General features: G+C 42.6%; 1 protein-coding gene across 2 annotated transcripts; it reads left to right on the forward strand.

The window, feature by feature from the left end:
* Window positions 1-2,362: 2,362 nt before the first annotated feature.
* On the forward strand, window positions 2,363-93,555 carry KLF7 (Kruppel like factor 7). Of its 2 annotated transcripts, none has more exons than XM_008687418.2 (4): window positions 2,363-2,958; window positions 46,369-47,002; window positions 80,103-80,226; window positions 87,306-93,555. In XM_008687418.2, the coding sequence occupies exons 1-4, from the start codon at window positions 2,857-2,859 to the stop codon at window positions 87,355-87,357; spliced, it is 912 nt and encodes a 303-aa protein (XP_008685640.1). In that variant the 5' UTR covers window positions 2,363-2,856; the 3' UTR covers window positions 87,358-93,555. The 2 variants fall into 2 exon arrangements, with proteins under 2 accessions (XP_008685640.1, XP_008685641.1); XM_008687419.2 differs by having other exon boundaries at window positions 2,365-2,958; window positions 46,369-46,999.
* The last annotated feature ends 50,624 nt before the right edge of the window (window positions 93,556-144,179 follow it).

A 144,179-nucleotide genomic window follows, 5' to 3' on the forward strand; every position in this document is an offset into this window, starting at 1 on the left:
CAAATTATATGCTTTGGCTTTGCCTTGCCTTCTGCCTCTTGAGTTCCCTATGTCTAAATTCCTTTCCTTCCCCTATTCACTCAAGAACTTGTTTTCTACCCCAGGGCTTTTCAATGGCCTCTTCCCCATCTGCCCACACAATAGGAACATTACATTTGTAATACTTATTACAAATTGGCAAGGGGCTTCTACCTCTCCTTTTTCTCTAAGACTCTGGTATGCCCCCCCCTCCTCTGATTAGTTCAGTTATATTATTTAGTTTACTTAGCTAAAACCAGGAGATAATGATAGCTAACATTTAGTATCTACCTAATAGCCCCATATACAATGCTAGGTGAGTTACAAATGTTTGATTCTTCATAACAACCAGGCATGGCAGATACCACTCTATATTTCTGAGATGGATAGAGGGTCTGAGCCAGTAAGCTCAAAGTCACATGGCTAGTAAGCAGCAGCACCAGTGACCATACGGACCAAGTTAATGCATTAATTGGGATGTGATGGCTCTAAGTGGTTTTCTACTTCTGGGAAAGGCCCATCTGGCCTTTCAAAGAGAGGCCTTCTCATACCGGAGATAACACGTATGTGTGCTAGGATGATATCACCTTATTCACGTATGATGTTTAACCTTTCTTTACCACTTATCCCCTAGCACCACAAATGCTTATACATAATACTAAATGCACTAACATCTTTGCACATCCCATGCACATAAACACCAGCAAATATGCCAATTATATTCCTACAATGGATGCTGTAGATCTGACCAACAGAATTCCAGACATCACAAAGTAAATAAACTAGATTTTCCTCAAACACAATAATTCCTGTTTAATTTCCCCTGGCAAGTACTGAATTTAGAATTGTGCTCGTTCTATAAAGCAGAATTTTGCGAATATTATGATAAGGAGTCTCACATTCTCAGAAGGTGGGAAAGCTGAGAAGGGCGATTAAAGTGGATGTGTTTCTTTCATTACGGGTAGAATTAAGTTTCTCATCTAAGTACCGAATTCTGCAGTCACTCCAAAAATGTAAGCTCAGCTACAGCGCATTTTTGGGAAACTCGAATGACACTAACCACATAAGGTCAACCAAACAACTGGTCGACCCTAAAAAAAAAAAAAAAGTGCGTTATGCAAGGTTTTCAACTAAGAGATAAGAGTATCTCGATCTATGTATTTCTCTACGCCAGCTCCAGAGTCCGATCCGGTTCCGCCTCTCACCACCGCAGCTTGGCAGACACTTCTTCTGAAGCCAGATGGGTAGCCTCAAGTTTGAGCCCCCCGTCACTAGCTGCCGGCTCCTGCCTGCGCCCCGCGTCTACCCGGGCGCCTTCCATGCTCTCTGACTCTCACTCCAGAGAAATGTCCCTTTTCGATCAACTCTAACTGGTAGACTGCCTCCCGGCGCGGTCCCCCGCGCGGTGTCCCCCGCGCAGGGCCGGCAGGCGGGCGGGCGGCGGCGCGCACCGGGGCGCTGGCGGGGCGGGGCGGGGACTGCGCGCCGTGCGCGCGGGGCGGGCGCAGGTCGCTCTCTCGGCGCCGCTCCCCTTTGTTCGGTTCCATTGTGTGCCACTTCCTCCTCGGGCGCTCCTTCCAGCGCCCTGGCAGCCTGTGGGCAATTTGTGAAGGGGCTTTTGGTGCCTTTTTCTTTTTTTCTCGGTTTACTTTTTAGTAAGTGAGGCCCTCCTTTGCACGCCTCTCCGCCCCCCGGCCCCGGAGGCAGGCAGAGTGGGAAGTGTCAGTGCCTCCTCCCCCACCCCCGACGGCGGCTCCGCCGGGCTCCCGCCCCGCTCCTCCTCCAGGAGGCATCCTAACCCCGCATTCTGGACTTTCACCTCCTGACCGGTCGCGTCACCGCCAGGACGGCAACACGCGACCCCGCCCCTTCGAGGGGCGCGGGCTCCGGGGCTCCACCAAGCACCGAAGCGAGGGTCGGAGGCCGGCGCGCGGCCCAAGCCCGGCCGCCTCGGCGTCCCGGGAGCCGGCGTGAGTGTCGCCGCGGCCCTCCCCGTCCCTCGCGCTCGCGCTCCCCGGCCGCCGCGCGGCCGCCTCAGCCCCCTTATATAGCCCTCTAAAAATAGCTCGCCTCGCACCGCCTTGTAAGGCAGCAGGGAGATCCGCAGTCTGCCAATCCGCGCTCACCGCCAGAGCCAAGCCCCGCCCCGGACCCCGCTCTGCGCTCCCCATTGGTCCTCAGTGACTTCATGAGCCCCCTGTTTACCTTACATGGTCACACGCGGCCTAATGTACGCCCTCCTCCGAGATCCCACGGCTGCGCGGAGAGCCGGGCGGAGGGGGGGAGTTTGGGGAGGGGGAAGAGCAGGAGGAGGAGAAAAGGAGGGGGGGAGAGACTACAAACTAGCAAGGATGGGGTGGGGGGTGGGGAGGGAAGGGAAGGGGGGGAGAGAAGCGATCGCGAGAAAAAAAAAATGCAACCTCCCAAAATAAAGAGCAAAGATTGCATTAGGAGCGAACAGCGCTGCAGAAATAGATGGCAGCTTCGTGTCAGTGAGTTTGCATCCCCCTTCCTGATCCACGAGCTGGAGTGATTAGAGCCCTGGAAGGGAATTGTTACTCCCGTGGAGAAGTCCCCTTTTCCTGGCAGCCGTCTGCACTTGTACATGCTGGATGCCTCTCTCCATCCACCCCACTCACTCTCTCCTCTCTCACCTCCTCTCTTCCTCTCTCCTGCATTGATTTTTTTTTTCCTTTTTAGTTGACTGAAACAAAACAAAACAAAAGGGCCACTGGATGTCTGCCTTCTTGGGGGGTGAGCCAGACAGACTGACAAACAAACAGACCCAACTGTGTTCGGGGGAGGGTTTCTCCTCCCGTTTTGCCCGGCAGCAGCAGCATGGACGTGTTGGCTAGTTATAGTATATTCCAGGAGCTACAACTTGTCCACGACACCGGCTACTTCTCAGCTTTGCCATCCCTGGAGGAGACCTGGCAGCAGGTGAATGATTTAAATTACTTGTGTAAATCGTGTGGTGGCGGCGGAGACGCAGGGGCTGCGTTGGTGTGGGCTTGGGGTTGAATTTTTTGTTTGTTTGTTTTATTTTTCCCCCCTTTTTGATTGTTTGTTGTTTAAAATGTTTTCGGAAACAGTCATCTGCGCTTACCTCTCCACCCACCCTCTAACCCCTTAGTGTGCTGAGCTGAGCAGCCGGTCTGAGCTGCCTGCGTTTCAGTCACCAACACACATCCTTGCGCACACGTTGTCGGGCTCACTGTCCCCAGCACAGACCTGCGTAACTTCTGGGGTTCGGAGGAACCGGGTGGGAAGGTGGTTTGGGGCTTTATGAGCCATCGATGACAGGATACTGCGTCCCTACATGCTGAAGCTCTACCTACTTGGTACCTTAAATCAGGTTCTGTTCTTTCAACTGGTACTGACGACCGACCGACCGTCAGATAGGGGTCAGGAGGTGGGAGCATAGCGGAGTGTTTTCCCAGTAATTAGCGAGTGTCAATGAAATATAGAAACTTGATTTTTAGATGAGTAGGTGGGCAGGAGGGAGAAGAGCCCAGTGACAAAAGATACTCAACGATATCTAGATATCTAGGAGGAGGACGGGAAGATGTATCTATCTACCGCTGACCATGCAGTGTAGATTTCCCCAGGGCAATGCCTCTATATGCGTCCTTGTTTCTCTTTTTTGTTTGGGGGTCCCTCCCTGGTTAGAAGGCACAGCTACTGACAAAGGGTGGTGTGTGTTTCCATGCCCCTGACTTCGTCTTAGAGGACTAGTTAAGAAACTCCTATGATGCTGAAGGGCACTGATGCCAAGTTGGCTAGGCGTCCCACTGAGGGCAAAGCGGGTCTGGTGACAAGTTCACTGGCCTTTGTGAAGTGGAATAAAGAAAGTGCTGGTCAGTGGAAAGTGCTAGATCTGCTGCGGAAACAGTCGTTTTCTCAGCAAGGATTAGGAACTGCTGAAGGGACACACTCTGCAGGAAAGATGGTGGGTGGGGGGCAGGGGGGTATGGGTATTCTTTAAAAATACTCCAGTGTGCACCATGGAACGTCCAAGAAGACAATCTGCATTTGCACATGGGAAGTGTGAACTCGCACAGTCCGTCTTGAAGAAACCAGCCTGCCCTTGGGGAGGACTGCGAGAAGCTTGGTGTGTGGCTTGCTCATGTAACTTCGCTCAGTGACAGCAGCTTGTTAAGGCTAATGAACAGCTGAATCTCTTCTGCCAGGATCCAAAGCAGGGTTTGCCAGCTTGAGGCTAGGTTGTAACAGTTGCTGCTTTAGTGAGTGAGGTTTGGCTTTGGGTATAGGGAGCAGAGTGGCAAAGCTGATCCTCCGACTGTACCTTTGTTACTCGTTGCCTCTTCTCCCCTGATTAGAGGCGGTGAGGTTTCCTCCAGGTGCTGGCCTCTGCTGTCTGTGTGGCCACCATCCGTTGCTGCCCAAGGATGCTGGCAGAGACCTTCGACTTTGTCTCTGAGTGTACACATAGTTCACGCATTCTTAGCGTGAGGCATTTCTTCAGTGCATCCTTTCCCCCATCCCTAATGAGACTGTCTCATGAAGGGTCTCACCAGATCTTTTCCTCCTTTCATTTCACATGCTAATGAAGCCAAAATGTTGCCAGAATTTCTGTTTTCTGAAATAGCTTTCATTTCACGTTGTCAGCCCACTGGTGTCAAACTGGTTGCGTATTAACGACTGTCTAGACAGGTTAGGGTAGGGAATCTGTTGATTTAGTCAGCCTGCCCAAGGCAGCCCTTGTTTGTGACTAACTGTTAAGCAGTGTTGGAGGGAAGAAAGTTGGCTTTATTTGTTACAGCGTTCCCTCCTGATGAATCACACAACTTTGTTTTGGTTCAAGTTTTCACAGTAGTAAAGCCTGCTTTGGGGGAAGGCCTCGCCAGAGGAAACCTGCTTTTCTAGATCTGGTTAGACCATCCAGGAGAGAGTCTGGATCTGTAAAGAAACATCACTGGTTTGATAATTAGGGGATGTATTAGATCTATTGTTTCCTCCGAAGCCTTCTGTGCCTTTCCTTCCCCCTCCTCTCCCTACCCCTCTCTACTTGCCTCCCTCAAGGAACCTCTAGCTTAGTTTCTATCTGCAGGCCAAGGAATCTCACCCCCCCAAACACACACCTCTCTCCTTACTTCTTGCCTTAACCCTCTCCAACTGGCAATGCTCTTACCTTAAAACCCTTTGCCAAGCTATCTGAGAGGCAGCTCAGAGGCCACACTGAAAGGTAGCTTGTGGGGAAGCACTCCTAAATAAGATATCACTCCAAGGAGATTTCTGCTCCGGGCTCTGTAGTCACAACTGCTCTCTTGAAAGGTGACTGTGACTCGAAGTTCATGCTGATGACAAAACCTCCAACCTCCATCTCTTCCTTCCTCCCTCTCCTGCCCCCCCCCCCTGCTTCTGAGTGTAAGGAGGGAGGGTGGTTATATGCAACTGTCGGGGCCAAATCAACCATCAGATGGTGAAATTTTGAGACTCCTTTGCTCAAAATGGCTTAAGAAGATTGCTACAGAGAACCCCCAGGCAGGAGGAAGTTTCCTGATGCTCTGGGGTAATCAGATTTTAGAGGTCAGATGAGGAGCAATTATTAGATATTCTCTGAAAGTGAACAGTGTACCTGGCCTTGAGGAGATGAGCGAAATACAGAGATTCCAATAATCTGATTTGGTTTGTAGAGAAAGAGTGGCTTGGATGATAAACCCAAGAACATCTGTGCATTTGAAAATTAAGGATGGACTCTTTGGGGATTTTATTTGAAACTGTGGCCTGGGATAATTGTCCTGCTTAACAGTCAGTGAGCTTGGGATGGTCCTCCTGTCGCGGGGATCGTCATTTTGACATTGGGCTTTCAGGCAGTGATGTCTTTAGCAACCTACAGCTCCAACTCTGAAAATCATTGCTGGTGTAATTTTAAAATCCAGATGGACATCCTACATTAACAGCTCTCCATTCCTGGGCTCTGACTGCATACTTAAGCACTTGGCCCAAGTAACATCATCTCTGCCTGTCATATAACTGTAAATTACACTGTGCTTATGTGGTCTCTTATTTTATGGAATTCAGCTGACGCACAACTCTAAAGGCTACCAGCCTTCAGTTCTTCGGAAACTTGCAGGAAATTTTCCAAGAGCTGTCTGAGCAAAAGTAGGAAAAAGTCAAAGGTAGGACAGAAGCCGGAGTAGCTTATAGGGTACCACTTGATGATGGATAAAGGGAAACACATTCATGAGTTTTGTTGCCAGTAGAAATAGTGATTTTTCTGGACCCACTGCTGACTTGGAAAATAAAAAGGATTTGATAGGATACTGTTGGGTATTTTTCTCCAAGAAGCTACAAAGGCTTTTAGAATTTGGATAGATTTTGTATACTTAGTCTGCTCTTTTCACGAGTGCAGGTCAAGTAATGAAGTTCTGAGTCTTATTTGCACTTAGCTTTGCTTCATGCCATTGAGGAGCATGGTATGTTTACTTGAAAACTCTTATGGAATTATGCTTGTTGTTAATGCTGATTCATAATTGGCAGATGGGGTCAGTTTCAGGCCTCCTTTTTGCTCAGAGAAAATTTTCCACTGCTACTGGAAACAAATAAATAAATCATAGAACATTCCTCCCTCCTCCCCCATTCCCCCATTGTTTTAAACTAATGGCATACTTGGCTACTGTACGAACTAAAGTGTCCCCATAACACTGCAATTTCATCTTGGTTTCAGGCACCCTGGAACGCTTTTTACAAGGGCCTTTGATATGAGGCATCTCTAGGGGACAACCTACAAAAATGGTTGCCTTCCAAGAACAGCCTCATGATACAAGGGATGGGATTTGTTCTGTGAGCTGCATTGCTTTTTCCTCTTTATGGTGATCTTGCCTTCGCACTGCCTTCCACAGGCCTGAGCAGCCAGGTGCTGTCTCAGCCAGAAAGACAAAGCAAACTGTAGGGTCCCTGCATCTGCAGGTTTGCCTCTGTCCCCAATTTGCAGAAAACCTTGTCATGAATTAGAATTTCTTGGCAACAGCACCACCCAGGGAAATTTGTAGACACAAAGGAGCCTTGCTAACCACACTGAAAGGATAAAATAGCTGGCTTTTTTTTTTTTTTTTTGGTATGTTATTTGTGTGCTCTTCGGTTACCATAAATCTTTTTTTTTTATTTGAAACAGTGACTTGGTAGATGAAAAAAAAAGAAAACTGTCCCGTTATTCAGATTTTCTATATATGGATGCAATCACTAAATAAATGTAGCTTTACAAATGAGAGCACATGTGAGTGCAATCAATCACGCACTTAGCCTTTCTTTAATAGACTCGTTTCCATGTTCTTTTTAATAGATACATCTTTGCGTAGATTTAGGGGCTCACAAACATTATCATTCGGTCTACCTGTTTGCAGTTCTGTATTTTAAAGTGAGTGAATGTTACACTGCAGATATTTTTACTACATCTGTCTTTCGTGGGGGGATAAAGGAAGTGGTGACTTCTTTGTTCTCCCTGAAACTCCCACCCCCCACTCCCTACCCCGAGGAGAATGTGATGTTGGGGTCCAATCCATTTAAAGGGCAGAGCAGAAGATGCACTGTGACAGCCTCACCCTGAAATGATTTATGTTATGGGTATGTCAGAGACCTTCAGTGTTCAGATGTGGACTCTTCCTCTCTTCCAGCCCATTCTAAATATAAATGCCAGTGGGGGCTATTTGCCTCCTCGCTTAAATGGGAAGAGTTTAGAGAGGGTCCTAATGGGGCTTTTAGTAGCCTCTCTTATAAATCTTCAGATTCTTCTCCCTTCAGAGGATTTGTGATTTTAACTTTTTGAGTACAAGAAGGCATTGCAGTCTTCTTGAATCACTCTGTGCCCATTGCGCAAAGAAGAATACAGTTTATTCTGGCCAGCCCCCACTGGCTCATGTTGATGGAATAGCTGACGCCCCCTATCTCTGCAGTTTGTAGTAGTGTGCAAGGGTTTTGTTGTTGTTGTTGTTTTCCTCACCTATGCTGGACCCTGTGACTGGCCAGTGCAGAGAACGCCTCTGTGATTCCGGTTCACTCGGTGAGCGTGTATGTTGGAATTGGGATTTGCTGAAAGTTTAGGACAGCTCCCCAATTTAACCTGAGTGGTGCCAGAAGGGTGAGGGGTGGAGAGTTAGTCTCTCTACAAATAAATCCCTTTGTTTTCCTGAATCATCTGAATGCTTACTTAGCATAATACAAGTAGAAATGTTTTAACCCAAACTGCTGAATCTTCATAAGTACAGTGATTAGGAAGCTCTACAGCTACTAATGTTTTAAAGTCGGTGGAACAGTTTACAGTGTCTCATCATTAATGTTACATGTAACCTGGGCAAGCTCAGAGACACTCCTCCACCCCGTTCCGTTGCGTGCTTACCCTAGAACATCCACCTGAGAAACCATCCTTTTTCAATTTAGTTTAAGAGTTCCCCAAATAAATGAAGTATTGCCATTGCCAGCACATGCTTTTACCTAAAATGGTCATGATCTTGTTTGCCTTTATCTGTGGCTGCTGATTTGGAGAATTATTTCTACTGCCTTGAGTCCTTTTTGTTTCCCTCACTTGGCATTTTGGGGTGACAGAGAACTTGCTAGGTGTCCTGCTAAGTGTATTGTGTCCATTTCTCCCTCCATTAGAGCAGCTTCTAGTAGCCCTACCCACCACACGTGTGGTCGATTGATATTACAGCCAAGGGTCAACAGCAGCCTTGGAATATGGGCCGAGTGTCAGCCTGCTTGAGGTATGAGTGACTTCTAATTTCATAGTGATAGCATTCCTGATTGAGCTGGTGGGTGCAGTCAGTCACACCTTGTGAGATTTCCTTTGTTTGTGTTGAAATATGGAAAATATTTCAGAGTAAATCCGTCATTCCTTAATTGTGGTTATGTGCCAGAATACTCTTTGGGTGACGCAGGTATAGATTCTGCCCTGTAAGCTTGACTCCAGTAGGGGAGAGTAAGCATATTCAAAATTAAGTGATACAGAATCAGAACGTAATTGCCAAAAAAAGAAATTTTAAGACCTGTGAGTTTTCGAACACTGACCTGTGCCTATCTGTATTTACCTACTTTGTCACAACCTTGTTTATAAAACCTGCTTGAGATTTCCCAAGTTCTGTTGCTCTTTTAGCTAATGGCATGTTGGGGCTGGTGGCCGTTTTAGGGCGGATGAATATACAGTGTGAATACTCATGTCCGTAATGGCCAGGAAACAGCATCCATGTCATTCGGAAATGATTAGAGGTAATTAAAATAATGAATGTAGAGCCACATGCGATATCTATTTCTGAATATGGGTTTATTGACATTTCCTGAGGGTCATATTGAAAGTCAGGGCCCCAGGCCTTGTACTAAACCTGGGAACATAGAATCTTGGAATTTCAAATCCTGAAAATGATCTTGGTTTCTTCAGTTCTAAAATGCTGGTGTTGGACCAAGTGCTTGTTAAAGCAGATGAGACCTTGAACCCTCCAAGGTCATATAGCTGTTGTTAACACTGATCGTGCTTCCAGGACTCAGGACCCTTTCTGGACGCCCACATCAGTTTGTTTGCCTTTGGTTACACTGTCTGAGTATACTTTGAGTCACTTCTCATTCTTGCCTCCTCTCTCTTTCCCTCCCTCCCCTTAAAGGGAACAAGAAAATCCCCTTTTTGACTTAGAACACTACTAGTACATGGGATCTTGTAATTGTCTGGGACTTAAACCAAGCTATTGAATATCTTGGTGAAGGATTATGAGTATGATTTAATCCCTTTTCCACTTTTATAATAATGTGTAGTAACCTGGAAAATGTACCCTGTCCTGAAAAAAAACCAAACAAAAGCTCCCAATTACAACTCCAGTTTTATTTTGAAAAGGTCTGTCACTTCAATGATAACAAGCGGAGTGGGCATAAGAAGGGTGCATGATGTATATGGTAGGGGGTTGGGATGGACAATAGAACTGGGGTTTTATGTAGAAAGCATCCAGTGTGAAATGGCTTTTTCTCTGACACCTTGCCAACAAAGGGACCGCACAAAACTGTGACAGCAATCATGTGCTGATTAGGGAAAAATTGTTTTGAAGTTTTTAAAAATGTCTAGAGCAGGCTGGTTGGGCAGCGAGGTTATAATGGTTTACAAATTTAAACCAAAAAAATACTACGTACTGAGATAAGCAGTTGGGAAGAAATCCAACTTTTATGAGCTTTTCAAAATGTCCTTTTAGGCCTGGTGGATGAAGTGGGCTTAAGTCTGCAGTGTGCCTCCTTCGGAAGGGAAACGTAGGGTGCTCTTCACCCCTTTGCTTGGTGATTTTTTGCCTTTCTCTACCCAATCCTGGGGAGTTACAATGGTGAAGATTCTCTGTGGGGACTCATCTCACTGATTGGTGTCACCTCTGCAGTTCCCTCTCCAGATGGAGACTTCCGTATTTCCTCAGAGCTATACCCTGCATCTCCAACTGCAGGTATTTTCCTGACTTTCAGGCCCCCAAAGTGGGGATGGATTGAAAACGTGGGACTGACAATAAAAGCTTTTGGGGGTGTCCCATGATCACCTCAGCTGACTGTGTCCCAAAGCTTGAACTCAACACCGTCTTTCCTCTTTTCCTGGCTGCCCGGTTTCTTTTATTGAGATAACCTTTCTTGTGATCTGTGTTTGAAGCTCTAGTCATCTTTGGCTCCTCTCTTCCCTTGCATCCAGTCGGGTGCAGATCGCACCGATTTGGCCCCTGCACTACTTCACCATGGCCTGCCCTTTCGTGCTCCCTCTGCCATCCCCCAGGGCAGCCCCTGGCACTGCCCCTGGACTGACTTTCTACCTCTCTCACCATGTTTTCAAGCTCTTGATGTCTTCCTGTTGCACCTAGAATGAGGCCAAACTTCTAAGAGTCAGGATGTTCTAGGATGTTCCACTCAACGTGGGTAATCGTCACGTTTCCACCTTTTATGTGTAGTAAGTGCCCTCCAAACTGCATCATTGTGCTTTTCCTGCTTCAGTCTTTATTTCTGTTATTTCCTTCAGCCTTTTCCTTCTTCCTCCCTCTTCCCCTCTGATTCTGTTAGTCCAAATTTTCCCCATCCTTTAACTTTCAGAGGGTTGCCACATCTTCCAGAAAACTCCTTTCCCTTCCCTTGGCTGATAGTAATTGCTACTACTTCTACACTCTTGTGTAGAACTTTTAGTTTTGTTTTGTAGTATAGCTTCTTTTTCTTTCCTTTCCTTCCTTCCTCCCTCCCTCCCTCCCTCCCCCCTTCATTTCTTTCTTTTCTTTTCTTTCCTTCTCTTCCTCTTCCTCTTATCTTTTTTTCCTGTTCACTTGTTTTTCCAGTAAGGTTGTTTGAGATAGAGCAGAGTTGATGCCTTGGTTATAATTTTGATAATCAACCTTTAATATGTAACCCTTCAGGTTCATAGAGAGCCTTGCACACAGTAGGCATTCAATAGATATGTAGGGATTATGATATGATGGTGAGTTAAGATTCGACGATGTCTGCAGCAGTGGTTTTCAAGCATGGCTGCAGCAATGGTTTTCAAGCATGGCTGCACCCCAGACCAATCAAATCGGTATCCCTTTGGGTGGAATCCAGGCATCAGTGTTTTTTTAAAGCTTCCAGGTGATTCCAACATGCAGCCAAAGACTTTGAGCCATTAAGCTACAGAGAGTTAATATCAGATATATCAGAGGTGCAGGTGCCTGCTGCTTATATGGAAATATCTGCTTTCCAGTGCAACTTGGAGTCTAAGTGTAACAGAGGTTTAGAATAAGGCAGGACAGTGCTGGTGGATGCACTTCGTCCAGCTCATTGGTTAATAGCGACGGCCCAAGCGTTGTTTCATCCTTCTTGTTTTGCTTTCCCTCGCCTTAAAGTGTCAAATGCAGTCCCATTTGGCTCACATTCCTGTGACCCACTAGAGGTTTGCTTAACCTGGTCCAATTCCGTTTCTGGTACCTTTGTGGTGTTGGGCATTCAGCTGCAGCCATGCCGCGCTTCAAATAATTCATTCTCGGCAGGCCCTCGACCATGATTTTCCACTTACCTCAGCCTGCTCTGTGGTTTTAAAGGGAGGGATGCATGCATGAACGTCTGTTGGGTGGTGCCAGATAGGCGTTAGGTAGCAGCTCTCCATATTTCTTACTGACCTCACTGTTTGGAAGTAGACTCTGTTTATAAAGGATTTCAAAGGACCCATGTTTCTAGTAAGAGGAGCAAAAATAAACTGTGGAAGAATTGCCACTGAGGACATTCAGGCAAGGAGGCTGCCTCCTTGTCTGTAGAAGGCTTAGCTCTTGTGGTAATGACCGTGGCATGTGGTGATCTTCACAAAGAAGCCTTAGAAATGCCTCTCTTTCACACTGTGATGTTTGCAAAAATGTATGTACTATAGCTACGTCCTTTTATCTATAAACTGTCTTTGATGGGGGTATGGTTGGCAAGAAAGAACATCAGGAGAGGAGCTCAGAGCTTAGGGTTGAAGGATGCCTTTTGGAAAGCTCAACCCAGCTGTGAAAACGGCAATTAGCTGTGGAGCAGTGGCTGTGCAAGGGAGTGCCTGCCTGCTCCTGACCCTGCTCGCAGGCTCACCTTCCGGAGCTCAGTTAGCAGGAATTCAATGGGGTGGTCACAGTGCTGCCTCTTATTTTTGGAGAGGCGGCAAATTTGTCAGCGTACAAAGGAGTGGAAATAGATTCCCCCTACCCCATACCTTTTGAGCTTTTGGTGTTTGTTCAGATGACCACTGCAGACCCTGTTCATAGAGCCCAGTTCCCGCCTCCGGTGGGAGAAGGGGTCTGTTGTGAGAGGCTGTGTGTGAGCCACCCGACATGCGGTGAACGGCAGACTGAGTCGCTGGCTTCACTTCTGTGTTCTAAGATTGTTCAACCCTTACCTGTGCATTTGCCTCTTTACATCAAGGTTCTTGTTTTTTGGGTTTTTTTTTTTTTTTTTTTTTTTTTTTTTGGGTTTTTTTTTTTTTTTTTTTTTTTTTTAGTATGGACCAAGAGATCATTTCCTCCATGATGGGGATTTTCCTGTTTGCTTGGGACAGTCTAACGAGCATCTGTATTAAGCGTTGGTTCAGAAGGGCTCCGGGTGTTTTGCTCATGGTCTCTTGTCATTAGCACATTCTTTCTGTAACTAAGGAGCAGGCAGATATTACAGAATTTCCCACTCGGAGGTGAGAAAATTGAAGCCGAGGAAGATTAAGCAAGTTGTCTTCTCGTAGCTGCAAAGCCAAGGAGTTGCAAAAGCAGTATCCACGGAGCACTTCCTCTTCCCTCTTTCTGCTTGGCGACTCTTCCGTCGGCAGAACAAGCATTGTAATGATATCTAATACATGTCAAAGACTCCCTGAAGGGGATCTCATTTGAACTCCTCCTATGCAGCATTTTATTTAATCCTCCCAACCCTGTGAGATACAGATTCTGCACATCTCCATTTTACAGATGGAGACGTTGAGGTTGGAGGTATTAAATGGCTTGCAAGCCTAAAGTCACGCAAATTGGAAGTGGTTGAGGCAGGATCCAAACCCAGGCAGTCTGTTCAGCACTAATTTTTCACATTTATACTGACGCTTGGTGAGATAGGAGACACCAGGGCAGAAGCTAAAGGTTATGGTCTGGCAACTGATGGCCCTGTATGGATTTAAACAATTCTCTGCTCTGTCTTCTTCCTGGGTCTTGGTTTTCTCATCTGTAAGAGGACTGGACTATGCTCTGTCTCCTTTGGGTCACAGTGTTTGGTGGTAGGCAAATTACATGGAGGTTTTGGAATAAGGCAGAGCTGAAACCTTGAGACGATATCTCTGAACCTCATTCTATCATCTGTGGAATGGAGTTAATAAGGGCAGGCATGTTGGCTCTCTGGCCCAATGTTGGCATTTAGCATCCACTTTAAAAATGCTCATTTCTTCTCCATTTTCAACTATCTTTCCTCTCCTCAGTAACAGTGCAAAGTGGCACAATGCTCTTTTTCTAAATGGTATCACTGATCTAAGACACCAGTGATCCTGGAGTGTCTAAGAGAAGGTGAATGACGGAAACAGGGCAGGAGAGAGGTCTGGGCATTGGGCATGGTATTCCTTTATCCATCCCACAGGGGAAGCTCTTATGAAGTCACTTGTACTTAGAACTGGGGAGAGACTAGCAATATCCATTGTCCCCTGAAACTGGGCCTATGTGACATGCTGGAATTTGGTTGGCCCGCTCATGTACATTTCCAACCCATTCCCCTTTCTTTCTCTCCAGTCTTACTTATGACTTACTTCTCTTAAGTTTTTCCAGCGTGTGGTTATTTTTTTTAAGAGCCAGAATTAGGCATATATAACATAATACAGTGCTGGTTACTACACCTGCCATTTCTGCCTTACCTGATGACTGAGCTTATAGCAGCTTATGAGAGTGAATCAGGTTTTATGAGATCTATAAATATCTCAGATAGGATTTTTATTTCATTTTCCTCCTTCAAATAAGACATAATGGAAGCACTCACATACACAAGGAATATTCTTTCTGTGATAAAGTAGGGCGTTTTTGAATTGGCCTCTGAAAAGCAATAATTTGATGTGGTTGTTCGTGTTGGGAGTTTTATGGGGGAGGGGGAAGAATCATGCATATGCTGCTATAAAACTCAAAGATTATTTCCTCATATTGAAGGTTTAGCCCAGCACCTATGGAGAGATTTATTTCAGAGATGCCAGCCCGGTGCACGGACTGCATTCCAGTGTGTGTATTTGTGTTTTCTTTGATACATAGAAACCAGGGGAGGAGGGTCCCATTGGCTGGCAGGAGGGGGGCTCCTGGAAAGAACATTTCCAGTTCTTTGTCTAACCTGCTTCCAGCTATCCCAAGGGAGAATGTCCTTATCCTTCTCCCCACTTCCTAGATTTCCTGGGAAGTCTTCACACCACTTAACATATCAATGAGATCTTTTTCCTGGAATTTTATTTTTTAAAAAGGTCCTAAACTTACCCATTTCTTTTTTTTAACTCTACATCAACCAATACCAGGAATGGAAAGAATTTTTCTTATCTTGCTCTTGAGAAGTATCTAGAAGGAAACTTGAACATGTAACTTTAAAAAAATGTATTTTAAAAAACAAGCTGTAAGGGTTCTAAGTACCCCGATTTTTCTGCCTAGAAAATGGAAGACAGGAGCTCCACTTGCCATATCTAATCCAAGGCCATTGTGACGAATTTAACTACAGATTTAACTATCTGACTCTCTGATTACTTAGGTGGTGTTTTGTTTTGTTTTGTTTTGTACAACTTCTCTCTACACACATCTTCTCCAGTTCTCAGAAGCTTTGTGTTTAACTAGATGATAATTTGTTCTCATGTGAACTTAGTATACCTGAACCAAAGACATGCAGAGGATTTTTGCTTTAATATCATTTAATTTTTTTCTATTTAACATCATCTCAGTGTGTAACATAACCCTCCCATTTTGGCTCTGCCACATATACCCACTATTTTGTGCTTCTCATCAAATGATGTGATCTCTTGCCTTCTGGCCCAGAGTTTACCTTAGGGTAGAACTAGGAAGAGTTAGATTATCAGGGACACAAACAGGAAGCTCCTAGGCTGAACTGGCTTGAAGAGGTGTTTTATTTGGCCAGCATACGTATTTCAGTTTTCTTTTTAATTTGAATGCTTTTAGACAGATTATGTACTCATCAATTAACCTTGTCCCCATTATTTCTGCCTAGCTTCATTTCTGATCTCGGACCTGGTGAGCATACGTTTGGATTTGTGAGCGCTAGGCTGGCGGCTCTCTGGGGCACCTTCCCCTCCAAAACGCTGTGATTTGGAAACAACCTTTATCTTTCCACCCTAGTCTCAAGCTGGATTGCTTTATACTCTCACCCAGAATTCATTTTCATCGTGTCTTAGGTTTCTCTGCCTTGTTGGATGTCTTTGTTTGGGATTCTGTTTTATAGAGCAGCTTCCAAATTGCATCTGAATTTCTCCTAGTCATCCAGGTTCTGTTGCAGATCTTTGAAATCTGGGATGGAAAAGACCATCTGGTTTACCCCTCTCCCCGCCTGGGCTGAGCAGTTCTCCAGAGCATGTTCATGCCTTATTGGTATTTGCAACATTTTCCAATTTGGAAACTGAGTTTCCCGAGCTTGTAGGCTCTTCTTGGTCTAAGTGAGAGCAAAATGGGACAATACCAAACAAAAAGTATTTTTTGGTCAGATAGCCCTCATTACCAAAGGGCTGCTATTGTCAGGGTTTCTTCTGTCACTCCCGGAGACCTAACTGGTCAGTGGTGGGAAAAACTCCTTTTTGAGGAAGAAAAACACGTAGGAAGTTTCTTAGTCTGCCATAGAGGCATGTTGTACAGAATCCCATTAATTGCTTTAACGGCGTATTTTTTGTTGAGGTGAATTTTATATGACTTGTTTCACAGAGGAAGTGATGCTTTTGTGTGAAGAACTCCAGGGCATTATAATAAAGTACTTTCCTGAGAATCAAGTAATTTGCTTTCTTCCTATCCTTGGCACGCAAATACTGCCAGCAAGGCACTTGGCCTTCATTTTCTAATGCTTTCAGGATGCCGTTTTACATTAGAGGTATTTAAAAAAATTTATTATTTTATATTGGCTCCCTTATATTACTAAGGATATCACTTAGGTTGACCAGATGGTGAATTTCAGGGTCGTTCCTTTCCTGTTTAAAAAAGCCATTTCTTTGAAATACTTGATGCTGAGGGTTCCTCCTTCTTTTCTCTAATCCCCAATTCCTTTTCCTTTTTTTTTTTTCTTTTCAAAAACTTGAGTGCTAAGTAAAGGTCCAGGGTCATTGTCTTGTTAACATACATATTAATTACTTTTTAAGCTAATAACTATTTTACTGTGTGAATTAGCTTACTGTTAAAATATTTCTGAAAAAAATATTTCAAGGAAGGAAGGAAAAGAAAAGAAGAGAAAAGAAAAACAGACATGCGGACTTAAAATGTCCTTGCACAGTTTTCCTATGAAAGAGAAGCAGAATGCAAAAAACCCTTTGTCTTCCTACCCAAGATGCATCTGCCTAATTTTTCCTTCTGCTTTTGCTTCCATCATCTCTTCTTTATGCTCCCTCTTCATAGAACCAGAATTTTACAAATATTAGAATTTGAAGACCATGGGACACCTCATTACAATCCCTTTTCCCCCTCCTCAATTTGCAGGTAAACTGCCTGAGCCTCAGAGATCATTATTTCAGTCCAAGCCAGTATTGGACCTTCAAGAATTGTGAGCCCCTTTTCAATAGTTTAAATACATTCCCATTGTGTTTTTTTTTTAATGAAAAAAATTTTTTCATTATGTTACGTTAGTCACCATACAGTACATCCTTAGTTTTTGATGTAGTGTTCCATGATTCATTGTTTGCATATAACACCAGTGCTCCATGCGATACGTGCCCTCCTTAATACCCATCACCGGGCTAGCCCATCCCCTCACCCCTCTCCCCTCTGAAACCCTCAGTTTGTTTCCAGGAGTCCATAGTCTCCCATGGTTTGTCTCCCCCTCTGATTCTCATGTTAACACAATGCATGGTGCAGCATGGTTCAAGGCAATGCCTCTCAAAGGGTGGACTGCACTTCTTAAGCTTCAAGAGCGCAGTGTCCAGTAAAACAAATTACCATGGGAGGCAGTATTTTTCCCTTTCCAGGTTTTTTTTTCCCCCTATCCTTGTGACTAACTCAAGGAGAAAGACTCAGCTTTGTGATAGTATGTCTTTAACACCAAAGGCTTGATAATCTTTCCTTCTTTTCTTCCTCCTTCTTCATCTTCTCTTTTTGCTTTTTTGCTTTCTCACTTTCTCTCTCTTCCTCCTCCTCCTCCTTCTTCTTCCTCTTCTTCTCCTTCTTCATCTTCCTCTTCTTCTCATAAAGAGAGAACAGATCTCAGACCCAGAGCTTCTGGCGGGCAAACATCAGCTAAAAGTTAATAATATCATTTTGGTTTGTTGTTTTTAATTTTATGGTTATCTTTTATGGGTAGACATTTACAGGAAAAGTATTTTAAGATATATGCAACCTTAATACATAATGCCTTAGTGAGGCAATTAAAAAAGAAAATGATAGGGAAATGATTGTACAGACGGAATGTTGATTTGGTAAAAATGCATAGAGGTGGAATGAAAATTAAGTTTGAGAAATACTGGTGTGGTAGAGAATTCAAGGGATTTGGAGTCAGAAAACCTGAAATTTTGTCCTGACTTTGTAAGTATAAACCAGGGCAAATTGCTAAACTGCATTTTCCCATCTGCAATGTGGGGATTGTAATAATAGGACTGTTATAATCAAATGATATATGGATGTGAAAGTGACTTGTAAACTGTCACATGCTATATGATGTTATTGTTTTCTACTCTGTGGTAGGGAAGGCTTTTGTTTCAAGCCTTAAACTAGCACTTCTTGCTGGCTTTCTTCCTCCTTATGATTTCTGTTCAGTTTTCTGAGCAGAAATATAGTAGCTTTTTATTTGTTCCAATAGGGCTGTTACTTGTGACATACTCACAGCACTTGGAAAACATTTTCCTACTGGTTGTCTAAAAAGTGGGGACATTTCTTGTGTGTGTGCATGTGTGTGTGTTAGCTTTTGCATTAATTTTGAAAAAGTAAATTTTGTTTATGGTCTATGGCATATCAAACCTTCTGGATAAAGATAGCATATTTGGCTTAATTTTTTTAGATACATTTAAAAAATTTAAAGTATTTTACCATGCATGAAACAGTTGTGTGTGTGTGTGTGTGTGTGTGTGTGTGTGTGTGAGTGTGTGTTAGTACCCAAGGATGAAGGAAGTTTGGGGTTTGTGTAGAAGTGAGAATTCTGGGGACAGTTTGCTTCTGAAAGTGGAAGTCTATGTGGCTAAAATGACTCATTAACAATGTACTGTCACATGTTGTTAGATGATAAGAAGATGGGGACTTACCTGGGTAGGAAGTCCTAGACTTACCATGACCTCTTAGCTTGACTTCCAGGGAAACCCAGCTTATGTCACATAGGGATTGGAGTGACAGCACCACGTGTGCTGTCTGGAATATGAACTCTTATCCCAGCCTAAGGCAACCCTAGTAGGAGGTAACTGTAGATAAGAAGGGAGGTTGGTCTCTCTGATGAGGAACACACTGACTCCACTAAGGATGCTGAGATCTCCATGCTACTTAAGATAGGCGCCGTATTGATGAGGACTTAGGAGGCCAGCGTGTCAGGTCCAAAGTTCTGTTTGCATACTGCCTCACCTGGAGCACTGGTGGAAATGTGGGCACATCTGGATCTCTGTCTATAAGGAGCCACCAGAGTTTTGTTCATCTCTTTGGGGGTGGAGTGGCTCTGTCTTTCTATATCCATTAGTAGAAGTTTGCACCTGGGATGACCCTGGGGAATAGCCTGTGTGGTGGCTTGGCCCGGGCCTCTCTTGCTCTGTCTTCTGAGTCAGATCGCAGACACAGCTCTCCCCTCACAGTAGGTAGAGTGGGATGAGGTCCCTGAAGCTCACAGCTTCTAGTTTGCTCTAGCTCCAGACTTTCAAGGAAAAGTGGAGATGAAGAGGGACAGGAATGTCAGCCTCTCAACCCACTTCTGTAGGGATTTGTGAGGACATCGCTTTGGCTCAACCTCCCACGTGAGAAATTTGATTCTGGGGTCAGGAATGTGACAAGACACTTGAGTATGCAGCTGGGTTTTTGCCATCAGTGTGATTTGCAGGGAAGTGTGGCCATAAAATGCTTGAGATCACGAATTGGACGGACTCCCCATCTGGAGAGCCATACCTTTCTCTGCAAAATTAAATATTTATGTACTTTTAAGGTTTAGTTTTGATTTTTTTTAGAAGAGAGTAGAAACACATTCAACTATTAAAAAAAAAGACAACATAAAATGCTTCAGATCTAGTGGTAACATTTTCAAGTTCACAACAAATAGCTTTATTGGAAAACACTGTTTTGTTTTTTAAAGAAAATCAAACCAGTCCTAAAACATTTCAAGAGCTGGCTGATCTACAGCCCCGGCCAGAGGACACTGTGCAGGCAGCAGGGGCCAGGGGCTGATGTTGGCCTTCAGCACATTATGTTATCAGAGAGCTTGGTCATTGTCGTTTCCTCCTCCTCCTCCTGCTTGAGCATTCCTCTGCTGTGGCTTTCTCTATCAGGCACTGACTTATTTTCCCTTTTAAAAACACTTTTTATTTTGAAATAATTACAGACTCAACAGCGAGTTGCAAAAATAATTCAGAGTCCCATTCACCTTCTACCCAGCTTCCCCCAATGGCGACATGTTATTATATAGTTATCCAGTGATGGCTTGGTTCCTTCTGAGGCATTTGCTCTGAGGAAATGGGGTGGGTGTGGGAGGAGAAAACACCTAGAAAAGGGGTGGTGGTGGAGGGAACTATGGGTGGGGGTAGAGTGGCAAGCTAGAAGGACTCCAGACCTCCCCCCCCCCAGCCTCTTTGCAACTGGGGTCTCTTGTCTGTTAAAATGAAAAGCCAATTATCTTCTGTGTAAAAGAGAAGAAAGAGAATAAAAATGTCTATTATACATGCTGATATACTTAGCATTTCAAATAAAAGGATATATATAAGTACTTGTTGACAGTTTGGGGGAGAGGAGGAGAGGGTGCTCGGGGGTGAGGAAAGGGAAATTTTTACTTTTTATACTCTTTCTGTTCCATTTAAATATTTTTGCTTTCACATATGTTCATTACTTTCATTTTTTTTAAGAGCAATCCAGGTAATGGAATAATGGGCCACTTATGTGTTCTTCATTATATATATATATTTTTAAGTTTTATATGTTAGTTTAAAAGTTACCAAGCTTCTTGGGAGGATCAATAATTTGGACTGTTAACAATTGTTTATAATTATAGCACAAATGCTGTTCTGTTAATGCAGCCAGTAAATGAAGCCCACTTCTCCCCTCCCTAACCTGTTTGAGAAAATAGATATAAGAACCAGAGAGACAGAGGTTAAATATCAGGTTTATGGGGTGCTGGGGTGGCTCAGTCGTTAAGCATCTGCCTTTGGCTCAGGTCATGATCCCAGGGCCCTGGGATGGAGCCCCGCGTTGGGCTCCCTGCTCAGCAGGAAGCCTGCTTCTCCCTCTCCCACTCCCCCTGCTTGTGTTCCTTTCTCACTGTCTCTCTCTCTGTCAAATACATAAATAAAATCTTTAGAATAAAATAAATAAATAAATAAATAAATAAATAATAGATTTATCATTGATAAAACTGGATTTAGACCCAGTTGGGAAGGGCCATTTCATTCTGGCTTCCCAATATTTACCCTATCCCCACCTCCTGCTAGCTTAGGGGTGGACCCATCCAGGAAAGTATATGATCCACAAACAGCAATTCACTAGGATTCCCCAGGCCTACCTGTCTCCAGGGTGCTTCCCACATGGCAGGGGATAGAGTCAAGCCCTCCAGGGAGGGGTCAGGGTGAAGAGAGGTGAGTGAGCACTGCACTGTTTTTCCTTTCTCTTCTCTTTTCCTTTTCCCCTCCCTTCCCTTCCTCTTCTTTTCTTTTGTTTTCTTTCTTTCTTTCTTTCTTTCTTTCTTTCTTTCTTTCTTTCTTTCTTTCAGATTTTATTTATTTATTTGTTGGCAAGAGAGAAAGAGAGAGAGCACAAGCTGGGGGGAGAAGCAGGCTCCTCGCTGATCAAGGAGCCTGACTCAGGACTGGATCCCAGAACCCTGTGATCATGACCCAAGCCGAAGGCAGACACTCAACTGACTGAGCCACCCAGGTCTTCCCTTCCCTTCTCTTCTCTTCTCTTCTCTTCTCTTCTCTTCTCTTCTCTTCTCCTTTTCTCACTTCTCTTTTCTTCTCTTCTCTTCTCTACTTTTTTCTTTCTTTGTTTTTCCTTCCATTATCACCAATTACTTTCTTTCCTGAGCAGGAGTGAATAAAGAAAGTAAAAGGAAATTTGTAAGCTTTGCTTCCAGGATATTCTGGGAGATATTTATTTCTGGGGACGGAAGGCCCTCAGGAAAACAAGGAACAAGGGAAAGTCTTCCCCCTACCCAGAATGAAGTCTGACGAAGAGGGAGCAGCATACCTTCAGAGGAGGGGAGGAAGGAGCCCCACGAAGCAAGGGGGAGGTCTCAGGGTGCAGGAAAGAAAACATCAGGGATGTTTTTACATTGGTCTTTCTGACTCAGGGGAAGGGATCAAGGGTCCCCTTATCCTTGGCCCTGATAGGTAAGAGAGAGACTGGGAGTAGTCAGGGAAGGGGAGTGACCCAAGGTGTGTTTGGTTCTAGGGGGTTTTGAATTCCACCAACCTCACCTGTGAGTAAAAATGGGAAGAATTTGAGAACTATAGACCAGCAACCTTAATGGAAGAGTGGTATAGGTGGAGAAAAGAGAACAGAAGAATCCCGTGTCTCTAAAACCCTCTGGCTATGGGGACTACTTTGTCCTTTATGTGTCCACCTGTCCACCTACCTCTTCTTGGCTACTTCACATCAGAACAGAACTCACTCCTAGTCCCTGAAGTCAACTGGCCTTGCTGATCAGAGTATGTCATCCATCAACAAGGGATGGAGACTTTAGGATAATCCTACTAGTACGTAATAAACCATTGAAATTATTGAGAAGGAAGTAGAGAGTGCTTAATTTTGTAGCTGTGCGTCATTTCTGTGATTTATTTTTGGGGGGGGTTCTCTTTCTTTAGGAGTTTCTCAGTGGTGTCTTGTTTATGAATAGTTGCTAGTTGCTCATCTTATGAGAGGGAGTGAAGTCAAGAATGACCCTTGTTGCCATCTTGATGACATCACTCTTCCGGTTCTCTTTAGTTCATACATTTAATTCCTCCCTCTCTTTCTCCTTCCCTTCCTTTTTTCTGAGGGCTTTCTATACGCTAAGCACTGAGCTAGGTGCTGAGGATACAGTAGTGACCCAGGTAGACATTGTCCCTGCTTTTGTGGAGTTTAGAGTCTAGCAGCGGACCCAGAAGATAAATACACCCAGAAGTATGCATCGTGACGGAAATATAAGGAAAAGAACAGGATGCCAAGAGAGAATATTTCTTTAGTGACTTCCCCAGTCACATCTGAAAGAGTCAAGGAATTTTCCTGTTCATCTCACAGCTCTTTTATATACTTCCCCCAAATGTTCTCAAAACATTTTCCTAGAAGTTTACAGTTACCACTCAAAAGGAATCTAAAATGGAACAGACATTTGGGGTTGACAAAACTTAGAACCTTTAGATACTTTTATTTCATTTACTACTAGTCTCTTGGGTTTATAACTTCCTTGCTATGTTTTTTGTGGCTGGAGTTTTAGTCTTGCTAAGTAAAGAAATAATCACATTCTGTATTCTATAGATATTGTTGGCGTTGAGCAAATGTATTACTGGTTAAAGGTTCATTTGTAACCTTAACTTCTTTTCCAATGTATTGATGTTATTCCTCACACAGAAAAGAAAATAAGGGAAGTAAAGGAAAGGAAGAGTTAAGAGTCTTTTCATGTCACAGAGCAAATTGTGGCAGGCAAGAGATTTTGACTATGTGTGTCGGTGGAGGCCTTTATGATTTTACTGCACATCCTTTGTAATGCAGTCTGTATACATAAACCCAGGAGGTGGCTTATGGTCATAAGTTGGTGCCAGTTTTCAAAAATAGAGGTATGATGAGCATTTCTTTCCTTAAGTTCTGTCCCAGGAGTGATTGGCAAGTTGCCATTGTCCCATGTTGAGTGATGTGAATAGTATCAATAAATGTATTAAGCTGTATTTGTCTGGTTTTGGCTTGGTATGTGGTTAAAGGGAAAAAACCTTTCTGACAAGTGTGATACTTCTTTAACAGCAAATGGTTGGAATTGATGTAGGTATGATTTGCAACAGGGGCTGCTTAACCTACTATCTAGAATTGGAGAAGCTGGTGGCAATAAGGACTTTACAAAGATAAGACATTTGCTCAATCTGCATGATTGGAGGAAAGACTTTGGGATGAAGATATATCTGAAAATGTAGTTTACCTTTAATGTCTGCCAGTTTGCAGCCTTGTAATGCCAGTTACTGTCACTGTTGAGGGACGGTGGCAGGATAAAGGAGAGACCAAGGCATATATCCTAGGAAGGGAAAGATGAGATGAACCCCTCCTTGGTCATTGGGTGTGCACAAGATTTGTTGGTGACACTGAATTGGTGCTAGAGGCAGTGGAATTGGGTCATTTGACCTGTGAGTGGGCAGTGGTGACCCAGCTGGGTGGGAGTCCTTGGCAAATCAGAGGGGACACAAGGAAAGAGTCGGTGGTTTCATTTCCATTCAGGTATAACAATACCTCCGTATTTTCTTTTGGTGGAAACACCTAGCACGTTTATTTTGGTACTTTTGGTAGTGTCCCAGGAAAACTGAGTGAAAAATTAGCAACAATGGGATGCTTTGAAATTCGAGACTGCAGATGAAAGACTATCACATCTGAATGTTTTGTCTTAGGTTAGCCCCCTGACATGACCTTTTGGAAGTCTGTCCGTACAGAAACTCTTTGCCATGCAGACCCTGCTCCGTCCCACTGTACTTTCTTTCACTCTAACTCCTCAACCAAGGGCAACATTTCTATGGGAGGCTGTCAGCACCAGGTTCGTCTGTTGAGCTTACGTGGCAACTGCCTCCCCAGAGTTAAGACTTTAATGAAGCATCCTTTCCCTTGGAGCCAGCCTGTTTCTCCCTGTCTTCTCTCTCCACCCAGGCAGAGAGCGAAGACTTCTCTTATGATATTGCAAAGTTAATAATGCTGCTCTATTGATTTTGCGAGCCTCTCAGTCACTGGGGAATGTGTGGGGGATGGGCCCAGCACTCACAGCGTGCTTCCTCCAACTCTTTTTCCAGCCCTGGAGCTTTTGTTTTGAATCTGGAAGCTTCCAACCAGGGCTGGATTTCCAAAGGTCAAATGTGCCTGCACATTTTGTCCTTAATGAGTTAGCTCTGCCCTGGAGCCCTCACCGAACTTGCCAGAGTTCGACCTGAGCAGTAGGAGCAGTAGCTTCAGAACCAGACCCAGTTGCTGACACTCCACCCTTGAGAAGTGCCTCAAGGAGCCACGGAGGGTTATTGGCCAGGAGAATGTGGTCATAAATGCATGTCTACAGGAATGGGTGAGGTTTCCTCTTTGCTTAGAAAGCCAGAAAAACATCAACAGAGAGAGACTACAAAGGAGAAAAACATATCCAGGCGCTGAACCTTTGGTCCCCTCACCACCAAAACATTTGATGGTTTTTAATGACGGAATTTTGCCCTTTAAAAAAAAAAAAAAGAGGGGGAGATATGGTTTAAAATCATTTCTTTTCCTCCTTTGTTCTTTCTTCTCTTCTGCATTTTCTTGTCCTCTTCTCCTGTGGCTTTAAATCTGGTGCGCACAGATCAACTGGTCTCTAAGGAGCTGATGTTTCTTTTATTTGATGATGAGAACTTCTTAACTCATTGTTGATCTTTTTGCCTTGGCTACCAGGATACTCAGGACTGAATTTAATTCTGTGCTTGATTCAGTAGCTTTTTTTACGTTTATTTATTTATTTATTTATTTATGGCTAAGATTTTTTTGGAGGGGTAAAATTAATTTCTGCCTTCTTTTGTTCTCATTTTAAGGAGTATTATATGTGTGCTTTAAATTAGGAGTATAAATTTGAAAAGGAAAATGCCTCAGATGGTTGTTTAAAACATTTAGGTTCAGGAATATTACTTGGCAGCATTAATGTGACCCCCAGGCCTCGCTGCTGTCTTTTGAGCTCTTACTCTTTCCCTGAACTACCACTGAGCATCTAGAGAAACACCCAGTGCTGGTCATAAGTACAAAGGCTGAAGCCAGAGCCAACGAGGGCTGGGGCGGGGGGGGGGTGGTGGGAAGAAGGCTCCTAGGCCAGAGCATTATCAGCCAGAAATATTTGGCATTTTCTAGGCCCTGGAGATGCATTTCTTGCTGCCCTATCACATGTACCCCATGCATCAGAACCCCTAGAACTGCTTATCCTTTTCCAAACACACAGGGGTGCTTTCATGTGTCTGCACTATTGCTCATGTCATATTCGCTTTCTAGAATGCCATGGCTCCCTTTCTCCACTTGACAAAAGCTCACTTATTTTTCAAGGCCTGGCTCACATGTAATTTCTTCGCATGGCCTTCACTGACCTCTCCAGGAGAGTGAACTGTTCCTTCCTTATGTTGCCATAACACTTTGTTCACTCTATTTACTAGTCACACGTATACCTTGTTATCTTTAATCATATGCATTTCTACCCCTCTTTCCCNNCTATGCTGTGGGCACCTTGTAGGCAGATACTGAACCCTAGGGTTCCCTGAAGTCTCTAGCAAAGCATCTGGTATAAAGTAGAAGCTCAGTAAATAATTGTTAAGTTATTTAAAAGTTATACAGGATATAGTACCTCTCCCCCATGAAAGGCCAGCAAAGTTCAAGTGGGTGTAACCTGCTTATCCTAGAAGAGTTCTTTCTTCCTGGTCATTATCCTATTGGACAATCTACCAGTCTGATCCAGTCACTCCAGAGAAGAGCATGTAGTGAGAGATAATAGTGACTTAACTAAGGTTTTTTAAAAATCATTTAAGAAGTATTTATCGAGCAGCTGATTATGCCAAACACTGTGCTTTAGCCCAAGGAAAGTTTAAAACTTGGTGCCAGACCTCCAGGCTCTTGTAGATTTGTCATAGTTCTTATGTCTCCTGCGTGACATTTCATGGTGCCGCCTCTGCAGATTTCCATTCTTGTGACAAGATTCTTGTTAAGAGCAGAGATTTAGGCTGAGTGGTGTGGGCAAGAGTAGCTGAGCAGAAGACTACTGAAAGCTGGGTTTCTCCTTAAATAAGGGATTTCATGGAAAACTGTGGGAAGGTGTTCACCACGGTCCCCACCAGTCCCTACAGTCATATTCCTTGACTATTTTACTGATGCATGCGATCCTCTGGGTCCCTGTAGGTATTTGAGTTTGTGAATCCTGACCTAGATTTATCAGGAAAGGCATTGTTAACTTCTGGAGTAAAGAATCTGTAGAAACAACACTTGTCTACCTCAGTACCTGAAGGACAACCATGTAGACTTGTATCATGCGACCTTATCTAGGAGACTGGGCAGAAACTGCAGTCCAGAGTCTGAAATTGAGATACTTGGAGACATGGCACTCCTATGGACAGAGGGATCAGAGTAGTATATCCCATCTTCCTCATGACTTGCTTCCCTTAGGCAAGCAAGATTTGATCACGAGAAGCCAAAATCCAAAGAGGAGCTGGCTTGAGGAAGGCCAAAGCTAATTACAGAGGAAGAGCTGGTAAAAGTCCTCCTGACTTTGGTCTATATTCTGTCCTTGACACTGCTTTGCCTTTGACCTTATATATCTATAAAAAGTCCCAAAGTTGAAGGATTTTGATATCTAAGATTGATTAGGTATGGAATCCCAATATAACACTAATTAACCTGATTTTTTAACACAGACGGTCTTCTATCACCACACATTTCTGATTCACAATAATGTTGTTCTTCACCCACTGACCATCTTCCTTTCTAGTTTGTTACTACCAGATGATTATAAATGAAACTACTTTAAAATTAATGGTTAGGTTTCATGTAGGGAACAGGGCCAGGTGTCAGTTTTGCCCTTGAACTGATCTGCTGTCCAAAGTTTGATGGATTCCCTTGGTTAGAGGTGTGTAACCTGATAAGACCTATTGGCATCCAGGACTTTTACATAGGAATGAGATGCTTGCTGTTCATCTGTTTTCCATTGCTGCTATTTTCCCCCCTCTTCTTGCTGCTTCTATGCCTTCCATGGCCTTTTTAAAGCTTCATTTTCTATTTGACTCTTGAACAAAAGAGAAGAGTGATTGATAATACTGGTGTTGAAAATGGACCAAGAACCACTATTCCAAAGGACACGGGGTGGGATGAATGTTGAATCTGGTTTACTTAAATTTGTATTTTTGTATTTATTGCAATTAGAAAAAATTTTTAGATGTTAGATAGCAGATTCAAATTCCCCTTTAAAAAATGTATTACTTCTAGTTTTCATTTGACATTACCCAGTAAACAAAATGAGATCCTCAGTAAACAGTTATGATAAGTTTTCTCAATTAGGATCTCAAAAAAAAATGATCCGTTTCATTTCTTTCTTTCTCAGCAGTGACACTTGATATGGATGGTTGGAATGATTGAAATCCTATTACTTTAACAATCCAAGCAAGATATGGAGCAGTCAGAGAAACCTCAAGAATCTCTTAATAAAGGGTGATGTCAAAACCAAGGCACTTCTTCCAGCCTTACTGGGAGAAATTACATAGAGATATGTAGTTGAAAAGCTTGTGATAAAGTGTTGTGTTTCCAGTTTGGGAAGATGCTGAACCTTTGTCAGGAATCCTGTTCCTTCAAGGTTACTGACGGATGATAGTTCGTCGAATTTCTAGAATGTTTTGAGGTCCTGGTAGAAGGTTTAGAGGTGGACCAGAAAAAGCCAAAAAGTAGTCAAGAAACTTCTGGTTCTGTTTCTGGCCTTATTGATAGTATGGCTACAGAACTGGAAAACCCAGTTTTCTTTACTAGGTTGGGCTCCTTATAAATAGGATGGGGATTTTAATCCTTGCTCCCTAGTTGTCTCACAGGGGGACTCTGAGGTTACATGACCAATGTTGATAAGCATTTTCAGAAGCTGTTCACATAGGAATTCTCTGTAAAAAGTATGTATCATTTCATGTGGATTGGATTGAAAAGTCCCTGTTTCATCTGGCTGCTGTAGTTATGACTCTGTTCCTGATTCTGTCAGCCTGTTTTCTAGAGAAAATGGAAGGTTTCTATAGATCTCTCATTCAGTGGATCGTGGGTTGAGAGCTCAGACTGTGCTTTTAAGAACAGCACACACAGATAAAGCACCCCTACCTTATCGAAAGTGATCCTTTCATTCGCATAGTTGTTTGCACATCCTGATAATGTGGATGTCATTTTCATTTTCTTTTTCCAAAAAGCACGTTCAAGAACTCGAGTTATGGACGATCCAGACAAATATGACCAAATTTCAGGGCAATCACAGATAGAGACGCAATATCAAAATATCTTCTTAATTAAGGCTGTGGCTCTGCTGGGGCCTGCATTCCAGGATTCTCAGTAGAGAAAACATGTTTTCTTTATAGGGGAGTTTTATTAGCAGCAATGTTCCGGTATGTGGTTCAGGTTAATTAATGATGTAGTCAAACTGGTGTCTTGCCATGAGTTTTATTCCAGCAAGTAGGGTACTAGGAAATTGTATTGGCATAGCCTGTCATGCCAAAAAGGCATCCTTAATTTGGACCATCTCAGTGTTTAGAATACGTCTCGGTGAGTTCTGTCAACAAGGTAGTTTAAGAATTCTTAATGTGGGTACTGCCTCGACTGAGAATTCATTTACCATAATCTATTAAGTAGCAAGTCCATTGGTTTCAATGAATATATGCTGTCCTAAAATATTTTGTTTCCTGAGATGATTGAGACCTCAAAGACACAGACCACCCACGAGCTCTGGGTAGAGTTGACCCTCATTGTGTAAGGAGATTTGTACCAAGAACCACCTTTTCCCCATGAGAGTTTTTATTAATTTTGAGTCACAGTGGTGTTTTAAAACTTAATTTATGTTGTGCATATGTAGGAACCTTCCTTAGAGGTTGAAACAACAAAGCAACTGGATTGGAAATTAGATTTTCCCCCTTATGCTGCTAATGTAGTTCTTGGTCCTTTGGGATTTCCCCTTTGCATGGGCTGATGATTTCTTTGAAACTGTATGGAAATTGGTTCAGACAGGAACAAAGGGGAGAGGGGATGGCAGTGATGATTCAAATTAGTGTCTCTTCTTCAGTGAGGCTCTGGTGTGCCTGAAAGTGCATGTCATCCGATATCAGCTGAGCCACCTGAGGTTAAGTGAGGGGCCCCCGCTACTAGAATCCAAACTTCAGGGCCCCAGCACTTGATTCTTCCCTGTCAGGTTGGGTTAAATTGTTAATTTGAAATCTGCAACATTGTAGTGTGGTTCTGAAATGGGCCAAGCACAATTTTACTTTTCTTTCCATGATGGAAAACCTTTTCTTCGTTTCCCCCTCATCTTTGTCCAGCCAGCATGTGAAAGATTCCTATTGCCTAACATAATGAACAAGAAAGGGAACAGTGGCTCTGGGAACAACGATAGGTTTAGAGAAAGGCATTCGGAGATACATGAAAAAGAATCTACATTTCATTGTCAGTGACACACGCGTGCACGCACACACACAAACCCTGTACAGCTATATTCAACATTTTCACCCTTAGCTCTTGCCTAGTTCAAACGCCATACCCTCTTAATTGGATTTTGGCTCACTTCCAGGTTCAGTGTTTGAGGGCTCTGTATCTGTGAAATAATGATCCTGAAATAAATAGCACCTCTCAGTAGAGATATCTTTTTATGTAAAGTTCTTAAAGGGAATGGAGAGGAATGAAATCCTTCTGTGTTTAGGAATTTATGGGACGTCACAAGAATGGCCCCAAACAGGAACTTCGGGGGCTTTACCTTTGTAAGTGGCGTGCGGCATTATTTAGGGTGACAGAAAACACAATTTCTTGATGACTGCTAGATTTGAATGAACTTCATCATTTAAGGACTGATGATAGTAAGGATGCAAACACTGGGGACCAAACGGATGTGACCCTCATGTGCTTTGGAGACCAGGGGCTAGAGTTGCTTTTCTCAGGGAGGTCCTTTTAGCTGATAGAAATGGGAATACATGACATAAAGTGGCTTGAGCCTCTACCTTTAATCTAGTCCCTCAAGGCACCAGTTAATAAGCACCTGGTGCCGAGGCCAGGCGGGGGGTAGGTTTTGTTCATCCAAGCGAGAGCGACACTCGGAGCACACGATGCAACAGGGACAGCTGGGAAGAAATGTCCTTTTGGCATCTGTTTGAAATGGGCAGATTTAAGGACCCAAGACTGATCTCTTTGTGTTGAAAAGAGCCTCCATTTTACTCCCATTTGATGAGTGCACATCAGCGAGTACCTTCTCAGTGCTAACAGTTGAACTGAGGAGGAAAAATGATGATGAAGGCTTAGACCTAATAAAGTAGACATTTCAGGACAGATTTAGGATAGACCAACTAGTCTTCCTTGGAATTCCAAGATTGATTAATGGCTTTGTTGGTTCATTTGTTCATTCATTCAGCTGGTATGTTTTGGGTGTCTTTTCCAGGTACTGTACTAGATTCATCGATACATGCAACTAATTCTACTCTCTTGGAACTTCTATCCCAGTAGAGAAAGGTAGACAGTAGAAATGCAAACAAATAATGTAGATCTTTCCAGGACTTGGTAAATACTAAAAAACGAATAAAGCAAGGTAGTATGATGGAGAACGAATGGGGTGTTTGGGCTACTTTACCCAGGCAGATCAAAGAACACTGAATAGGTGACAATTAAGCCCAAACATACTAGATTTAAAAGGAAGCAGGTATGCAGTGACCTGGGGAGTCTGCATTTGGGGTGTGAGAATAGTGGCACAGCCGCTCTCAGAAAGGTATGAGCCTGGTGTGTTTGTGTGAATGGGTGGGGGTGGGGGGGTCAGAAATGAGGAGAACAAGGCCAGATCTTGTAGGAGCTGATGTGCCACAGCAAGGAGGTAGGCGTGATGGCAGGCCACAGAAGGATCGTCAGCAAGTAGTTTGAGCTGGAAGGGATCTGTGAGTATGGGTTCACTCATTTTGCGGAGAAGGAAGTGAACTCCCTGTACGGGTTCAGTAGTTTAGTTAGTGGGGAGGGTGGCGACAGTGTGGGGGAAAGTGGGGATCGAACCTGATTCCTAGGTCAGGTTCTTTTCCTCAAAAAAGAATGAGAGTTGAAAATCGTATCTTATCTACTTGTCTATTGCTTCTGTTCCTGGTTTCTGAAGGTCAGAGGAGAAAAAAGGAAGTAACAGAAGAGAGGGAGACACTCTCTTTGGTGAGGAAATGGTTTTTACTTCCTACCTAGGTACATATTCCCAGGGTCGCCCTGTAGCCTTTTCTAAACCTAAATGTGCCTCTCAGCTGAGAATACTGGATGTATCCCAGACAGTAAACACTGAAAGATTTCTTTTCTCAAATGAAAACCACCGAGCAGACAATTAAATATTACCTACAGCTGGATCTTAAAATACTGATGTATCCTACAAGAACTGCTTCTAGTAAATGCTTACACATCGTTCCCGATGTTCTTTGTTCTAAGAAGGGAGAATGTTTGGCTTTCGTCATACTCTTGTACTCCTGCCTGCCCAGGATTGGGATCACTGTTGACTTTTGACTGGCTTGTTTGGGAGTTACTTCATTCGTTCATTCATTCATTCATTCATTCATTCATTCATTCATTCGAGAAGTGCTTGAGACAGGCCATGATTCAGGGACTATTCCAGGTTATCTGAGGAGCCTCCATTCTAGTGAAGTTTACATTTAGATGCTGGTGAGGCTGATATCCATGGAGAACCAGGGAGTTAGTTCCACAGCGTCCTGGAGAAGGATCACCATCTTCTAGAGTCTCCAACCTCCTTCTTCTCACCACCTGACTGGGCAACAGAGCCATGTGTCCATTCCTCTGAGCCTGTTCTGAGTGAGCCATTCTCACGTTTGGTCTCTACCCTTCCACTGTGATTTCACAGCAGCATAGAACTCTAGACTAGTAGGTTCCTTAGAAGTCTAGCCCATTTGCCTGGGAGAAGAGGAAACTGAACCCTCAGTGAGACATGTCACCCAGCCAGAGTCCCCTGTTATATGCAACAGGTTTATTTTACTTTGATGATTATTTGGTATTTTTTATTTACCATTTCTATGTCATTGTTACATTTGATTATATTTACTGTCTTCTTGGAAGTGCGGTGAAATAACACTAGCTAGGTAACAGCCACAACAGACATAGTGTGGGTTTCAGGTGCTGTTGTAAGCACTCGACAGTTGTCAAGTGATTGGACTCTCACACACTCCTGTGTGGCAGGTGAGGAAACCGAGGCACAGAGGGGTTACGTAACTTGCCCAACAGCGATGCAAGCTAGTAAGTAGTGTCACCTAATTTTGGACCCAGGCAGTCTGGCTCCAGGGCCAATACTCTTAGCCCCCTGTCTTCCACCCCTCCGTGTGCACAGGGCGCTCTATTTCCTTACCCGGGGTGAGCTGCTCAGTGGCACATACACAGTCACCTTAAGTATTTTGGAAAGTTGATTATGAGTACCTCAAATTAAGTAAATGTACAACCATCCACGGCAGGAAAAGCGGTTTAGGGCTTGGTTTCGTTATATTTTTGGCTGCCATTTTACCCTGTCTGAGGAGTAGAGCAAATACCCCGCCTAGTGCTCCCCTGTTGTCCTCACCATTCCACAGTGGAAGTTCCTGAAAACTCTCTTAGATTTGAAGATATCCTTTATGATCACCAGCCATTGCCACTGAATTGTATCTGCCATGAGGGCCTCATAGGATTTGAACCTGTTGTTTTTGGGAAATTCACACTTGGAGTGTGTGTGTGTGTGTGTGTGTGTGTGTGTGTGTGTGTGAGAGAGAGAGAGAGAGAGAGAAGGAGTGTGTATGAGAGAGTGTGTGTGAGAGAGTAGATGCGCACACATGTGTCTGTACATTGTACACATGTACAACTGTGCTTTGGGGTAAAAGAAGCAGTTTTTTTATGGGGGGTTTGGGGAAAGGTATATTTAATTAATCCAACTGAGAAGGATATAGCAATGTTCCAGAAGGGAGTCAATGAAATGAGTTTTGCTTTTAAAAAAAAACCTCCCAGTAGCCTGAGTCAGCCTGTTCAAGTGATTTGGGAGAGGCAGGGGAGATGATGCAATGGGTTCGGCATGTTCCCATCTTGGCCACTCAGTGCAAAGGGGCCCGGGGAGTTTGGGGAGGGTGTGTGCATGTGTGTGCGAAGTTAACAGGAGCGGGCGGGGGTTGAGTAAGAGTGGGTTGTAAAACAGGATTAATAACCCCTTGTCAGACCTTTCCTTGTTACTGTGTTTTTCAGTAATTTTGGTTTGAATGAAGGCTCTCTAGCCAATTAATGTTTATTTGTTTCCTTTGGCAAGACCCGTTGGGGGAAGGGATGAGATTGGTGAGTTTAAAATTTTTGTTTTGTTTCTGCGTTTTGGAAGAAGAGGCAAGTAATGTGAGTTTGGGTTTTCAATGAAGGCTCCCCTGCCCCCCCACCCCACCCCGTTAAGAGGCAGGAGGCAAGACATGACCAGCTGGTGCCTTGAACTGACACAGGTGCAGAGGCTGTGGGGGGTGGGGAGCCAAGAATAATTACAGGTTTCTGAAGCATCAGGCCCTGCCTGACACAAGCGCTCATCGAGAAAACTGCTCTTTATGGAAAATTAATGGTGAAGCTGAAAAACTGTCAGGGCCATTGTTGTTCTTAGGAAGCCATCACTTCTCGGAGGGGAGGCCTTCTCCCAAGGCCTTGGGCTTTGGGAGTTGCGGGGATAGCGGGCCTCCCTTCCCGAGCGAGCACTCGTAGGCACTCTCATGTATGAGGATGGGTTTTTCCTTCAGGAGCGTCTCTCCTGTATTTGTTCCTTTCTCAAACCTCATTAGCAGCCCAAATCTAGGGCTTTGCTGCAGGGTAGGATGATTTTTTTTCATTGACTGTTAAGGCATGAATTTCATTTCGTCCACGAAAGTGTAATGACCAAAGCACGGGCATCTCATGAAACTTATTTTCAAGCTATAAAGTAACAAACGGGGTTTCCTCCAGTGTGTGTCAAACCAAGCAGAGGCTTGGTTTGATAGCAGACCCAGGCATCTCCCGTGATCCCACTGTACAGGAGCAGTGCTGTCTCTTGACCACTCACAAGTTTGAATTTAGTTCTAGTCCAGCGGCCAATAGTGAGTGACTCTTCTTAAGGGCTGATGGAGGGTAGTGAAGCAATTGTGGGTAGAGGCCAGCGTGACAGACTTGGAATTGGTGTGCTGTAACAGGTAACATCTGGGGAAGCAACCCTGAACCCAGGTGAGAAGCCGTGTCAGGGCACAGGCCATCCTGTCCCTGATGGACACTTAATTTTGAGGATCACAGATACTCTGAAGGAGGAAATGCTTTTCCAAGTTGTTGGAGCTGTGGGGGACCCCAGTGCCTTCCTTCAAGGAGCGGAAGACCTGGGACCTAGCTCTGCGAAGCTTCCGTGACTGTGGAACCCACCTTAACATTTAATTGGATTGGCGTTGTTTTGGGGATTTCTTTTATGCGCTGCAAGTAAGGAACCCTTGGAAGATGAAAGGGGTATTTGAGGCCGCTTATTTCAAAGACAGCACCCACTCCCAGGCCTTTCATCTTCTGTCCTTCCTGCCCCCCCCCCCCGCCTCCCCAAGGAAAAATATACAAACAAATATTTTCTTTCAATGTTAAAAATAGTTCAGAGAGGAGAGATGCTGAAGAGGTTTTGGTAGAAATTTCCCAACTTTCATGTTTGTTTAGAATTCAGTTAATTTTCACAGCATTGTCTCTCAGAATTTACAAAGTATGAGAGGGAAATATTTAATTTGATTTCATCTCCTGCAACCAGTTGATGTGAGAAACAGAGGGAAGGAATGCGCTCTGACATCGGGGCAGTCCCGTGGCTATTGTGTGGCGTGCGGCCGTTCTGCAGTGATGTGTAATGCTGTTGCACTTCTGGGGTGTGCTAACGATGTGGGTTTGCGGTGGGTTTTTTTTTTTTTTTTTTTAGCCCAATAGCTAAAATATGCAGGAAGAGATTCTCACTTATCCTGTGTAATTACTTACCTGTATTTTCTAGACAAAATCATTCTCTCCTAATCTTCCACCCTAATATTTCTGGGCAATGAAAGTCAAGAAAACGTGAATATTTGTTTAAAAGGAATCACTTTTTGAGTCTTACACAGTTGATTCTTGTCACTGGCTCTACACAGTCTCTGTCCTGAGTTAGACTTAGTTTTATATTCTCTTCCTCAAACCCACTTTGAAATGTTGAATCCCAGGAAGACGGGCAATAACGTTCAACTACTTGGTGTCTGAGGTTCTCCCATGGGCTTAACTGAACTTATTAATCATAACCTTGGTGCTTCTTTTTTTTTAATTTTTATTTATTTATTTGACAGAGACAGCGAGAGAGGGAACACACAAGTAGGGTGAGTGGGAGAGGGAGAAGCAGGCTTCCCACTGAGCAGGGAGCCGGATGTGGGGCTCGATCCCAGGACTCTGGGATCATGACCTGAGCTGAAGGCAGATGCTTCATGACTGAGCCACCCAGGTGCCCCTACCTTGGTGCTTCTTACCTGTCCTCTCACTCCTGAGAAAAATGGCACCACAGCTCTCTGACCATGATGTCTGCTTCCTTTCCCATCTTTCAACTCTGACCTCATCTTAAAAGACTAGAAGCGTGTCCGAGCCATTGCATCATATCATCTTTAAAGGGGAAAAAAAACCCCAGATTCCCATAAACACCAATCTTTGCAATCCTATAGAATTGGTTTCAGGAGTCAGAGGAATAAAGATTTTGCTAAAAAGTGTGCAGTATACATATATCTAATAAGGAGTTAGGAGGAAAATAGAGTATTTTAGAAGATCATTTTTAAAAGGAAGCTCAGATTTCCCTATCAGTAGCTTGTTTTGTGTCACTTTGTATTTCCATTCTAGGATGTGTGTGGAGATTTCAAAGTACAAAAAAGTAATTAAGCTTTGGGCCAATCCCAGGAGAAAAGTAAGGGATTCATCTCCCTGTTTCTGTTCCTCATGCTCTGTGGGGACGGTGGCACCATGGTTAATAGCACGTGACAAAACCACACATAATAAATGTCAGGAAGGGGCTCCCATGGGCAGCCAAGTGCAGTCACCTGTGTGTGCCGTTACCTGGGTGAGCATTCTTTCTGGGAACTAGAGTTCACCCCTTCCTTGCTAGAAGCCTCCTCATCATCACCATCATTGCTGTCACCTTTGTCATCATCATCATCATTATTAGGTCCAGGTGTGATCAGAAGAACATGACTTTGCAAGTTTCTATAATGTGGAAAACTGTATTTTCTCTTATTTTTGCATTTATGTTCTTTCCCCAATTCGCTTTAGATCTTTGCCATTTTAACTCTTGGATCTTTTAGGTGAATGAAATAGGTAGAATGATTGGGATTCAAGGGTAGCTGGCTAAAGGGACCACAGATGACTGATAATTGATTATAAACATAGGTAGTAGTAGGTGGCATTTTATTTCATTGACTATATTATTCCAGAAAAAAAATCATTCACAAATGCAATTTCTTTTTTCTTTATTGTTTTTGATTCACCAACCTGAGTACTTACGGATCCAAAGATGCCAAGTAATTAATCATAATTATGCAGTAATGAGTGATGGCAAAAATATTGGACCAATGGCTTTGTCTTATGTTCAAATTAAAAGACACAGAAATGAAAACAAGAACTTTTTATGTTCTAGACACTTGGTTTATAAAGGGATGGTATTGAGGAGACTGGACTAGAATGTGCCCAAATGAACATGGATGTAGTTATGGGTGGGGTTATGAATGGGGGTTGTGAAGCAATTATAGCTCATTCTTTTGGAAGGTTCTAACTCTTGCAACTTTGCACCACTTTAAACAGTGAACTATCTTTGCCATCTGAGATAATAGAGGTAGAAGTTTTGTTCTAAAAGATTATTTTTAGGGGCGCCTGGGTGGCTCAGTCATTAAGTGTCTGCCTTCAGCTCAGGGCCTGATACCAGGGTCCTGGGATCGAGCCCCACATCAGGCTCCTCCGCTATGAGCCTGCTTCTTCCTCTCCCACTCCCCCTGCTTGTGTTCCCTCTCTCGCTGGCTGTCTCTCTCTCTGTCAAATAAATAAAATAAAATCTTTTAAAAAAATAAATAAATAAAAATAAAAGATTTTTTTTATTGTTTGAGTACCCACATGGCATAAGGAGTATGATCATTGCTTTTAAGAAGATTATAATTTTTAAAAATTAATTTCTTAAATTTTTTTCTTCTTATTGAGAAATAATTGGCATATATCACTGTGTAAGTTTAAGGTATGCAGCATGATGGTTTGACTTACAAATATTGTGAAATGATTAGCACAATAGGTTGACCCAACATCCATCTTCTCATATAGATAAAATAAAAAGAAAGAAAAAAAAAGAAAAAAATTGTCCTTATGATGAGAATCTTTAGAATGTACTCTCTTAACAACTGTTCTATTATCACACAGCAGTGTTAGCTATAGTCATCATGTTGTACATTACATCCCTAGTTCTTATGTATCTTGTAACTGGAAGTTTGTACCTTTTGACCACCCTTTCCAATATCCTCTCCCCCACCCCTCCCCCACCTCTGGTAACAGATTTTATCACTTTTTCTATGAGTTTTGTTTTTGTTTGTTTTTATATTCCACATATAAGTGAGATCATACAGCTTATTTCTTCCTCTGTCCGACTTATTTCACTAAGCATAATTCTTTCAAGGTCCACCCATGTTGTCACAAATGGTAGGATTTCCTTGTTTTTTAAGGGCTAAATAATATTCCATTGTATATATATTCTACAACTTCTTTATCCATTCATCCAGTAATGGACACTTAGGTTGTTTCCATATCTCAGCTATTGTAAATAACGCTGCTATGAACATGGGGGTGCAGATATCTTTTTGACTTAGTGTTTTTGTTTCCTTTGGATACATTCCCAGAAATGGAATTGCTGGATCATATGGTAGTCCTATTTTTAATTTTTTGAGGCTCCTCCATACTGTTTTTTATAGTGTCTGCACCAATTTACAATCCACCAGCAGTGCACAAGGGTTCCCTTTTCTCTGCATTCATGCCAGCATTTGTTATCTCTTGTCTTTTTGATGATGGCCATTCTAGAAGGAAACTTAGGAATAAAACTCCTTGACATGGGTCTTGGCAATGATTTTTTTGGATATGACACCTAAGCAGAAGCAACAAAATAAAAAATAAACAAGTGGGACTACATCAACCAAAAAACTTCTGCACAGGAAAAGAAATCATCAACAAAGTGAAAAGAAAACTTGCAGAGTGGGGAAAGAATATTTGCAAACCATGCTTCTTATAAGGAGTTAGTACCCCAAATACATAAAGAACTTCTACAACTCAATTGCAAGGAAACAAATGACCCAGTTAAAAAATGGGCAAAGGACCTGAATAGGTGAACAGGTCCATGAAAAGATGCTCAACATCACTAGTCATTAGGAAAATGCAACTAAAACCACAAGGAGATTATAATCTTAATAAACCAGGCATACTACCAATCTATGGACTCATAGATTCATTTTGGAGATAACTGTTTAATTGTCCAGGATTGAGGAGGTGTGTCTTTCAACAATTGGCAGTCAGCATATTTTCTTAACTCCATTTTTTTTTCTAGACCAAGCTTCCTGAAGCAGATAGACTTTATGTTGAACTCTGAATAAAACAATGATTAGTGGGAGGGGAGATGAAAGATTGTGTGAAGTGTATGAACACAAGGGAAAGTAAAGAGTGGACAAATGGGTAAAGGAAACCTTCAGAGGAGGGTTGGAGGGGAAACAGCAAAAGTAACTGGAGATGTTTGCAGTCCTGAACGGCAAATTTCATCTAATTTATGAAGAGAGAAGGACAGGTTTAATGAAAACCATTTGGTAACCTTGGCATCATCATGCCCATATATGGCCAAATTTCTTACATATTTCTTGATCCCATGAAAGTAACTATCTCTTGCCAACATTGGGGAGATTTTGGTGATCTTAATTTGTGCTACAAGACTTGGGTTATCCTGTTCTCTGTCAATTTCTGCCCCTGGAACCTGTCATAGAAGTAGTAGGCATGGCAGTAATAGGTTTGAATTTTTTTCTTTTTTAACTAGGTCTTGGATTATCACTTTTATTTTTTTGTTTTTTTAAAGATTGTATTTATTTATTTGTCAGAGAGAGAGAGAGCACAAGCAGGGAGAGTGGCAGGCAGAGGGAGAAGCAGGCTCCCTGTTAAGCAAGGAGCCCGATGCGGGACTCTATCCCAGGACCCTGGGATCATGACCTGAGCCAGAGGCAGACGCTTAACCAACTGAGTCAGCCAGACATCCCGGACTATCACTTTTAATAAGCATGTTCAACAAGTAATATGAACAAAATAGAGTAGTAAAAAAGATTGTAGGATGATCATTTCAAAACCAATTTCAGGTGATACTTCTTAGGAAACTAGGAGAAGCCACACATTTCAAAGTTGCGATGTTGGAGAATCTTCACAAAGCTCATTTGTACCTCATAAATAGTAAGAAAATCGCTCTGCACTTGGGCACATTCCCTTCCCATTGCTGACTGTAATGGATTTTTGAGGGGGTGGAGGTTGATCCAATGGCTCAATTCTTAAGTTGTATTGTTAGGTCAGGTTGAGGGAAGCCTCATATCTCCAAGGTGAAATATTGGCAAGGCATAATTTATGTAATTAAATTGACATCTGCGGACTTTGAGTTGAAGTTTGCTGGCTAGAGTGTCATTGACAGAGAATAAATCTCTGGTTCTGGTAGCTAAACAAATATTTGAACTTTATATGCAAATCTACAATCTGGAGACACTTCTAATTTGCTAAAGGTTGTTTCTTCCTCTCTCTCTCTTGAAATTATTTGGACTTACAGAAAAGTTGCAAAAATTGTAGAGTTCCTGTATACTCTTTGCCCAGTTTCCTCTAATGTTACATGACCATAGTACAATGATCAGAATCAGGAAATTACTATTGATACAATGCCATTAGCTAATCTGTACACTTTATTTGAATTAAATTGTTTTTCCCATGGAGTGTCTTTTTTCTTTTCAAAATCCATTGCATTTAGTTATCGTATCTCCTTAGTCTCCTCCGATCTGGGACAGCTTCTTGGTCTCCTTTGTACTTTATGATCTTGATTTTTTTAAAAAGATTTATTTATTTTTAGAGAGAGAGAGAGAGGGCACAAGTGGGAGGAGAGGGAGAAGGAGAGAGACTCTCAAGAAGACTCCACACAGAGCACGGAGCCCAACGGAGGGCTTGATCTCATGACCCTGAGATCACGACCTGAGCTGAAACCAAGAGTCGGATGCTTAACTGACTGCACCACCCAGGTGCCATGATCTCGATATTTTTCAAGAATACTAGCCAGTTATTTTGTAGAATGGCCCTCCATTTGGATTGTTCTGATGTTTTCTCATGATTATATTGAGGTTATGTATTTTGGGCAGGATTGGTGTAGAATAGTTTTGTGCCCTTTTCAGCCTGTCATACCAGGGTATATGATATCAGTATGTCTTATTACAGGTGCTGCTAACTTGGATCATATATTTAAAGTGGTGCATGCTAGGCTTCTCCACTGTAAAATTATTGTTTTGTCTTTATAGTTAACTAATATCTCGTTGGGGGGGATACTTTGAGACTAGGTAAATATCTTGTTTTTCATTATACTTTCATGTACTAATTTTAGCATCCATTGGTGATTCTTGCCTGTAGTCATTATTACTTTTTTGTTTGCCTAATGGTGATTTTCTATTTCCATCATCCCATGTATATTTATGAATTATAATTTTACTGTAAGGAGAAGCTAACCCTCTCCATTTGTTTATTGATTCAACTATTTATTTATATCACTATGGATATATAGATATTAATTTTATTCCATGAATTAAAATCCATTATCACTATTCATTTCTGTGGCTCAAATTGTCCAGATTTGGTCATTAAGAGCTCCTTCAAATTGGCTCCTGATTTTTTTTTTAAAGATTTTATTTATTTATTTGACACAGAGAGACAGCCAGTGAGAGAGGGAACACAAGCAGGGGGAGTGGGAGGGGAAGAAGCAGGCTCCTAGTGGAGGAGCCTGATGTGGGACTCGATCCCAGAATGCTGGGATCACACCCTGAGCCGAAGGCAGACGCTTAACGACTGAGCCACCCAGGCACCCCTGGCTCCTGATTTTTGACATAGCTCTATCACTTTATGAACACTTCCTTACCTTCTAGTACCACAAGATATTCTAGACTTATCTTTTATTTTCTTTGCCCCAGACTTTGAATCAACTATTTCTCCAAGGTGCCCTGGTTTCCCTTTATTAGATGATGATATTTAGAAACCAAGATCTGTATTCTGGGTGTGCTTACTGCTACTGGGGTGTCTTTCTTGTAGACTCTTCCTAAAGACAGAGCTAGGAAATATATGTATGTATACTCATAGACACATATACATAATTATTTCTATATATACCTCTCTGTGTGTATGTATTAATATCTATAAGTAACTACCTCAAATACTAATTAAATATCATAGGCATTTCTTAAGGGAGTTCTTATAATCATTAAAGAAAACATTGGAGTTAAACTTTCTCTTTGGCTTAGAAATAACCTAACATTAAAATTCTCTTCATTCTTGACATTTTAATTTCCAGCACTCCTGATGAGTTTCTGATTCACAAAATCTTCTCCTCTATCTAAGTAGAATATTACAAGAAGTGGATTTCTCAAGACAAAAACCATTCCAAAATGAGTACTTAGGGCTATCCAGCACATCCTGATGGGTACCCATGCCTCTCTAATTCTCAGATGAAATAAGAATGCCCCGTATTAGGGTTGCAAGTGATAGCTGCTCTTAAGTGGGCTAGCATTTCCCACACTTTAGTAGATGTGTCTCTATCTTTAGATCATTGGTGTGACCTGTGTGCTCCTGGGATTTAAACTAGGGCATGCTGGGTAGGTTATTTTTTAACCTTCCCAGAAAAGTATGTAAATGTGTTTAGAATCTCTCTGTTTCCTAGAACTCTGAATATGAAGAGGTCTGAGCTTCCTAACGATCACAACAATTTCTCAGTGGCTTTCAAAATCTTTGAGCTAGAAACTATGTAAGAAGGCATGACATACAAAAACTCTATCAAAAGACAGCAGGGACTAGGTTGTGCAATAGTCTTTGCGTGTGAGGCAGGGAACTGCCTCAAGGACAACTTATAACCCATGATTCAGCTGATTTTTACCTGAAACATATCTATGTCTCAAAGACCTGGTTCTGCCCTTTGGGCAAAGCTAAAGAAACATTACAGTTGTGTCCAGAAGACATGTATTGGTGATCATTTCTAAGATTGCTAGCCTCAGCATCGTCCAGGCTAGGGGGTCAGAAGATGACTTTCATGGAATGGAGGAGTTAGAATAATCAAAGTAATAGTATAAAGTTAATTTTTGTCTTTGTTTGATAGACAATATGTACCTGTTGGGTGCCAGGCACTGTGCTTGGTAGATGAGGGTTTTAAAAGGCAAGGGGAGCTTTAGGAGTAAGATCTTATAATTCAGAAGTGAATTGACTAGAGCTAAGCCTGAGGGTTTCAATATTGGAGAGAAGTAAATGACAATTTCTAGCAATGGGATGGAAAAAGGAAAGGGAAAATTTTTGAGACATGGGATTCAGAAAGCAGCAACTGAGGATAATGTAAATTTCTAGACCTGAGAAGGTGGTAGTGTTGGTTTCAAATATAAAGTGGTGGGAAGCTACCCAGCCAGAGCAATTATTTAATCAATACATAAAATAGAATCAAAACTGACTTTTCCAATAAGCTTTCCTTGATGAATACCTTCATATTATAGAGTGTAGACGTCATTGTCCACTCATCCCCTCAGAACTCATCAACACACTGTATAGTATGTTATTTGGTATCACTTTGCTTTGTAAATTCATGTCATTTTTAGCTTGTAATTATTCATTCTGCACCTACATCACATGGATCTATTCATATCTTCTCTTTCCAACACACAGAAAGCCTTACACCTTGCTGTGAACACAGTAGTTGAACAAAAATGTGTGACATGAGTGTTGAATGAAGATTACAATCATTCATTTATTTATGCTATTAAAAGTTAAAAGCGAAACCCAAAGTTGATTCATAGTTAAAGATCTGCTTTTCTTATTCATTAATGCAGAGCTTTGCCATAAGGCTGATTGAAAACCAATCTTCTGGTAACTAGACTTACTGTGATGATCCTTTTGCAGTGTATACAAATATGGAATCATTATGTTGTATACCTGAAAATATAATGAAAATCAATAAAAAATAATAATAACAAAAAATAAACAGAAGACATAAGACAAATAAATATATAACCAGTGGGAGAATATAAACAATAAAGATTTTGAAGGTCAAAGTATATAAGGTGGTATTGGATACTCTGGCAAATAGGAAAGAAAACTTCGCAGGTAGAATTTGAGTTATTCAGAGAGTAGGAGTGCAGTGAGACAAGAGGGGTAGGAGGAGTTGGGCCCTTTGTCATAAGGATACGGATGGGGTTTGGCCGCCACGAAGGGCAGGCTGGCAGAGAATACCAAAGGCAGTGACCATCAGTGCCCGTCAATGGATTCTGATCTAGAGGTTAAGTGCTAACCCTAGGTAGGCAGCTAGAACCTTGTCAAAATAGTGAGCATGGAATGGTTATCACATGCAGTCTAAGAAAAACAGGTGAAATGCTGACATATGAACATGTAGCACAATCTACACAAAATCTAGAAAAACAGCTCTGAAACTCCGTGGTTCTATGATTCTATATCTGGGAAAATGTAAACCCCATTGATAGTGCATCTCTATTAGAAATTTATGGGAGAATAAATGGGATAAGAAAGAGAAAACAAAAGCAGTCTTTTGAAATGTCACCAAACTAAAATCTTTAACAGATACAACACAACTAGGTATATCATTAAAATATATTCTTAACAGAATAAAAGCCTAGGATCCAAACATGGGTTGAAATCAAAGATGCTCTACTAGCGAGGCGGTAAGTTAGGAGCTAGTCTCATTTTAATTTTGCCATCAGTGTTTCTTTGTTGAAGCCCAGAAGCCAGAGCAAATTGAGCTGATGGTGCAAGTTAGCACCATGGTTTTACACAAGATTCTGGGAAAGTAGGATTCTTAAGTGAAGAGAGCTTTTCGACTATAAACTTAACTATCCACTTTTGCCATAAGAGTGCTTCCACCATGTGACAAAGAACACCATGGATGAAGATGTGTTGCAACTCTGAACTTTTCCCTTCTTTTTCTCTATTTCTTTACCAGGTGAAAGCTTTATGTTGAAATATATTGGGTCCTATCTTTAGCAAATCAAATAGCTGTGTTTGAACTTACTTTTATCACATAGAGATGCTAAACCATTGTAATCAGACTTAATCTCCTTGCCACAAAATAGGTAGCAATTGTATTTTGAATAACTTGCTGTAAACCATGGGAGTTTTGTCTTGTATATCAAAGGTTTTGTGAGAGGCATTCTTTATTTTTTTATATAATAATTTTTTATTCTGTTAGTCACCATACCGTATATCCTTAGTTTTTGATGTAGTGTTCCATGATTCATTATTTGCATATAACACCCAGTGCACCGTGCAATATGTGCCCTTCTTAATACCCATCACCAGCCTATCCCAGTCCCCCACTCCCCACCCCTCTGAAGCCCTCAGTTTGTTTCCCAGAGTCCATAGTCTCTCATGGTTCATTCCCCCTTCTGTTTACTCCCCCTTCATTCTTCCCTTCCTTCTCCTACCTATCTCCCTGCTATTTCTTATGTTCCATAAATGAGTGAAACCATATGATAATTGTCTTTCTCTGCTTGACTTATTTCACTTAGCATTATCTCCTCCAGTCCCGTCCATGTTGCTGTAAATGTTGGGTAAACGTTCTTTCTAATGGCTGAGTAAGATTCCATTGTATATATGGACCACATCTTCTTAATCCAGTCATCTGTTGAAGGGCATCTCAGCTCCTTCCACAATTTAGCTATTGTGGACAATGCTGCGATGAACATTGGGGTGCATATAGCCCTTCTCTTCACTATGTCTGTATCTTTGGGGTAAATACCCAGTAGTGTAATTGCTGGATCATAGGGTAGCTCTATTTTTCTTTAGAACAGTATCCATTCCTGCTGGTTAGGGAATCCAAGACAGAGCTTGCTGTTGGCTGATTGTGGCTGAGGTCACCTTGTTGCTGGGGCGGGCATGGTTTGTTCTTCAGAGCAGGTCGGAAAATTGACTGATTTTTGTGACTAGCACAGGTCTATTTGAAAAATGAAGTTGGACTATGGGAAGTCTTGTTCTGGTATGAAAACTTTGTCTGTTTCTACTTGCTTCTTGCTTATGTGGGAACTCCCAGTGATGCTTGAAGCATCTCACCTGCTGACTTGGGTTGTGGGACAGAAGACCATTTTCACATTGAATGTTCTCTGGGATCTTGATGGTGTGAGATAGCCTTCTGGGCCTCTAGTTCCCCTTCATTAAACTTGCATGATATGACCCTTATGAACCCTTCAGAAGTATTCAGGGACTAAATAACAAGGTCAGACCTTTCACTGAGAGAATTACAGACTCCAGCCACAAAACCATTCCGTGTGTCTTCCTGCCTGTCAACATGTGGCCTCATGGTGTTCTTTGCCTCTGATGGCTGTTTCTCTCCCTCCCTCCTTGCCCTCTGCAGACATGCCTTGAATTGGAACGCTACCTACAGACAGAGCCTAGGAGGATCTCGGAGACCTTCGGTGAGGACTTGGACTGTTTCCTCCATGCTTCTCCTCCCCCGTGCATTGAGGAAAGCTTCCGGCGCTTGGACCCGCTGCTGCTCCCTGTGGAAGCCACCATCTGCGAGAAGAGCTCGGCAGTGGACATTCTACTCTCTCGGGACAAGTTGCTATCTGAGACCTGCCTCAGCCTCCAGCCGACCAGCTCCTCTCTAGACAGCTACACAGCCGTCAACCAGGCCCAGCTCAACGCAGTGACCTCATTAACGCCCCCATCGTCCCCTGAGCTCAGCCGCCATCTGGTCAAAACCTCACAGACTCTCTCAGCCGTGGATGGCACGGTGACGTTGAAACTGGTGGCCAAGAAGGCTGCGCTCGGCTCAGTCAAGGTGGGAGGGGTGGCAACGGCAGCGGCGGCCGTGGCGGCAGCTGGGACAGTTAAGAGCGGACAGAGCGACAGCGAGCAAGGAGGGGTGGGGGCCGAGGCATGCCCCGAAAACAAGAAGAGGGTTCACCGCTGTCAGTTTAACGGGTGCCGAAAAGTTTATACAAAAAGTTCCCACCTAAAGGCCCACCAGAGGACTCACACAGGTAGTGGTACAAGTTGGCCGCACGTGGTTTCTTCTTCTTCTCCTTCCTCCTTTAGCCTCGCGGTGGGAAGGGCTCCCGTGTCCCGAGGAGTGGCATCGTGCTGACTCGGAGGTGGCAGCCAGGCGGGAGGGCTGGGGAGGGGCAGCAGAGGGACGCACGTGTGACCTTGAGCGCTCTGGGGGCCCCGGGCACAGGCGGTGGGCTTGCCGCTCGCTGGCTGTGCCATCCTTTCAGAGGCAAGGCCAACCACGGGGTAGAATGACACAGCTCCAAGGGTGCCTGATGGGGCTCCGGCGCTGTGACTCACAGCCGTACACCGTACACGCGCTTGTCACCTCCCTGACACTTTCCATTGTTTTATGAGTGTCGCTCTGCAGTTTTGAGCAACATTGGAATCTGAGGAGGCCCGTTTGAAAGAACTCACAGTTAAGGTAGTCCGGGTGTCCCTGTTCACTCTTTTCCCAGCATCCCTGATTTTTCATCAAAGTCACCAACAGCAGGAGGGTTTCAGAGTTCATTAGATGTGATCATTCTATAATTAATTGGCATCTCCTCTTTTGCATTGTTCTCTGGCGCGTGCTTTATGGAGAGATGGCAGAATTGCTTTTTAATGAGCTTGTTACTGAGAAGTTGCTAAAGTGATTACATTGCTGTGTGTGTGGTAAGGGAGAGTGGGGACCGACGGGGACTGTATATTTTACTCAGGACTTCTGCAGGGATTCCCAGGAATCATACTGATCTTTGGAGCAATGGGATAATTTGGAAGAGTGGAGTTTATAGAGAAAAGAGTGAGATTGGCATTTTCCTTGAAACTGGTCTTTGTTCTGTGCTTTGAAGTACAAGCTTAGGGCTGGTGTTTCTTCTTGGTGTTAGCATCCTAGGAGCAATTACCGTCACGGGTGGTTTTTAAATGAGTCCCGACTGTGTTGCCTGTATGGTTTTGCATACTGCTTGCACAGTACAGCTGAATTAGGGAGAAGCTCCGAAAGAATAAGCAGCAGAGTAAGAGTGCAGTCCAAAAGAAATGGGTGATTGGATTTGAGCCAGGAGAAGTGGCTGCTGAGAGTTGTTTTTGGTCTCATGGCTTGTCCTCCTGGTGCTCTGTGATGAGTTTCGGTCTGTGCCAGCCAAGGAAGTGTGCAGTGCAAAGCTCATTGGCTGGAAAATCGGAAAAACCTGGGTTCTAGTTCTAACTCTGCCACTAACTAGCTCTGTGACCTTGAGAGTGTCCCTTTACTTCTCTGGGCCTCATCTTCCATATCTGTCAAGCCAACTGGCTTTACAGTGCCTTTCAGCTCTAATGCTGTGGGGTGTGGGAGCATGAAATATCTTTGTGCGGTACAGAAGCACTTTCCTAAAGTGAAATGCGTAAAATGTGTCTCAAAGAAATCGCCATTTTGAACCTCAAAGTCAGTCCCATGCACAGGAGGATGAGAACACACTGCTTTCTTGCTACACAGGACTGAAGCAGGTACTCCCATTCTGCACTTAACTTCCTAGTAGCTCTTGCTACATGACTTTTGAACCCGGTGGCTCAAGGGCAGAGCCGTGGTTCGGGTTTCCCAAGAGTCTGAGCGCTCTACTCCACAGACACCAAACCTAACGCTTCCTGCCCACGTCAGCTTTTTTTCCTTTCGGATACTGTCCCGAAGGTCATTTTTTATTTATATTTCTTTCTTTCTCAAGTCAATGAGTAAAGTCATGACAAGACATTGCAGTGCTCCCAGGCTTTGATGGTGACTCACTTCCCGTTCTCCCCAGGAAACCAGAGAAAGCGGAATGAAGCAAGAATGTTGAGCTTTGTTGGGGGTGTGGAAGTCATGATTATGGACACATTTCTGAATTATTGACATGGAGACAGGCTACATCCTGTCTAGTAAGAAGGCTGGACAGCTCTGGGGAGGCGAGCTTCCTTTTTTCAAGGGGAAGTCCAGAGCATTTTTCTTCTTTTTCCTACTCCCTTCTCCCAACAGATGTGTCAGAAGCAGACCTCTTTAGGAGTGATGCCTTATTCAGTGCTTTGATTTGGGGGCATTGTCTACTCAGAGTGACTGTCAAGGTGGAGCTCATTATGTTTCCTAGGACCTGCAACCACTTGCCTTGTGGTGGACTGATGCGGAAAGACTCCTCCCCACGGGGAATTTACTCAAGGAGGCACCCTGCATTATCGAAAGGCCATGTTGCAGAGTGATTAAGAGTGAGGGCTTTGTAGTAGGTGGACTTGGGACTGAGATCTGGCTCTACTACTTCTTAGATTTGTCACCTGGTTAAGTGATTTATGTTCCCTGAGTCTCAGCTTAGTGATTTGTAAAATATAGGGATAATTTTATCTATATCCTAGATTGTTTTGAAGACTAAATGAATCAATATATGTAAAATACTTGGCAGATCATAAAAGCTCATCAAAGATAGTAGTGGAGTTGGTTGTAGTTATTACCAGAGCTGTTGATATTGATTAGTGACGATTGTGTGAAAAAAACAGCTCTATGTAAACTAGAAATAAGGCAGTTTGCCAAAGCTAAATACCATCAAAAAGTGAGAAGTTTTTCCTCACCCTGTGTGGGGGTTACGATGCTCAGGGACAGCAGGTGTAGAGAGTGCATCTGGACGTGCAGGCATTGGCTCATTGAAAGTGGCAGCACTGGAGTGCTTGGCTTTCCCAAGACAATACAGAAAGGAATCACCTTGCATCCTCCTGAAGCATTTTGCCTGTAAAACCTTGCTCAGAGACAAATGTGGAAGGAAAAGTAGAAACAGGAGGGGAGCTAGAGATGAGGATGGAGGATGGGGAGAGGGAATATGAATTAATTTGGATTAAATGGATGAGAATCAGAAGTATTTATTTGGAATTGGTGTGAATGGGGCACATGGGGAACTGAAAACAAAGGTGATAATTTATGTGGTGTGGATGAACTAAGAATAATGAAAAAAGCATGAAGGATGGAATCAAATTAAGTGCAAACATATAAAGGCAATGGACTAGTAAAAGCTTGAGGGCAAAGGTATATGGCGATGGGAATTCTGGTTGGGGGAGTGGCCGATATAAGTGAGTGGAGGGGCAGAGCTGCCCACCAAATGTTGAAATGGAGTTTAAAAAAAATGGGCTGTGGTTGGATCCTGGCAAGCTATTTTAATACCGGGCTCACTTTAATTCAGTGGAAATATTTCTTTATCTTTCAGTTGGGGGAGTGTTTAGGGACAAAAAAAAAAAAAAAGAGAGAGAGAGAGAAGAAGATAAGAAAACCATCGGGTAAAAAGAGGGAAAATATTGGCATTCTTTTCTCTAGAGTCATATATATGCTATATCTCTTCTATATGGTAATATGTTGAAGAGGAGACACGGTTGCAAAAATGAAATAAAATAAAATGTGTGGGTCTCCCTCTATGCATAAGAAAGACAATACATTCTTGGTAACATGGATTTGCTTGCACTGAAGAATTTTTAAAATGTTATTCATTTAATCTTTATATAGATAGAATTTACTGAGCTGGAAAAGATACGCCTCCCCCCCCCCGTCTGTGGCTGTTAGGCAATGAGGTGATTTTTTTTTTCTTAAGGTAGCAGATGTTCCAGTCGGTAGCTAGGGCACAAATACTGTTTGCCCAAGGAGGTGAAGTTGGGGATGGGGGAACCGAGGGAGGGGGAAGACAAGGCAGGGACTGGGACAAAGGGAATATTGTGAAGTCTCAGGATCTTAGTGAAAGGAAGCATATAAAAATGGACATATGGTTTATTCATTGCGAAGAGCACTTAGTGCTGGCATGTGCGTAAAAATGTCCTGTAGCGGCCAAACCATTACAGACCTTTCTCTCCCGCTCTGTTTTCTGGTCTTTGTGTAACATATTTTTTCTTGCTCAATAATTCAATCATTATGATCACAGGTTTATTCATCTTCTTGGAGTCAGCGAAATAATCCTTATATTTTGATACAAAGGAAATCTTCACTTTCAATTTAAAAAAAAAATCACTTTACTATGCTTGTGTTCAGCAAAAGTCAATGTATTGAAACGTTACTAGTTTCTACACAAAAAGAGAAAGAAGTGTTTTCCACATTTCTTCTTGATCACTTCTAAGAAAGAAAAAAAGGCTGTGATTGAAATGGCACTTTGTGTTAATTGGTCCGACTTTTCTAATATGGAAATTCATATAAAAGGATGTCCACATTTATACTTTTCAGCATGAGTCGTGGTGATAAAGTCAGGACAAAGGCCAGCAATGAAATCTGTGGTTGTTGATCCCAGAGGAGGGAGAAAAGAGGCCATGTTCTCATGTGACTTACTCGGAGGAGTCTTTCTATGGACGGGGGTTACTTTAGCGTGATCCATGGGTGTGGATAAGGACATTCTGGATTTGCACCAATGAATGTAAAGGGGTGCTTTTTAGCTGGAAAGATAACACAAGTGTGCAATTACTTAACAGTTCACGTCTGCTGTCAGGCAGGTCTTGAGGTGGCACCATTTTTAAGTTTAACTCTGATTTAGGGAAATAGTTTGTTTTCAAATGAAAAGGTAGCTAAAAATACTATAAATAAAAAGATGAGTGTCATGTTTAAAAGGCAAACAGAAGTGTTTATTTTATACATATAATGAAAGTCCTTTAAAGTTTGGAATATAATTTAGTTATTCAACAAAGATAAAGCAGTTGCTACGTGCTAGGCATTGTTCTAAGTCTTTTACAAATATTAACCTTTTTAATCTAATGACGTAGGTACTATTCTTATTTTATAGTTATGAAGGAATGAGGCCCAGAGAGGTCAAGTAACTTGCCCACTGTCACACAGCTCCTAGGTGGCTTGGCCAGGATTCAAACCAAATAGTATTGCTCAAGTCCGAGCTCTTAACTTCTATGCTAATGAGCAAGGGGAAAAGAAATCAAGTAGATATTTTCTTAATAACTCATTATTAAGAGGAAATGAGAAACATAGTTTAAATACAAATTGACAATGAAAACTACTTGGAGTGTCTTCTAAATAGAATAAAGTTGGGAGGGTCCTTAAACATACTGCTTCATCAAGTGACTAAGAACCAGAACAAGGAAATTACAAAGGGATGGTCTTCCGTTTCTAGGCCCATTATTGTTACGATTATAGTTATTGTTATTATGGTCATTACTATTAAACCATTTTTTAACCTTAGGATTAAAGAGAGACTTTCTTGTAACAATCCCAGTTCACTCATTAAAATGACAAATGCTAATACTCCATCCCTATGAAATTAGGGCAAGCATTATCACATAGGGGGGAAACTGAGAACCAGCAGTGTAAAAATGCCTTAGCCCGGGTTCGATGACCTGCCGTTGGCAGAATGAACATTTGACCCAGGCCTCCTGTCCCTTGGGCTTGCATCCTATTCGATAGATCATCATCTTATTCACTTTGTTTATTCTATCAGTCATTCCCCAAATGGGTAATAAGTACGCATAGATGTCAGGCGCTGTGCCACTGAGTAAGCAGTCCCTGGGAAAGGGACAGACCTTCCAAGAAAGAGTGCAAAGGGAGACAGAGCGCTGAATGAGAGTAGGGGCGCCCATCCGAGGTCAGAAGCAGCGAGGACAATTCAGAAAAAGTTGCTTTTCTCTTTTCGGACAGGGTGTTTATTCATGCTATTCATCGTCTCAAATGATGCCAATGTGATAATACACTAATTTATATAAATAGAAGCCCTAATTCAAGGTCAGGCATATCAGCAGGATAAAATTAAATACCTCAGTCTGGAACTGTAGGGGGCCCATCGACCACTTTCAACCTCTTCAGCCCCATAGATACGAATTCTTTGAATTTATACAATAGCAACTGAAATAGGGCAATTTTAAGGCATTAAAGGGCCTTTAATATGCTGAGACACATGGCTGCTAATGAAGTTTATCCATGTGTTGAGGCAGAAACTCATTAAAGCCCTATTATGGGATGGAAACTAGAATAAGGGTTAACTGTTCAGTTCACAAGGTGGAGAGAGTTTAATAGAAGGGTGTGATAGTTTGGATTTAGCATATTCAAGAGCTTAAGAGAAAGAGTTTGAAAAGAACGGGTGTGCAGGAGATGACGGAAAACAATTGACGGGAGAATTTTATGATTCAAGAAATTCTTAGAGCTTCACCACATGATAATTTAGCAATATGCTAGCTCTTAACATTTATGAAGATAAATTTCGGTAAACATACATTGGATGGAATGGTGTAAACTCAGCAAATACACAGCAAGCACATTTATTTTATTATTATAATATGGTAATAAATGTAGGCTTCATGGGATGCCTATTCCAGATGTCCTTTTAATGGATAATTGGTAGTCATGAAGTAAATAAACATGTTGGAATGAGAATGGCAGGAAAGGAAAAAAGCATGAAATTAATAAGTATTTCATCATAAACAATATTTCTTGAACACCCATTACACTACTCACTGTTCCTTCCCCCATCTCCGAGGACCTTGCTTTTTGATGCAAAAACCTGAAAATGGTTTTATAAAGTCACTATATTTGGAACCTGATCTCAAAAGAGAAGAGAGCATGGACCGAGGGTGGGAAGTAGGAATGAGGGAAGAGAAAAGAGGAACCTCATTTCAGAAAAGGCAGTGGAAGTAATAGAATGTTATAAATTCTAAGATTTAAAGGTTAGGCCAGCTCTGTTTGATGGAGAAGAGAAAAAGAAGGTCATGAGTAGTCTGTGCAAATGAACGAGTGACAATGGGAAGGCCAAGTGTGAACTCAAAAGACAACAACAACAACACCACTGTTCTCTTTAATAAACAGATAATGTACAGAAGCGGTTTCTCTTATAATAAGAATGTTAATGACCGTGATGATCACGGTTATCCTGTACATAATATATTGAGAGGTTTGAGGACGTTTAGTGGAGCTTAGTAAAGAGTACAGGCTAAGTGATATTGTAAGAATATGCTGGGGATAGACAATATGTATGTCTTATGTCTCTTGAAGTTAAAACCATAAGAGTGAAATTCCATTTGAATCAGACTACAAAGGATTTTAAGAAGGTTGTGTGTAATAAACAAAACAAAATAAAACAAAACTTTTTTTTTTAAACTTTGGAATAATCCTTTTAAAAAGGTTAGTTAAAATATAAGGAGAGATGAAAATATATTTGTAAAATGATTGTCTTTCTTTGAAAAACAGCTAGTTTGAGTTTAGTAGAAATTATAGTTGAAACCTTGAAAATGGATCAAGAGAACACAAACATTTCATATTAGGAGGTTAGTTCCAATAAGCAAATGGAACTCTTTGGGAATCCAGCCTAATGTGAGCATATGTGTAGTAGGACTGCAAGCTCTGCCAGGTGACTCAGGTATTCAATGGTGAGAGCCTGGCTCTTTCCAACCAGGCAATTTCTGTTTGTCCCCACCCTCATGGAGGTGAACTTGATGGCCCCGGGGCAAACCTGTTTCCCCAAATCTCAGTTCCTTCTCCATGCCCCACCTAAGAACCTTATACCTGATGCTTGCCTGCACTGAGTCACTTCCTGCCTTTGAAACCTTCCTTTATTACCTTTCTTTATGTCAGAATGAAATTCTTTATTGTTATTATTTTTTAAATCTTTGATTATGGGAGCCTGTTAGTGGAATTTCAGGACTCTTCAAACAAATAGGGAGGCAAGATGGGGTGTGTTGGAAGCTGGGGCAGCATTTCCCACCTTGACTCCCTCCCCTTCCCTCTTCTGCTACTGCATTTTCTATATTTTCTAAGAGTAACTTCTTTTCAACCATTTTTAAAAGTCCTATATTGACATGACAGCTATTAAGCTAAATGTTAGTAGAGGAAGACCGTTCAAAGTAATCAAAAGTTAGTGACTTTTTATTGTGCTGGTTATTTGGCCAACCAATGACAGAGGTATTCCCCATTCCTACCATGTCTCCATGTTTGGTTGCCAGTGTTAGAATCTGACTGGCTTATATAATGGAGGTCAACCCACTTAAATTATTTAAGAGTGTCTGCAGTGAGAATAAGCTTTTCATGGTTTGTCCCATATTTCTGTTCACCTTTCCTTCTCCTTCACCATCTGTGCTTATTGAGGTAGGAGAGTCGGGGACTGACCCAGGACTGGACCCCAGAAGCTTTTAGGGATGGAAGACCAGGGCACCCCATTACTAGTTTCTTACAGCGTCTAGGTCCAGCTTTGTCCTGAACTAGGCCTAGTTGGCAGACTCCCCCCAGCCCCTGTTTTTTTTTTTTTTTTTTTTGACTCTGCATCTTTTCCTTTCTTCCCTTCAAAAGTTACCTGCATTCAGGTTAGACCCCTTTTATTTTGTTTGCAAAATAAAATGCATTTATAATTTAAAACTCATTTTATATTATAAACCATTCACCTGGTGTCATAAAACATAGAGTTAGGCTTCTTTTGTTATTTCTGCCTTCAGAATGCATCCTCTTTTCCTTATTATAATTGACATTTAACTTATGGAATTTAGTAAAGTAAAACTGTTACACATATTGTTTTCAGGCAAACAAGGTACAGTTTTTAAAAATCCAAACTTTGTTGGGATAGGATAGTTTCAACTGTTTCACTAGGTTAGCTAAAGTTGGGAGAAGCCATCAATGCTTTTGTTCTAAGGAAGGAAGCCAGAAACCCTTCAGCTGAGAAAGTGTGTTATGATATAGAATGTCTTCCTCTGGAGCCCTTGCTATTTTCATATCCGGGAATAATTTGTAAGAAGGACTATAAATTGTTCCACAGTTGAAGGCACTGTTAAGTGAGAGAGGTTCTAGGAGGCTAATGGACGCCCTAAAAAAGTAGAGTTACATAATCTATGCCCCGATGACTAGAACCCATGAAAAAGCTTGGCTGGTGCGTGTGCCAGTCTCCAAGAGCAGCAGGATGCAGTAGGAATATCTGAGAATAGCTGTGCATAGTCGTTTTTAAGTTTTCTGTCTTCACTTTGTGTGTTCCTGTGGTTTAATGTCACCTCGCTGGAATTCATTACTGGGGTTATGAATTTACCGTGTTTTAATCCCCTTACTGTGGGCCACACACACTCTTTACCTGTACTCAAGTTCTCTTGTAGAAAGGAAATAATGATTGTTCATACTGAATTCTCAATTGGTCATGAACTTGTTGAAACTAGTATTGGTATTTTAAAAAGAACAACAAAAGATACATCTCCCTTCTCTGATGTAGGTAATAAGACATTTTATGTTCCTAGCGTTCAGGGGAGAGTGTCAGAAAATCAATATGAATAAATTCAAGTGCACAGAGGATTCAGCCTCTTCGGAAATGTAGCATATGGCAAAATGACAGTATGCATTATTAATTTTTTTTTTTTTTTTGCTTCACCCACATGTAAATATTAGCATATAGAAAACGTACCATAAGCTACTTACAAATTTAGGCAGAAGGCGATTTGCTGGCTTTTTTGGTTTTTTTCATTCTTTGTTGTTGTTGTTGTTTGGTGTCTCAAGGCTTACAGCTAATCTAAATTTGAAACTAAATACTGTCATTATGGAAGATTTTTTTCTGAGTTCTTCCAATTTCTCTGGGGACAAAATAATGGCCGCTCGAAGCAGTGGAGAAACAGTAATTAGGGCAAATAGTAATACTGTGCATGATTGAGGAAAATGTGAGGAGGGGAGGGAGAAAACGCAACAGACAGACTTGTACAGCCTGTTACTAGGAAACCACATCAGCATTAAATACAGTGTGCTAATTGGCTATCCTGTTTCTGCCTGGGTACCAGCCTGGGCCTGCTACACAGCTGTTTCTGCTCTTTCTGGTTGCTAGGTAACTGCATCATTTTTTTTCCCCCCTCTTTGTATTCTGGAGGCTAATTGGCTACTTCTGCTCTTGGTGTTGCTGCTGGGTACCAGTCTGGGCCTGCTGCTCTGCTGTTTTCCAAAGGGATTTAAAGGGGGGAGGGGAGAAAAAAGGAAAAGGAAGATATGCTGGCAATTAATGGAGCATAAGTGCAAATTCTACACAATGTCTGGCACCTGCGTCCCCTCATCCTGCTTTCTCAACTAAATCCTTTAGCTATGAAAACACATTCGAATCTTGGAGTCTTTCTTTTCTCTGCATACCTTTTGAATATAACTTAAAAGAAATAAGACATTTGAAGACTACTTAAATGATGGAGTTAGTCTTCTTAAGAAAGAACTGGCAAATTGTTACACATTTATATTTGATACAGGCACTAATAGTATTTGCACAAACATTAAAATTACTAACTTAATAACAAAGCAGCATCTTTAACATCTTAAAGGCAGTGCCACTTTCTCTCTTAAATGGACCAGATTCTTTTGTAGCCATTCTTCTTGATATCATACAGAGTATAAAGTAAGAAATAAAATGGACAAAAAGCAATTATCGGCTTTTCCCAACTGTTTTATTCATTAAGAAGTAGTAAAAGGAGGCTTCTAGAGCCATGGCTTTTCATTATGGATTTCATTCCTCTGATATGCACAGTAAATGTCTCAAATGCTTTTTTGGGGGGTACATGGCTTTACCCAGAAGTAATGCATGTTTTGCACACCTTATTTTCTTTCCTTATAGCCAGGGAACAAATGTGGTGCAAAATAAACCTAAAATCGGTTTTGTGATTTTTTTTTAAAAAGTGTAATTTATTATTTTGGTGTATTGCATTTCCTATTTAAGTAGAGGTTTCCATTTCTCGCTGGAAGTGTGGGGAGGAGGATTCTTCAGAAGTGAAGTGATACTTCACGGAGGTTTTACTTTCAATGGTTGAGAAGGGGTATGCAAATGGAGGCCCCTTGAAGAGGCAACTTCATTGCCCAGCAGAGGAACTATTTTATTGAGGAAACTCTGAGCACGTTGTGTGACAGTGCTGGGGAATAGTCAGCAAAGACAACTCTTACTTGACGCTAACGGCTGGTACTGGTTCTCCATACTAATGAGCTGTACCACCCCCTATGGAAAGTGAAGCCGGAAGAGTTCTCTTGAGAGCAGCAAGGCCGGCCACTACCAGACCGGATCTGTGGAATCATTTCTGCTTAAAGTATCCTTAAAATAGGTGGGAGGCCTCAAACTAGGCTAGGATGATGGAAAGAATATTGTAGTGTCCCAGAGACCTTAAACCAGCTAACCAGTAGCTGCTTTCCAACAGTAAAAGAAAACCTTATCATCAGAGGATAACTACAGAGCAGGCAAAATATTATTTCTGCTACCAGTTATTAATTGCTCAGAAGTACTTCCCTATTAAAGGACTTAGCCATGATTATGGGAGCCATCAGATGTCAGAACATTCCTTCAGCGCTCGACAGGTTTTATATTCTGACTGTGGTAGGGAGTGGTTTTGATTGTTTGAGCGTTTGGTCTTTGTTGATGGTGGATTGTCAGAATAACAGCTTTCCATGTGTGTGTATTCTCTTATGCATTGTCCCTAGTCGACCGAAGCAGGATCTGGAGTGAAAAGTCCAAAGATGTCCTGGTGCTTGTCTTTTCCGCCACTCTTCACCCATCCATTGGGTGTGGTTACGTCCGGCTCTCGTAAGACCTGAGAAACAGGGTTTTCGAAGGCTGCAGTGGTCATGGGTGGCTCTAGCCACAAATGACCACCAGAACCCGCTGCCGAACCTCCTCCCTTCCTGCTCTCCTGGGTGGGCTATCTCTACTCTTTGGACGAAAGTAGTCGTGGGGATGGAGGCATGCTTTGGGGGTTGTGGAAAGGAGCATTCTGCCTAGCTGTTTCAACCTTTCTACTCTCCTCAGTCACGTGCTTTGCTAATTCTCATCTCCACGTAATACTACTGCCTCTTATAGGAGGTGAATCAGTTGACAAACCTAGAAGAGAGGAATCTGATGGCTGCTGTCTGCCCAGCAGGGCTGTTGCTAACCCACATCATGCCTTTGTGCAGATCAGAAGCAGGTGCCCCTTCTGTGGGGCAGACGCGACCCTGGGCAGGAGGAGTGGAGCTGGAGTCGGTCCTCAGCCCTTCAGCTGGACAATCTCACGTGGCTGCCTGCTCGCCATGGGAGCTGAGCCACTCCAGCGGGCCTTCCCTGACCCTTCAAGAACTTGTGAGGCTAATGAGGTTCCAGCAGGAACATGAAAGTCGCATGACTGTTTAAGGGGGGGTCCTGGGGCCTCCTCTCAATGGCTAAAGAGGCCATTATATATGTGAGAGCAAACCTTTTAGCCCAGCCGTTCTCCCCAATGTGAGATCATTAGTTGCCTAATGCAGTGATTCTCAACTTGGGCTGATTTTGCCCCTCAGGGGACGTTTGGCAATGTCTGGAGACAGTTCTGGTTGTCCATCTTGGAGGGAGGTGTTGATCCTGGCATCTGGTAAATGGAGGTCACAGATGCTGCCGCATATCCTCTAGTGCATAGGACAGTCCCCCCCCCCGCCCCCCAAGAATCATCGCACCCTGAATGTCAGTGGTGCCAAGGTTGGGAAACCCTGGCTTCACACTAACTTAGTTGTCCTTTGCTTCCTGTCTTTGTGTTACTCCACACCACGTGCAAAATATTTCCTCAGCCTTTTAAGACCGCTCACCAGGTCTTGGTTCCCTTTTATGATCTTTTAAACATTGACTAAGTGTAAATGTTGTGTAATTTATTGTTTTTGTCAGATGTGCTGGTCTCCCCGCTTATGACATGAGGAAAATCTCTCCACCTCTGCTAGATGCTTAGCTTTCTAGATTTCACATTTGTGACTGGAACTCTTTGCAAGCGACATCCCCACCCCCCGCCCCTTCTGAAGGCTCCTGACCTGTAATAATTTGAGATTTTGCTGAGACAGGGATTTGAATCACATGAGCTGCCAGGCTGGTGTGTGAGAGGGAGGCTTTTCGCCAAGCGGGCTTAGCCGACCGGGCACTAACGATCATATTCGACCTGTCCTCTGACGTACCGCAGCCTCACTGAATTACAACAGTTGTTTCCTTGTTATCAAAAAGAAGGTTGACTGTTAGCGCAGAAGTAAGTGTTTTCAGTCAGCAAAGAGAACTTTTATTGGGAAAACTGCATTGCATTCGGATGCCCTCCTGCAGTGCCTTTCCTGTGGTTCATGATTCCAGTTCACACCAACAGCGTGTGGAAAGTACTGTGAAGCCTTCTGAGTTCTCAAGGAGAAAGGTGCTATCGAAGGTAAAGAGAATCAAATGGCATTATCTAACGGACACATACCTGATGCTTACATTTTGTCAGGAGATGTGAATTGTGTATTGGCCCTTTCAGCTACGTTCACATGCATAGAAAATAACATTGTCAGACGTTGTCATCCCCAGATACAAGGGACAATATGCTATTCTAATTGTGTGGCATTGTCCTTGCTGTTTGGAGACAATACTGCTGACATTATTCCTCTCATACATGTGAATGTGGCTGTAGGGAGTACGTGACATCTGTGTCTTTCACACAGATTAGCTTATCCCTTGCCTCTTGGAGGGATTGCGCTTAGCGAGCTGGCCTCCTGGGGTCCTGGTAAGTGCCGTGTTTTGGATCACAGTTGTTATCGGACCTTAGTTTTAGGCCCAGTAGGGAATTAGGAATATTTAGCTTGATGACCTGAAGAGGCGGTGGTTATTGAAACCACTCCCAGAGCAGATGGCTAAAGAAAGGGTAGGCTGAGGCATTCCTCCTCAGACTGGCTTTGGGAGCGAGAAGGCAATTGGGTACCCCGCCTGGGAATGGCTGCCCCCATAGTATTGCTTTGTCCAAGTAAATAGGCAATAATATCACTTGCACAAACCTTTATAGTTTACTAAGTTCTTTCACAGCCCTCATGTCATTTCACCTTCACTCACCTGTGGGGTAAATATTCTCATTGCTCCCATTTTATAGATGAGGAAGTGGAGGCTCAGAGGATGATCTTTCACGGGTTTCTCTGCTGAGCTGTAAAGCCTACCTTACGCTATTTTTCCTTTCGAACCCTCTTTCTTTCTTTCTTTCTTTCTTTCTTTCTTTCTTTCTCTTTCTTTCTTTCTTTCTTTCTTTCTTTCTTTCTTTCTTTCTTTCTTTTTTGAGGATGCCTAAATTAAAACAGGATATAAATGAATTTGGGTATATCGTTATAATTCAGCAAAACAAATGGCCTAATATTTGCCATTCTACTTATTTCATACATATGCTAAGTAACACGTGAGTTACTATCTTACTTGTCCAATATGACAGCAAATTCAGAAGAGCTAAGAAAACAGAATGGTACAATGTCGAGGAGTATCGTATATTCCTATATCCTGTTTTGATTGAACTTAAAAATCCTTGATCTGAGGGGTTTTTTTTCCATTTTAAGAAAGAAAGCTGGTTTCAAAGATGCAAACATATGCAAGGTATTGATTCTCGAAGTGATATCTCAGCCCAGTGCATTTGCATATTGTAGACAATTTGTGGAGAGAAATCGTAAAACAGAAATTTCTCCCTGACCCCTTAAAAGAATGCACCTTAGCAGTCCTCGTTTATTACTAAACTGGAAAATCCAAGTGGAGGTGCCTTCGGGAAGTCGGCAGAAGCTATGAATGGATGGATCTTGGTGTACAAGTTGCCCATTGCTGTCTTAGGTATATCAGAGCTTTGCTAGGGGAGTGTGAACAATATGAGCTTTTATTTTTATCTGTATGATAAACGTGGAGTTAAAGATAATCATATTTTATCCCTTTTTTGCCCCACTTTTTGGAGGATATTTATGGATGTATTAAATGTGTTATGGAGAAGAATACTCGCTCCATACAGGAATCATAAATCCCCTGATGGGCAAAGACCCCAAACTCAGGTTTAGATTCTGCTGCTGTGTGCAGCAGTGTGTCCTCCGTATTCACAAAGGCACGCGGTGAGGGGGAAGAGCTGGTTTCTGACATTCTGCCACAAGGATCTACAGGAACCTCCAAGCCACGGGCTCTTGCATTGTCTTCCAGGGATCTGCAGAAAGAAAAGGTTTTGACACCGAAAGACACATCCCTGGAAGGTGGAAGGAACGGCACATATGACCCCTGTGGGCTCTACTTTTTGAGGATTGTTGCCTATAGATATGTATTTTTTTTCTTTGTCTGATCCGGTGTTCCTGTATGTATTTTCAAATTTACTTTCCTCTTTTATTTATTCTATCTGCCAAAGAAATAACCGTCATAAATCGTTAGAGTTGGCAGGGCCCCCATCCCCCTTTGATATTTGCCTTTTGCTCGTGAAGTTTGCTGCTGGGCATGTAGAAGGCTTCCTGAACCCACCTGTGTGCCTTCCTCTCACCGCACTCAGGTCTCCAAGTTGTTCTGTGGTCTTCTTTGGTGTCCATCTTCTCCACAAAGAATGTTAATAAGCAAAGGCAGGGACTGGAAAGAATCCTTTCCACTAAGGAAACCTTTCATACCTCCTTCCCACTACTGTCATTGCTCGAGCTGGAGAGACCATAGGCACAAAGCTTATGGGATCAATTACCACCAGCTCACTGTTAACCATTTTTTTTTTTTTACTCTGTTGTGGGAAGAATAAAGCAATAATTAAAATTAACTGAACAGCTTTTGCTCTATTGAGGCGTTAAATCTTTGTGTAAACACAATCACATTGTGCAAACATAGGTCTTTTCAGCTGGCTGATTTAGACAGTGAGGCCACTGAAGTTTTGAGGTCTCTGGGTCAAGGGCCCGTTTTGACACGGTTTGAAAGGTCACCTGCTCATTTGTGTGTCTGCTGCGTCGCACAGAGTGCCCTGAGCGGGTATGATCCCTTGCCCGCCGCCGCCGCACAAAGACGATCCGGCTGGCATTTGGCAGATAGCGGGCTGAGCCGAGGGGGCAGGAAGCCCGCACACAAAGCAAGACTGTGGCGCGCAGGGCGGGAGGGGAGTGCTTGCGAGCCCCTGGGGCCCAGGCAGTGAGACAGCTCAAATGTGGAGAAAACAGGAGTTATAAAATATAAATGTGCTTAGTATTACACTGGGCTCATGCTATATAATTTTACACACACTCATATTTGTGATTTACGGCCGCAGCTCCATACGGAGAAGCGTGCTAATTTACCCAAATTGATAGGGAGGCCTCTGAAGATGATCAAATTAGAAGCAGCAGTAACTGAGAAAAAAGGGCCTCCTAAAACAACAACAACAACAACAACAAAAAGTAGCTGTCGTGTCAGAGGCATCCTTTGTTCATTTAGTTTGATAAGCAGAGCTTCACTTTAATTATTCAGGGTAACGCTTGCCTTGGAAGGAGCGTGCCTCCCACGTCCCGCCCGTGGCGTGCCCTTCGCTTCCCCGTGCGGTGAACCCCGAACCAGCCTGCCCGGCTCTTCCGGAGCTTGGTCCTGCTTTCGCCTCTGAGAGGGGAGCGGTCTCAAGGTTGGGAGGTCCCGACGCACCTGCCGCCCCTTTCTGGGGGCGGGTGTCCAGGGCGCTGCCGCCAAGGAGGAGGAAGGCCACGTGGTCCCAGCCCTGGTTTGGGGTGCTCCCTCTACTTCTCAGGCGAGAGCGCTGGTGCTGTACCTGTGTCCTTGTCCTGAATCCTCCCCAGGTAGGTGGGGCTTTTCCCAAGGAGGGAGGAGCAGATGGAAACCTGGAAGAGCCCAGGGGTACCTAGCTGATAAGGCACTGACCTGACTTCTGAGTCTGGTCTGCCTCCGAAGCCCGTTCCCCTGCTGTCTCCTGGAATTTCCTAGGAAAGAAGCCAGGAAGAGGCCTGGGAGCAAAGACCCCACCCTGCTTCCACTGCAGCCCATCCCAGTTGTTGTGCTCTCAGCTCATTTCCTGGTCCCAGCAGCAATTACCCTCAGCATTTCCGACAGCTTTCCAAGTGTTTTTGTCTTGGCAGAATCTTGAGTTACTTGTTCTGGGAGCTCTTCAGAAGGAAAGCACTTTGGAACAGCATGTGTGGGTTCCAGAGGCCCCCGGAGCATCCATGGTTCATGCCCCTTGCAGGAGAACTTCATGCAGACAGCCTGCTGCCATCCCAGGATAACTTGATGGGCCATTTTTACGAGATGCGTATCCACACTTACCAGGATGTGGAAGCTGAATGGCCACCCAGTCTTCATAGCAGAACCCCGGGAGACATTCTGGATCCGTACCCTTACCTTTCCCCTTATTCAATCAATATCCGTATCTTGTTGGCACCACTTTCTAAGTATGGTTTCTCTTTGTCTACTTCTTCCCTTCTCTGCTGCTAGAGACAATGCCATCCGTGTTTCAGCCACTATCTTCCGTCTCCCAGTCTGTGTAGAGCCCCCTCGAGGGTGTTCCCACATCAGCTCGTTTCCCTCTGCAGCACATTCTCCATTTTGTAGCCAGAGTGATATTTTGAGAATTCACGTCTGATTGTGTTATGCCTTGGCTTAAAGGTTCACAATGGCCGCCATTGTTCTTAAGATAAAGTTCAAATTCTTAAATGTGGCCTATACGATCACTGTCCAATAGAAATATATAATGCGAGCCACGTGTATACATATCAATTTTCTGGCAGCTTTATTTTCATTAGTTTATTCATTAATTATTACTTTATTTATTAATTAGTTGTACTAATTAATTACTTTAATGCTTGACTTTAACTCAGTATATCCAAACTTATCATTTCAACATGTAATCAATATAAACAATTGTTAATGAGCAATTTTACGTCTTTTTTTTCATACTAAGTCTTTGAAATTCGGTGTGTATTTTGCCTTTAAAGCACATGTCAATTCAGACTGCTCACATTTCAAATGCTCAGGAGCTATCTTCAGCTGGTGGCCGCCAGACTGGACCACACACATCTTTTTTTTTTTTTTTTTTTGAGAGAAAGAGAGAAAGTGTGCAAGAGCTGGGTAGGGAGGTGCAGAGAGAGAGAGAGAATCCCAAGTAGGCTCCACACCCAGCACAGAGCCTGACGCGGGGCTCAATCCCACGACCCTGAGCTGAAATTAAGAGTTGGACGCTTAACCAACTGAGCCTCCCAGGCACTCCTGGACCGAGCACATCTTTAAGCCCTGCTTGATTCTCCAGCCCTATTGTGACTTCTGTCCCCATGGGACACACACTGTAGATCCTCCGTGCCAGGCATCTGGGCTAGGTGTGGGAGAGGATGTGGCAGAGGGGTAGAGAAGCTCACCCCTGCTAAAGAGTTGGAGGAAGTAGCCCAACAGTGGGCCGTCTTCATTTTACTTCTACTCTGCAGGGCTCTCAGGCACTCGGAGGTATGAATTAAGAATGAAGCCCTTGTTAAGCTCTTGGCTGTGGGGGGTTTTCACTTTTGGTTTATCTAGGCCTATGTCAGGCTAAACGGATGTTCTTTGAGAAAGCAAAGGGATTTAAATGGAGAAAACACTGGTAAAGTTGATATGTGGTATTCTCTTATAAGGGGAATCAACTGCCTATCCTGCACAGAGGTCCCGCGAGCAGCACTGTTCTGTGAGCTGAGGATGGGCTGGGGGAGTGGGTGTGAATTGTAGTTCACACCCCTGGCTTCTCATCGCAATAGATTACTTACTCACTTTCAAAAAGTCGGAACAGCCATTATAGGGGTGCATCTAAATACGTCTGACATTCTTTCCAGCTGAAAACTTTGCGTTGTCAGAAAATATTTCCAAAGGGAATGTAAACATTTATTCTATTTTAATTGCTGGCATTTCAGTAAGAGTCAAAGTGAGGTAGTGGTAAAGCTGGCTGAGTTTAAATCTTGACTGTACCCCTTACGAGCTGGAGAACTTGGTGAGTGGCTTTATTTCTCTGACCCTCCGTGTTCTCATCTGTAAAATGGGGAAGATACTAGTATGTGTCTCACAGGGCCGTTGAGAGGATTAAAGGAAAGAATGTACATGAAGCCTTTAGTTTCCTGCACGGCATATAAGGAGAGCTCCCTAAATATTGCCCCAGGATTTGTGAAACACTACCGTTAATTGAGGACGGCTGGATGGCACCCACAGTCTTTGGCTCAGGACGGTCATTCAAGGTGCTTTCTCTGAAAAGATATGTTTATTGTCCAGTTTGTATATAATGTTTTGTGTCTTTCTCTCACACTTCGTTTTCTACTCTGTGTCTATCTCTGCGAGGAAGGAAAATACAGACCTCTCATCACTTTGATTCTGCCATCTATATCTCTGGTAGGAAAAGCCAAACACATTTCAGTGCAGGGTATATGAGGCACGGTGAGATATACACCATATTTTATTGGTACACAGACTTTGGGCTTCCTTTCTATATGTAGTATTGGGTTTGCTGTTTGGTCTAAACTCTTTGGCTTTCTAATCAATGACATGTTGCCAGTTGAGGCACTGGGGGTTTGGGGTATTGAGTTAAATGAAAGGCGGTCTGCTCCTAAAACTGTAACACTGCTCTCTAACCATTTTAGCTAAAACCAGTGCCTGCAGGCCCTTTATTCCCTAGGAAAGTATGTGCAGGCACTAGGTGTTGATATGAGCCACCTCGCATGAAGGAGGATCTTTGTTGGGAATATTTTAATAACCACCTTGCCTGTAAGTGCTTTACACTATACAAAGCACTTGCAAGGTCATCATCTCTCTTCAGACTTCACAATAGTCCTGAAAGGCCAACATCTAAAAGGGGTTAGCCCCACTTTGCAGAGGAGGAAAGTGAGACTCAGCATGTAACTGTCCTCAGATGACATAGTAAGTAGGGAGAGCTGGGTTCTAGTCCTGTTCTGGGACTAGAACCCAGCTCTCCCTATTGTGAGTCGTGTGTGTGTGTGTGTGTGTGTGTATGTTCTATTAATCTATACTTGCACACACGAGACACCGTTCACTGGAGCTCCGGTAACCTTTCTGAGTAAAAGAAGTGTGACTGAGATGTGAAATAATGTTTATACTGTAAGTTTGGGCCATTTAGGCATGTATCATTTTCATTCATCAGTTTTTGTTGCCCTTTGAATTAATAAGAACATAGATGAAACTATTTGTAACAGAGACGCAAGCTAGCAGAAGGTCTAAAAAGATATAAGATTTTTTTTTTCTATTTCACATAAGAATCCAAAATCTCAGACAGCTGTGCCCTGAGAAGTTATCAGAAGCTCAGACTCCTTCTGTCCTGTTTGTCCCCTGTCCTTAGGGTTTCTGTCCTTCAGGAATTGCCTGTGTCTGCCCAGTTCAAGATGGCTGCCACCAGGCCTGCTTTCCAGGAACCTACTTTTCATGCAGCTATTTTGAAAGTGGGAAGGGGAGAGGATGTCCCAACCTTTTAAAGTACAGCTTGAAATTGCACTTGTCACTTCCACTCACATCTCATCAGCCAGAACTTAGTCATATGTCAACACACTTCTTCAAAGGAGCTGGGAAATAGTCTTAAATTTGGGTGGCAATGAGCCCAACTAAAATTTGGGGGTTCTCTTACAGAAAATGGGAGAATGAATATAGGAAGTCAACTGGCAGTTGCACTATGCTCTTAGTCTTAAGAATAGTTTCTTTTTAGCCTATAATGCAGACATTTGAACATGAAACACTTGAGTTCTGAAATTCTAAATGTATAACATGGCAAGGGAAAAATTTTAGTATATTCTAGTTTGTGTCACATTGCAAAATCAAAATAACTGCACGAAAACTAGGTTCCTATGGAATGCCAGAAGTTCTGAATGGAAACTTAATTTACATTTTGCATTTTATGAGAATAGTGCATTACTGGAATAATATGAAGTGAATGGGAGATTAATAACTTGAGAGCACAAGCTTATAGGATCAAAATAACCACATCTTAATATTTCTTGCACGTTTTCCGCCCTCAAAGTATAAAGTCACATTGCCTTGACACTTTTGTCCCAGGATGAAAATTAAGTAGAAGAATATAGAGAAAGTATTTTGTAGCTGTGGTTTAGCACAGACAAAATTAAGGCTGTTTAAAGTTAGAGGTATACAGGCTGACAGATTGTGTGGGGGTGTTTCTATATATGTGGGTGTCAATATGTGCTGAATTGTTTGCAGATGGGGGGGATGTTTGTGTGTGTGTGTGTGTGTGTGTGTGTGTGTGTGTGAATGTAGATTCCATGGGTGGCTTCAATCATTGTGTTTTCTTCCTAATTATTCATATTCTGGAACAGCAGAAAGAGGATGTAGGAGGATCTAGATTACAGTGTTTAAAGAAGGTTTGAAGAAGGACTTGTAACATATGTGCGTGTTCATTCAGTCAAGTTCATCAGGGATCTTTGACGTGTCTTCAGCACCCTAAGTCTTGGAAATACTAAAATGAATAAACTTGGTCTCTACCCCTGAAGGAACCATTGGGTTTTGTGAGGCGACAGCATGTAAACAATGACTCAAGCAATATGATAAGACTCTTCTAAAAGAAGTTATAGGAACGGAAAGGAAGGAGCACCCAACTCTACCAGAGTTGGTCTAGAATCACTTCCCGGAGGATATGCTTTTTAAAGTAGTAGTGCCACTCACTGGGCCAGGCTCTGAGGATACGAGTATGCAGACGCGTGCGTTCTGACCTCAAGGCAATCAGTCTTCTGGGGGGAATAGCTTCTCATCAAGGTCCCGCAGTTTCTGGCTCCTACCACCTCTCCAGCCATGCTTGAAATTCGTCCTTATATACTCATCCTTTACCTCAACTCTAACAAACCACTGTTTCTTCTCTGGGTCTTTGCACATGCTGTGGCCTCATGCTGTTTGTATGCTTCCCCACCTGGGAACTCCTCTAACGCAGAGACCCTTTACTTTTAGCTTTAATCTCCAGCACTGTCATTGCTCGGTACGTATTAGACTAATAATTAATGTAGATTGACTCCAACTTGTCCCATTAAAGAGGCTGTATTTTCACCATGAGTGAATGAGACCAGAAGTCCAGACATTTGACTTTGCCTGCTCACCCGTGGACAGAGATGAGGTATTTCAGAGATAATGCGTGTTAGGGTTTTTGAATCTGGAAGGCAAGGTGGTAACAAAGCTTTCTGTACTGTTAATTTTTGATTGATCACCAGTGTGTTAATTAGCAAGCATGACATGGAGTACATATGTTGTGCCTGAGCCTGTGCTAGACATTGTGGGTGATGACAAAGAAGCAACTGAGAATCATCTAGCCCTGTACCCGGACACACATTGGGTTCTTAATCACATTTATTGAATTGGCAGTGTTAGGCATCCGGGTGTTAAAAGCGCTTTCTATGTCATGTGGGTGGGGCAAGCGGGGCAAGGGATCAAGACATAAGAAATTAAATATCTCACAGAACATAGTGAATAAGTAGCCAAAGACTGCAAACTCTGACAAGACTAGATTTCTAAGCAAGAGAAACACTTCAGGCTGGGGTGACATGTGGAAGACGGATAGATTCTAATAGAGGACATTCTGGTAAGTGGGGAGGGCGGGGAGGGATGCTGAGGATGCTGGAGAGTGAGGGGTTTAGGTAAGGGACAGTGGGTAGATTCGGGTCGAAAAATAAGTGAGATGGGTTTGTGGACATCTGTTTTTAAGTACATAGGCAGTGGTACGTGAAAAGCATCTGTCTTAGTTTATTATTTGTCAAAATAAGACACTTAAATTTCCCTTCTTAGTTACCCTTTTCTTACACTTCATAGTCGGGTAAGGTACATATTTGGGTTGCTTTAGCTAATGAGGAAATTCAGTCTCTGAGAAACAGTGTTTGATCATCTTGGAAGAGAGTTATGCAGACAAATTGGTGTTTTAAAGCTTGGCTGATTTAATATTTGCCTCTAAAAATCTCTAGAGAATTAGATCCATACCTATTCAACTTGAATAGTAACTGGTCCACAGGAGGGCCCATCTCTTTATCATCTCTATGTAAATTATCCAGTTTGGGCTTCTTGGGATTGATAAAGCTACCTTTTTTTTTTTTTCGCTTTTTAATTTTAGGGTAAATTGCCTATAAAATAATCATATGCTTGGGTCACTCTGTGTCCACCATCTGCATTTATATAGTCAGGGAATAACAATTAATATTAGCTTTAGCTTAATCAGAACAAATTCAGGATGATGAAGCCAATCATTTGCTAGCTTCCAAATCGTATCTGCAATGGTTTTTGGATTATCCACCCCCATGGGTTTTCTATACCACTGATGCACCTCTTTACATATTTATCAAACATGTAACAGAAGGTTAACCTTCATCCTAATAGTAAATGATTCGGGCTTATAATTTCTCATTTTTAGTTAGGGAAAAAGTTCAGTATACCCAAGACAATAGATTAGGCATCATCAGCTACTGTGATATGTGCCAATTGATGATACCCATGGGTCCTGGGTCTGGTGAGGTTTGTTTCAGCCTCTCCTCCTCACCCACCTATTCTGGACCTCCATGCACCTCCTGTTTCCATGACTCTTGGGTCATGCCCTTCCATGCCCTCAGGCCCCCTCCAGTCCTCTCCAGAAGGTAGCAGGTAAGCCTGCCTTCCTTCAAAGCTGTGTGCTCCACATTTGTTCTTTTCCTTACTACTACCCTCCACACGGAAGAATCCATTTCTAGCGAGACACACTTGCAGTCGTACACCTGAGTTGCTAGCCTCTGCGATGAATTGGATCTTTGCGGGAAGGGTTCTTGTTCTGGGCTGGTTTACTGCTGAAGGGTGCCTGTCTGCATTAGAGATGTCACTTTCCGAGTGGCTTGTTGATAACTTCTGGTATTAACTAAGCTTGGAATGTGTGTGGAGCTAAAATAACATTTCTTTCTCTTCAGTCTTAAAATTAAATTTTTAAAAGTGATTCAAAAATTAATAGTTTGGTCACTGTGGTAGTCACAGGCTGTGTCTGCATACATCCTCTGCAATATGGCGGTCTTTATATTTGAATGCAAAAAAACAAAGACTGCCATGAATTTAAAATTCATATTTTGAAATAATCAAGTTACTATCCAAATACATCAAATTGAATTGTGGGAAATTGGCTTACAGAATCACCTCTACTACTAAGTGGAAGAAGTGTTCTATAAATTTGTTTTCAACAAATTCCCATGGTGTTGTCGTCATTGTCATCTTGACAGGAAAAAAGATGAATGTTTTGACAATTTTTTTCTTCAAATTCAGTTTATGTCTAGCTTTTAACTTTATCGTAACTTTGGTAATCACCAAAATATACTTAAATTTCCAAATTAACATTAAACTTTCTTTGGATTTATCTCTGAAAAAGCTGATAAAAATAATTTAAAAAAAAATAATCTTGAGGGGTGCCTGGGTGGCTCAGTTGGTTGAGTGTCCAACTCTTGGTTTCGGTCAGTGTCGTGGGATTAAGCCCCGCGTTAGGCTCTTTACTGGGTGAGGAGCCTGCTTGAGACTCTCTCTCTCCCTCTCCCTCTGCCCCTCCTCTGGTATGCACAAGCTCACACTCGTGGGCTCTCTAAAGAAATTAATTAATTAAATCTTTTTCAAAAATTCAAAAAAAATTAATCTTGAATAGCAACAACAAAGACAAAAACGATAAAACCAAAATAAGAAAAAAATGCAAAAAAAAAAAAATGAGAAAGAAAAGAAAAAGAAAAAGAAATTAACCTCAGTTCCAGAAAAGTATGTAGTTTCCCTACCTGGTCATGCTTACCTATTTCACAACTTGAGAACATATAACTTTAGGTAGGAGTGTTGAAGTCTACATTTTTAAGTGAGTTTACAGTCTTTTGAGAATTACAATAATACCTATCTTAAGACTTGTGGTATTTTGTTTTTTTGGGGGGAGGGTATGAATTATACATCTTTCAGCCCACTAAAAATATTAGAACACTGTATACATTTTTAATTAAATAAAGATTCAGTTTGACTTTGAGAATGTTATGAGACCCCTTGGCCTAGGAGACACATGCTCTGGTTTCTAAAACATGCGTTGGGATCACACGCAGGCTGCGTGCTGAAAAAACTCCAGTTGCCAACAGCTATACTGAATTCCAGCATTTGGGGTAGTTGCCAGTTTTCATGACCAAGCCAGTCTTCCTCCAGCATTTCAAACAAATTCAGCAAGTATCCAACACCTCACTTCCAAAGAAACTTTTTGGTAGAAGTTAGCAGTCATTAAAAAATGGAAGCTGGCGCCCAAAGATTTGTTTAGTCTTGTGTATTTCCTGGCTGTGCTTCACAAGGTAAGGTAGATCTGAGAAGTGATGCTTGGGCTCTTTAAGTCCCGTGGAAGCCCTTGCGCCCTTGCCCTGCACACAGAGCTGTCGCGGTCTCTGTGCCGTTGCCCTTAGCCTTTTCCGGCCTCCGCATGCCTCACACCCTCTTCTGATATCACCAGCATCATGATAACACCTTTCTTGCATTTCGGACTTTGTAGTTGACCAATCACTTTCATATACTAGATTCCACTGAATCATCACAACTAGAAAGGAAGTAGGACAGATTTTTTCTATTCCTTCCCCACACAGTTAAGAACAATAAGTCCTAAGAAGAAGTTTACTGACTCTGCAAGGCCACATTCCTCTTGGGCAGCAAAGGCAGAAAGAGAAGAATCTGGCTTTCCATGGCTAATCCTTTTTTTGATAACGAGTCCATTTTTCTCCAACAGAGCAATGATTCAGGTTTCATCAAGGCATCAAGGGATGGCTACCCTAATGTTCCTACAGAGTCTTAGGGATTTCCTCCTCTACATGTCATGTACATGCATTTATCAAACACGCAGGTGGGCCTTGTGTAGTTGGTATGCACGCACGGGGCTTCCCCTCCTGGGAACTCCTCTACTACAGAGACCCTTTGCTTTTAGCTTTAATCTCCAGCAGTGTCATCGCTTGGTAGAGATTTGAACCAACAATTAATGTAGATTGAATCCAACTTGCCACACGGAAGAGGCTGTATTTTCATCATCAGTGGATGAGTCCAGAAGTCTAGGTATTTGACTTTGCCTGCTCAGCCATGGACCCAGATGAGGTGTTTTGGAGATGATGCATCTTAGGGTTCATGGATCTGGAAGGCAAGGTGGTAACACGCTTTTGGGGCTGGGCATGGGAGAAAGTTTATGCTCGGTGATGGTGGGGTTTCCATATAGAAAATATATTTTAAAACAATGCTGTCTAAAATAGAAAGCAAGTTGTATATGTAATTTAAAATTTTCTGGTAGCCACATTTTTTAAGAAGTGAAAAGGAATAGATGAAATTAATTTTAATAATCATATTTTACCTAGAGCAATATATCCAAGCTATGATCATTTCAACATAAAGTCAAAATGAAAAAAATTAATTAGATCTATCTCACATTCTTTTTTTAAACTTAGTCTTTGAAATCCAGTGTGTATTATGTACTTAAAACATATTTAAATCCATATGCTAAATTTTCAGTGGTTAAAGTTAAATGTAGTCGTACCAAAACAAGAGTATAAAATATTCTTTAAAATGTTTTCGTTTTAATTTTAATTAAAATTAAATTATAAGTTCAGTTCTTTAGTCACTTTAGCCACATTTCAAGTGCTCATAACCACACATGGCGGGTGGCTACTGTCCTAGACACCACGGATGTCAGGAGTTGTGGGATTATGTCCAAATTCTTTCCCACCCCTCTCCATATTCAGAAGTAAGAGCTATCCCTTATTGAGGGTATGGTTTAAATTTTAGGTTACACATTTTAAACAGAAATGTTAAGGTGGTGATCCAGGCTGTAGGGATTTAATTGGACCGAGGCCAGTTATTGTTTTATTAGTTGTTTTATGAATGAAAGAAAAGAGAGGAAGGATGTACTCGGTGCAATGACTACTGCTTTATGCAAATTCAACCACTCAGGTGTCCCAGCACCTTGGAGGCTTTTGGGTGAGCAAGTAATGGATGAATGGAAAAATCAACATGGAACATAAATAAATGAGTACACATTTTGTTTTATGTAGTTGTTGTAAATGCTCTTGAAATTCTGGAAAAGAAAGCCTTTGTCTCGTTTTCCAATAATCACCTAATCTAAAACACCTTGAAAAAAGAAAGTCTTGAAGATTCAGCTGGAATCCAAGAGGAACTCCGAGCCAGTTTTCCAAAGCAGAGTTAATAATTTGGGGTGTTTTTTACTTGCAACTCTACCCCGAGAAGGGATTGCCAAGCTGTGGAGTGATGTTTACTGCTTACTCTTTTTCCAGCGTTAAGAAAGCTTAGTGACATTTTCTCTCTCTCGGTGTCTTTATTCCCCAGGTGGCTTAAATTCTCTAGTGTTGCTGAGTGTGATGTGAAAGCAATTTCTGGGTCTTTGCTGATTTCCTCTAGATGTACTCAGTGGCAGTACAAACCCATTACGAAGTATTCTTCTTCCTTTCCATTTTACTTTATCATTTCATGATCTGCAAAATTTCAGGTTCCTAACCCCAGTCCTAAGGAGACCAAGACATTGACATGCCCAGATAACAGAAATCTAGTAACATTTTTTAAAAAGTAAAAAGCAATAGATAAAATTAGTTTTAGCAGAAATCTGGGCATGTCAAGGTCTTAGTCTCTCTAGGAATTGGATTAGGAACTTGAAAATTTACAGATCAGGAAATGAATGCACAAGCTTTGCATTAACGATGTTTATTTTCAAGGGACTTTTAAACCTGGAATGCACAATACTGACACGTTCATATTTTATTCCAGAATCTGTATCTTAAAGGCAGTTTATGGTGCAGTACATTTGACGTATCACTCATGCTCTCCCAAACACATATTCGGCGAGAACCTTTACAAATGAGTCCCATAAAATGACGCACTTGGTTTCCCAGAGGGGCTGTTGCTCAGGAGACTGCGGTCCCAGATGTGAGCTGAATATTACAGGAAGATTTTCAGGATATGCCTTTCTGTAGGCTCAGGCAGTTCGAGAAGAAGTGGAAGTGACCTTTGATGAAGGAATATTTAATCCATCGTAGTTCCGTACTTTATTCCCTGGAGTAGAGGATTGGCCAGCAAATAACCATTTTCTACTCCTAAGCCAGTTCAATACATAGAAAGCCAAGGGCTGAAATCACACAGGCTGCCCTGCCCTCTGTGTCACTTGGTTCTTTGTTGCAAACCAGGATGCTTTATTCGTGCACTGTATTCTACGGGACTGAGCCAGGCCCTGCTTTAGTGCCGTCGGTATCACAGCGAACAAAACAGATGTCTGCACAAAACTTATGTTCTGGTAGGGGAAGCAGACAATAATACAAACAATATGCAGTCTAATTTCAAAATGATTAAGTGGTGTGGAGAAGGTGACAGAATCTGCTGTTTGCAGAGGATGGGGGAGGGGAGGGCTCTCTGAGGAGGGGACGTTCTTGAGCAGGGAACTGAGGGAGGTGAGGGAGCAAGGGTTCCACGCAGAGGGGTTAGTAAGTGCAAAGGCCCTGAGACGGGCATAGGAGATGAGATTAGGAAGGGGACAGATCATATAGACTGTCTACCACGGGGCTGCACGGGCTTTTGACTTGGATTCTGAGAATGACAGGAAGCCACTGCAACATTCACACTGTAATTTCTTCCTAACCTTGTTGGGGTCATGAACTTCTTTGGCAGTCTGGTGAGGTGTGTAGAACGCTTTGTAGAATGTTTGTGAATGCACAAGATAAGATCCAGGGGATGTCAGAGAAACCAATTATATGGAAATATAGAGGCTAAAGTCCCCTATGAAGGACCCACCTGCGCTGGTTATATTTTCAAAGGATTCCCCAGACTGCAATGGGGAGACTCGACTGCAGGGACCAAGTCTGGAAGCGCTGAGACGAACAGGCTTGGAGCCAAGCTGTTTCCATTTATCCTATGGGGCCGTGGTCTCTAAAGTAGGGTGTACACCGCAGTCTTTTGGAGTGCGGGAAGAAAAATGTAAAGCTTCTCTTTGTACTTGATTCACTCTCATTCTTCTTCATTTCTGTATTGAAAGCATCTTTTATGATATCCTAACGTATTAGGACATCAGTACATTTACACAATTCATGACCAACTCTACTCGTATTGGAGGTGCATGTTCAAAGGTCTCTATGTGCATTTGACCGATCAAATTTGATAATCGTGATGTAGAGAGAGTTACTCTGTCAGAAACTAAAAAAATGCCATTCTGGTTTAGCCCACATTCCATTTCAGAGGCCATTCTGTGGGAGAGCATGAATTCTTGCCATGATTCAACCTTGCTAAATGTCAAGTCCTGTTTCTCAAGCATCCTTAGCTCCCCTTAAGAGCCCTCGTATGGCTATAAATGTATTTACACCTGATTAGACCTACTATCACCTCTGAGGGAAACACGTCTCCTGGGGTTAATTTCCAGATAGGAAAAGTAGATCTTGATGTTCCCCCTGCAATTCAGGGGGGTTCTGACAGTGTCTCTGCTTTTGGCCCTGTGAACCGTGCAGGCACTAGCCGGCCCCCTCGTCCATCCGGTTTATGCTGTGCCCGCCTTCATCCACACACTCCTTCCAGACTTGAGTCCTGATGTTTTAAGCCTCTCTGCCATCTGCCTGTCTCCTACAGACCTCTCCTGAACGTTTCTGATCATTATTGAGTTGTAGTGAGCTGAAAGGCAGGTCTTATCCCGGGTGCCATACAGTGTAGCCTTGTGCAAGGGTATGCCATTTTCTGTTTTCTACCCAGGAACAACGAGTGCCTGGAATGGAGCAAGGAGAGAAGGAGGGTGAAAGAGAGGGCAGGATGAAGGAGATAAGCTGATTTTGCATGAAGTCTGCTCCACTTACAACTACTGACTGCCCTTTTCTCTTTTTCCCCCTCCCTCCTTGCTTTCTTCTTCCTTCCCTTCCTCCCTCTGTCCCCTTTCTCTTCCTTTCTTCCTTTCTTTTAGGAAGAAAGCCATTCTTCTATAAAGAAAGAAACCCAAGCTTTTTATGAAATACACAGAAATCTTTAGGTAGGCTGTTCAGATGAAAACTAATGCATGGTGGATATAGGTGGTTCTGCCCCGACATCAAGCAGTGGGTGCTGGTGTCTAGGGAGGCGTGATCTTGGCCGTGCAAAGTCCTGACAGACGATTTGCACTGCTGCCTTTCAAGTACACAAGCAGTTATGGAACCTGGAAATGAGGCCAACATAACCCCACCATTTCTGAGCCCTAAATAGGAAGTCTGATTCCCAATTCTTTATATATATATTATTTTTGTTCCTCTGATTTCTGCTCTCTGCCTGTATCAGGCACTGCTCTTTCATTTGGTCGAGTTCTTTCTTGGTTATTTTAAAGTTCATATTAGTGAGTATTTGCAGAAATGGCAACTTGCAGGTAAATGAATCAGACACTGGAAAAATAGCTTGATGAAGCATCATAATCTATCTTGGCTAAACTTTTAGGACACAAAGGAGCTTCTTCTGGCTGCTAGCAGGAAACAGTGTTAGGTGATACAACTCAAAGCCAAGTCAAACTATCTGTAGTTTCCGTCTATACACTGGCAGGAGGGATCCTGAAATGGCCACTGGCTAGCATGATTGGTTTGTGCCAGAATTAATTGAGGCTACATTATTTTCTGGGAAGTAACTAAATCTTTAATATTAATTGTCAAAACAAAACTATTTTAAAAAATTCACTAAGGGGAAAAACCAAACAGTTTGAAATGACGGTTTTTCAAAAATACCTGAAGACATCCACTTGAATCTTCATTTTCTCTCTGTCCTTGCTCTGTCCTTCAAAATGTGGTTGCCTATTATGGACAGGTTAGTTCGACTGTGGGATTGGTTTTGAGGACTAGATGTCCCTGCTTGTTGCTGTAGAAGGTCGTGGGATTTCCAGATGCTTGTTGCATTGGGGTGTATTGGGTCCCCCAGGTTCCAGGAACCTCCAGTGTTACTTGCCTTTGAAGGCTGTGGGGGGTGGAGGGCATTGTGAATTTCTAGTCTTTGACATGCCTCATTCTCCTCTTTTGTTTGTTTGTGCCAGATTTCCTTGAAGGAATGGAGCCTGGCAGGCAATCAATCACATTAAGTGAATGATGCCAACACGCCTCTCGGGGAGGGCACACCTCTCTCCAACTGGGGTCTCTTCTTTCCCCTCAGCATCCTATTCCTTCAGTGTAGATTGGAAGAGCACTCAGTTCTTCTGGCACATTCTCCATCAGTATACTGGGAAAATAACTAAAACTTGAAAACACTATTTTTCCAATATTGCGGTTGCCCAGAGTGACTCCAGACTCAGCTGTCTGAAGCCTGAGTTCCAAAAGTTCTGGGTGACAACCTTTAGACAGCTTCTGAGAACACAGGTGTACATGGAAGGAAGAGTAGTTGAAATTGATAGGCTATTTACCTTGTGTGCGGCTCAGGATATGTGTCCGATATGTGACAACATATTTAAACCTCACAGCACACATGGGAAGCTCAGCCCCATTTGACAGAGAAGGACACTGAGGCATATTCTGTAACAGACTCTGTAATGAATTCCGATCCCAGGTGTGTTAACTCTAAAGTTGATTTGACAGCACCCCCCCCCCTTCTGCTACTTTCTCTTCAGCAGGTGCAATTTTCTAAAATTTTGGCTTTTAAGGATCCAGAAGGTGAACTTTTAACACTGCTCAGTGATTCTTTTTTTTTTTTTTTTCTGGTTTCCAAAACTGAATGGGTTTCCTCCTGTGCTTCTAGCCCTCCTTCATGTCCTCTTGGTTCCCTTTAAAAGAAATGCCTGTGTTTCTCATTCCTCTTCTCTATGGGCCTTATAGAGCAGTGGCTCACTAGGGCATCGATTTAATGAAATAAAATTTTCAATCATGTTTGGTTCAATTCTAGGTGATACAAATAAAGAATTGTGAGCACTTTGTAGTCAGGTTTAAAGGGAAAGAAAAAGGTGGAAAGAAGAAAGTGGGTCAAGTATAGTACCTGGGCAATGTCTCCTTAAGCGCTGCCTCATGAAGGGTCTGGCTATTAAAAATAGAGCAATCATGGGGCAGCCATAGTACTACTTCGGCACCTGTGTATCCTGAAATTTGGGGTTTGGCAATTTATAACCTTTACCAGTGATGTGAATCTTAAGTGAGCCAGTGTTCCAATTAGTATACAATACCTGTGTGTATTCAGTTATGCTCTTCAAACTCTTTGAGTCACGTACTCCTATTATCTCTAGAAGAACAGAGGCACAGACAGGTGTGTAACTTGCCCAGGGTTAGACAGGGGCAGCACCGAAAGCTGGGCCCTCCAGGTCATCTTCAGGGTTCATGACCACTGCACTAACCTGCCTCTCAGTTACGAGGGCTTAGTAACTTTCCTGATTTCATAGGGTTTTTAAGATTATTTTTCTTCTTAATCAGAACCAGCCCACCATACAGTTGGAAGGGTAAATAGTTGCCATGTTTGGTGACAGACGTTGATGGGTTAAAGAAAACGGTCTAAGGAAAAATCATGTACTTTCTCTTACATATCCCTCCATCTGTATTTACTGTGCAAAAAGGTCACTTGAGCACAAGAGCTCGAATTTCGTACTTATAAGCAGCTTCACTGTGGCTAAAACCTTGCTCTACAAATTGGCTTTAAAAATATTTTGTAATATTCTGTATCTTTCTCCGTATCTGGAGCCATTAAGTTATGGGCTTCTTTTTTTTTTTTATTTTATTTTTTATTTTTTTTTAAAGATTTTATTTATTTATTCGACAGAGAGAGAGACAGCCAGCGAGAGAGGGAACACAAGCAGGGGGAGTGGGAGAGGAAGAAGCAGGCTCATAGCAGAAGAGCCTGATTTGGGGCTCGATCCCATAACGCCGGGATCACGCCCTGAGTCGAAGGCAGACGCTTAACTGCTGTGCCACCCAGACGCCCCAAGTTACGGGCTTCTTAAGTAGGACTTTGTGACTGCATTTTACATAAACACAAGGAATTGTCAGGTGAATTTTGTTTTACTCTCGAATCATAGCCCTTTCTCCTGACTATTCATCCACGTGCATTTACTGGAAGGAACAGTGGTTCTGGGAGACCTGAGCTGTTTGCCTTGTCAGTCAGCTGCCTGGCTCCAGTTTGTGGTAGGAGGGAGAAGGCTAAAAAGGCTGAAATGGTAAATTACTGTAGGTTCTGGAGAAAAATAGAATTAGAAGCATTTGTGGTTCAGATGAAAATAGCACATTTCCTTTCTGCCTGGACAGTGGGGGTCAAAGTGCTCCAGGGAATAGAAAATAAATAAAAATTGATCCCTCACCAGTTGAAGGAAACGCTCTGACTCTGGGAACCAAAATGACAGCTCCAGATGAGAGGATCCTGTGAAACCACTTTTGAAGGTTAAAACAACAACAACAACAGCAACGAAATACCAGGAGCCTAAAGAAAATGTGACCAACTGTCTTAGGAAATGTAGTCTTTCAAGAATGATTTATAGAGCCCTTTCCCAAGATGATGGGTAGGTAGCAGAACATGATCAGATGTGTGGCCATTTTGTTCCTTTTGTTGACCATGGTCGTTCCATCTCTTCTTGCAGGTGAGAAGCCTTATAAGTGCTCATGGGAAGGGTGTGAATGGCGTTTTGCACGAAGCGATGAGCTCACGAGGCACTACAGGAAACACACAGGTGCAAAGCCCTTTAAATGCAACCACTGCGACAGGTAAAGAAACACAGAGGCTGCTGAGATGGGGAGGGGAAAAGGGAAGGTGGGTTGGGGTGGGGGCTGGGCTCTCCGTGTGCTTCTGGGGTTATCCCAAGCCTCTGCCTCACACACTCAGGCCTACGAATGCCTTTTACTTCTCCACTGAGAAAACCAATGAGCTAAGGGTGCCTTCTTGCGTATAATCCAGAGATGATATAAATTCTTGGTTCAGTCACACAAGTATTTACTGAACACCAGCTTTGGGCCAGGAATCATGTGAGCCTCTGAGTGGCAGTAAGACACTGTTCCTACCCTCGAGGAGATGACTTGACAGATGATTTTACTATAATATCAAAAGTAATAAGATAGAGAATGGTCACCTGTAGCTGTTTCTTCTGATCTTTTTATTAACATCAATACCATTTTTCCTGATTCTTAATAACATGAAAGAGTAGAAAGACCGCTTAACGGAAAGAAGGTTACTCATAAGGCTTTCCTCCGAAGCGTTATTAGAAACGAATTTACTGGAGAGAGTCCCCATTCTGTGGGGGCCCGAACCACTCTTTCTCCTTTGAAAATAGGTACAAAGGTCTAGAAGATGGCGAGGCTTTGAGAAGTTATCCTATAATTCAATTTCCAACCTTCAGCATTTGATAGTGGAAGAAAGAGCACGGAGCAACAGATACTACCCAAGTAATAGTATCTGACAGCCCTGGCATTATCAACCAATAAACCCCAAAATGGAGACTCTGCAGGCCAAGGTGAAGGCTGGATTAGGTTTAGACATAATCGAATAACGGGCTTGCATCTGAGCATGTTATCCTTCTAATCCTATTTCTGTGTTTAAAAGGAAGCTTAAGAAAATTAACCATCTTTTTAATGCAATACTAAAGGTCTCAGTTATGATGAGAAAAATGCTTCTAATACGATAAAAGCCCTGAAAGCCTCAGGGTTCCCCAGCTCGCAGGATAGCAGGAGGGGTGTGCAGGATGTCCGTAGAGGCCTGGCTCTCCGTGGGAGGAAATGTGATCACTTTCCCATCCTGCCTGCCCATCCCTGTGCCGGCCCCTCCCCGCACCAGGCCTTCCTCCATCGTAGTGTGTGTGTGTGTGTGTGTGTGTGTGTGTGTGTGTGTGTTTGGAGAGCAGAGCGGTAGTGGCCAAATCTCATGGGTGGCCAGTTGGCTGGTGCTCCCTTAAGATGCTTATAAAGGAGAATTCATGTTTTTCCTCCTTTTTTTCCTTCTTCCTGAAAAGGCTATTTTCCTCTTATCTTCATTCTCTAAGAACTAAATAAAGCCCCCATGCCTCCTGGAGTCCAGAGATAACCCCCCCCCCCCCCGCCCCAGAGCTGAGGAAGTCCACGTTAGGAAGCTATGTCTCTCCTTCCCTTGGAGCTCTCTCCTCTGCTACCCAAGAACACAATCGGTTTTTTAATTTCTGTCCCATTCCCTGCAAGGCCCCCTGAATTGATGTGAATCAGTGGCTGTTTTGCTACAGGATTATACTTGGGTAATATTTCTCCTTATTTGACATGTTTCCTCAGCTGCCATCACAAGTTCATTTCTCTTTAGCCCTGGCCACTAACAGAGAAGCTGCATAGACTCTTTGCCCACAGTCCTTTGAGGGAGAGCCTTGTATCAACCGGGATGACGATGAATGCCCTGTGCGTTGTCAAAGTATGGGAGCGTAGGCAGACACAGAAGTCGCCCATCCCTGAAAGATGATAAGGCTTCCACGTGGAGATTGTGCGTTATGGATTACATTCATCCTTAGACGTGGACAAAGAATTCTTATTGGGAAATTGCCAGAGTTAGTATACCTCTCTGCAGATCAACTGACTTATTGAGGAATTTACAATTGTCCAGCAGTTGATATACTAGGTTTAGATCTGACCATTTGTATGATTTATGTGGAGAAATATTTCAAGCCAACTGGCTATTTCAGGGAAGGAGGTGTCAGGGATGGGTAATTTGGTTAGCCTTTTGCTTTCTTTTTCTTCGCCAAAATCAACAGTTCCTGGAGCTAGAAATTTGCTGAGCAGATGGTACAAATTCTGTGACATGGTATTTGGGGGAGATTGTGATTTGGGGGAGATCTGGGTCAAAGTCCTGTGGCATTGGCCCCGCGTCAGCGCATTTTCAACAATGTCAGAAGTAAGGGGCTGGATTCTCATTAGTGTCTCACGACCGGCAGCACATTACATTTCAATTGCCGCGACTGTGCTAAGAATAGAGCAGGTCCGGGAGGTGGCGTGGGGAATTGGAGTGGCCCCAAAGCAGATGAAAGGAAAGCCTGATGTGACTGGGAGCTGGCATTCCTTAGAGGACTTTTACCTTCCAAAAAGAGGGCATCTGTCGTCCATAGCAGGACTCTGAATCCTGTAGGTAACATAGTGTGTAGAAGCCCGAGAAACCTCGCTCTTGCTTCTTACAGTTTGAGAAATCAGACCACTCTAGAGGCTAAGCTGGGATGGGGGCTTCCTGTCTAAAGCATGTCCCAAGTCTAATTTCTACTTTTATTTTGCCTGTCGGGTAGATTGAAAAAAAATGAATGAGTTTTTCTTTATCTGCTTTACTTACATTTAAACTTACTAGATGCCACAAAAATGTCTGCATCTCTGGCTTTGTCTGGAAAAATCAGAAGATCTGGTAACACTGGGCTCACATTCCCATGTGGCCATAATTTTCTGAAGCTAAATAGTAATCACTCCCCATTTGTGATGTCCATGTGATCACTAATTTCTCACTGTTCCCACCACTTCCTGCAGTCTTCCCAACAGGAAGCCAGACCATCCATTGCCCTGTATCATCGCGCTGGCCCAGTTGTGTCCTCTTGCAGAAGAGCAGTAGTTCTTCATATCCATGCCTTATCAAAAGTAGAATCTGATAGTCCTGGACCCATTGCACTCATTTACTTGATCTGCCAGGCCCCTGAAGACATTGGGTTTTGTGACCTCAGGCTTCAGGTTTGGGTTGGGGGAGAGAGCAGTGAGGCTCTGCCACTTCCTCGCCGTCAGACTGAACCGTATAGCCCACGGCCTGACCTGCTGCTGGAAGGGTGAGCCTTGTTTCTCAGCCCATACAGCATGGGGCCGTTGGTGGCGGTAACCAGGGCTCTGTTTCTACTAGCGGCGATACATGGGCCATTGTTCTGCCAACTCAGCACACTTATCGTTCAGGGAGACTGCTATCAGGGCAGTTGGGAGGACAGATTTTGATTTTTTGGTCAACCCACTTATAGGTGGTAACAAATACCAACTCGTATCTAGCCCCTTCAGTGCCCTGGAGGGTTGTTATTGGCTTAATGCCCGCATGACTTAACTGTGTCTTTTTCATAAGCCAAGGGAAATAACAGTAGTGGTTTGACTTAGTTCTTTGTAATGAACAAATTTCAATCATTAAGGACCTTCTTATTTAAGGTCATCTGACTACTGTACAGTCATAGATACTCTCTGGGGGTGTATTACCCTTAGAATTATTTGTTTCCACATGTCTAGATGGTGAGTTTATCTATTACCTTTTAGTATTCCTATGTGGAGCTCAGTAAGTGTAAATTAATAAGTATAAATTAATCATGACTAAGTATCTTGCTGGTCTATTGAATATAAATAAACCCCCAATGGTGAGGGACCTAGTCTAAATTCTGAGCACCATATACTTCCAAGAATTTGAAGAAATAACAATGCTGGTTCAATTCAGGAGGAGTGCAATTAGATTTCATACCATGTTAAAGACTTGGTTTTTTGTTTTTGTTTACTTTCTCCCTGCAAGATCTCGAAGCATAAAGACAGATGCTTGTACATATATTGCTAGGTACCCAGCACACAGTAGACAATTGGGAAAGGCAGTATAAAAGTCTGGAATGCATACATCACTGAATGGTGTCTGCAGATGAAATTCTATATCAAGAATGCTATTTTCCCTTAGGTGTCCAGGATATGGAAAGGAAAGGAAAAGAGAGGAGAGGAGAGGAGAGGAGAGGAGAGGAGAGGAGAGGAGAGGAGAGGAAAGAGGTTTTGTCTCCTTCCCTGCTACCATCTCCAGTCCCTCTGTTCTTCCTCAGACAGACAGGATTCCTGGTGCCTGCTTTGTTGCTTTCTCACAGGTGCTCACTGCGGAGGCCTGACCAGACTGACTTCTGGATTCATTTTCTAGTTGCTGCCATTACCAATTGCCATAAATTTAGTATCATCTTTATTTAACTTTGCAAATGTTTTATCTTATAGGTACCTTCTTATAGGTAATCTTCTGTAGTTTAGAAGGTTACACTGGGCTACAATTAAGGTATCGGCAGGGCTGTGTTTTTTTTCTAGAAGCTCTAGGGTAAACCCATTTCCTCGTCTTTTCTAGCTTCCAGAGGTGGCCCACATTTCTTGCCTACTCATCCCATCCTTCCATCATCCAAACTGTTGAGTCCTTCCCATGCTGCTGTCTGTGTTCTCTTTCAAATCCCTCTTCCATTTTTGAAGATATTCTAAATGACATTGGCCCTACTCAGATAATCCAGAGTAATCTCCTGATTAGCAAATTCTTTTCATCCACAGCCCTAATTCTCCTTTGCCATGTAACCTAACATATTTACAGTTTCCGAGGTTTAGGTGTAGACACTTGGCTGGGGGGAATCCCATTATTCTACCTGCTACAAACTCCTAAAATTGACGGCTCAGCTCTCCCTTCTTCTCAGTCTAAAGAGCAGGCGTGGCTACAACATGGGCTCTGGGGTCACAGTACTTGGGTTCAAATTTTGGCTTTGCCTCTTTTTAATGACTATCTCAGCTGGTAGAGGGGATAAGAATGGCATCTTCTTTATAGAGTTCTTGTTAAGGATGTTAACTTTAAAAAGGAAATGCCTACAAAAAGAACGTCCCAACTTAGATCTTCTTTCTCTAGGCTGTTGGGATGAAGGAAGGAAGGAGGGAGGGCAGAAAGGAGGCATCGAGGGAGGGAGGGAAGAAAGAGAACAGGCACTGGGCAATACTGAGTGTGCCTTCAGGACAGGACAAAGTCATGGGAGTTAACTGCAGAATTCCCTGTAGGCTGTATTGCTATTTTGTATACCGGTGACATCAAGCACTTATTTTAAAGAATATTTATCACTGTTTTATGGTAAATTAAATCCCCTTTAGATGGCACTCTAAGGGATTATCCAAATATCTTCCGCATATTAAATTAGGTCCTGAAATATGTGGGTGTAATTAGAATTATTATTATTCAATATGTTATAGGATTATATTAATTTCTACTGTACTTTCCCATTCTTATGTGTTTCTCATTTTGCCTTGGTTCTGTTTTGCTTCATTTCCTTGGGATTCTATCCTGCATGTGTGCCTATTTAAAAAATCAACACAAACAGAGTGGGTGGAGAATGTTGGGGTCAGGAGATAGGGTGGATTTTTTGTTTGTTTGTTTTAAGCATGAACAAACACGGGGAAATCCTGCATGGAACAGGAAATCTTGCTAACCTGAACAGGGCAGCTTGCTAACATCCTAATAAGAATGTTGGACTGTGAGCATGTCTTGGGCCTCGGGGGAGCCTGGGACTATCCTCACAGGTAAGAGATGGCCAGTTTCAAGAGAAGAATGCAGAGAGAGAGCACACACTCAGAGCAAGGAATGATTGCTGTCTCGTGTGCCGACTTTACTGGGACTCTAGCCAGAGCCTTAGATTGTAGGCTGTGGGGATGTGGAAATGCCCACTCTATTAGTTATACGATACAGAAACCTGACTCAGGCTGGTGTTAGCTTCGAAGGGTATTTATTAGCTCAGCTGACTAAGGAGACCAAAATTAGATGGTCTTTAGGTTTGGCTGGATCCAGGGTGTCAGATGTTGCCATCAGGCCTCTTTCTCTCTCTTTCCATCCTCCTGCCCATTTTTCTCTGTTGACTGTTCTCAAGCAGACTCTTTCCCACATGACCATATGGACACCAGCAGCTCCGGCTTCAGTCTTAATAGCACAGTAGCCCCAGTGGGAAAAGAGCTTCTCTCTTTGAATAGTTTCAGCAAGTGTTCCAGGACTGGCTCTCCTGAATCTTGATGGGTCACGTGACTGTCGCCTAGCAGACCACCATGGCCATAGCTTTAGCCTTAGGAGGAGGGTCAGCCCCATACAACTGGGAGCACAGAAGTATGGCTACCCAAGAGCAGATCAGGTTGCTGGTGCCAAAGGAAAGGGGGAGGAGTGAAGATGACCACTGCCTCCACTCTGAGGCTGAGGAAGGCACTCAGTGGTGGCCCTCTGGCACCAAGAAAACTGGGTGTTCGAAAGGGTGGGCATTCGAAAGAGGGGACTTGCAGATCTGCCTGGGTTTTAATCCCAAACCTGCCACTAAGTAGTTACATGACCCTCGCCTCTGTTTCCTTACCACGCACACACACACTCACAAAAGAAGTGTGAGCACTTAGCATAGAAGGTTGCCAAGAATGGTACTGGGTCATGTTGGAGAAATGCCTAGCACGTGCCTGCATGTTATCTCATTCTCAGTAAAAGTGAGCTCACGTCTCCATTCGTTTTCTTGACTTGGTATAATAGAGATCTGTACGTTTCACAGGCAGCATTTCTGGGTCTTCCTTGTGAAGCCCAAGACTCAACTCTGGGCGTTGAAATGTTAGCGTTCCACCGTTGGATGATACGAGCTGATCATTTTCTGCGGTACTTCTGGTATACGGGCATGTCCTGTGTTTCTGAAGCACCTTCCTATTAGTTTCTTCTCTGATAATGACAACTATGATAATAGTTAACATTCACTGACATCTTATTATGTGCCAGGCAATATTCTAAGCACTTTATGTAGATTGTCTCATTTAAACTCAAAACCAGTCTATGAGGTGAGTGCTGTGATTATTCCCATTTTACTGAGGAGAAATGAAGGCACAGAGAGGTTGACACGCTCAGAGTCATACAAGGATTGGAAGAGCTGGGGTTCGAACCCATGCAGTCTGACCCTGAGCTCACCTTGCCCACATAGTGCCTTGTTTCTCAGTACCTACGTACTGCCTCTCTTTGAGGTAGCGTTAATCATTTTCTAAGGGGTGCTGGAAGTTGAGTTTGTTGCCTGGACCCCTCTTATATCCTTGTTGTTGTTTATATTTCCTAGGTGTTTTTCCAGGTCTGACCATCTTGCCCTCCATATGAAGAGACATATCTAAAACCCCTAAAGGCCAGAGTTGCCATGGCGTCCGCCGTTGTCTGAAGGAAATGCCGTGAGGCAGGGGGCTGGACTTCAGGAGGGGATCCATTGCCTCGCAGAAGAAAGTTCTCACTCATAAACCTCTGTGTACACACACACACAGACACACACACAGACACACACGCACTCACATAGACCCACACACACGCACTGTCATGCACTCAGCTATATTTAAAATATATACGTCTATTCTTTATGCCTTGCCCTTGCCAGATGGTAGAAGACGAAGAAGAAGGAGACCAGGTGAACTCAGCAAGGCAGACTGGCTGCTTACTTCAGCACTATTGGAATTATTTCGCGCTGTTGCCAATGGAAATCAAAGAAAATGGATGTGACGTCTCTGCAGGTGGACGGCAGTAAGAGGGGCTTATTTAACTTGCTTCTCAGTGCAACTTGATAGGAGAATACAACGTCGTAAAGTTGCATATGTGTAGCACTAATGTTTCTTTTTAAATAGTTGGGGGAAAATGACCTAGAAAACCAAATTGCAGTTTGGTAGCCAAAATTAACTCTCGGTTTATTTGTCCTTTGTGTGTGAAAAGTCCTACTATCCCGTGCGTCCGACTTCCTCACAGAACTGTTGATCGGTTTGGGTTCTTCTTAGTACTATTGAGATCTTTCGAGTCGATAACAACGGCCTTAGCGGCGGCAGACTCTGGAATAACACCTTACACCTTTCTGGCCTGCATTTCTCTAGACTTCACTCTCAAGGGAGGAGTTTTCTTTTCTTACTTTTTGACTCTTGCACACCATATGCACTAGGGATTCTGGAAACTTCTAGCATGACTGCAAAGTGGCCAAGAGAATAAAGTCCTTGATGATAAATCACAGTATATCCCTTGAGCCTCACCTTATTGCCAGTGCTAGATTTTTTCTTTTTAATCTCTCTGTTTTTGCTAACGAAAACTTGAAAAGCTTATTTGGAAGCTTAAATGTTTTATCTTTTCTCCATGGACTAAACCTCTCCAGGACTCTCGCGGCACCTGGATGTCCAGCTCTCGAAGCAGCCAATCAGATGGGACATCACAGTTCTCTCATCCCCCTTGAGGCATCATGACCTCAGCGCATAGCGATCAACCCCGTGCTGTGTGTCCTTGCTACCCTATAACCAGTTTCAGCATAGATGTCGCTAGTCTCAAAGGGCAGCTGCATATTTAACCTAACTCTGGGTTATGACCTGACAAAAAGCCAAAAATATCACTCTTTCCAGGAGTGGGGAAAACTGAGGATGCCTCCCGAGTCTAGTGGCTTCAGAAAACATCATCCTATCTTCCTCTCTCATACCCACTGAGTTCACACTCCCCCACTTGTTAAAACACACAATTCAAAATGTCATTGTGGGAATGAAGGGTGGACATTTAAGGAAAGGGTTGAGAAGTTTCTCTCACGGTCTGTCTAAAAGGAGAGACTCGTTTCTAATTCTTTTTGGCTAGACCCACCATGACTTGTGACCTAGAGCACCCAGGATCAACAGAGGCCTCACGTTTACTCGGCAAGCTGACTCCAAGGGGGTTCACATTCCTCACTTTTCATCCCACACACATCCACTATCGGTCTCTTATCTACCCGCATTCTTAGCTAGCTGGCACTGGCCTCAACTCCAAAGACTGCCTTTAGGACCATTAAATGGCCTATGCAAGCAAGCGGGGTGGTTATTAGGACAGATTGTATATTTTGTATATTCTGGGACCATCCCTTCAAGACACGTCTAAAAAACAAAAATGGCATTTGGTCCGCACATGGTTGCTGCTCCTTCATACCAGCTGGCTCCCCTTCTGCCCTCCTTTGACTGTTTGACTCATTGACTGTTAAAATGCCGCCCCATACCTTTTTGGGATGCAAAACTGAAGTCTTTAAAAGGAAATGATAATATAAGAAACACAAATACATGTCTGACAGCAACCTTCAAGATCCTTGGCATTTGGTTTCTCAGCTTTCTGCAACCTTTGATTTCCCTGAAGTGTTGAAAAGTGCCCGTCAAAGGGCAAAGGAGCCTCCCAGTCACAAGTACGGTGGCTACCGATGGGACACCTGGGCACTCTGAGGTCTGGCCCTTAAAGTTTTCTTTCTCTTTTCCCCTTTTGCAATGTAGACCAAAAACCAAAACAACAGCAACAACAACAACAACAACAACAAGAACAAAAACCAACAACAGCAACAACAACAACAAACAAAAACAAAAAGAAAAACCACCCTAAAACACACACACATAAAAATCTGCCCATTTGCCGGAGGCAATTCTGTATATGTTAGTTGGAGGGTATTTAAAAAAAAAAAAAATCAATTTTATTCCAAAGATTTAAAACTAGACATGACTTAGAAACATTTTCTGGAGCACTGCTTGCTGACAATCTCGTAGTTCTCTACTGCATTTGAGTGCATTTTGTGGCCAGTCCATCAGGGCGTATCATGGGATTATATTTGAATGTGTGGTGCATCCTTTCTGGATGAAGGATGTGTGAGGGACCTTAAACCTCAGCTGTATTAAACTGTAGCGCCTCCAGTCAGTGCACTAGATGAAACTTTAGACACCCCAGATTTTGTTGGTTCGTTGATTTCCCTTTCTCTAGCAGCCTCCAGCATGAATGCACGCACATACCAGTGATGGCATTAGCCGTGGCTGCCACGATTTACAAATGTTCTCTCCCCAGCTGGAGCTGCTCTTGCCTCTCGAAATGCTATTATTAAGGGTTTATAATACTGAATTTAATTTTTGAACTGACCAATGCAAGGCTCTATTAAAAAGAAAGTTTAAAAAAAAAAGAATGCAAAAGAGTAATCATTGCTTGTTTGCTCCCTGTTGTCATCTGTGGTCTTGAAAAGTTCTCATTTGAATGTGGCGAACAAAGGCCCTTTGGTCCTCATCGGTGTCTGAAATGTTCAGTGATTCCTCTCTCTTTTGTATCAGTGAGGTCCTTTGTACTGTGCTCCCGACCTTTCTCAGAACAGGGTGCGCTGAACCGTGATGGTGGGGCTTGCTTGCTTCAGAGTCATTTGCGAACTGTGAGAATTGGCCTGAAATTTGGTGGGTGCTAAGTGTATGGCTTTGAAACTGTTCTTCTCTAGCCCGATTGACACCTGGGAATGATAACCTATCCGTAAAATTGAGGGTACCACCAATCATTTTGGAAGTGGATTTGTGATAAAATGCCCATCATCTCTGAAATGACAGAGATGGTTGGGTAAGAGCCTGCGAGAGTGAACAGGCTCTCCAAGAGATCACCGTCCGAAGATACTTGGCTCCCAGGAGGACAGGTTATTTAAAACAGTGCTTTACTGGACATTTAAAACACATTAAACCGTTGCTTTCTCATTTAAACTGTTACCTCCTGACATTCCCGGGGACCCCAAATTTGGAAGGAAAAACCTGGCATGGTGTTTCTTGTGGTTGTCCTCTCAAGCACATTTGATCCAGGGTTCAGAGTTTGATGTATAGAGAAAGCGTGTTTCTAAGCCATTGACGATTTTTTTTATTTCAAGTTGTGCTTCTTTCTCCTACCACATGGCTGTAAGTCAAAGATGTGGAAACATGAAATTACAATGCTTCTCCTAGCTACTGGCCTCCTGCCCCACTAATGGTTAATTGGCCCAGCTTAAAGCCTGGTGGTGATGAGTACTGTGTCCAGAAAAAGAAATGCTCAGATTCCATGACAAAGCTGCATTTTATAAAAATATCGGAAACCCCAAAATGAACTTCATGCTGACCATTTCCTTCTCCTCTCTATGTGCTTTCCCTTGCAAAGCCCTTCAAACCCCCCATCTCCTCCCCTCCTGCACCTCTTGTGCCCTTTTTACATCCTAGATTGCCTGATTATAACAGGGTAAAAAGACAGCCAACCTCATGCACGATTAGCAGAACTGATTCCTATTTTTAAAAAATCTTCTTTGAATCTAGAAGCCAGAGAAGATTTTTTAAGGACTTTAGTTGGGGATAAGCTTCCAGATTAGCCATGTCTATTTGCATCAAAGGGGAGCTAAATGGGACTTTCAGGGCAGCTCACCTAGTGCGTTCAGAACATTCCGCCCACAGCCCCCGTGCCCGAATCTGATGGCAAAGTCAAAAGAGATGAACACCACCGGCAAGAACGGCAGCATCTAGCGATCAGTTGCATTGGTTCAGAATGATTTCCTCGATGGAAGTCGCTTTGTAAAATATAAAATCCAGTGCAAAGCGCTTTTGTCTTCACTTTTGCATGAGTTGGTTTTAGGAGAAGGAAGAAGGTAGGGNAAGTCGGAGAGATGCAACGCATTTAACTGCGAAAACCAGGTTCATTGTTTCTTTCTTTTTAAAAGATCTTAATAGGGCCGGCATTTCTGGCCAATAATTTTGCGCCTGGATCTTTGCCAAAGTGAAAATTCGCTAAATAGAACCTGTTTGAAATGTACTTGTGGAAGCTTTCCCTGGCATCTTCCGGAAGTGGCCACCTGCCAAGTGGGGGGTGGGGGCAGGAGGAGAGAGTTCGAATTCTGAGTCTGGGGTGCATTTCGGTAAACATGGTGATATCTCAGTTGGGAAACGAGAGGGGCTGGCCTGAGCGTACACCAGCGCCTCTTTGATGGCCTCCTTTCCTCAGCGAGGATCTTTGGGAATACTTGAGCTCGAACCACAAAGGTGTGTCCAAGGAAACAAAAACTGCTTGTCAATGTGAGATCCCGTGACTAATGGCCTGAGGCTTCAGGGTTTTCTCTTGCTTTTAACACTCTTCAATGCCCCTCTGCTGGTTCCTCGCAGATCCCGGAAAAGGGGGAGAAATAAAGCTGCAATTCACTTCCTTCTGCGCGCCCTTCCGGTAGAGTACTGTATTCTTCAGGTGTTTTGCATTTGCGTTTGTAAGTCCTCGGGAAACAGGTATCAAAAATGGCAGAGCGAAATCCTAGGCCGTCACTTTACTAATATCCCAAACCAGATACTCTTTTCAAACAGGGCTCCCTCTCAGCGGTCACGAGGGAAGGGTGATACGTTCTTTGTTGGGGACTGTTTATACAATTTTTTTCAACTGTAAGCTTTGGAATCGTAAATTGCTTTGACTCCAGCTTCTGTCTACTGCCATAAAATGGACCCCACGTCAGAATAATGAGGGTGGTATGTGTGCGCGCGCCTAGATACGTGGGCACATGGACCTATTGTACCTTCGCAGAAGGAAAACAGGCTACTGACGTTTAAGAGGAGTAGCCACCAGTGCCTAATATCTTTTGGGGGGGATGGATGCTTATAATGCCAGTATATCGAAACCACACTGGGAGTTCCACATGGAGGGAGGGGCGGAGGGTGGGGAGAGGGGACATTTTAATCCTAGGCCTTTGGACTGGAGGCAGAATGATTTCTGCAACTCTAGGTCCTGAAAGGCTTTGGGGCTCATTGGCTGGTTCTCAACCTTTTTATTTTATTTTTCTTTTCCAGCATGCATTTCCTATCTAAACCCAGACTTGGTTTAATTTCCTTATCTTTCACTTCTGCTTCATTCCAGGGAGGAAAAATACACCTATTATGGCCAAGATCTCCTTGCTAACACAGAGGCAAAAATAAATGTTTAATGTTTTTGTAGCCTCCCCTTCCTTTCCGTAAATCCCTCCCCCCACCAAAACCCTTTCTCTCTCATCACCCTGTCCCCATTCCCGCCACACAACTCCCCAGCCACCACCACTTTGCTTTCCAGTCTCCGTTATCCTCTTAACAGTTGCTTGAAGAAATTTATTTTTGCACTATACATTTTCTTTTTGCCAGATGTGTCTAACAAGTGTGTTCGGAGAGACCTCCTCCCAGCCCCCACCCCTCCCCCGCCTCCCCCGGTCACATTCTCTCAGGCCTTCTCTGGTATTTATAATATATCACAGAAGTACCCAGTCTTATAGCCCTCGGTTATGCCTTTTTTTGACATTTTATTTTTTTTAAGCTTTTTATATATATATATAAATATATTACTTTGTCAAGTTTTTTTGCTGTACAAAAGTCTTAAGATTTAAAACTATTATTTGTATTATATGATGGTGGTATGTTAATGTTACAAAATTATTAATGAAGAAAAAATTTATTTTTGTTACTGGTCTGTTTCATAATTCTTTTTTAAATTGGTATATTGTAAGATATCTATGCAAAAAATGTTATGTGACGCATTTTTATTTAAGAATGTAATATGTGTAATAAACAGTAGAATGTGTTTGGCCTTGGAATGCCTTACTGTATTTCTCCTTAGCTTATTTCGTCGGGAAGAAGAAAATCCTCAAAGAGACACAAATGGGTCCTTATATACCTCACGAGAGTTTTCTTTCTCAGAGACAGAAAGGGAAGGCGGGATGATATTAGGTCATTTTTCTTTGTTCGGGAGGTCGTTGGTCATGTGTGTGTATGTGTGTGTTCGTGTATGTGTGTTTTATGGTTTCACTGAGGTGGCTCAGTGCCCAAATGAGAAGGAACTCTGAAGACAGTTTATTTCTTTGAGGGGAGGGGAGCAAATGGTTGGAGGTTATGAAAAGCAATATTTTAGAACGAGGTGGATTATGGGATGTTATTTGTTTCGGGGGTTAGGAGAGCCTTATTGAAAGCAGTTTGTTTGGTGAGAGACGGGGCAAGTTTGTTCTGGGACAGTGTTCAATAGGAGCATGTTTGGAAAGGATAACTGGAAGCGGTTTGTGGAGGAGGGAGGGAGGGCCAAGGCTGGAGGGAATAGGGAGGGGAGGGGGGAGTCCGAGTACAGGAGATGGTTGGGAACAAAGTGAGGAAGAGCCTGCTGACCAGAGGTGGAGAACTTCCGGTGGCCCCATGGAGGGCAGGAAGGTAGATGCCAAGAGAAGCAGCTTCGAACACCGAGAAGAGGTAGGTGAAAGCCCTAAGGGGAAACTCTCAGGACCAAAAAAGAACACTTACTAGAATCTTCTCTTCCATGCACGACCTCCAGACAAGAACATCCGAGTGAGGAGGAAGGTAGAGAACCTAACTGGTGTCACTATCCCAGCATCCCCTGCAGGGCGATTCCCCAAGAGAAGTGGTGTCATTAACTGGAAACAGCAGTAAACACCTCTCTCACTTCCCGGGGACACGGCGCTCCTCAAGCTTTCTTTTCACGCTTTGGATTTGGAAACGGATACAATGGTGAGTAACTTCAGTCCCTCATCAAATGAATCTGACAAGACACTCTTCCATAAATTTTCACACACAAAAACTGTGGCTGCAGTGACCGCACTTAGTACATTGGCGCAGACACGTCCCAGTCTCTGAACAGGAAAGCAGGTGTAAGGACGGTTGCGGTGGGTTTGGAAGGGGAGCTGAGAGATTGCGTCCTCACCCTAATAAAACCTGAGCTACAAGGAGCAGTGGGCGCTGCAGGAGCCAGGAAAATGGTTTTGAAAATTGTAAATGTCAGCTGCCACATCTCCCGAGCAGACAAGTGAGCTGGGCAACAGGGCAACCCAAGGCCGACTGAGGAGAAACAACGGAATCCAGGGAAAAAGCGCTGGCCCAGAGTCCGCAGACCAGTCTCCTGGTGCCCGGTCATTCAGATGCTCCGTAACTAGATGAGTAACTTAATTCTCATAGCCAAAGTCATTAGCCTAGAAATTTCTTTACAGAAGGAAGGATAAGAGAGCTTTGCAGTATTAGAACAAGGGTTATGGGGCGCCTGGGTGGCTCAGTCGGTTTGAGTGACTGGCTCTTGATTTGGGCTCAGGTCATGATCGCAGGGTCCTGGGATCGGGCCCCATGACGGGCTCCCTGCTCAGCGGGGTGTCTGCTTGAGGAGTCTCCCTCTCCCTCGCCCCCTCCCCCCTCGTGCTCTCTCTCTAAAATAAATAAATAAATCTCTTTTAAAAAGCACAAGGGTTATTATTCTGTAATAATAAGTTGACTTATAAAAGGATCGCAAATTGGACGTTTTAGGTGGAGGACAACCAGCACTGTGCTGGAATGAGGAGAGGGTAGTAAGTCCAATCATTTCACATAAGGAAGCGAGACGGTTTACATAAGGGGTTATTCTAGACAACTGAGGCTTCCACATTTAGAGACTTAACTTTTGCTTAAAATATGTCTAAAAATACACTACCCACTTTACAACCTCTTTGAGCATCCATTTCTGCAATACAATATAAGTTCAGGGATGACTCCAGACTTTGGGATTACTGTCCTGACACTAAATGACTCCACACTTTGCACTTGGTGACACTGCCTTCTCTGCTGTGTCCTCCCTATTAGAAGTAACAGATCAGAGAAGCAAGCCTGGTAACTTAGTAAGGGCAAAAATCACTATAATCCTAATTCAACAGGCTGTCATCTGAAAGGGTAAGCTGGCTCTCCCGGGGCTGCAAAGTGCATAAACCTCATCACAATTGTAATCCGAGGTTGCATATCCAGTTGGGGGTACTCTGTGCTAATGGAGAGGAACCTCATAAAAGGCAGAGCTCAGTGCAATTGATAAATAATTTAGCATATCTAGCTCATCTTCCACGCTGACTATATGTTTAGAAGAGGAGATAGTTAAGACTTCAAACTGAAGCAAGATTTCGAGGTGGCTGCTAGGTGATGGTTTTCTGGGGTATCTGTGATGAGCCAAGTCATGATTCCTTCTCCAACATTAAACATTTTATCTGAGCTATTAAAAATGATCAATATTGACCATCTTGAACTTAACCTATTACTTTTTTTTTTTTTTTTAATGTAAGCTCCACGCCCAGCATGGAGCCCGACATAGGGCTTGAACTCACAACCCTGAGATCAAGACCTGAGCTGAAATCAAGAGTCCGATGCTTAACTGACTGTGCCGCCCAGGCACCCCTTAACCTTTTACTTTTTAAACAATTCTGTCTGATCACAAAATAGTTATACATACCACCGTACTATTTTAAAATAATGAAACGACAATGCCAGTTACAAAACGGTGGTAGAACAAGGTTTAGGTTTGTATAGAATTTTCACTTCACATGCACTGCATTGAGCTGCCCAACAAGACTGTATCGTCATGGACTAGGTATCACTCACCACTGTGACCCTTCGCCCTCACAAATAGAGAGCTCCGGGCTCGAAGAGGACACCTGACTTTGTGAAGGCCCAGGGGGCAGAGTAAATGACAGAGCTGGCTCCTAGGTCCCCTGACTCTCAATCCAGGGGACTTTCCTCTCCACCTCACTGCTTTTGGATAATCCAGGGGCTAACGTGATGCTTATGTGTGTCTAGCCATGACATCACCATTGACCACCCTGACTTTATCTGCCAATTTCTTCCCGATTAGTTACAGAAGGTAAACTTTAATATGGATAAATCATGACACATGAGAATTGAAGGGAAGTTAGAGATCTCTTTCAAGGCTACCGTTGTACTTGAGTAAAATATGGCGCAGAGAGGTTGCACCTTGCCCAAGGCTGTCTAGAGCCTCCTTTGCAGAACAAGAGTCAACCCAGGGTTGTTGATAAGCAATCATGCTCTATTAATATTGGCAGCGTTTCTCAAAATTTCGCAAATGTTAGTCACTTGAATATGACATTTCAGGATTCTTGGGACATCCTTGCACTATTACTTCCTTAATATATATATTTTTAAATCAACCCACTATTTGAAACCTTAAATACCTGTTTTAGCTTCTCCTAAGCAAAAATATACCTGAAACCACTGATTCAACTCTTTTTCCTTTCAGTACAAATGAAAATAAATGTATAACTCAAAATAAAATGTTCCTCATTGTGTCACATTAAAAGACAAACTACTGGTGGTAGTAGAGAGACACTGTTCTGTGCCACAGCCTAAAATCTATTCTGTTCCATTTCTCTTTAGCTAATTATTTAGTCCATATGATGCTCCTTGGAGGACATTTCAAATTGAATCTAAAACTAAGTGCATGTGAAAATTTAATAAAGACTGATTTGATGACTGGGAAGTTACTTAAGGACCCAGAGGTCTCTTAGGAGGAAGCAGATAATGTGACCGCGAGTGAAGTGAGCATGCATTCTCTGCCATGTTTTCCCATCCTTGGAACCCCCATCTTCCCTCAGGGAAAAGCACTCTCAGTGGATGGGCTCATGGCCAGGTCATGCCATTATCCTGGGAATGGAGCCCTGGACGTTAGGAATTGACTGCATCAAGGAAATCGCCTTTTCCTTGTGCCTCTCCCCCCAATCAATAGTCCATGCCTAGAAACAAATGTATATGCTATAAAATACGACTTCAAAAATGTGCTCACCTTCATGGTATGTTTCCTGGAATCCCCAGGCCACCATCTGTGTGTATACACACACACACACACACACACACACACACACACACACACTGCAGCGCCCAAAATATGTTTCCAACTATTTTCCAGGCACTCGATAGTCTACTCCTAAATATTTGTTTTTTGCCTAGTGGCTTTCCTGTTTTTAAACTACAAGTAGCCAGAAAAAGGTAACTCTTTATGCCTTATCCATCATGTGGACCTTAATGCACATGAGTTTATTCTGTCCTTTCACTAGAAAGGCTTCAAGTGCAAGACGGATGAGAGATAGGGGGCTTATGGACAGGAGAAAAACACAGGAGCAGGTGGCTAACTCGGGGACTCGGGAGGTGGAGCGGGGTAAGCAGCTGGGCAGGCAGCTTTTCGCCCATTTCTACAGAACACCACAGGAGAGAGTCAAATGACCTCATGAAGGGACGGAAGCAATATTTTGTTGTGGGCAAAGTCTGCTGCCTGATCAAAATAAGAGTTTACAGGAAGCTGGTCTGCAGAGCTTATCACAGGAAACAGCTACCAGCAAATGGGTGGCCTCTGGTTCGATAATAATGACAAAGACAGAACCCCGGTTGCTGGGCTGGGTTTTGTTCCTTGAAGCGCCAACTTCCTGGGTGCTGGTCTTGTGAGTAGAAAGTCAAGTTCCCTTCATAAAAATGGAAAGGCGCTTGAGTCTCTGGGGGAATGTTTAAAGGATCATCCCTGATGGACTGTAAACAGTATCAAAGACAAGCAAGCCGATGTCTTCTCTGCAGCTCCACAGCACACTGTCTTCTTGGGGTTAAGTTTGCAGACGGTTCTGAGAATCACATGACCTGGGATTATGGGATTGCCAGTCAAAGATCCAGGCTATAAGAAATAAACACCCTGATCTTATTTACATGCTCCGGAGAACTCCCAGAAACAAAGACACAGATTTGCCACTTGAAACCTTACCGGAGTCACTCAGTGTCAAACCTGTTACAAAATCATTTTCCATCCCTGCTTAGAAATAGCTAATCACACCCTAATGTATGTCATATATGATGACAATATTAATGACTGGTTATAATTTAAATCTTGTCTTTGGCTCTGGGAACTTTTAACACCTTTCTGTTCCCAATCTTGTTTTTTTTTGTTTTTTCATTTTTTGTTCCCATTTATTCTCTTTTCCTCTTTTCTTTCTCCCTCCCCTCTCCCTCCTGGTGTCTTCAGAAAATCCTATATTGGGCCTCCCTCTCTGGCGTTGTCCCAGTGACCTGGCCTCATCTTCCCAGGTGCGCCTTCTTCCTCCTCCCTGCTTCCTCTGTATCTTTATAGCATCACTGTGTCCCAGTTGGACGGTGTACATTTTTCCGCATAACTGAAAATGATGCTACTGAGAGAATGGCTTGGGTCGCCCTCCTGGTTTCTCTAGGTATGGGTAGAAAACTGCAGGATGACATGGAGAATTCCAACACATCTTCATCTGCTACACACTGTGATCTCCAGGCAGCGGGTCAGTCACTCAGGATATGTGTGCTGTGCAAACGCATACCCGTTTGCATGTTTCTTAACAAAGACACGTGAGCAATCATAAAATAATACTAAAATGAATCTTAGAGAGTCAGGATTGTAAAGTACCAAATTTTCTCTCTTAGCTCACAGTCCTGTCCATTACAACCTGGGGGAGGGGTTTGATTTATGCGACATCATTGTCCCCCAAATAGAAATCGACTTCTGTTTAAATGCATACGGAAGCCAACTGTGTGCGGTGTTTTTCAGAGTGTGAACCAATGACCACCCACAACAGAATCATCAAAGGTTCTTTCCAAAACTGCAATTTTCGGAGTCTCATCCCCATTGGATTCTTCGGGGTGTAGGACCTAAGCATCCACGTTTTAACATGTTTTCTGAGGGTCCTTTTCAGACCACCTCTGAGTCAGAGAAGCACTCACATGTAAGGCAAAGCCATTGTATAATCTCATGTAAGTGTTTTCTAGTTTTTATTTGGTAAAAATATGGGTTTTCATACGCACTTGTGATTTGCCCGGCGTATGGTATTCTGCTCATCAGACCGCGTTTGTTTAGGATCTGACACGATGAGGATTGCCCTCCCACCAGTTCCCACTGGGGGGCTTCCAACAATAGAGCTCGCTGGTCAAGGAAAGTCCCAGGGACCCTTTCCTGAATGTGTGCTGAAACAGACCTTCTCTGGGTCTTTTCTTAGAAAAGACCTCTGGTGGTAGCTCTTTGGGGATAGTAAGGTTCCTCTTTGTGAGTTTTGATTCGATCTTCTTATCTGGCCTTGGCAGCTCGTGCCCTGTGCTGAAATGATCTCTGGGAGAGTCCTGACCTGAGCATAGGAACGTCAGACTATTACCGGGCCTGAATGACTCACCCCCTCTGGGGCATAAGACCAAAGTCCGAGCCCTGTCCTTGGCTTCTGAGACACCAAAGACACCCTCTCTGTGTCAAGTCCTATCTGTCTTTTAAAACGTTGTCTCCTTCATCACTGCCCCGTGATGCCACTGAAGTTCCTCTTTAAAGCAGAAGTCACTTGGGACTAAGGGCTTGAGGACCCCAGAGGAGTCTCCTGTCTCAAAGCCCTTGAGCTAAGCCCAGTTTTACATCCAGGTTTTATCAACTGAACTAGAGGAAGAAATCCGTGTCACAGTTGGAGAATATGGGTTTTTCTATATTCTGAGAAAGTTATTCTAAAAATAGGCCTGTGGAAGACCTCACAGGGAAAACTAGGAAGAAAGGGGAATTTTCAAAATGATTACAAAAGCTCTCCTTGAAAATATGGATACAGCTTCCTGCTTATCTCCTTCCTCTGACCCGTAGCACCCCAGAGATGAGGTGGTTGGCTTGGGGAACAGGAAGGGAATCGCCATAAATCTGAGCTCACTTGGAAAGGGAAGGATGGAGCAGATACTCAGCGATCAATAGAGTGTCGTCTTGTTTGGTGGTAAATGTTTACGGCGCCATTGCTGGAACGTAGTCCTGCCGCACCAGAACATGGGCCATTAGAGGTGAACTGAGTTCACCTAATGCCCCCCTGTGTAATCGGTATGCATCATTCTTCAATGTACAGGATCCAAAGTCCCTGGCTTCCAACTAGAGAAAAGGTTTTACAATTCTCTGCATCCCCTTTACCTTTTATTACTTCATGATTCCCAAGAAAGAGAGGAAAATGACCCATTTCTCTTTCTCTTAGCTCCTCTTGTTCACAGGACGGGACGTACAAACAGCACTTAATGTTTCCTTCCACTCCTGAAAGTGCTGTTGGGGGAGCAAGCAAGGAACCGAAAACCACAAGAGAACAGGGACTAGATTGTTCCCTCTCTGAGTAAGCTCGAGGAGTGATACATTGCTCAGCCGCCAAAGCATGTGTTTCCTTGTCATGGAAAGGAGAGGGTATAAAAAATGCTTTGACTGAAAAGCGAGTTCACTAATTGGTTGTTAATGACTATGCAGCCCTAAATGTCTGGAATTTGGTTTAGATTCAATGTAATTTGACATTTGCCAACCATTATTAAATCCCTTTGATGCTCTCCCTGCGCGGCGGCGATGAGCAGCTGATTGGCTCTTGGGGATGGAAAATGAGGCTGGCTGGGCACGGAGTCAATGGGGGATCTGGAAGGCAGCCATCGTCACCCAACTCCCCTCGGCTCCACCAGGCATTAGTCTTCCCCGGTCCCCTTCCCCATTCCTGGAGGCTCTCTTCTCTTTGGCTTCCCCTCATTCTCAATGTGCTCTTCCCTTTCCAGTACCTGCCCCTTTGCCCTCCCGTTTCTTCTAACTCAGAAGTCAACATCTCTTTGCAAAGAACAAAAAATGTGCTACAATTGTATCGAGGTAAAAAGATTCGCAAAAAGCTGCAGGGGAACTTCATGCCAACTCATCGTGGGTCAATTGTCCTGGAGGGAATTTGAGAGTCATTGGGCCTCCCACTCCCACCCCCATATTTTATTTCTGTTCTGCTCTGCCCCTCCTTCCACGAACAAGCTTCTTTGCCTCCTTAGCCATTGCATACGGTCCGGCACGTCTTCCCGCCTAGCTGCCCCCAGTAACTCCCTTCGTGTCAGCCTCTGCACGACCTATCACCTGCTACCCACAGGAACGGACGGTCTCTGGGCCCCAATTCTAATTTCCCATGAGGAAAAGTTTAATCGGACAAGTTTGGGTCTAGGGCTCATCGCTGGCTGAGTCAGCTATTACTGGGGGAAGTGGGGCGCAGGTGCACATAGTGTCTCTCTTTCCAGAGCTGTGAGTGGCCACAGGCAGGAAGGAAAAGACAGGCACCTCTGGTGTACTTCCTCAGGGCTCTGTACAAGGGCCTACCTCTTCACTTGTCAGGTGTTTCAGAATGTCCAACACAGCCTTGCAAATAGTCCTGTTTTTTATACTCCTCATTTATAATGTACTCCCACACTTGCACTGACCCACTCGCTTTAGCAGAAGCACCAGGTCCTCCTCATTCACATTTTTGCTACATACCCTTTCAAAAGATTGAAGAACGAAAAGAAAAAAAATCAGAGCACCAGGAGAACCGAGAGAAGAGCTGTAGCAATGGGGAAAAACACAGAATTCTATTAAAGACAAGGATGAGTTTCCCTATTAATTCATGTGGGAGGCAGTGCGGGCAGAAAGAACCGTGGGTGAGGAGTCAGGAAACATTTTCCCAGCTCTAACCAGGCCTCTGGTGGGCTGTGTGACCTGAGGCAAATCATTTAGCCTTTCTGGGCCTCGTTTTCTTTTCCTAAAAAAATCAAGAGAATAGATTCGATGAATCTCTAAGTCCTCTCTTACTCTTACATTCTGTGATAATTTCAAGAAACATTTGATACAGAAATTATAGAACAGCCATGTAGAAGGGTCCGAGAGAATGACTCCAATTTCCATTCATTCTTCTCATTCCTTACACAAAGATTTATCGAGAATGCTTTCATGCTGGCTGATCTCTGTGCGAGGCTCTGGGTATGCAAATGGCAACCAACAGATAGGATCCCGGCGCTCAGAAAAGGCAGTTTAGCACGTTAAGGAAAACCTTTATCACCTACATCCCCGGATTTCAGAGGTAAACGTTCCTTTGATGTTTAATGCTCTGTTGTGGATACAACCCTGCACACGCTGGTGTTTCAAGGCTTCTGTCTCTTGCCGCCCGGGGAACGCAGCCTTCCCTCTCTTGGTGAAACACTCGGACACCCTAACATTTAGATGCTACGGAAAAACATGGACATGGCTGCATGGAGAAATTGGCCCGCTTTTCCATCTCTTTCTGTGTCAGATCTTTCTAACGGAGCTTCCTTTTTGGGTTTGGAATAAGTTCTAAAAACACCGGAAGCCTTTATAGCCAAAGATAAGTGTAAAAGCATCGTGAAACACAATCAGACATCAATTATGAATGTTCTCGCATGTTGACGGTCTGAGTCTCTGTTAGCAACTGGAACATGGCTTTAAGAATGATGTGAGTTAATACACTGACATGATGGGACTGGCCCTGTTAGCTGTCAGCAAGCACGGACGTGTTGCAGGCTGCATGTTACATATTAACGCATGGAGACTGGGCGACGGGCACACGCTGCAGGCCCAGCACACGCTCTATGCTCAGTAAGCGCTGGCCCTCATCACATTACTGATGGCAAGCTGAAACATTTCAGGGGAGAGTTTCCTGGATCTGAATCGAATCGTAGTCTTTGAGAAATTGGACACGCTGCTCACACTGACCCCAAGTCTTGGACTGGCAGCCTCTGCTTTGGGCTCAGGGAAAGAAAGACCATGAGAGGAGCTCCAGTCACAGCATGCGGCCCCCCTTTTCCTTCCTCTCCAGCAGCCACCCCAAGTGCTGAGGCCCCCCACTCCTTGCCTTGGCTCAGATTCTCCTTAACTTGGAAATCGCCTGAGAGGCTGGGTGGGGGTGGGGGAGTGGCAGGGAGTTAGGGGGTTGTTTTCCAAGTTCAGTCCTTCTCTTTCTCCAGAGACTTCAGCCCCAAAAAGCCAACCAGCATGTTCTCAGAAAACACTACCCCGCTGGAAATGTTTGCCATTTTCTTTGCTAAGTGTTATTTTTTCCATATTAGAGGTCCGATTTCCTGCAATTCTTGGAGAGTACCAGGAGGAAGAAGGTCAGGAAACTCGACACAGAGGGGAACAGTGATTAAGTGCCCGCTCATTTCCATCACGACGGCAGGAAAGGGTTTTGAGATGTTCCTGCATTGGTTATTTTTGTATAGAAAGAACAGGGCCTTTGTTAATGGCCCCAGATGATATGAGCAGAAGATTCAGCATTTTCCCTTCGGTTTTGTCACTCACCAGCAGTGGCTTTCCAAGAGCCTCGTCTCCTCCTTGGGCTAGTTTCTTTAGCCCCCTAAAGGGAGACAATATTTGCTTGATAAATGATTTGGATTTCCTTCAAAATAAGATTTCAGGCAAGTCTAACTTACCATTATTATTGTAAAAGGCTTCTGTCTTGGGAAGGAGCACTCAGTGAGAGGTGAGGAAAAGAGAGGAAAGGGAGAAGAACCAAAGAGAGTTACAGAAAAATATGCTGAGATAGTCTCCACACACCCCACCTCTCTTAAAAAGGAACTTTATGGTGGTTTCCCCCAGCCAATCACAGGTCGCAGTGCTCAGAGGAGTAAAACTGTGATAGGCTTGCAAAACTGGTTGATTTGACTTGATTGTTTACATGTTTCATGGCAGCTCTCCATAGGTACAGAATGAAGGAATGCAACCTATCCAAGTATTCGCTGGTGACATAATAGGATAATAACAAAAGTTATATCCCCTTTGGTTATTGTTTAACTAGCTTGTCCGTGGCTTTAATATACTATCTCATTTAATATTCATAATACACTTGTGCAATCAAGAAGATAGATATTATGTAAGCCTAACTCCCTACCCCTTCTTTGTCTTTTGAATGAGGAAACCAAAACCCAGGGAGGCTGGGTGACTTGCCCAGAGTCAGTCACAAATGTGCTAAGCAATAGAGCTGAGGTGATCACATCACTCTTAATTCTCTTTCCCGTCTACCATGGGCCAATCAGCACTTCCTGAAGCTAGTGTTCCCCTACTGTGATGCAATGCCCAGAGGTTCGGCTCATTTAATAGATATATATGTTTATAATTGAATTATTCTAGCATTTTGGAAGTTGGTTCAAAGCTATCAGTTTTACTATATTTTTGTGGAAGTAACTAGTCCTTATTTAAAAGTTAAAACTGCAGCTGCATTATTGGTTGGGTCATTTAGAAGGTCAGGCATTTTTATTTAGTATTGTGGAAAGTGTATGACACAGGAATTGGTGAAGGATTAATTAATTTTCTAACTTATCTGATGACTACAATAAGCTACAGACTGTGTTCTACATTGAGGGTTCAAAGATGCACAGGCAAATATATTAATTAGAATTGTATTTGTATGTTTACTTATTTATCTTTGGCAGTGACAGAAATTCAACTTGAAGTGGTCTATGCACAAATGGGATTTATTATAAGGATTGGGGTGTAATTCACAATAGGGATCTTAGAGTATATTTGTGGAAGCCCTAGATGTGGGACATGACTTCTAGAGCAACTAGAAATGGGGATTCCAGAGCTCAGGACCTTCCATCTCAGCTCTATTCCTCTCAACTCATTTATTTCATTCTTCTCTTTCTAAACACTTCCACTTCTTTTGTGCTTGTATCTGATAGCATGGCTGCCAACAACTCTGGAGTTTATTGCTTTAAAGCCAAGAGATACTGGGCTCCTTTTCTCAGTCCAATTCCCAGATTGGACCAGAAGCTTCCCTAGGCCAAATGATTCTGCCCTATGGGGTGGGATACTCTGCCTTGGTCAAGTACTCACTTCTAACCAGTCAGTGGGGCAAGGAATGATATTACACTGGACCAGCATGGTGGGTCCTACGATCGCCATGTGGGTGAAGGTGGAAATGAGCTGCTACTAGAGGAAGAATGTGAAGAAGACAGTCCTGTGAAGGATGGACAGTCCCAACCCTCATGAGACCCCCAATGGCATGATCTATAAACAGATAATGACACTATAATTACATGAGCTCAATAAAAGAAATACATCAGATCACTCTAAAAAACACAGAAGGAACAATGTTTTTGCCTAAGAGGACATCCGGAATGGGGAAAGTAAGGTTCCAGCTGAGTCTTGAAATACGACCAAAAAAAAAAAAAAAATCATCAGTGGTGAAAGGGCATTCCAGGCAGAGGGAACTACAACTACATGTCTAAAGGCTCAGCAGCATGGAACCATTACATGGAAGAGTGAAAGATGAGGCTGGAGATGGGAATAGCACCTGTGTCCCCTTGTGCCTATGACCCATCCACCTTCCCCATCCTCTAAGCAGCAGGGGACATCCTAAAATGAGAGGGGGCACATTGTATAGCACTTTTGGCTTCTTAGAGCATTTTTTTTTAAAGATATATTTACTTATTGTAGAGAGAGAGAAGGAGAGAGCACACGGCGGGGAGGGGTAGGCTGAGAGGGAGAGACAGAGTCCCAAGCAGACTCCACATTGAGCACCAAGCCCGACTTGGGGCTTGATCACATGACCCTGAGATCACGACCTGTGCTGAAGCCAAGAGTCGGCCACTTCACTGACTGCGCCATCCAGGTGCCCCTCCTTAGAGTACTTTACATAAAGGTTTTCACTGAAATCACACAATTTTGGCATGCTGTAGACAGGACATACATTTCCTTCCCCCTTTTATTGATGAAGAGAAATCACTAGAGGACTGTGACTTGGCTAAGGTTAGTTCAGGGGAAGAACTATGACTGGACTCAGGTGTTTAGGTCCCAACTCAGTGTTCCTTCTGCCCCTCCTCGGGCTTTCCTTGAATGTCAGAATAAGGGATCATATCTGTGTCACTAATAATTCAGTCACTGAATGTGACAAGCCACTTGGATCGTACCAAATAAGCTACGTGTACTTTGTTTTGGTCAGTTATTAAAATATCTTGCAAAACCTTCATTCCAGAAGATTATCTGAAAGAAAAGATTCTTCTCACCTGGAGGGGGAGGGGAGAGGGACAAAGAAATAACCTCTCGAGAACTGGCTTACTCCTATGATTCTTTTATTATACTCAGTACATACAGATGTAAGCAAATCAGAGAAATACGTAAAACAAACTGGTGATCATTTCTCACCTCATGAAAGAGCTGCCCGCTGGATTTTAAGCTACATGAAGACACACTTTTGCTCAGAATGGCCTGACGCGCCTGGCACTTACTTTGTAATGTTCCATAAATGTTCGATGAATGAATAAATGAGCTAACCAACACAAGGGACTGTAAAAAACAAGGACACAGGCTAGATCTGTGATTGAGAGCCTTAGTGGCAGAAAAAACTGGGATCAGGCTGGGACTGTACCACCTCCCGCTGTGAAATAATCAGGGAATTATTGTCTAAGCTTACACCTCCTTAGTTGTAAAATGGAAATAATAATGGAACGTACTCCCAAGGTTGTTTATTTATTGAATAAAAATTCATCGAGGACCTACTAGGAGCCAGGCACTGTTGAAGGTTCAAGAAGGTATTTCAGAAAATACAGGTGACATGGTCGCTGAGCAATCAACATGAAAAGAAATAAGTAAATGAAGTAATTTAAAAAGTGATGCAATGCTACGAAGGAAGTAAAGGGTGAATGGACTCCGTCATGGTCATGCAGGTGACTTTAGATGGAGTGGTAAGAAGAGGCTTCTCTAAGGAGGTGACATTTGAGCTAAGACCTGGGGAGAGGAGAGTGAGCATCAATGTGTAGAGCTAGGGAAGAGCGTTCTGGGCAGAGGAGGCAATGGCCAAGCCGAGGGAGAGGACAGGATTGCAGAGCTGGAGGAACAGAGAGGAGGCGCTGGGACCAGAGCTTAGGAAGCAAACGAGGTAGGAGGCAGGAAAGAGACTGGAAATTAGCCAGGTCACGACATGCTCTGCGGAGCAAGCTCAGGGACTGGGGCTTCGCTCTAAGAGCAATGGGGATTCACTGAGGAATTTAAACAGAGGGATTCTCTTACCTGATTTACATTGTTACACAAGCACTCTGCCTCCCGTAAAGGGCACCAACATTCATCTCATTGCTCCTGTGAAAAACCTGAGTCCTTGACTCCTCAGTTTCCCTCCCCCCTCTATCAATGAATCCAATGAACTTGCTCTCTAAAATATATCACAAAAAATAATAATAAAAATTAAAAATTAAATTAAATCAAATATACCGCAAGTATCTTGCTTTCTCTCCACCTCCACTAAAACCACCTTCAGCTCAGCCCCTCTCGCTTGTCTCGGCAATTGCCATGCCACTTTTGACACTGTAAGTTTGGGAACTTAGCAGATTTTCGAGGGGGAAGGTCAAGGAGGCACTTGGACATTTAAGACTGAAGGTCAGGCTGAGGTTGCATGAGGCAATGCACATAAACCCTTGGCACAGCACCCAGCTTCTAGAATGTTCTTAATACACATGATCTTTTTTTTTTTTAATAGCATCCATTCTCCTTCTGCTTTTCAACACGATGAAAAGATCAAGGGATTTGGAGCAGGAGACTTGGGTTTACATCATAGTTTCAAAGAAGTGTGGCTTTGGACAAGTCCTCATTTCTCTGAACTGCTGTTTCCCCTTCTGGGAAATGAAGATGTAAACACCTGTCTTTTCTATCATACAGGACGGTTGTGGGCTTCCAATGTGATGATGGATGTGAAAATGCTTTGTAAGCTGAAAAGCGTCTCTTCATGAGCGATCAACTATATGAAATTCTCTTTACTTCAGTTTCCCTTCGTACGTGACCCCTCGGGTTCCTACACTGTAAGGCAGCATTACAAAATAAATTTTATTATAGGGCACTGGGGTCTTCAGCTTCAAAGAAGACTGAGTCCCAGATTCTTAAATGTCTGTCTTGTATAGTCCAAACCAGGGTCAACAGACTTTGCTGCTGACATGAGAACGTGTCCGTGTGCTGTCCCCCATGGTGGCCGTGGCCACGACGGCCCGCTAACCCTTGAAATGCGTCTAGCGTGATATAGGAACGCTACATTTTATGTCTTTAATTTCAGTCCATTTAAATTTAAAAAGCCATATGTGGCTGGTGGGTATCGAACAGTCCAAATCCAGAAGCTCTTCTTCTCGCGGCCCTCACCTCTAAAGCGAGGCCTTTCTCAGCTCTACCTGTGTTTCTACATACAAGGTGCAGAAATAGAGAAGCCAGTCCGAAGAAAACAAGGGCTGAATCCTGAGGCACTGTTCTTATTCTCGAGTCAAAGATAATCCTTGATCTATTTTTTAAAGTTCATAGCTGGTTTATTTATCAACAAGGGGGAAGACTTCAAAACGATGACAATACAGTCGCAAGTAAAAGGCGATTCTGGAAGATGAACTACTCCAGAAACACATTCTCCTGGGAGTTCTATTTTGGTATCAAGTAGGCTACTTGTTCCAAAGTTAGCGTCCCCCGTTTCTCATTAAGAAAAAAATCGCAAGGGAGAAAATATTTGGAATTGAAGAAGTAAGCGGGTGGCTGCAGCGGGAATTATTTCTGTGATGCTGACAGTCGTGAGGTCATCAGGGGTTCCCATGTCGAAGCTGGTACTAGTTCTGTCTCTTCGTATAAGGGCTGTGTTTCCATTACTGGGTATTTAGAACATAAGGTGAAATATGGAGAGAAAAGGCCACGAAAGGAAGGTAACACGATTGAATTGTTTCTGGCAAAAATGAGAGCTCAGCAGAAAAGAAAACCAAGACAACAGAAAAGGACCCGAGATAGGGGATGGCAAGGAGTGAGAAAAGCTTTTGAAACAGAGAAATGAATATGGAACTGAAATCAAGAAGACAGAGAGGGAACAGATGGGGGTAGGCGGGGTGAGGATCAGAGAAGAAATTCCAGATCCATTTGTGAACGACACCAGGAGCTGTCTGTGGGGGGAGAAAAATAAGGAGCAAAAATGAGGAAGACCAGAAAAAAAAATTACTTTGGAAAGAAAGAGAGTGACAAGGTAGCGAGGACAAGGAGGGACAGCTGTCATCTCATTTAATTAAGAAATTATTAATGGAACAGACGGGACAGCCACAATGAGCCTTTACTGATGAGATGCTACTAAAATTCCAGATAATAGCAGCTGAAAGTTACCGAGAGCGAAAGTGGTGAGGATGCTAATTTCGTTGATAATAACATACTTAGCACAATGCTTAAGAATTTAAAAATCACACATCAAATACATTTAAATGATTCTGGTTATCATCTAATTACGGTTGTTTAAATAATATAATACAATTAAACGTTAAAAAAACGAAAAAGCCCTGATAATTTTAAGTGATCACTCTTGTGTTCTGAGTCCTCCTTTTGAGCAGTTTCTGTTCAATCCTGCAGTCCTGGTGGAGGTAGTATTGCTCTGATGGCCACACTTCTGCCAAATGTAGAGAGTTGTTGGGTCAGAAGAAGACTAATGGCAAACAGGTTCTAAATGCATTATTTCATTCCTCCTCTGTCCCTTATTTTCCATTATCAGGATAGGCAGCTCCTCTCCTCAAACAACCACTCTTTCTTTCTTCTTCCTCCCCTTGCGAAGCAGGTTCCCTGACAGTACCTTCCTTTCTTCATCATAAGAAAATGCGGCATCAGTGCTAGTGGGCTAAGTGGCTACATAGGAGCTCGGCCACACAAGTTCATGTCACAGGAATTTATCTGGATGGCGTCATCGAGAGCCGAGAGCCACGGACTTGTGGCCATGATCGTGTTGCAGACTGAGGCTGGAGAGAAAGGCCACGTTTGCTCACCTGGTTCCCTTATGGGAAGGAGTCCTGAGCTTCTCAATTAGAGTAATGGCCTCAAAGTGGGTAGAAAGGAAAAAACAAAGTAACCGATTCATTTGAAAATTTATTTTTTTCTAATAAGACAGAAATGTTGTAAATTATTCCAAAAAAAAAAAAACCCAGAGAAAGTTAAAACCTACCCAGATACTCTTATAGACTTATAGACACCACTTGTCTGTATCTATATCACTATCAGGAATTCGATGCAGGTTTCCAGAAATCAACATATATGTCACATCCTGGGATCTTCTCTATGAAGTGTTCTGTAGGACCCTTTTTTAACTTCATGTATGATGGCCATATTTCCATGTCGACACGCCCTGCTTCCATGAATGAAAGACACTTGTGATTGTAAGGTTATGTCCCTGTAAAATTAAAAAAAAAAATGCTGCAGATTATAATCAGCAGGCTCTGTAGACGATAAGACATATCCTAATTTCAGAGATGCTAAAATATTAAAATGGCAGCTTATAAATGATGAAATAGAGTATTAAAAAATTACCTTAACCTTTTGATGGCTCCGGAATATTGCCTTGTACAGCCATTTCATAAATGACACTACAAATCCTTCATGAGTAGACATTTGTGTTGTTACCAATATCTTCAAATTTTTATGAACTTCTTTAATGTATATCTCTACACACTTGTCGTATTACGTCCTCAAGGTGAATTCCTAGAAGGAAGAGTGGTGGATTAAGTAAGAGTGTTATTCCTGTTTACACCAGGTGATGCCGATTTACACTCTTAGCGATCGTGTCTCCGAGGGCTCACTTGATGTATCATCTACTGAAACCAGCCTGGACCTCAACTAAGAAAAATTGAAACTGTATACCTCATTTGCCATCCACTCTCACTCATCTTTCTTCTCGGTGTTCTTGATCTTTTAAAAACTTCAGGAACTCAGAATGGTGATGTCCATAGATGATTCCCCAATAAAGGACAAAGGCCAGATCTACTTAGCTGCACCGTCAACAACAGGGCTGAATTCAATGATCAGCTTGATTGCTTTTCATCTTTCTGCCAATTAGGGACAAGGCCTAAGGACCACAAATTTGGATGTGACTTCATATTACAGCACCAGGAACTAGGAATTATACTGGGGCTACTTTCCTGAGCTCTTCTGTTCATTGGATCTGAAATCAGTGAACGCACACTGTGCCCGAGGCTGTGGGGACACAAAGATAAACAGCTTATAGCTTTCTGCCCAAAGAACCTACAGTCTAATGGGGGAGATGAGATACGTTCATATAAAGTTATAGAACAACAGAAGACAAGATAATCGATTTCATGAGATGGGATATGATTTAGTGTCAAATGTGCAGACCTTAAGTCCAGAATTTGAATGAAATCTGGAGACAGAATGCTCTGGCCCTCTGCGAGGCACCAAGACCAATGCTAATGTGCCGTGACCCTCTGGAAGCATAGAGATGACACATGGTCGATCCTTTTTGAGGTAGCATCTGTGTCCTGTACCGTCCCCCAGGGGTCTAAGGCACATCGACAAATGCTCAGCCTTTTCCTGGAGCACCAGAGGCCAGCTGTCCCAGTGTCCTGTTTGTCCTGAAGGGGAGGAGCTGAAGCATTTGAGTTCAGCCCCTCCTCAGGAAGAGTGCCCCCAGGGCAAGACACAGAGTTCCAGGATCCTAAGAGCATGGGACTCAGGCCGCTATGCTAGGAAAGTGAAAATGCACCGATCACATTTCCATGCCCAGTGACATAGGGACTAAAGTCCCATTCATAAAGCAAGCTTCTTAGTTAATCAGTAATTCAAGTTTAGGGACATATGTCTCCCAAACCAAATTTCGTGAGAGTAAAAGGGGGAGCGGGGTTCTTTTCTTTCATTGTTTCTGAAGCCAGATGCGCATGGCCTTTAAGAGGCACCACATCGGTCCTGCTTCAGGGCGCTGATTTAATAAGAATTGCAAGAAACAAACGACTCACTTGCTAATATTGAAAGAGGGCAAACGCACCTGCCCCAGGCCCTCCAGGTCAGGACATATGTTTATAAACGACATGCAGGCTGTGAACCCGTGGGAGGAGCCCTGGACCGGGAGTCAAGAGAGACAACTGGTCTCCACCAGGGGATCTTCATCAGAACTGTAGGTCAGAATGCCAGAGAGTTTCAGAATAGATGCAGGTCTGGACACATCCGGACCCACCTGAAGCAGACTCTTGGGGTGGGTGGGGCATTGTTTTTCAAGAAATACCACCGGTGACTCAGATGGGCTCCTCTGGTTAAAAATCACTAAGTTAGCCAGGAATTATCAGACTCGTATTTGACTTTTGGGGGCTTCTCTGCAATGGAAAAATCAAATGAAGCTTAAAAATTATTTAAATAGCATATTTTGAACCCGTAATTTGTGTTTACATTTAACCTAATAACACTTAATGTAAGATTGCAATGCAATTTCATCTCACAAGATAATTAAAGATTTATGAAAAATAGTTATTCTTAGGGAACCATAGGCCGTCTGATCCAAAAATGGAACACAAGTTTGAGGTTGTATGATGAATAGCTTCTTTCAGTCCTGGCAGAGTAACTCTGCAACTGAAGATACCATCTCATTTGGTGAAATGATTAAAGTATAAATTTGACCCTCTTCATTAGTGGGGAGCTCAGGCCCACAGTTGTCCTGCCTCTGCTTCCTCCCTCCCCCACCAATGAAAGTCCTGCCATGAAAATCCTGGGTTTCAGCAGCAATGATCAAGGACCCCTCGACCCTCCCTCGAATGTTGGTCATAATGCTCTAGGCCGACTTCTTTACCCCCCAGGGCACAGTGGTTAATGATGATATTCAAAAGAACAGCTAACATCTGCTGAGCTCTTACTATGTTTGGGGCTCTATGCAAGGGGCAGAAAACGGATTTTCCTTTCTATCTCAGGAATCCAGGTCCCCGAGAGTTTACAATTCAAGAGAAGCAGACTGTTTTCCAAATAGGCTCCTTAATTGTATTACAATTACAAGTGTGAAATATGGTTCTTTCCTACACTTCCAGCCAGGGTATTGGCTTTCACATAATTATCATCTCTGTTTAGGATGCTCGAGGACCATTAAGGGTCCAAGTCCATGACATTGGACACAATCTTATGATTTAGTGATTAAGAAATACACAGAGCCAATGAGGCGAGACTAGATACGCAAACAGGAGTTTCCAAATGAAATGAGAATAAGAGAGTGATGGCGGAGAGCTCACAGCTATGCAGCCCCAAGCGTCAGTCTTGTCCTCCTGGGGTCAAATCTCTTTTCAACATCCTTTGAGACATCTTCAACTGAATACTTTTCTGAAACTTGACACTCCACATTCCTAAAATCAAGTTTATCCATGTTCTTCACACCAAACCCAACCATCTTTTTCTCCTAACTTACATATTTCTATTCATTTCTTGATCTAGCAAGAGCTCAAGGTAGAAACATCCCCCCCACCCCAAGATGGGCAGAGATGGAGAAAGAGTGGGCTCCACTCGGTCATTCAGGAGAGAGAACATGGCTAAAATTCAATGCTGGAAAAGGCAGAGCCAGGGATGGAGGAGTGAGCATGGCCTTGTAAACTGTGTGTGTGGGTTTGGATTTTCTCCTAAAACCAATGAGCAGCTATGAAGATTTTTCTCTAGTGTCTTCTGCTGCTCTTTGTAGATTAAGCAGGAGGAGGGCAGCATAGAGGGTAGGACGAAAGGTGAGAACTTAAGGGCAGACCCCAGTAGCACGAGCCAAAAGAGTACCAGTGCACTTCACCTTAATTTTTCAAAAGTCTTAGCTCAGTCAGTACCATTCTCTCAAAGAAAAGTCTCCAAGTGGTGAATGTTGCAAAAAGTAGGATGATTACTACGTTTTTCCACTTCTGTTTTATCTGCCCTTCCAGCTTGAGTCCTACCTCCTCTCTGAAGCTTTCCGATTTACCCCCCCCAAACTGTGAAATTTCATATTTATGTAATTCAGTTAGCACGAATACACTGTTCTATGCTTTCTCGAACCATCATATTCATCCCCAATCTTTCCCCCAATAGACCGCTAGCATTTTTGCAAACTGAACTTTGTATGTTACTCCATAAAAATGTGCTTATAGGAATGTAATTTGAACAGACGAATGCACACGAATGACAACTACCCCCACGATATTAGAATCCTAAAAGGCAGAAAGAGTTCTTCGGGGAAGGAGAAATGTTTATCTCCGTCTTTCTGAAATCACATCTCCTTAGGATGTTCCGAATTGCAAGTATGGCCCATTGGTTTACTCCAGTGCCACAAACCGATCTTCATGGGATTTCTGGCCCTTCTGGGGAGATGTGTTTAGAGGAAGCCACTGTAGAGACAGGACCTCCAGGGAGAGCCTGAAGGCAGCACACACCACACTTCCTTAGAGATCCTTCTCGCCTCAGGAGCATTCAGAGGCTGACCATCAGACTGCCTCAGGTCTGGAGCGACTCAAGATAGCGCGGGGCCCTTTGTCTGCGTCTTTTGTTGACAAGCTCACGGAGCAGGGGAATACGTTTTCATTTCAGCTGATGCTGGAGGTCCCCCCAATCCTAAAAAGGAGATATTTGTCTTACAGGTAGCCTTTCTTTTCCTATTTTTATCCTCCAAACTCTAGGTCCATCAAGGCCAGGCTTGCAATTCAAAGGAAGATGAGCACTGGAAGAGCCAGTGGGGTTTTTATGTCTTAAGTGCTCGGGCTGCGAGGGGTCAGAGCCAGTAAGGAAGTGTTTGGAGAAGGCAGAGTAATTGTCACCTGGGAAGCCAGTTGCTCACAGACTCACGAAGTAAAAATGAAAAAGCCCTTTGATACAACTCCTGTCTCCCCTCGTCAGGGCAGAACATGCCAGTGATAAGTGCCACTGAGGCGAACCTCTCAATGTTAAGATATCATTTCTTCCCCTTTTCCTTTGTCTTTCAATCCACACGCGTGCGCCTTCAGCTTTCTCCATCTGCTATTCTGCTTCTTTTTAATAATAATGAAAGTAGCAGACACTTATCTTTTGTAGGAAGTATCTCTGGTTTTGTTTTGCATTTTTCATTTTACATCATCCTTGTATTTATATAAAAATGTCCCCTTTTCATAAAAGCTGCATTTTCAATGGCTCTTAGGACGGCAGTGTGAGGTCGTCATGGTGTTGTCGGCTTTGGGTGTGAATAGATGTTGTGTGTATGCAGCCACCCAAGCACTAACACCCGTATACCGTTTACCAGTTTGGGCAAGAAGGTGAACAAGAATTACGCCCCCCCCGCCCCCACCCTCACGCAGCCAAATTAAAAATCTGGTGTCTGTTAGATAGTGAGATATAAACTAGATTTTATGGAAGGGGTATCCATGTCTCGATTTTTTGATATTCAAAAAATGTTTTGTGCATTCAAAGAAAGAGAGGAAGGAAGGAAGGGAGGGAGGAAGAAAGGAAGGTACTTGACCAATCTGCTCGTGTTCTCCATCCTTTCCCATTGCCTGCCTTTTCGGAAGGGCTGTGGAAGGCAAGTAGCTAGTGGGAGAGAACAGGAAAATGAGATTTTCACCAAACATAAACTGGGTAAGCAGCCTCAAATAATAGAAAATCGACTATTCTTATTTCCTGACACCCCCTTGGGCTGAAGGACCAGAGACGTTTTGTACACTCCACGGGAAGCTGTGGGCTTGCAGGTCCTCACCGAGGCCTATTTCCCAGAGGCCAAGGTAGCATGGTCATACGCTGCGTGACCATCTGGGACTTCAGACTTGGCAGGTTGTCGTTGCTTTTACTCAGAACCAGACCCTGAGAGGAACATGAACTTGATCCCTGCAATAAATCAAGTTCTAATACAGGGTGAGAGCCTTAAGCCCTCGCCCAGCCCCCTCCTGTGGCGTTCCTCCACATGCTTCCAGTGCTATTGAAATGATTCAGAGAGCTGGAACAGGGCTGTTATTTTTATCACTCAGTCCCAAAGGTAAAATGTTTGGCTAATTTGGCTCTTATTCCTGACCCTCACTCCCCCCCCCACCACCCCATATCTAGACATGGAAGGGGGAGGAATGCTTAGGCAAATCAGTCTGGAAACAAAGCTTAGAAAAAAAAATGGAAGGAGGGAGGGAGAAAGAAAACCAGCGAGAAGGATGTAACATGTGTCCGGACAATCCCCCTTTGTTTTCAAAGCCTCCCCTCCTCCTCTTAGGACTGTTTCTTCCCTCGCTCTTATTAATTTTTCTCTGCAGCTTATCTCTTAGCCCTTAGGTAAGGAAAGATCAGAGCCTGAGAGCTCTGGGCGGCCGAGCCTGCAGGGAGCGCACTCTGGCAGCTGAGACCAGCAGGCGTCCAGCAGGCACCCGGCTGCCCTCCCTGAGAAGAAGACAGTCTCCTCACCCCCCACAAGCACCCTGAGGGACATTAATAGCCTGCCTCAGTGTTGGGCATTTGTTCTTTTCTCTATGTCCTTGACATGTAGAAAAGATCCATTTTAATGCCTCTAAGCAGAAGGAATAACCCTGAAAGGTTAAAGTAGAGAGTGGACAGTGTTAGAGACATGCTGCTTGGAACGATTAACGACTATGCTCTGGGGTTGCCGTGCCTCCCCAGGGTGGTGCTGGCCATCGTCAAAATTAGCACAGGGCCGAAAAACCAGGGGCTTGAAATGAATGCATTTTCAGATCAATGTTTGATTCGTGTTATCTCTGTGACCTTGATCAAGTTACTTATACTCTCTTAGACTCAGTCTTCTTATCTAGAGAACGGGGGTGATGATACTACTACTGACCTCAGAATGCTTTGAGATCATTGGAAGAGCTGATGTGAATTACGCGCTTGGTATAGCACTGATTGCCTCTAAGGACCCCACACATCTGGTTGAGTCGTGAGAGATGCTACTATTATTGTTGTGATCGTATTATTAATTTTAGTTATGGACGAGATAATCTGAAACCTGAATAAAGGTCTAATCTCTAGCTGCCTGTTGATGAGGCAGTCTGGGAAACATGGTTTGTAGAGTCATCAACAGAAGAGGTATTCCAACCTTGGTGGGGAAAGAAATCTTCATGCCTATGAGGTATTGATTGAGGAACTGCTTGATAGATTGAAAAGAAGCCATGTAGATTCTGGGTTTGGGTATTTAGCTGTACTAAAGACCTAGAAGTTTGAAGCCAGGTGATCATTTTGTCACAAGCGTGCCTGACGCATAAGATGTTGGAAACACAGGAAAAGGAGGGGAATGGTAATCTCACACCTTTTGGGAAGCTGCTTTTTATTTTTTTTCTCATCGAGAGTGCCCTTAACCACAATCATTTCAACAACTTTCACCAAAAAAAACCTCCATGGTTATTTATCGATGCCGTCTGTATACGTTATTGATCAAACCACTATTGACCATGGCAAGAAAATGACTTTGCCATCGTGGAAGGCCAACGATGATTCTTTGGCACATTAAAAGGTGCAGAGGGGAAAGAAAAAACTGTTAGTGTCTTTGCTTTCTGCAGTGTTGCTTTCAGCCTGAGGGATGTCCCTTTGAAAACATATTAGTCTTACCCATGAGAGAGGGCACTAGATAAAGATTCAGTCTCATACGTGCTCTCAATGCTCATCTAACACCTTGGCTTCATCTCTCTGTCCTAGACCATAATCCTTGTTTCTTACAAAGTGCCAGGTCCTGGCTCTCTTCCCAGCACAGAATGGGCTCCCTAGCCATTTCATTACCAGAAATTACAATGATCATCAGCCTAACTGGGAATAGCATTATCTGAAACACAATTAGAAGTAAACTGAAAGTCTAGGTGGCCCAGTCATGACTAATCAGAAATATGACTGCCTGGCACACCACACGAGATCGTATCTCAGGATCATCACGGGTTGTTTTCATTTTCGGGAGCACCTCGATTACCATTCATGTGGCTGGAAGCAATGAAGCAGATAGTAATATCTTCGACTTAGGTATCAAGGAATTGAAGCACACAAAACTCCAGGGAGATCAGGCTCAAAAGCCTGGGTCATAGTCTAAGCTCCCATGGACATAGTAATGATTTGGGACAGTGTGATTCTAAGTCTGGAATTCTCACCCAGTGAGACTAGGGAAAAAAGTCACCCTGAAAAATTGAACTGCTCCAGGCTAGAAGAGCACACCCTAATTTAACAAGGTAGCAGGGCACATGCTCCAGGAGAGGCACACTACCAGAATTTCTCGGAAGACCGAAAGTGTTGGAATATGGCTCTATTTGCATCTGGAAATAAATGTAGGAAAAATCACCTCCATATGAGTTACAAGGACCGAGCTTCAAGGTCACTGACTCTACCAAGGTCAAGTCTCTCCTCTCTAAGGCAAAACAAACAAACCAAAAAGGGACTGCACACTTGTTGGCTACAATGGAAAAGGACGTTCCAAAGTAGGTTGTGTGTGTTTGGCCTTTACAAGCATGCAGTCCCATGACAGCAGAACGGTTCCTTGTTGTTCCAAGTCTGAACTTTGGGCCAAAGCTTGGTTCAGGTGAACCCAAAAGGCCGAGAACCAAGAACTCACATAGGAGAGTCAACTGCCATAGCTAAAAGAGAAGGATCAAGAGCCTTGACCATCAGTGGCCCAAACCACTGTAGATTGTCTTTTCCTAAATTGCAAAGCTCATCAGAAGAGGTGGAAATAACATTGTGTACCAGTTGCCAATAGCAGCATCCAATGGGGACATTGGTGGAGCTGCCAAGGGCAGCCATGGCGGCTGGTAAGTCAGGCCATCCCTGTGACCAGAGCAAGGGTAAAGAATAATAAAATGAAGATTTAGTTTGTATCCGCACTCCCTGTGCATTAAATAGAAGAGAAGTGTCCCCAAATGAATTGCAGTCTTTTTGAAAATGATGCTCTAGGAAAAAGAGCAAATATTGACACTTCAATAATGTTTGCCCAGCAATCAGTGAGCTGTATACAGCACTCAGGGTATCTCTGTTACTGGAATCAATTAGGAAAACGGAGAATTGATATCCTCCAATGAGAAATATATGGTAACTGCTGACATGACAGATCACGTCGACTCTGCAAATCATCTCTGATGTCACAGGCCTACCGGACACTGTCACCGATGTTGAGGGAATCTGTCTGAGAACATAGCTCTTACTCCAGTTATGCTGCCCACTGCTCTTATCAGAAACTGTCTCCCTGATGTATAATTTCCATCCCCTACAACTAGCTCTTTCAATTCACTCATTCATTCATTCATTCAACAGATTTGTTGAGAACTTACCTTGTGCTAACACTATTTTAGATTACACAGAGTCCCTGGTTCAAGGGGTTCTTTTTGGAGGGGGAGGGGAGCAGATGGAAACCATGAAAAAGTACAAAGCGAGATACCTTCATATAAAAGTGAAAATGAAGGAGTCATATGAAGATTTGAGAAAAGAGTAAAAGAGTGTTCCACGTAGGGGACAGCAAAGCAAAGGCCCTGAGGTTATTCAACTGCCTTCTCTTTACTCTCCTGGTATGTTTAGTTGTTCTTTAGTCTCTGATTGTTTGCTTCTTCCTTCTTTCTTTCCTTTGTCCCTATCTTCCTTCCTTGCTTCTTTCATTTTATTACTTATCTATTATTTATACTCCCAGAGGTCTTTTAAGGGTGTCTAATGACTATGAAGATCTCACACCATAAAGACTTCTTTTCCCAAATAGAACTGTGTTGTTTTTCAGATGCCTCCCTCTCTCTTTTCAAATAGATTTTAAGTTCCTTGATTTAAGGACACACACAACTATCTTAGATTTTTATGGATTTCCCAAAGTACCCAATTTAACAAGGGGCATATAGGAGAGGCCCAGTATAACAAATGTTGGCTCAAACTAAAATGTTTATAGCTGGAGAAGCTTGTTGAGATAAATTTGCCCACCCAATACATATTTTGACTGTATCTTCCTGATCTCCTGCCATCTTGTTTGTTATAGATATTCAGTTAATCTCCAGGGAACTAAAAATTTTCAAAGTATTCTGGGGAAGAAACCCTTAGATGTTTTTCATTTAGCCGTGTTTAGAGTATCAGTTCTCATCCTGTAAAGTAACTGATAAAGTCTTTATTGATATAAGGAATCCAGTAACAAGCAGTTTTTAGGTAACAGGTATGTATGTACAGTGTAATCAGGCTGGATGAAGTTGAAAGATAAAGTTTATTAGCTTTTTTTAATAGGAGATGCTTCCAAAGAACCGACCAATGATTTATACGGTGTTTGGGGAAAGCCCCAATCCTTAGCTTCTGGAGCCAGTGAAAATGTCGTTCTCAATGCTCCTCTTTAGAGAAAGAAAGATTTCATGCCCCTGAGTGAGATGGGGCTAGGGTGCGTGTTAACGTGCTTTCTCAGTCTGTGGATTTCAGGATCACAGCTTTGGTCACCTAACCTAAAACTAGTGCCGATGAAAAGGGTTTTTACAGCAGCAAGCCGGTTCCATAGTGATAGGATGGTTGCTAAGGATGTCATTATCACTCTGATTGCAGGAATCGGTGAGTTAATTGGCATGACCTCATTCAAGTCCTCAGGGCCTACCTGTTCACAAATTACAAAGGAGACAAAAAGTTGATCTTTTTATAGTGTCAGGAGGCAACACCTGTTAACATTTAACATTTGAAACAAGCTATAACACACATTATTTATCTACCTGTTATCTTTTTCTCACACTGTATCCTCTTTCCTTCTCTTTACTACATAGAATTAAGACATGCCCTTCTGAAATTTTTTTTCCTTGCTCTATTTTCCACATTCCCTCTAGAGGAAGGGGGATTTTTTTTTTTTTTTTTTTTTTTTTTTTTTTGGTCTGAAAATCAGCCATTAAACTGAAGAAGGCTCAAGGAAATGAACGGAAATGTCTCATAGGAAGAAAAATAGCACTATGAAGATGAAAAAAAGCCCAGGATAATGGAGATTGATCGCTCGATCTATCTATGGCCTCAAATAAAACTGATTGAATTTAACATGTTAGGTTACAGTTAAGAAGCTTAGTTGTTTCAGTCAGGGTAATATAGTTTCAGATTTTCATAGGGAGCCATTTATTTATTTTTGCATTTGTGAGTCATTTAGTCATTCCCTTGTGAGTGAGAATACATTTATTTTCCAACTCCCTGCTGTTAGGCGTTCTATTAATACCACACTAGTTGAAATAAATGGAGCAGTAGAAACTGTTTGGTGGTGAATTTGTTTTTCAGATTTTTTTTGATTCTGCTATTTTGGTAAGTTGGCTTCCCGACCTCTCCAGTGGTTTAAATAAAGTCTTCGCTTCTCCTCTTTCCCCTCTCTAGCTCCACATTGGATTGTTGCTTTTCCTTCCGTATTGACACCTTCAGGGCGACCAAAAGCCCTATAACCCATGAAATGCATATTAAAGAGCCGACGTATGGTAAAATAAGTTTCATCAAGCAATGAGATCGTCCAAATTATGGAGAAAGGGACGGTTTTCTTAGCCAGAAGTTTTCTTTCCACCCCTTTGTCCTCTCCCCAAAAAGGAAAATCCAACCTAATAAAGAGGGGAATTGGTTCTACAGGTTGTAAAGAAATGGCAAGGGTCATGTTTTCCAGGCTTCTGAAAGGGTATTTTCACGTATTTGATCGTGCGTTAGCATGATAAGGTTTGCTCACGCGCCTGCGGAGTAAAGCTGGGCAAAGATAACGTCCTTGTTATTCTGGGCAGCTAATTACTGTCAGTAATTGTTGTTTGTGATGAACAAGATGTGGGATAAAGGCAGGCTGGGGTGGGGGTGCTGGGAGGAGGGTCCGCTAGGCTTTGAACCACAGCCAGCCCTGGAGGCTGATTTGGCGGAGCCGCAGGAGGGCTCCTTTGGGGACACATTCAGAAAAGCCCCACAGGGCTGTTGGAGGAAAGCATGTGGACCTACACATTTTCCGGCACCGGCAAAGGTCAGGCAAATAATCGAATCACTCTTCCTCGGCTCTCGGCTTTCAGTTCATCGACTGCCCTGATGAAGATGGGGGAGGAGGGGAGATGAAGAGGGGATGGGAGTAGGTGGTCCATCCTCGTCCTGGCGAGGCGGAGGGGGCTGGTCAAGGACATTCCATTCCCTTCGCTACTCTCACGGAAGCCTTGGGAAAGAACAAAGAAAGACTGACAAGGATACAGGCATGCAGGGCACGCGCATTCACAAACACACACACACGCAGCACTTGGAATAGGGAGTCAATAGGAGCAAGGATAATTTATGCCTGGGCTTGAAACACTGAGAGAAAGCCAAGCGGAGGTGTAATGTGGGGAGGGGGAAGGAATGAAGACAACCCCTTGCATTTCTAAGTGTTCGCCATTCCCTAAGCTCTTCGATTATCCCTCAGCCCGAGATAGGTACTAGGGGTAGCGCCGGAGACTGACAATTGAGGAGCTGGGGGCTCAGAAAAACAAAGGGAGCCCTCTGAGGGCACCCATCGCATATTCAGGGAAGCGACAACTACGGTCCAAGGGTGTGTGCGGAGCTGGTGTTCCTGACCCCCTGCACAGGTGGCCCTGGCTGAGAGCAGCCTGTTAGAGGAAGGACCAGAGATCAGAGGCCCACAGGGCAGGCTTCCACCTGCTGGGTAAGGAGACTTGCGCCTTGGCAAGGTTCGAGACTGTCTCTGATTCTTTTCATTTGTTTTATGAAACCAATAAAGTCAAGTCAATGAAACATTTTACTGGCAGTTCTGGGTGTATCCTAATTGGTCTGTAGTTGGAATTCCCGTTATTGCCAGGGAGAAAGCACCGCTCTGGTTCCCTACAGATTACTTCGGCCTAGATTTATGAGGAGGAAACAGGCGCAGGGATAGAGACTCAACTTCCTAAAGCCATTTTCTTTTATTTGAGGCGGGAGCTTTGGCCACCAGCTTCCCGCCAGCGTTCCTAAAAATTTTCACTAAGCTCCCTCCTCCACTCCCATTTTCATCAGCACACTCCAGATCACCCAAGATGGGCTTCCAGGGCCCGCCTCATCCAGCCGTGGACCATCACCTGAGGTGCCAATCACATCCCATCTCTGTCCGTGGGCCAGGCTGGCTGCTGGCTGGGAGACCAGAAGTTCTAGTGCTTCCCCAGCCCAGCCTCCCCCAAGGTTGGTTGATGAAACTGACTGGCCACGGTGACTTTGCATTATCCTGGGGACAATGAAGGTAGTGTTTGCTGGGTGTGACTCTCATAAGCGAATGTCACTGAATACGTTTGGAAAGAGCGAGCTACTTGGACACTGTCATGCTGTAGGAATCAAAACCAGTGAGGAAAGGAAGGAAAAGTGCACAAGCCTGTTAATTCTGCAGCTTTAGTGCACGGAGTCTGGACGGGGACCTACATTCAAATCTCATCTAAAGCAGACTTTGAATCTCGGTCAAGTTATTTCACCTCTTTTGTGCCTCAGTTTCCTTATCTGTAAAACAAAACAAACACAGGATTAGTACCTAATTTACGAGTTTATTATGAGGATTCAATTATATTATTTGTGTGAAGCAATTAGCAGAGAGTCAGGAACACAATTAGTACTTGACAAACGTTAGTTTAACAAGCCTCGCTCCCTCCCTCCGAGGTCCCTGGGTCTCAGCTGGCCTCCAGCTCTCCAGTTTGTAGAACTTCACTAATACCTTACAGGTAGTCACCTTGAGGAGACGACGAGCAGGAAAGGATTTAACTTTTGACGTTTGTGTTTTGTCGTTGTGGATGTTTCTTCTAAAAACCTCCCATCGAAGTAGTCACAGAGAATGTTGCGGAACGAGGGAAAATTTTATCAAGTCTTACAAATACTGTCTTTCCTCTTCTGCTGAATCTTGTGATTTGGTACATTCACATGGAATGCCTTGTGACTGATGGGTTTGTCCTTATTAAATAGACATTGTCAAGTGCCCATATCGTCCCCGCATAGTTTAATGTTTTAGCAGCTTTGTAGTCAAAATGAACAGATTCCATTTTGGTGGGATGTGGAAACAGTCTCGCGTTTAGATAGGACTCTATTCTCTGCAGGAAGTTAGAGCAAACAGGACTCATGCAGCCTGCTTGTGGATGTGTGGGCAGCTTTTCCAGGGACGGTGCAGATGCTGAAATATAAAGCAAGTCCATTCTGGCTGGCAGGTGGCAGGTGGTAGCCCAGCCATTTGCCATCACCGGAGGGGTTAACACATTAGGGGATGGTTAGGTGACCATATGAGAGGGAGGAGCCCAGAGATAGAGAGTCCAAAGCATTTGGACATCCTGGCAGGTGGGCAACATCAGGGATGTCTTTGGGGAGATGGGGGGGTTCACAGACACAGGGTTTCTTCTCACAACAATGGGTTGAGATTGTAGAGTCTGGTCCAGGCCCTAGTTCTAGAGACTAAATACCAGGCAAGCTATGAGGACAAGGGCTTCAGGCCTGAGGTTAGGAACCAGCTTCAGGTTTGGAGAGCCGGCAGGGACTAGGTCTCAATGAAAGCAGTAACAGCAATCATAGCACACACTCACATAGTAGTGGCTACATACCCGCCCCCCATCCACATGCTTTAGCCGTGTTAACTAACCCTCACAGTATGCCTCTGGATTGGGTATTATTGTCATCATGCCCATTTTTCAAAGGAGGAAACTCAGGCGTAGAGAGTAACAAGGACACACGGCAAGTTCCAGGGTTGAGATTAAACCAGAGCTATCTGGCTCCAGCACGCAGGCTCAACCACTACATCCAATGGCCCTTCAAAGGAGATGCTCCTTCAATGTCATAGTGTTCGAGAACCTTGGCCAGGGTATCGCCTGTAGGTGAGTATTGAGAAGCACTAGTTATCGGACGGTTGGGACCCAGGGTGTAGAAGTTAGTCTTGGCCTGACTCTGTGTCCCAGTGTCCCTTGGAGAAAAACATCTCGGATCTTCTCAATAAGTGGCAGTTTATGTTCCCATCAGGAGTTTCCTCCCTTCCAGTTTAGATCTAGGGATTTGAGCTCAGTACGCAATCCTTCCTAACCCAGAGATTCCCCTAGGAAACCAGGTAATTTCTGGCACTGATCTGCAGAATTTAAGGCTTCTGTAACAGATGCAAAGATCCATCCACTCTGGGGTCAGACCATGGTGAAGTTGAAGAGAGAGAGTGAAAAGTATTTGTATTTCAATGTATAAATCCTTTTCTTTGAAGAAAAGTGCCTACTATGCACTTTACATAAATAATTGCTTTCAACATTTGCAATGAATTAATTTTCCAAGGCTGCCATAACAACAAATTGGGTATCTTAGAACAATGGAAATTTATTCTGTCTTGGCTCTGGAGGCTGGAAGTCTACAATCAAGAGGACACCAGGACTGTGCTCCCTCTGACACCTGTAGGGAAAGGATCCCTCCTCGCCTCTTTCTAGCTTCTAGTGATTTGTCAGCAAGCTTTGGTCCTCCTTGGGGTGCGGATTCATTACTCCAATCTGTCTTCACATGGCGTTTTCTCTGTGTCTCTTCATGTTGTCTTCCTTCTGTGCATGTTTTTCTGTGTCCAAATTTCCCCCTTTTTATAAGGATACCGGTCATATTAGATCAGAGCTCATCCTAATGACCTCACCTTAACTTGACTGCATCTGCAGAGGCCCTATTTCCAAATAAAGCCACATTCTGAGATGCTGGGGGTTAGGTGTGTGGTGGTGGTGAGGGTACACACAACAACCCTATTCCATTAGTATCCCCTTTTCTTTCTTGTAGATGAGAAAAATGAGATTCAAGTTCACTCAGCTACTAATTAGTGGAGAACAAGAATCACAGCCAGTCTGATTCCAAGGTCTATACTCTTCCTATCTGTATTATTTGGCCTGCTCAGGAAAGCAAGAAGTTTGGCTCCTCAAATGAACCCATGTGTTTGTTTATGACATGACTCAATCTTGCTAGTGACCTGGAAGGTCTGGTGCCTACTCAACACTGGTTCTTTAAATAAGTCTTCCGTTCTTGCTGTTGAATAAACATGAGGTACACACCATGTTACCAAGGGGATTAATAGATGAACATGTGATGGGTGTCTCTAAAGGTAGATGTTACATCCCAAGAGGTCTGCACTGCTCAGGAGAGTTTCTCACACTGTCTAAACAGCAGATGTTATATGATATGTTTTACCCTGGAAAGCCGAATTTGTTGTACAGAGTCAGAAACTTGGAGAGATAATCCCATATTGGCACCTGATGCCTCGAAATAAAGTGTGTGGCCTGGGGCACCTCACTTAACCTCTCAGCCTCACCACCTGGGGCCTGGAGGTAATGATGGCCAGCTCTTTGGAGGAATCATTTGGGCAGCTTCAGAAAGACCTAGAAGACTTTGGCAAATGGAAATGATATATCGACAGCAAAAAAACTAGCTGAAAATAATTGGTATTGATGGAATGCCATTCTTAGGGATCCCACATTTCTCATGCTTGAACCCCATTTTCAGACCTCAGGAATCAGAAGAATTAACCTGAAATATTGTTAAAATTAACTCCTCCCCAATCTTCTTTGGCATTTCTGTTTTCAGTTACAATCATACTTTGAGTTCTCACTGAAAACTGAACACTGGGTCAAAGGGGAGGTTTGAGAATATTAACTACCAACCATCTTCTGAGAGCAAATGTGTTTCTGCAGCAAATTCTTCCTTCGATTTCCTTTTTTGATAAAATGTATTCAGCATCCAGTCTCAGAGGCAGGCTCCTCTCCTCTAGTCTTCCTGACTCACTCAAATTATTTAATTATATCGTTTTCACTATCCCTTACTGTCTGGCTTTTGGATACCCATGTAATTATCAGATTAGCTCCGATGTAAACTCCTTGCTTTTGGTTTTCCTTCCAATATGCTAAATATACGTCTAGTAGCAAAGAGCTGGCACTGGTACATTAAGCAGCCCAGAATAGAGTGGAGCCAGATGTAAAAGGGTCTCATTTCACTTGTATTAATAATGCTCCAGAGCTGTAGAGAATCTTGCCTATGTTGAAAACCTGCTTGGAAGGGAATGGCATCATAGCACTATTCTGCCGCATGGGTCCCATTTATCTTTATTAAGAACCAGCCCATTCATAGGTTCCAAATCAAAAAGGCAATGCAAACCCGTTATACTAATTGTTCCCTATGAGTAGGAAGATGACTAATTAAAATTATTAGAAGTAACACCTTTGGGTGGGTTTGAACTTTCTATTCGCTCAGAGTTCATGCCCTTCTCAGTGTGTCTACTTGGTTTAAAAAAAGGTAGAGTGATTTGGAGCTGCCCAACTTGTGCAGGAATGTTTCCAGCCTGCACATTTCCTGGCAATCCGTTATTTGGTCAGAAATGTAGTTATTTGATAGAGTGTTTAGCCCTCAAATGCTGGTCACTGCATGTGAACAAAGAGAAAACAATTTAACTTACACAAATGCCATTGTTCAATCACTCATCTGCCGCAAAGTTGTTCAAAACCAATAGAGTATCTCTCTAGATCAGCACTGTCCCACTGCTGCATATAAATGAATGATTAGCCAAGAGAATCTATAAATGGCATGGCTTGCTTTAATTCTAGTTTGCTGCCTGGTGCTGGGCTTCTTCAAGCACTTGAAAATATATTTTCTAATCATAGCACTTTTTAAAGAAGTAGAGAGAATTGTTAGAGGGACTCCACTTGCTGTTCATTATCTTAGGTCTACAGAATTGGGACAATTCATGAAACAATCAACCTTGCAAGGCTCCTATTTTATTATTTTATTCCATCATGTGTTATTTTGTTACTGCCTTGACCTCAATCCCCCATCCACCCTGGCACTCCCATCAGCACCTCCTCAAGTGTTTTACATAGATTCTTCCATTCCACCTCCCATTGTTTACTTAGTTAATTAGTGTTTATTTAGAAGATTGCGTTGTGTCACTTATGTATGATTTTTAGTTATGTAGATGGTAGCATGCTATAAATCTCATTCTTTTTCTTACATTTCATATAACTTAGTGTTTCTAACATCTATTTTTCTCTATATAAATCCAGTTTATTGCTTTTTAGTCCTGCAGATTATGCCAATACATTCATATACCATTTCTGACTCTTGCATGTAGCATATTTCACTTATTCATTTCCCTAGTGGACATTTAGCGGATACCTAGATTCTCTAGTGGACAGTTAGATTGCTTCCAACTTTTTGGTACCACAAATAATGCTACAATCTTCCATCACCATGTTTCCATGTGGATCTCTGAGCAAGAAATTCTCTGAAGTATATTCCCAAGAGTAGAATTTCTAAATTGTGAGGGTATACACGTACTAAGTACTTCCAGATTGCTGTACAGAATGTTTGCACCAATTTATAATCTCACCACCAGTGAGGGTAAAATTTCCCCACATCCTTGCCAGCACTTTCTAATTTTTGCCAATCTGGTGGGTGTAAAACGGTATTTCATTTTTTAAAATTTGCATTTCTCTGATTACTAATGAGGATGTAGATCTTTCATAACTCCGTAGCTGTTTTCATTTCCCCTTCTGTTAATTGCCTGTTCATGTCCATTGCCCATTTTTTTCTTTTGAATTTCCTTTCTTTTTCTTTTTCGCTTATTTGCAAAGTTATTTATATATTCTAAACATCAATTCCACATGACTTTTGCAAATATCTTTTCCCCAATATTTTGCTGATTTGTCTATGGAAAAATGGAAATCTTGAATATAGATGTGGTCAAATCCATCAAATTATTTTCCACTAACAGATTTTCATTAGCAAACCCTATATAAAATCCTTGTTTAACTTTTCCTTTTGATATGCTATATATACATCTAGCAGCAAAGAGCTGCCTCTGGTGCATTAAACAGCTTCAAATACCGTCTTTCCTTCCTCTTCCTTCCTTCCCCCTCCTTTCTTCCTTCCTTCCTCTATTTATGTATCCCATTTCATCCTTACACCACTACCATTTCCCCCCAGCCAGGTTAATGTGTTTTACATGTATCTTTTTAAGGCAATATATTCTTAAAATATATGTATTTCTGAGTGTACATAATTTTTTAATTTTTGTAAATAATACTGTATTATACCTGTCATTCTAGTTCTAACTTTTTCCATCAAGCTACGTAATTTTTTCCAACTACTACGTAATACCCCATGTATGTACCAATTATATTTTTCCTATCCACATTCACAGTGATAAACACTCAGGGTACTTCCAAATCCCTTACATGTCCTCTTACAGACCCAAAGAATCATTTCCTTGGGATATGTGCCTAGTGGAATTGCTTGCTCATAGACAAATGCCTACTTAATAAGACTAAGGAGTGATAAATTGCCCTCTAGCCTTCCCTTACTCCAGCAGTTTATGGAAGTCCCTCTGTCCCCACATCCTCACTTGGCATTATCCAACTTACTCTTTTCTTTTTCTTTTTGCCAATTTAATTGTTTTAATTTGCATTTCACTGATTACCAATGATTTTGAGCATTTTAATGGATATTTGTTAACTTTTTGGCTTTCCTCTTCTATAAATTTCCTTGCTCATTTTATCTATTAGAGTTGTTACCTTATTGAATTTTAGGAGTTCTTTGTGTATTCAAAACAAATTATCTCTTGTTGGTTTAGATGCCACAGATATCTTCTTCTATTTTGGTAGTTACCTATGAACTTTCTGCATTGTGCTTTCAATTGAGATAAAATTCTTAATTATGGTGTAATTTGATTTAATTCTTTTTTATGTTTATTTATTTATTTATTTAGCCTTCTGATGTATGCCTCTGAAATTTTGTTTTAGAAGTCATTCCCTGCCCTAGGTCACAAAGATATCACATTTTGTTCTTTTAACGTAATTGTTTTCACTTACTTGCTTTTCTTCTTTTTAAAGTTTTCTCAAATTATAAATATAAGTATTGAACTTTATCAAACAATGTTTTACATCTGGGATGACAGGTGATTTTTATATTTGTCCATTAATGTGAATTATATTTATAGAATTTCTGATTCACTCATTCTTCTATTCCAAGGGTAAACCTGACTTAATTATGAATTATTTTTTAGTATAGTATTGTATACTATTATTATACTATTTAGTTCATTTGAAATTATTATATCCATATTCATACATGAAATTGATATATACATGTCTTTATTATACTGTTATAAAGCAGAACTTATTCAATTAAATTCTTTTTCAACTTTGATATCAAGGAAATAGTAGCTTCATGAAATGTATTGGTCAGTGTTATGAGTTGAATTTTGTCTCCATAAATTTCATATATTGAAGTTTTAACCCTCGGCACCTCAGAATGTGACCTTATTTGGAGATACGATCTTTACAGAGACAACCAAGTTTAAGTGAGGTCCTTAGAGTGGCCCCTAATCCAATATGAATGATGTCTTTAGAAAAAGGGGAGATTTGGACACAGAGACACATATACAGGGAAAATGCCATGTGAACAGGAAAACAGTCATCTACAAGCCAAGGAGAGATGCCTGGAATAGATTCTTCTCTCGTAGCCTTCAGAAGGAAATAAACCTGCCAACACCTTGTTTTTGGACTTCTAGCCTGCAGAACTGCAAGGCAATAAATTTCTGTTGTATAAGCCACCCAGTTTGTGACACTATTACGGCAGCCCTAGCAAATTAATACAACCAGCTTCCCTTTTCCCATTTTTAGGCACAAATTATATAAAATGGAGATTATTTTAAATTAAGCATTGTAATATATTCATATTATATTTTCTTTCTTGTGCAATTTTTTTCTTTTCTTTGGCATTAATCATTGTTTTCTGCTTACTTAGTTTTGTAGGCACCAAACACCAATTCACCCTTAAAATTTCTTACATATCAGATATTTTCAAATTTCAGTTTCTTGGATGCATTTCTCCAGAGCCCTCTGACCTCTTTCTCTAACACAGTTCCCTAGCTCTGCCACATGACAATCATCCTGGAATCTCTTCTCCCCGTTAACTTGAAGATGTCCTTTTCCTCTCTATGATGAAAGTCCTGTTTCCTGGATCCCATGTCTTTTCTTTCTTGGTTGAGTCTTCTCAGTGGATCACATGCTATGGTAGCCAGGACAAAGGAGGCAAAGGTTATCCTTTTTCTTCAATTTTAGGAAATTCTTCATCATTGCTTTTTAAAATATTTCTTTGCTCCATCTGGGGACTGATTTCTCTCTTTTTGCAACCCCTAATTGATAGAGCTGTTAACTTCTAGTTCTATCTTTCATATTACTGAACTCTTACTACATTCTTCCCAACTTTTATCCCTTTCTAATGATTTTTAGGATAGTTCTCATATATAATTTTTTAACTCACTAATTCTTTTTTCAGCTATGTTCATTTACTCTGCTATTTGACCTAACCATTGAGTTCTTGATATTGTGAAGCCTAGCAGTTCTCCAATGGGCTGTTTTTGCTTCTCATTCCCAGTGGTCTCCTGGGCTCCATCACTGCCCTGAGGTTATTCCACCTTGGACTGGCACTGGCCTGCCTGAGGCAGCAGTGGGGGAGCAGGGATCTCTCGGGACAACGAAAGCTGTTCCACAGTCATTCCTTTCCTTGGCTTCTGACCTATCTTCCAAGGCTGTTTTTCTTACCACTTTTGGTCTTCCCAAGGGTTATATACAGCTAGCGGTAAATTACTAAGGTTCTGTGTTCCATTAGCCTCTTAAATTGTCATGTGGCGTCTCCAAGATTGACCTGCAGTGGGGAAGTGGGGGCGGCCAATAATCTGCACTAACCCACCATCTTGCCCAGACTGTTAAACCCAGATCATCAATTCTTTTCTTTTTTTTTTTAATGCAAGGACCTTCATTAAGTAATCTCACTAAGCTCTGGGGTTTTTTTCTTCTATATGTTAATTGAGTGATAATATTTGTTCTCAGTTATGTAGGAATCTTGGGAAAATTGAAATCATAAGATTGGGAATTATAAAATACCTTTAGCACAACTAGAAATTATTCTAATTATAAAAATTCCCAAGGTTATTGTTGTAATGCTAGAACTTCAGAAAAACAGACTCTATTCTGGTTCTTAGTGTCATTTTCGTATCAGAAAAAGTGATCCTGACCTGGGGATGTTTGATGGGAGGAATACTAGTTATGGTCTAGGCTTCAGGGACAGATGCAGCTGGGTTTCATTCATGAATCTGCCACTTACTACTGCATCTTAGTCATCTTGGTATCTCCAGGGCCTACTGCAGTTCCTGGCACATGGTAAATCTTCAACAAATAAATATTAAACAAAAAAATTCTTAGCTTCGTTAAGCCTCAGTTTCCTTCTTTTAAAAATGGGGATAATAAATTCCTATCATAATGCTTGGCAAGATGCATGTGTTCAATAAATATTAGTTTCCTCCCTTACCTTTCTTTGCTTGTGGTCTCAGTCACTATATTACCCAAGTAGCTTGTTATTTGAGTGCCCAAGGAAACCTAACATGATGTTCTTATCTCAATTCTTAGAACAGAGCAGGGAGGATGATTTTCTCCAGCTGTTATTCATACAATAATTTCCTAAAAAGTCAATTACGAATGAACCCACATTGCAAAACCCATCCTAGAGTCTGAATCAGGTTAGAAGATACATTAAAGCTAATGAAATATCCAATTTTGAAACATTTTGGAATCTGCAAAGCTAAGGAATTGGCACAGTCTGATATAGAATTCAAAATTCATTTCATTCATAATCTCTCAGTGTTGCCTTTTGAAGGACACTGATGAAAATGTTAGATGGGAATCTAACCTGGTCCTTTTGCTGCTGCTGTTGTTGTTGTTAAGTGATTTATTTTGTTTACTTTTTATATTACGATTGGTGTGGATACAAGGACTACCATCCAGGGTACAGAATACAAAAAGGCAAATACTAGAAAAGGTTAAGTCTTGACTTTTCCTTCAAGAGATTTGGTGGCTAATTAAAAAATTCCATTGCAATGTGTTTTTTCTCCAGCAGATGTTTTTAGAACAATGTGAGGTAGAGATGAGATCAAAGCCAGAGCTATTGAAATCCACCCCCGTGGCCCAGTTAGGCCTTGGTCTCACTATCATTGTGTCCCATCCATTTTAGCATCTCGAGCTGGTGTAGTAGAGTATGTGGTTGCAAAGAAAAGGAATAGATTCTGGCTAACGTACATAAAATAGGAATTTATAAGTCGGGGGAGAGATTACAGTTGAAGGAGGCTCATAGAACTAAAGAGAAAACCGAGGAACTGGACCGAGGCGAAAAGAAGGAACTAGATTGCTTCAGAATTCTCCATTTCAAGATATCTCATCAGAGTCTGTTGCTATGATGGGTACATGCCACCCTCAAGATCTTTAGGAGAGAGCTCCTGATTGACCTGGCTTAGTGACATTTCTATCACTTATTGAGGGAAAGGTGAGGAGCGTTCATTTACAGTCCCACCTAGCCTATACACCCTGGGGGAGATATATTTTCCCTAAAGGGAACTGGGATTTTTGTCACCAAAAGACAAGGGGACTGGATTCTCAATAAACAAAGAAAAGAGCAATTATCCATTATATATCATTCCAAAATGCAATTTAGAAAAAGAATATTTTAAATCAAAAAGTTCTTAATGAATGTGTTCATGAATTTAAAATTCAAATGTCAACAAGTCATTACTTGAATTTAGTGTTCTCTTGTTTGAATTATTGGGAGTAATTTGAGGTACTGCCATTGTCTTTATAGATTGGATTAAGGATGGGAGTAATTTCCCTGAAGAATAATTTGGGGTGGGGATAAAGCAAAGCAGTTGTAGTGGTGAAAAAGTTGACCTTCTGGGCTTGCCCACTAACCTACTTTATAATCAACACTGAGTAATTCAATTGCCCAGCCTTGCAAATCATTGGAAAATAAATAAATAAATAGACCTGTACAAATTCTGCTTGGCCTGCAAAATGTGCTTGGCTGTCATCCATGTTACCAGTTCTCCTCTTGATCCCTACGGCTCCTCTCATGGACAAACTAAGAGCATACGAGCTTTGAGGCACTCAAGCATACTTGAACATCTCTCTTACATGGCTTCCTGGGAGCCAAAACCCCTATCAACACACACCCAAAACAAACAGAAAGGAGGAGTGTAGAGGGAGAGAGATGATTGTTTTCTCACGAGGCTTAACGTAATTCCTTTTCCACCCAGAGCATGTGGCAGGAGGTAATTTTTTGCAAATAAATTAACCCCTGTGCTCTTTAGGGTCAATAGTACTTTCCCATTTTACTGGAGGATTTGAATTATTGACTGTCTTGTGTCTTCATTCGCTAGAAGGTGAATTGAAGGAATTAATGTTTTTGAAGTAGTTTAAAGAAAAACAATTGGTATTTTGCTAATATTATCTTATTAATCCTTGACAGTTTTTGCAAAATGAGGGAGTGACTAAAAGCACTAATTCCACTTTCTAGTGAGGCACAGAGAAGGTAAGTAGGTGGCTTTGAGAACAAATGGGTTTCAGAACATTCTAGCACACATTGGCCCAGCATAAGACACAGTGAGTGTCCTCTAGTTCAACACCTACGTGCCTGTGGCAGCGAATTTCTAAGATTGTGGAGGAGAGGCTATCTTCCAAACTAATAGCCTGCCAACTTTCTAAGGCCTGCTTTAACTAGTTGTGCCTTTAAAATTGAATTTAAACATTAGAAGCACTCTGAAAAAGAGAGAATAAATGGTCAGACATCTCAATACTTATCTGAGAGCCTAGCTACCTATTTAACAGGAGAAAAGCATATTTTAGAAGGCCATGTTTGAACTCGTTATTAAAATAAACAAACAGCAACAACAAAATACCTTTACAGGTTGTTGAAAAAAGCATAGCGATGCAGCATAAAAAGTGGGAGGCTTGGAATTCCAGATAAAAATTCCAGCTCTGCCTCTTGCTAGCTGTGGGCAAATTATACATTTCCTCCTAAAGCTTCTGTTTCCTCATCTATAAAATGAGGAAAATACATAGCATGGGTCTGGCAGTGAAAGTTAAATAAGGCTAATACGTGCAAAGAACGTGTGAACTCTGTGCACACGGCATGGATTCAGTAAATGATAGCTATTAGGAGAGAGAACCCAGACCTAGTATGCAGGCTAGCATGACGTGGGATTTAGTATCTATTTGCTTTTCTCACAGAAAGTAGATCACTAAGTTATTTTTCTTTTGGTGAAGAGCAGATGGGCTCAAAATCGACCTCCGGTTCATCATACACCCTCAGACAACTCTCCAGGAAAGGGAGGTTTTTGCCCTCCTTTGCAAGGTCTCTTTCCATTTTTTCCCCAAATCCCTCCTCACCCCCACAGACACATCTCCTTTATATGTTTAATTACTTCATAGCTTTTCTCTATAGTCTGTGGTTTATGCCTTCTTTCCTCTCATGCAAGAAAGATAGCTTAGTTGACAATATTTCTCATTCACTAAAGAAAGTGCTAAGTCAAACAGCGCTAAGGTCTGAAGAGGTGACACTCCTCCTATCGGGGGAGCCGATGGCTCACAGCCGTCATGCTAACTTTAAATATAGATTATTATTATTATTGAGCTTATAGCACCTTGGCTGTTTGCCCAGCATGTCCTTGCTAACTCAGGGTCACAAAAAAGAGTAATTCTCTGCCACAGCTCAATAAGACATGGGATCTGCATGATTAAAATGGCCTTAGCATTGGGAATCCTGAAATAATGGCACTCCAAATTAAATTAAAAATGGGTTAGATTGCTTTCAGGGAAGAATTGCTATTACCCTGTACCTTTCTTCTTGCTCCCCTCCAAAGTCTTTATTGATTTCATTGTTGCTCAGATCTGATAACAGCTGTCCTATTGTTTGGGGGACTTTAGGATGCTTACAAGGACTTACCAAATTAATGAATTAATGGAGGGAGGTTGGAGAAACAAAGAAAATGAGGTGATTTAAATACACGCGCGTGCGCACACACACGCACACACACACATCCCTAACAGAGGTTGTTGCTGTGGTAGACACTTTCTTTGATAAAAGCAGAGCAGAATTCTTTGTTCAATAGTTGATTTCTGGGTAAATGTGTTTAGTCAGGACATGAGACCACTGGCCCTTGGACAACTCCGGCTCATTTGCCCCACAGCAACCACGGTGCCCACACAGACCATTCTGATAATTAAATCCCCAGAAAACCTGTTCTGAATCACCCAATAATTGACTGAATTTGTATGTGGATGCCATTGCTGATGAGAATATAGCACCATATGCAATAATGCTTTCGGTTTCACCACGGTTTTATTACCTTATTGGGCCACCAGGGACCTGGTACATCCCAGGGGGAATACTTTTCAATTTAATTAACCTGTAGACATTTAACTTAAAGAGTAACAAATAATAGACAAATACTCCCCTTTCCCCTATTTGTCTCTTATGGAGAATTACAACTACTAATAATATAATAATTGAAATCCAAAATAAAACTACACAGCCAGGGAGGTGATCAGGCAGTGAGGGCGGAGAGGAGAGCTGCAGAGGGCTAGCTGGGGTGTCCGTACCCCAGCTCTGGTGAAATAGGGCTCTCCTCTTTACTACAAACTGGGAGGCTGAGAAGAGAGAATGGGCTACTTCCATGGCTCGGATTTCAGGAGTCCCAGGAGAAGGCCCCCGCTCTGCACAGCCTCCTTCCTCACCAGCGCACTGAACATTTAACCCCAAACAAAGCCATTCTTTCTATTGTTACATAGAAGGCTTGGAATGTGAAGTCTCCTTGGCAAGGGAAGAGATGATGTAAGCTCATTAACAACTGAGAGGCCAATGACTCATGTCATATTCTCTCCTGAGGGCTGATCTTGATGATGAAAAAAGGGGAGAAAGATCTGGGCTTTGAAGGGGGATAGGGAGGGAGACAGAGTCCAAGGTTTGGCATACTTTACACTTGTAGCTAGGGCTGTTTTCTTGGGGAAACAGCATCCCTTCATCATCTGAAGGCAAAGTTACTGGTATATGGTTTTGTAGTAAGCATTTACTGTGTGCCGGGTTCTGTGAAAGGTACTTTCCCCACACAGAATCTCTCATGATTATCGCAACATTGCTGCAAAATACCCTTTTTGTGGGAGAAGAAATTGAGGCTGGTATGCATAAATTAATTTATCCGAGATCACCCAGTTACTACATGGCAGAGCAGGAATTGAAATCAAGGTCAGCCTGATTCCACACACCATGTGCTTTTTACTCCCACCGTGATAGCACATGCTAGAGCTTGATCTAAAGTTTGGGGATGAATTTTTTTAAAAATACAAACCAAGTCAAAAGTTTGCCATTAACCTTGAAATATTTTAGTGATAGTAGTCAGATGGACTAAGTCCATTTTATAGATAAGACTGGAAAAGGATGGGGCGCCTGGGTGGCTCAGTCAATTAAGCATCTGCCTTCGGCTCAGGTCATGATCCCAGGGTCCTGGGATGGATCAAGCCCCCTCCCCTCAGCAGGGAGCCTGCTTCTGCCCCTCCATCTCCGTCTGCCTAACACTCCCCCTGCTTGTGCGCTCTCTTTCTCTCTCGCTCTCTCTGTGTCAAATAAATAAATACAATCTTCAGAAAAAAAAAATGACTGAAAAAGGACTGTGGGACAAAACCAAGTTTCTACTGCAAAGCAGAAAGTAATTGGGAAGATCGGTAGGAGAAAAAAGGGATAAAGAAAGGGGGGTAATCAGAAGGGGGGATGAAGCATGAGAGACTATGGACTCTGAGAAACAAACTGAGGGCCTCAGAGGGGAGGGGGGTGGGGGACTGGGATAGGCTGGTGATGGGTAGTAAGGAGGGCACGTATTGCATGGTGCACCGGGTGTTATACGCAACTAATGAATCATCAAACTGTACATCAAAAAAATAAATAAATAAAAATAAAAAATTAAAAAAAAGTAATTGGGATTCAGTGTTCTGGTGCTATACCCAGTTGCTTGATTAACCTCTCCTTCTGGGTTTCTTTCGGGCACCCCAACTCAGTCTGTGCAGAACCGAATCCACCATCTTGTACTAGCCCATTACCCATATCTCTTTCCTGCCCCAACCTTTTCTTTCTTATATTTCCTTTTTTGATTACTGGATACCATCATTCATCTTTAGTCACTTAAGACAGGTATCTAAATGTATTTCTATATATCTCCCTCCACTGAACCTGCCAACGGCACGCCACAATCTAATCAGTCCTATTGAGTATTCCTTCCAAATATGTCTCAGGTAAGTTTCCTTTTTCCTCTTCTCCATGTCCAATGTCAACTCCTTGGTTCACACCCTAGTCATTTCTCCTCTGGCCCTCCCCTGCCCCTATCATACCCAAATTGATGACAAGAGGTTTTGCTAAAACCCAGAGCTTGGTACCTAGTAAATGCTGAATGAATAAATGAGAAAATAAACAAAAAACAAATTAAAAACAAATCCACTCTCAAGTATGAATGCTAGAACAGCAACAAATCAGCTAGAAAAAAATACAAGCTGTTTGTACTCCTTTAAATTGATGTAAGATATACACACAGTGAGATATGAATCTTAAGTACAAAGTTCAATCAGTTTTGTCAAAATATATACCTATGCAAACAACCCCTCAATCAAGATATAGAACATTTTCATCATACGGGAAATTTCCTCCATGCCCTTCCCTAATGATTAATGATATTGAGTCCTTCCCCACATGTTTATTAGCCATCCATATATCTGCTTTTGTGAAATGTCTGATTATGTTTTTCACTAGTTTTTAAATTTGGTTGTTTTTAATTGCACATTGGTAGAAGTTCTTTGTAAATATAGACAAGAACTTTTATCAGATAAAGCTAATATGAATATGTTTCCCTAGTCTTGCTGTTTCACCTACTTGTATTTTTTGAGAAGGAGAAAAATTAGAATCTTGATAGTCTATCTGATATTTTTTTTCTTTTATGATTAGTGCCTTTTGTGTCTTACCTAAGAAATCTTTGCCAACCCCAGGATTCAGTGATACTCTTCTGTTTTCTCCTAGAAACGACGTTTCCACCATTATATTTAGGTCTAGAAGCCATTTAAAATCAGTTTTGTGTCTCGTGAGAGATAGAAGTCACAGTTTGGTTTTGCTTTGTTTTTTCCAATAAGGCTATCCAGCACAATTTATTGAAAAGATTTCCTCTCCCCATTGAATTGTCTTCGTGCCTTTGTCGAAGATCAGCTGACTTACTATGGGTCTGTTTCTGGATCTGTTACAGTCTAGTGATCTATTTGTCTATCTTGACACCAGTCCCATACTATTGATTATCTTTATAGTAAGTTTTAAAAACAGGTAGTATAGTCCCAGGTTATCAAAATTATTTTGTCTATTCTAAACCTTTTGCATTTTTCATATATATATATATTTTTTAAATTACCTTGTCAATTTTCACAAAGAAAAGTCGATTAAGACTTTGATTGAGAATGTGTAGAACCTTAAATCTGTTTGGAGAGAGCTGACATCTTAACAATAGTGACTTTTCCAATCCACAAACATGGTATATTTCTCTATTTTTTTTGTTTTAGGTTTTATTTATTTTCTCATAGGTATGGGCGTTGCACATGTTTTATTAGATTTAATCTTAGCAATTTGATTTTTTGATGTTATTTTAAATACTTTAAAATTTCATTTGCCAATTGTTTGTTGGTGGTATATATAGAAGGAATTTTAAAATATTAAAATATTTTACATAAATAATCATGTGAATATGTGAATAAACTTTGTTTCACGTTTTCCTTTCCAGTCTTTATGCTCTTCATTTCCTTTTCTTGCCTTAAGACTTATAATGCAGTTTGAACGGAAGTGATGGAATTTACGTGCTCCCAACGTTGGCGTAAATCTGATTCACCATTGAACATAATGTGAGCTTTAGGCTTTTGGTAGATGCAGCTATAGACCAGGTTAAGAACAGTTCACTTATGTTTTCAGTTTATTGAAGGTTTTCGTTATGAATAAATGTTGAATTATGTCAAATATTTTCCTGCCTCTAGTAAGATGATCATATAATTACTCTTTTATTGCCTGTTAATATGGTGAATTATATTGAATGATTTTAAATATTAAACCAGCTTTGTATTCACTTGGTCATGATGTATTATTCTTTTTATATTTCACTGAATTCAATTTTCTAATATTTTATTTAAGGTCTTTGCATCCATGCTCACAAGAGATGTTGGTCTGTAATTGTCTTTACTTATAATATCTTTTTCAGGTTTTCACATCAGGGATATACTGGCATCATAAAATGAGGTGAGGAATCTTTTAGTCCTCCCCATTGTTCTCCGTTGCCTTAAAAACACATCTTTATAATTTTTTTGGTTTGCTTTTTGTTTCTCTAAGGCCATGATTCTCAAACCACCTATAGGTTAAAGCAAAACAAAAACTGATGGATGGCCCCCTTCCCAAGAATTCCTGATTCAGTGAGTCTGGGTAGAGACCGATAATTTGCATTTTTAAAAAATTCTTAGGTAATGCTGATATGATTAGTCTGCAAGCCAAACTTTGAGGACCATGTTTCTAGGTTTAAAATATGCATATTTAATTTATTATAATTTATTTACAGTTAATATTGTACTATTTCACATAAAATGTACGAGTTTCAACAATAAAATCCTATTTAATCACTATCTTTTGTGCTATTGTGGTCACACATTTTACATGTACCTAAGTAATAAAACAAAATCCAATTTTATCATTTTTTTTATAATGATTTTTTATTATATTATGTTAGTCACCATACAGTACATCCCCGGTTTTCGATGTAAGGCTCGATGATTCATTAGTTGTGTATAACACCCAGTGCACCATGCAATATGTGCCCTCCTTACTACCCATCACCGGCCTATCCCATTCCCCCACCCCCCTCCCCTCTGTAGCCCTCAGTTTATATCTCATAGTCCATAGTCTCTCATGTTTCATTCCCCCTTCTGATTACCCCCCCTTTCTTTATCCCTTTCTTCCCCTACTGATCATCCTAGTTCTTATATTCCATAGATGAGAGAAATCATATGATAATTGTCTTTCTCCGCTTGACTTATTTCACTTAGCATTATCTCCTCCAGTGCCGTCCATGTTGCAGCAAATGTTGAGAACTCATTCTTTCTGATAGCTGAGTAATATTCCATTGTATATATGGACCACAACTTCTTAATCCAGTCACCAATTTTATCATTTTTGACTTAAAGAGTGAATTGCCACATAGACTTCTGGGACACCCTCTTTTGGAGTTTCTTCTTTTCTAGTATCCTTTCCTGATAATTCTAGGTACTTCTGCAGTCTACAATTCTGATCTCTGCCTTTTCAACTCAGCTAGATGGCCATTCTATTTCAGCTCTGAATTTCTACATTGTTACAGGAAAAAGCCCCCCAGAAGAAGGCGATGGAGGGTCACCTTGTGTGTTTCACTCTCTCAAGGATTGCAATTCTTCATTGTCTGTTGTTCAAAAACGATGACATCGGGGCGCCTGGGTGGCGCAGTTGTTAAAGCGTCTGCCTTCGGCTCAGGGCGTGATCCTGTTGTTCTGGGATCGAGTCCCACATCGGGCTCCTCCGCTGGGAGCCTGCTTCTTCCTCTCCCACTCCCCCTGCTGTGTTCCCCCTCTCGCTGGCTGTCTCTCTGTCACATAAATAAATAAAATCTTTAAAAAAAAATGCCATCATATCCTTTGGTCATCTTTATACTTGTTTAGGGCGGGAAAGCAAATCTGGTACCAGTGGCTCCCTTATGTCCGGGAGCAAAACTTTGAAAGTTGTAACCTTCAGTCAAGATTCTATGACTAAGTACAAATGCATTTGATGAAAACAATGCAGTAGAAACTGAAGTCTAGGGATGCCTGGGTGGCTCAGTCAGTTAAGCATCTGCCTTCAGCTCAGGTCATGATCTCAGGGGCCTGGGATCCTGCCCCGCATTGCATAGGGCTCTCTGCTCGGGAAGGAGTCTGCTTCTCCCTCTGCCTCTGCCTGCCGCTCCCTTGCTTGTGCTCTCTTTCTCTGTGTCACATAAATAAATAAAATCTTTAAAAGAGAGAGAGAGAGAAAAGAAACCGAAGTCTGTCTGACTGCCATCACTTCACCCAACCCCGTATACACATGTACACCAATTATCTGCAAATTCTGAATTCTAATTACTGCTGGGTGTTACAATGGGCTAAGACAGTATGGTTAAGACTTTGACTCCAGTGGTGTTTTATACTTTTTTTAATGAGTTGCCATCAGTTAAGAATTTGAGAAGTTTGACATAAAAGTCCAGAGTTTCTAACTTCTTTAAAATGGAAAGATCCGGGGGCACTCAATGAACGTGGCAACAGCAGCCTGGAGCAGAGTAGTGTGGTTGCCTTCTTTAGGGTGGATGTGTGTTTTCTGGTTTGCCTCAGTCCCCAGCCAGTCCATTTTGCTTAGTTATGTGGTTGGTCTGATCCCTGTAGTGTTTGTATATGTGACCCTGGCGTGAAAGCAGATGATCTTAGACATAAGTAGCACGCCCACCATATCCAACGTGAGCCACCCCTTCAGCGCCATATTCGCCATATAGTTTTATTCTACAAATGCACCCAGTTTTCCCACACTCCTGGGAATATCCTCACTAAGGAAAAGAGATAAAAGAACAGGGAGCAAAAGACATAGAATGGGGTTAAAATTGGCTGGCGTAACCCCCGTCTGCGTGCAGCTGGAAGTTCGTCAATAAGCAGTCACGGGCCAGTCACACTGTCTGCTCCCATTCTGATTCCAAGGTTAAGATGTGTTTAGGCCTTTCAGCCAACAAACCTCTCTCTCGTTAAAAGCTTCTCAGGTATTACTTTCCTGAAAATTCAATTTGGCCCTGCTCTGAATTTTATACCCATAGTTTTGCTTGAAAACTCAAAGAAATGAAAAATCATAATTGCTTTTCTTATGCAATAGGGATATGATCTTTGTATTTTATAATCAAAACATTGCTTTTTCTTGAATTTCGTGTGTGTGTGTGTGTGTGTGTACGCGCGCCTATGTTTTGAGGGATAATAATATTAACTAAGATGCTTTGGATACTTACTATGTACTGCTAAGCATTTTATGTGAAAGATGAAATTTTATCTTCAACACAATCCTGTGAAGGAGGAATAAATGTTCTCTTTGTACAGTGAGGCACAGAGAGCATAAATACCTTGCCTGAGATAAGGGCAAGTGAGTAGTGAAGTTGGAATTTGAAATCTCTGAATTGAAAATGAAATATCTGAACCAAGTGCTAAACAGTTTGTGCCCTTTGACTCCTTGTAATGGTCGTGAGCAGGAGTGTCAGAGTCAGGCAGCAGATGCCCCACCCACCACCCCTCTAGCCAGTCCCTGGGTTGCACAATCCAGAGGGGTCTTTCACACCTAGAGTTATGCCCTATGGTGGCACTGGGGACTCAAGCATTCACTATGAAAAGGAACCCATGAAAGTTCACACCTCTTTAGGGTACAAGTCTACAAAACATGTGAAATGACCCACAGAATGTCACAATAAAATAACATAGAACGTGAGTATCATTCTCTAAGCCCTACACTGATTTTGCAGCTTGTCCGTATGTATTGACCTCACAGCTCTTTGAATCAGAAAGCAGGAAAGACAGGGGCTTGAAGAAAATCCTGTTCATGTTCTCAGGGCCAAAAGCCCTGGAAAGACTTGGTTGAGGAGACCAGGTAAACCTTGAGCTGTGTTCTCTCTTCTCACTCAGGGTCAAGGACCATTAAAGTTGGAAGAAGCCTAGGAAGACATTTTTCTCCTGCGCTCTTGTTTTACAGATGAGGAACTGAAGGCCAGAGGTAGGTTCTGATTCCCCTGGGACTGGGTCAGTGATGGCAGAACCCAGGCCTCATGGTTTTCTGATACAGAGCTTTTTGTACACACTACTCTGGTGCCTTCTGGGCAGGACTTGAGGGTCTGCTCAGAAAGTGACTCCACTTCACATTTAGGCTATAGGAGCAGAGGGAGAGCGGCACATACATCAAGAAGGAGGTGGCAGTGGGGTAACAGCGATGATTCAATCAAGAGCCAAAATATCAAGTTATTAAAAATAGAACTGTTTCCCTTCCATTACCACTGAAACTTTCTCATTGAAGTTTCCAAGCTGTCTTCTAA

The sequence above is a fragment of the Ursus maritimus genome, unplaced genomic scaffold, assembly GCF_017311325.1.
Source record: "Ursus maritimus isolate PB19 unplaced genomic scaffold, ASM1731132v1 scaffold_1, whole genome shotgun sequence".
NCBI lineage: Eukaryota > Metazoa > Chordata > Mammalia > Carnivora > Ursidae > Ursus > Ursus maritimus.

What these genes read in the sequence shown, in the direction of transcription:
- KLF7 (XM_008687418.2), top strand. Translation starts at nt 2,857, where the DNA reads ATGGACGTGTTGGCTAGTTATAGTATATTCCAGGAGCTACAACTTGTC. An exon ending in TGGAGGAGACCTGGCAGCAG is followed by an intron (nt 2,959 to 46,368) that starts GTGAATGATTTA and finishes TGCCCTCTGCAG; the next exon opens with ACATGCCTTGAATTGGAACG. An exon ending in AAATGCAACCACTGCGACAG is followed by an intron (nt 80,227 to 87,305) that starts GTAAAGAAACAC and finishes TATATTTCCTAG; the next exon opens with GTGTTTTTCCAGGTCTGACC.